We start from the raw sequence: 144,179 nt of genomic DNA, 5'->3' as shown, positions 1-144,179 counted from the left end.
GTGGAGTGGATTGTGGTGTTTCGTAGCCTCGATGATGGGGGTGAGGGATGGAGGTCTCCGAACATGGAGGAACGAGCCAGGTTGCAAGAAGTCTTGAATGGGTTGGATAATAAGGTGAGAGTTATTTACGTTGTATCAACGTTATCTAGCGTAATGTTAACGTTATCAAACTCTTAGAAATTCCAATCTCGAATTGTTCATCAGGAATCATAAAATATTTTTTTCTGGTAATTGCCACCTGCAGTCACCAAAGTTTAATATTTTAATGTTAATTCTACGTCAACATACATTAAATCAACGTGAGTCTTTGTATCAACATTATGTTTATTTGACAACTTTGTTTTAATTTTCCGTCCACAAACAGCCCAAGGTAAACAATTGAAAGATTACAAAGTATTCCCAGTGTGGAAAAAGTTTTAACTTAATTATTCGCTTTGTCTTTTACAGAAGTTGATGATCTTGGTAGACTTGGACAATCATGACCATCGTAACGTTTACCTCACGCACAAAGATCTAGTTGATACTACTGATGATGATTCTGCTGATGACAATCCTATTCATCTCGTGTACAAGGATCGATTTAGTTCTACCGATGATGATTCCACCGATGACAATCTTACTTATCTCACGCACGAGGATCGAGTTGACCGAAACATTTTGTAATTTATGTATTTTTATGTTATCCGTTGATTATTGTGAGTAGTTGGAGATGTGGTTCCATTGCCCCGTGTATTGACGGAAGTGGTACAGACGGGTACCGCCAGGTACAGACGGGTATTGCCATAGGTAGGGTACAGACGGAAGTGGTACAGACGGTCGTTACCGGGTACAGACGGTGTCGTTACATCTCAGTGCCACAAAGTGGCGTGACATCACTCTATGATAGTATTTTTTTTTTAAATACGATAAATAATAATTGTTTTTGAAATACGCTGTTAAGTAACATCCTTGTTAAAATATAAATTTCATTTTGTCAAAACTAATGAAGTCGTTTTGTTCTACACAGCTGGTGGTGGTTAGGCGTAAAACTCTCATAACCCAGTAGGTCTAAAGTCCACTAAACAGAGATTTGTCTATCATAAGCAGTTTTGTTGTGGATGCACGAACTCAGCCTGCTTCCTGAAGTAGACTTTTATAAACTAGCCTAGCAAGCAGCTGGTACAATGCACTCTTAGTCAGTTAACATTATCTAGATTTTCTTGTGTTGTTAGATTGTCAGAGTATGTTAGTAAAGTTTAGATGTGATAATTTGTACTGAAATATGTTAGCAAAGTTTAATATTGAGTTGGATATGGAATAATTAAAGCTGAAACATAGCCCCAAAGTTGATTTTAATTAGATGTTGAATTGGTATAAAAACGTCAAGAAGGTTAGAAAGAATAGCGATTTTGAAAGAATAGCGGTTTTAGTTGAGTGGTTTGTATTAAAAAGTTGATTTTGATTAGACGTTGAATCAGTGCAGAAAGAAGGTTAGAAAGAAAAACAGTTTTGGTTTAACGGATTACATTCAAATTACGTATGAGCGTTTGTAAATGACCTGATTTTAATTATTTTTCATCTTTGCAGGAAATAATTTATTGTTAAGTTGCGGGAAATGTAGGGCCTATTAATAATCCTTATATTTGATTTTAACACGAAAAATTAACATCAACACTCCAAAGCGAAATGCGAAATGTTATATATGGACTACGCTACTCTACAATGCAGAAACATGGACACTGTCATCACAAATGGTTAAACAAGGAGGCTGCTCCGCCAGACCGACACTGATTGCAATAGCGAACAGCTCATCTTAAATTGGATACAAAATATAGCCTAATTCGAGGAAATTCTGAAGTTCGTTCAAACGCCAATGAAACTAGATTTTTTTTTCATTTAGCTACTTCTTCTACTGAAAGAAATATACAAAGACTTTTTAAATCAAAATAAAATACATGGTCAGTACGGGGATCGAACCCGCGACATTCGCGTTATTAGCACGACGCTCTAACCAACTGAGCTAACCGACCAGTTTTTTACTGGAAATCTTGTTGTTTAATAAAACCTATGTGCTGACGGACAATAGGTCTATTGGTTCGATTCCAGGTCTTTCCGAATACTGTGTTGCATTCTTATGGGGAGTGGATCTTTCGAGTTTCATAACTTGTCATTGATTGGTGGGATCTTTTGGTGATTTTATTGGTATATGAGGTTTCACTGTTGTTTGGAATGTTTAGGTTGATTGAACATTTCGTTGTACTTTGATGAATCTTTTAATCAGTGGAATTGTTTTAGTTCATTGTAAGGCAAAACCCATGACTTGACCGAAAAAACTTAATAAATACTGCATTTAATTATCTTGAACACTAATAAATACTGCATTTAATCATCTTGAACACTAATAAATATTGCATTTTATCATCTTTTCAGTTAATGTTGGTTTCAGTAAACCTTTATTTCACCAGGTCTTCGTTTCGCTGTAACAGCGGCTTCAGCTAAAACTTTATGGTAAGGTTTGATAAATGTAACTAGCCTGGAGTAATAGCTTGGTCAAAACAACATAACTTTAGGCTTATCATGCAGGAATAAATTTTACACTTTTATTTTAGATGATGCTAATACCAGCTAAACAATCAACATTTCTTTTAAACAACGAGAACACCCAAATGAACAGCTATAGAACAAATTGTTGCAACGTATACTTCTACAATCTGAGGACTGGAAAAAAATCAACAAACCTAGCGCAATCTACATCACAAATTGTTACCTCAAGACAAGCATAAAAAAATACAAACTCCAGCAGAATGAGAGCACAAATTTTGCAACACGTAATGACACCTGCTGATAAAAACACACAAACAAATATCCAAACACAGATTTTAACGTTACAAATTTTGCAACACGTAATGACGCCTGCTGATAAAAACATACAAACAAATCTCCAAACACAGATTTTAACGTTACAAATTATACAACAGAAACTTGTGATATTTTGTTATAGTTTTTTAAGCTTGTAAAAATAAAATTGCAATTTGTTGAAAATATTTTTTAAGTTTGTAAAAGAAAACTTAAGTTTGTCACTTAACATAATTTTGCATGTGTATGTTTTCATGTGTTAAACTTTCAGATTATAATTTGTTAAAACTATTTTTTTAAGTTGTAAATTATGGAACTTAAACGTTTGTTAAAACTAATTTTCAGTTGTAAATTATGGAACATAAAGTTTGCATCTCGTTAGTTAATGTTTTTTTTTTAAATTTATCAATCATACAAACTGAAAGTTTGTAGCTTGTTAAAAATATTTTTGGTTGTTGGTTTGTGCAATTAAAAGTTTTTGATTTGTTAAAACTATTTTTCAGTTTAATAAAAGTTGAGTTTGTGATTAATTTTCGTGTTTATGTTATTAGAATAAAACTTTTAGTTTACGATTTGTAAAAACTACTTTCTAGTTTGTAAAATAAAACTTAACTATTTTTTTATTTAAATTAATTTTTCGTGTGTATCTTATTAGAATAAAACTTTATGATTTATTAAAATTATTTTTTTTTTAGTTTTGTAAGTTGCAGAACTAACATTTTTAATTTCTTATTTTTTTTTTCGTGCTAATGTTTTAAAAAAGTTTTAGTTTACAGTTTGTTGAAATAATTTTGTTTTCAGTTTTAAATTATGGAACTTAAAAGTTTGTAGTTTGTTAAAAGTATTTTTTAGTTGTTGGTTTTTGCAATGAAAAGTTTATGATTTATTAAAATTATTTTTTTTTCAGTTTTGTAAGTTACAGAACTAACATTTTTAATTTCTTAAAATTTTTATCGTGTTAATGTTTTAAAAAGTTTTAGTGTACAGTTTGTTGAAATAATTTTTTTTATTTCTCTCAAGAATAATACATCCGCTTATTTACTCTTTTCTTTTTAAGATAAAGTATTTCCAGCAACCATAAGCTTACTCCCAGCAACCTTAAGCGTATTTCCAGCAACTTAAAGTACACTTATGATTTGCAAACTCTTAAATTGTTTTTATAATCTTAATCTAAAAATCATAAAACACTTTGGATGTGTCTCATGAGACTTTTAAATGACAACACTGTTTACTTAGGGTTTCACCTCCATTCGGTTCTGAAGGTTTTGTTGTTGAGCTGTTGGATCCGTGATCGATCCCACGCTTACATTTTTAAAACGGATTAGTGTCTTGTTTATACTATGGTCACAAGTATTTTTTTTTTTCACATTTTCAACCCCTGTTATTTTTGTTAAACACACGCATGGTTTACTTTGTAGATGATAAAATTTTATACTAGTAGCCTAGTTTTATGAAGCATATTACTTTAAGTGATTTATATTTTCTACCTGCTACAACTACAATTTAATTTCACATTCATTCTTAGCGATTTAGAGATTACTTATGTATATTCTTCCTATTCCATAAGTACAATTTATCTGTAAAGATAATAATTACCTATAACTAACTGTTTTGAAATAACAACACATTATTTTTGAATGGTGGTAAGTTGTATTGCATAAATCAGTCTTAATGCTGTTTTATTAAAAACGTCTTTGGTAGGCTTCATATGCGTTGCATTTTACAAACTCCAGAACCACTCCACAAGATTGTTTAAGAAACAGAAGAAGTCACGGAGTTGCATTGTTTTGATGAAATGCTTTGACGGGTAAAAATTTGTAGTATTGACGTAAATTTACCATTCAAGGGTTGGTAGTTTATAAGTTTATAACACAAGATTCACTTTAGTTATAACTTAAGATTCACTTTAGTTTCCTTGTTGACTTGCATAAGTAACTAATCAATGTTGTTTTATGAACTTTCATGACAGGTTGCTGTTTCGTTAGGGTTCTTCAGTTTTATAACGCTCAGTGCTTAAACTGTTTTGTAATTATATCTTACCTAATATGTAACCTCTAACAAATATACCAAACTATTTTATCACATTGAAAGATGTTTTTCTAGTAACCCATTGTTTTATACGTTCTATATGCCTCTAACTTTATGTAATGATTTTTCCACATCTACTTATAACCTAATTTCAGTGAGGTAGGTACATTTAAGCCAACAACTTTCTATGAGTATCAATCCACAACTTAATTTTTTCACTTCAATTCATTGCTGGGTGAAAGCACACAAGCAGATCTCGGAAACAAAAGATTATTTTATACCAGTCCTAATACATTGTCTTGTATTACATTCAAACTTCAAAATTTATCTGTTACACTGATTGATTTGTATAAAAACGAACCCATAGTTCCTTAATTCCTATCAAATTCGTCTAACGAAGTGGATCTTACAACTTAATCGCTTCCCTTAATTGGATGACACCCTTTAATAAACTGCTAGCATCTCCTGTTTGAAAAGCTTAGGCACCTGCTATAGCACATAATTTCATGATCACGAGTTTCACAGTTGAATTATGACTTTAAACGTCTTTGTTTTATCACAGTCAAAACATTTTTTAAATGAAATTGCAATAAATTGTTTTATGTTGTTTAAAACAGACGTAATATAACAATTTTTAGTTTGGTCATGCGTACTGAACACTAAGTTAAGGTGTTGATCTTAAGAACCAATGAACTAAAGTCCGCGTGGGATCGAAATCCCACATCTAGTATTTCGATTTTTGGGTTAATGTTTAGCACTTAATTCTGTTTGTTTTGTTTCTTAACCTCACGTCAGTTGCTTGTACACACGGTTGTGGTTTTTCTTAATCACAACAAGATTCACTTTTTCACATAAAAAACATAGACATCTAAAAATTTGCCAATAAGTCCCTCTTGTTTGCTCAGATTCCGACATAAATAGATGAAAAATCGCTTTACCTTTGATCTATTTTACTATTTTCTGACAAACAATCAGGTTTTAGCAACACTTTTGCAACAACTTATTAGGTTTTTACGTGTTTTCTAGCTACAATCTACTTATCACGAGTTTACTTATAATAAAAACGGTGGATAAAAATAAAGAAACTCAAGTTAGAATGATGTAACCTTTGCGATTTGCGATAATTTTGTGCCTACAAAATGTCAATTTTGAAACTGAATCAAAGTTAAACACATATAACGAATAACATTTTACTTGTTTGTATACAGAAATACCAAAAGTATTAATTATTTCCAACCATATAACGCCATCCATTCGTTTAGAATCGACATAACCCATTTTTTTAAAACAAGTCTGAACACGATTTATATGAAATTAGCGGTTTATTTTAAATCGATTACAATATAGTTTCAAATTGATTTTGTGGCAAAAATGTTTATTTATTTACATCACGTAAAAGTACGATTTTTTTTTTCATTGTGATATTGTTTGGTAAATTTTTGTTAATATCTCCGCTTCTTGTGTAACTTTAAGTGTTTTACAAGATCTAAACAAAAATCAAGCAGTCTGATGCATTTCATGGTAACTTTTGAACAGGTCTAAACCGGTTTTGATGAAAATATGCTTGCAAACACATGATGATGCTTTATTAAATGATCCACGTTTATCACCACGAGCCAAACCAGTTGCAATAATTTTGTTTCACAACATCAAAAAACTTTGTGTTTGTAGATTTTAACAATTGTTTGGTCTGTAATCGACTTTACCGGTTTGTTTACCATCAACTTACGTTTAAACATAAAAAAATTACTTGAACGTTCTACTTGAATACATAGTACCATAGCATTTACGCGTGATGATTACTTTTAACAACTGCAAACCAATGACGCCAATTTATTCAACAGACCCATTAAGCAAAGATTTGTTTATCATTATCCGCAACTATTTCTATTGTCTTTTCACCATTGAATCAGCTCCTCAGACTTTCTTTTGTCGTATGTTGTGTAATGTTTATTTCTTAAAAATATGTTATTTGAACAATTTTCCGCTTTTATGCTTATCCTCATCTCAAACAGATTGCTTGTGAAGACCGTATATTTTAATAGTTTCCATATTTTAGTAAAGATTTCCATGTTTCATTTAACTCTTTTATCTTACCCCTACATCTAAACTTATTGTTTAGTTCCTCTTGAACTGTCTTTTGGTCACATGTTCCTGGTGCTTCATCTTTATTACCTTATCTCACTTAGAATACACTGGTTTGTGGTTAGTCTATGTAATTCCGACATATACACTTGGTACTAATTATTACTTCCAGACATTAGATTCATCCTCTTTATCTTCAATTAATCTTACAGTACAACGGCTTTAATCTCTTCCAAACTCCTCTTCTTTAGTCTTTCTCTGATCTTATTGGCTCAAAACGTAATAAGTTTACCAACTAGTCTTTCTGTTTTTACATATTCATGGTATTTTACCGCCACTCGTGTGTTTTTCAGATATAAATCCAAAGGTAAAGCTTTAATTTTGTGTAACATTTTCAAAATAACGTCAAACGATTTTTTAAGACATGTACAAAATATCATAAAATTGTGTTTGAACCTAGAAACAAATAGAAAAAAAAATGTATATCTACGTAATACTTTTCACTAAACACAGATGCAAAATTGTTAAATCACTCAGTTTTGATGATCACTGTCTGTTACACAACAACAATCTATCTTTTGCTTGAGTAAACGTTTTTTTCTTTTCTTTTAGATAAGTCACAATATCTGTACACACCTTTCCACAGTGATTGTCTACCAAAGTGGTGCTCCTTCCACAACACTTGTTCGAAATGTTTGTGGTGACGTACTTGTATTTAATATGATTGTGATATGCTAACTGTAAGCTATCAAACAAAATCTAAGACACTGTAAAATATATACCAAAGAGTATTTGTCAAGAAAAACTAGAATATACTATAATAGAAAACTACTTTAACATATTTTATATAATTTTTAATAGGTATAATATGATATATATATATATATATATAATAAAAAATATAATAGAGAGGTATAATTTTATAGGATAATCTAGTTATAATATGTTTTTCTGCAAATACTCTTTGGTATATATTTTACAGTGTCTTAGATTTTGTTTGATAGCTTACAGTTAGCATATCACAATCATATTAAATACAAGTACGTCACCACAAACAATTCGAACAAGTGTTGTGGAAGGAGCACCACTTTGGTAGACAATCACTGTGGAAAGGTGTGTACAGATATTGTGACTTATCTAAAAGAAAAGAAAAAAACGTTTACTCAAGCAAAAGATAGATTGTTGTTGTGTAACAGACAGTGATCATCAAAACTGAGTGATTTAACAATTTTGCATCTGTGTTTAGTGAAAAGTATTACGTAGATATACATTTTTTTTTCTATTTGTTTCTAGGTTCAAACACAATTTTATGATATTTTGTACATGTCTTAAAAAATCGTTTGACGTTATTTTGAAAATGTTACACAAAATTAAAGCTTTACCTTTGGATTTATATCTGAAAAACACACGAGTGGCGGTAAAATACCATGAATATGTAAAAACAGAAAGACTAGTTGGTAAACTTATTACGTTTTGAGCCAATAAGATCAGAGAAAGACTAAAGAAGAGGAGTTTGGAAGAGATTAAAGCCGTTGTACTGTAAGATTAATTGAAGATAAAGAGGATGAATCTAATGTCTGGAAGTAATAATTAGTACCAAGTGTATATGTCGGAATTACATAGACTAACCACAAACCAGTGTATTCTAAGTGAGATAAGGTAATAAAGATGAAGCACCAGGAACATGTGACCAAAAGACAGTTCAAGAGGAACTAAACAATAAGTTTAGATGTAGGGGTAAGATAAAAGAGTTAAATGAAACATGGAAATCTTTACTAAAATATGGAAACTATTAAAATATACGGTCTTCACAAGCAATCTGTTTGAGATGAGGATAAGCATAAAAGCGGAAAATTGTTCAAATAACATATTTTTAAGAAATAAACATTACACAACATACGACAAAAGAAAGTCTGAGGAGCTGATTCAATGGTGAAAAGACAATAGAAATAGTTGCGGATAATGATAAACAAATCTTTGCTTAATGGGTCTGTTGAATAAATTGGCGTCATTGGTTTGCAGTTGTTAAAAGTAATCATCACGCGTAAATGCTATGGTACTATGTATTCAAGTAGAACGTTCAAGTAATTTTTTTATGTTTAAACGTAAGTTGATGGTAAACAAACCGGTAAAGTCGATTACAGACCAAACAATTGTTAAAATCTACAAACACAAAGTTTTTTGATGTTGTGAAACAAAATTATTGCAACTGGTTTGGCTCGTGGTGATAAACGTGGATCATTTAATAAAGCATCATCATGTGTTTTCAAGCATATTTTCATCAAAACCGGTTTAGACCTGTTCAAAAGTTACCATGAAATGCATCAGACTGCTTGATTTTTGTTTAGATCTTGTAAAACACTTAAAGTTACACAAGAAGCGGAGATATTAACAAAAATTTACCAAACAATATCACAATGAAAAAAAAAATCGTACTTTTACGTGATGTAAATAAATAAACATTTTTGCCACAAAATCAATTTGAAACTATATTGTAATCGATTTAAAATAAACCGCTAATTTCATATAAATCGTGTTCAGACTTGTTTTAAAAAAATGGGTTATGTCGATTCTAAACGAATGGATGGCGTTATATGGTTGGAAATAATTAATACTTTTGGTATTTCTGTATACAAACAAGTAAAATGTTATTCGTTATATGTGTTTAACTTTGATTCAGTTTTAAAATTGACATTTTGTAGGCACAAAATTATCGCAAATCGCGAAGGTTACATCATTCTAACTTGAGTTTCTTTATTTTTATCCACCGTTTTTATTATAAGTAAACTCGTGATAAGTAGATTGTAGCTAGAAAACACGTAAAAACCTAATAAGTTGTTGCAAAAGTGTTGCTAAAACCTGATTGTTTGTCAGAAAATAGTAAAATAGATCAAAGGTAAAGCGATTTTTCATCTATTTATGTCGGAATCTGAGCAAACAAGAGGGACTTATTGGCAAATTTTTAGATGTCTATGTTTTTTATGTGAAAAAGTGAATCTTGTTGTGATTAAGAAAAACCACAACCGTGTGTACAAGCAACTGACGTGAGGTTAAGAAACAAAACAAACAGAATTAAGTGCTAAACATTAACCCAAAAATCGAAATACTAGATGTGGGATTTCGATCCCACGCGGACTTTAGTTCATTGGTTCTTAAGATCAACACCTTAACTTAGTGTTCAGTACGCATGACCAAACTAAAAATTGTTATATTACGTCTGTTTTAAACAACATAAAACAATTTATTGCAATTTCATTTAAAAAATGTTTTGACTGTGATAAAACAAAGACGTTTAAAGTCATAATTCAACTGTGAAAACTCGTGATCATGAATGTATGTGCTATAGCAGGTGCCTAAGCTTTTCAAACAGGAGATGCTAGCAGTTTATTAAAGGGTGTCATCCAATTAAGGGAAGCGATTAAGTTGTAAGATCCACTTCGTTAGACGAATTTGATAGGAATTAAGGAACTATGGGTTCGTTTTTATACAAATCAATCAGTGTAACAGATAAATTTTGAAGTTTGGATGTAATACAAGACAATGTATTAGGACTGGTATAAAATAATCTTTTGTTTCCGAGATCTGCTTGTGTGCTTTCACCCAGCAATGAATTGAAGTGAAAAAATTAAGTTGTGGATTGATACTCATAGAAAGTTGTTGGCTTAAATGTACCTACCTCACTGAAATTAGGTTATAAGTAGATGTGGAAAAATCATTACATAAAGTTAGAGGCATATAGAACGTATAAAACAATGGGTTACTAGAAAAACATCTTTCAATGTGATAAAATAGTTTGGTATATTTGTTAGAGGTTACATATTAGGTAAGATATAATTACAAAACAGTTTAAGCACTGAGCGTTATAAAACTGAAGAACCCTAACGAAACAGCAACCTGTCATGAAAGTTCATAAAACAACATTGATTAGTTACTTATGCAAGTCAACAAGGAAACTAAAGTGAATCTTAAGTTATAACTAAAGTGAATCTTGTGTTATAAACTTATAAACTACCAACCCTTGAATGGTAAATTTACGTCAATACTACAAATTTTTACCCGTCAAAGCATTTCATCAAAACAATGCAACTCCGTGACTTCTTCTGTTTCTTAAACAATCTTGTGGAGTGGTTCTGGAGTTTGTAAAATGCAACGCATATGAAGCCTACCAAAGACGTTTTTAATAAAACAGCATTAAGACTGATTTATGCAATACAACTTACCACCATTCAAAAATAATGTGTTGTTATTTCAAAACAGTTAGTTATAGGTAATTATTATCTTTACAGATGAATTGTACTTATGGAATAGGAAGAATATACATAAGTAATCTCTAAATCGCTAAGAATGAATGTGAAATTAAATTGTAGTTGTAGCAGGTAGAAAATATAAATCACTTAAAGTAATATGCTTCATAAAACTAGGCTACTAGTATAAAATTTTATCATCTACAAAGTAAACCATGCGTGTGTTTAACAAAAATAACAGGGGTTGAAAATGTGAAAAAAAAAAAATACTTGTGACCATAGTATAAACAAGACACTAATCCGTTTTAAAAATGTAAGCGTGGGATCGATCACGGATCCAACAGCTCAACAACAAAACCTTCAGAACCGAATGGAGGTGAAACCCTAAGTAAACAGTGTTGTCATTTAAAAGTCTCATGAGACACATCCAAAGTGTTTTATGATTTTTAGATTAAGATTATAAAAACAATTTAAGAGTTTGCAAATCATAAGTGTACTTTAAGTTGCTGGAAATACGCTTAAGGTTGCTGGGAGTAAGCTTATGGTTGCTGGAAATACTTTATCTTAAAAAGAAAAGAGTAAATAAGCGGATGTATTATTCTTGAGAGAAATAAAAAAAATTATTTCAACAAACTGTACACTAAAACTTTTTAAAACATTAACACGATAAAAATTTTAAGAAATTAAAAATGTTAGTTCTGTAACTTACAAAACTGAAAAAAAAATAATTTTAATAAATCATAAACTTTTCATTGCAAAAACCAACAACTAAAAAATACTTTTAACAAACTACAAACTTTTAAGTTCCATAATTTAAAACTGAAAACAAAATTATTTCAACAAACTGTAAACTAAAACTTTTTTAAAACATTAGCACGAAAAAAAAAATAAGAAATTAAAAATGTTAGTTCTGCAACTTACAAAACTAAAAAAAAAATAATTTTAATAAATCATAAAGTTTTATTCTAATAAGATACACACGAAAAATTAATTTAAATAAAAAAATAGTTAAGTTTTATTTTACAAACTAGAAAGTAGTTTTTACAAATCGTAAACTAAAAGTTTTATTCTAATAACATAAACACGAAAATTAATCACAAACTCAACTTTTATTAAACTGAAAAATAGTTTTAACAAATCAAAAACTTTTAATTGCACAAACCAACAACCAAAAATATTTTTAACAAGCTACAAACTTTCAGTTTGTATGATTGATAAATTTAAAAAAAAAACATTAACTAACGAGATGCAAACTTTATGTTCCATAATTTACAACTGAAAATTAGTTTTAACAAACGTTTAAGTTCCATAATTTACAACTTAAAAAAATAGTTTTAACAAATTATAATCTGAAAGTTTAACACATGAAAACATACACATGCAAAATTATGTTAAGTGACAAACTTAAGTTTTCTTTTACAAACTTAAAAAATATTTTCAACAAATTGCAATTTTATTTTTACAAGCTTAAAAAACTATAACAAAATATCACAAGTTTCTGTTGTATAATTTGTAACGTTAAAATCTGTGTTTGGAGATTTGTTTGTATGTTTTTATCAGCAGGCGTCATTACGTGTTGCAAAATTTGTAACGTTAAAATCTGTGTTTGGATATTTGTTTGTGTGTTTTTATCAGCAGGTGTCATTACGTGTTGCAAAATTTGTGCTCTCATTCTGCTGGAGTTTGTATTTTTTTATGCTTGTCTTGAGGTAACAATTTGTGATGTAGATTGCGCTAGGTTTGTTGATTTTTTTCCAGTCCTCAGATTGTAGAAGTATACGTTGCAACAATTTGTTCTATAGCTGTTCATTTGGGTGTTCTCGTTGTTTAAAAGAAATGTTGATTGTTTAGCTGGTATTAGCATCATCTAAAATAAAAGTGTAAAATTTATTCCTGCATGATAAGCCTAAAGTTATGTTGTTTTGACCAAGCTATTACTCCAGGCTAGTTACATTTATCAAACCTTACCATAAAGTTTTAGCTGAAGCCGCTGTTACAGCGAAACGAAGACCTGGTGAAATAAAGGTTTACTGAAACCAACATTAACTGAAAAGATGATAAAATGCAATATTTATTAGTGTTCAAGATGATTAAATGCAGTATTTATTAGTGTTCAAGATAATTAAATGCAGTATTTATTAAGTTTTTTCGGTCAAGTCATGGGTTTTGCCTTACAATGAACTAAAACAATTCCACTGATTAAAAGATTCATCAAAGTACAACGAAATGTTCAATCAACCTAAACATTCCAAACAACAGTGAAACCTCATATACCAATAAAATCACCAAAAGATCCCACCAATCAATGACAAGTTATGAAACTCGAAAGATCCACTCCCCATAAGAATGCAACACAGTATTCGGAAAGACCTGGAATCGAACCAATAGACCTATTGTCCGTCAGCACATAGGTTTTATTAAACAACAAGATTTCCAGTAAAAAACTGGTCGGTTAGCTCAGTTGGTTAGAGCGTCGTGCTAATAACGCGAATGTCGCGGGTTCGATCCCCGTACTGACCATGTATTTTATTTTGATTTAAAAAGTCTTTGTATATTTCTTTCAGTAGAAGAAGTAGCTAAATGAAAAAAAAATCTAGTTTCATTGGCGTTTGAACGAACTTCAGAATTTCCTCGAATTAGGCTATATTTTGTATCCAATTTAAGATGAGCTGTTCGCTATTGCAATCAGTGTCGGTCTGGCGGAGCAGCCTCCTTGTTTAACCATTTGTGATGACAGTGTCCATGTTTCTGCATTGTAGAGTAGCGTAGTCCATATATAACATTTCGCATTTCGCTTTGGAGTGTTGATGTTAATTTTTCGTGTTAAAATCAAATATAAGGATTATTAACAGGCCCTACATTTCCCGCAACTTAACAATAAATTATTTCCTGCAAAGATGAAAAATAATTAAAATCAGGTCATTTACAAACGCTCATACGTAATTTGAATGTAATCCGTTAAACCAAAACTGTTTTTCTTTCTAACCTTCTTTCTGCACTGATTCAACGTCTAATCAAAATCAACTTTTTAATACAAACCACTCAACTAAAACCGCTATTCTTTCAAAATCGCTATTCTTTCTAACCTTCTTGACGTTTTTATACCAATTCAACATCTAATTAAAATCAACTTTGGGGCTATGTTTCAGCTTTAATTATTCCATATCCAACTCAATATTAAACTTTGCTAACATATTTCAGTACAAATTATCACATCTAAACTTTACTAACATACTCTGACAATCTAACAACACAAGAAAAACTAGATAATGTTAACTGACTAAGAGTGCATTGTACCAGCTGCTTGCTAGGCTAGTTTATAAAAGTCTACTTCAGGAAGCAGGCTGAGTTCGTGCATCCACAACAAAACTGCTTATGATAGACAAATCTCTGTTTAGTGGACTTTAGACCTACTGGGTTATGAGAGTTTTACGCCTAACCACCACCAGCTGTGTAGAACAAAACGACTTCATTAGTTTTGACAAAATGAAATTTATATTTTAACAAGGATGTTACTTAACAGCGTATTTCAAAAACAATTATTATTTATCGTATTTAAAAAAAAAATACTATCATAGAGTGATGTCACGCCACTTTGTGGCACTGAGATGTAACGACACCGTCTGTACCCGGTAACGACCGTCTGTACCACTTCCGTCTGTACCCTACCTATGGCAATACCCGTCTGTACCTGGCGGTACCCGTCTGTACCACTTCCGTCAATACACGGGGCAATGGAACCACATCTCCAACTACTATTGTGAAGTATTCGAATTACGTACTCATCCTTTATTCATCCATGATCGGAAACCAGATTTTAGGCTCCAGCAAGCCAGCATAACATCGCGTCATAAACAAAATTTGAGTTGTCAGTGAGCTATGGATTTAAAAAAGAAAAATTAGACCAGCGTAATGTCTTTGGGTTGGTGAGTTTAATAGGTGTATTTTACATGATATGGTGTTCTATTCTAATTGAATAACATCTCATAGAGTAGAAGGGTTTTTATCGAACTCATCTGTAGTTGTTTAACGATCTGAAATTGGTTATAAATTGTCTAAGCCTGGATACTGTATTAAAGACTGAATCAGACTGGACTTTATAACTTACAGTACAATTGATAAAAACTTCCTTAGGAGTGAGAGTCTTAACAAAAAATAGAATAATTATTTGTTTATTACATGGATTGTGTCGAAATTAAAACAATGAGCAACACTCTGCTTGTTTACATTAGATGACATACTATTCAGAGAAGCGTTGATGGTAATACTCTGATAATATTATATGGCAATGGCCAGTGGCTACTTTTCTCGCAATAGTGTTGCTAGATAAATTCTGCTTTATCATGGGAAAAGTGTTAACCCGCTTATGCCAACAACTTAGGCTATAATTTGGAAAATTTTGAAGTCCTGGACGGAGGACAAAATCCTAACTCTTGGCAACACCTTTAACGAAACAATATTTTTTAATCTTAACCAGCTGAGAAAAATATTACCCGTAATGTACTTGATGATAAAGTGGTTTGAAAAAAAAAATGTTTGCAAAGTTAAAGTTACCCCTGCTTGGGACAAAATCAATCGACCTCTTCAAAGAACCCTGGAATTGCAATATAATGTTGCCCCAGCGGGATTTCGTGCTAAAATTCCATAACGAATGTAAGTCGGACGTGGTAAGCAGCGGTCCAGAAGATCAACAATGCAGCAAAGGTCAAAGCCTGGCAACCTTTATTTGCAAGTCATGCAATGTGCAAAAATTTGACCGGAGGTCGATCTGTTAGAAGCCAAAATCGATAGTATAATTTATAGTTTGAGTAAATAAAGTTTTTGTGAATATTTTGTGTCTTTTCAGCTACTTTTGTGCTACTGTTACCATCCGAACAATGGACTACATTTTGACACTTGTGCTGGAAATCAAAAGATTTTAAACATAAAATGTAGTGTTCATTTACTGTACAATGTGTTCCACATGTTAATGTACAAACACTACCAGACCTTTTGTTTGTATAGGCTCCGTTTACGTTTTTCTTGCAGTGTTACTGGGAAGTCGCTTACAATACATATGTACGAGCAAGAAAACAAAACTGAAAATTTGCGAAAAAATTATGAAACACAAAGCGGAAGTAAATTTATATAACAGTTTCCACAAGGTGGCGTTATTGAACCATGAAAGACGAAATTTGTTTTCAAATTTAATGTTTTTTTTTAGCAATTGATTGGGAAGCGATATTACGAAAAACACACCTTGTTTTAATTCTTCAACTGATCAGCAATGGACACAATTTGCAATTTTAATCGTAGGTTAAAATTTTTTTCCACAGATCAACGTGATGTTGGGTATTGTACAGTATAAAGGAAAGAGATTGTTGGAACAGAGAACAACCTTGCAAAGCAACCAAGGCATTGCACTACTGCTTGTCACCTAGTAGAACCATAGATGAGGTAGAACGTCCTACACTTTTGTGAGAGTTGTGTAAATAGGAGTCTGCCTAGTTTGTATGGCACCAGCTCAGTGACTCAGTAATTATCGTCATCGGCTCTAGAGCTGGTAAGTCTGAGGTCGATTCCAGGTCGGGTCATGCCAGACTTTAAAAAACGGTACCGATTGTGTTCTTTCTTGCATACCGCAGTGAGAATAAGTCGGGTAATAATGTGATGACATCGTAAATGCAATATAAAATTAAAAATGAGCTCTGTCGCAGACCTTAGCAAATACACAACGACAATAAATAATCTAATGTTATTATTAGGCCTACTTTGATGCGAGTTGAGTGCGTGGTTTTCTGTAGAACAAAATTAATTCAAATTTTCTCTTATCGGTTGATGTGCATAAATGCTTCAATGTCGGATACTAACCCAAATCTCATACTCCGGTACTAGCGTTATTAATTGAGATTTTAGTTTGTCAGCTGCATACAGTTTTGAAACTATTGATTTACCTTTTTTAATTTAGAAATAGGATTATTTTTAAACGACGCAACTGCAAACTTCTGCAAGTTTAGCTAAAGTAAACATAGAGAAACTTAACATCAAAATCGGTCATTTTTACATAGATTCAACGTTTGTAGACGTATGTAAAATGCTGGATTTTACTGTTTGGATCTGCTGCCGACAAACTCAATCAAGATTTACCACAAGGTATGCAGCGACACACAAGATTCATAATCATGAATACGAATTATATCAACACAGTCTCTTTATTACTTCCGGAATGGTGCAGTCTATTCTACTTTTATTGAGAAAACTTAAGCATTCATGTCATCATGATGTCGGGATAGAAAGTCAAAGCAGATTAATTAAATTATAAATATTTGTTTAAAGTTTAAACATATCCGACGCATATCACAAAGACAAACACTCAACCCAAAAACTGACAAACACTTGAATTGAATAGACAAATAGGAATCACTTTGTCAAGAATGTATATGACATGTAACTTAGAAGGTTACTCTCGTTACAATCTACACTCGGTTACACTAGCAAATCCTAGATAACGCGAGAAAACCGGACCTTTCAGAGCAACTAACAACCTGATAGCGTAGAAAGATTATGGACAATTTGAACTTTGGTTTTCAATGGATGCAATCCATTTGACGACAATACTGAAATGTAGTTTGACACTTACGATGCATGTCAATCTTTTTATCAGTGATCTCATAATGACATATCGAAATTCTTTTTTGACATTTGAAAAAAAAATAAAACAAGAGCAAACAACTGTTTCCACATAACTGGCCAACTCTGACTTCAGACTTCAGTGTTGCCAGATATATTTTTTTATTTAATTTCACTTAAGTTGTTATCGGCGAACGGCAACTCTCAAAAAAACTGCAAGAACAAGCATTTTATTTTCTAGAAAGATTTAGAGCGCAATACGGCGAACAAGAAACAAGATTTTGTAAAAAAAGATTGTCAACAAAACTCTTATTGTTTTAAGCCAGAATCCGAGTCAGCCTTTTTTTCAACGACTACGGACATACCAAAATCTCTCCGACTTCACAACTCTGGCTATAATAATCTATAGTCCCCCACTAAATTAAGAAAACACATTGTATTTTATATTGAACGAACTTTCACAAATGGTTCACTGCATTTGGTCGCTATATTACCAACTCTTTATTTTAAACATTAAAATATTTGTACTTCCAACCCTTGCTTTTCCACCTTTAAATTTTCTTTCTTGCCACGTCACTGGTCTGCAGCTAGCTTGGCGTTGGTAATATTATAAAGATGCATTGTGGGTTATTAAACTGTCACGTCAAAAGTGAACAATAGACCAGAACACGCTTTACAGTTCCCATTGTTCCACTTCCACCAGAACACGCTTTTCAGAGTTTCAGCTCCTTGTTGTGTCTTTGTAGGTGATTTATGTGACGCCTCAGAAAATCACCAAGGAATGCAAAAAAACATCAAACTAGAGTTGTTTCTCTTGGACGTTTCTTTACTGTTATCAACCTACTTTGCTTTGGGCAATCACAAACTCCAGCTTAATAAAGCTTTCAGCAGTTTCGTTGAATTGGTAAAATATATGATTTTTTTAAAATCACATCATGAATACATTACAAAATCAAACGTTGCTGGTTCGGATCTCGGCGTGTACACTTGAGCAAAGCAGTCCAAGGACAGGTTTTCATTTAGCGGCTGCTAATGGATGAAATAATTCACAGTCAACACTTTAAATTAAACAATCGGAAACGTCACTCTACCGAACTGGGTAACCGGTCCTGCGTAAGTGGTTCAAAGCCTCTACAAGTTTGCAAAACTGCCAGGACTGAGCTCTCAAAGAAGCTTTATCAGTCCGAGGATAAAGATTCTCACAATTTATCAAATTATTCCATGCAAACATGTGTTGGAATTATTTCAAAGCGATTATCACTAATCTCAGGTTTCTTACACAGGTGAGTAATTACATCGAATAAACTGCCATTACCCAACCGATGGAGATGAAGTTGTCAAGTGGGCTTTACGGATCGCTTCACTTCAGTAAGCAATAAGGTCACTATAATTTCGAATCGATCAATATGTTTCACAGCTTGCCCAGGGATCTGAAATAAGATTACAAGCAAATGAAGTGTGAATAACTCTGAATAGACAGTGAAAGTTTAAGTGTATAATCTCACCATGATGAGCCAGGGCGTGGGATTGTGTGAACTGCAGAAGTACACACAACATCTTCACTCGAGATTCGTGATAAGAATTGTGGCCATTTTTTTTTTTATAAATTATGGAATTGCAAATGCAACTAAAAAACTGCTCACAAACAACATTTACATAAAAATTAAAAAAATATGCTGCATGCACAAAAAATATAATCAGATCACATAATTCTAACTTCTTGTTTGAGTAGCATTGCACAAAGCAATTTCTTTCCTTTTTGAAACAATAACTTTATGCTAAGTCAGCATAGAATTCATGTCGCAAAGCAGCAAACATAAAAAATATTGACACTGTTGCTGCTGCGTATCTGTTGTATAAACTAACATGCAAGTGTAACAGACATTTATCTTGATTTTTACATTGATTGTACGTACTCCATTTACACCAGCGACTCGTAGCCTGGGTTCACAAACACTTTGGGACTATAGAGAAAGCACGGGTATCCGTGAATGCAGTAACTTTTGTGAAGCGTATTAAAGTTTGAGCAACAAAGTGCATTCTGAGAGTCTCTCGAAGATTAAGAAAACGCAGGACGCATGTAATTATATAAAACAGGTGCGTGACTGTGAATAAAAGTTAGGAACCACTTATTTACAATTATACGGAATAAAAAGTTTTTTTTCTGCAAGTTAAAATCACTTTTTCATTGCACTACTCAATCGTGGGTGGCCAAATAAACGCCGCAATGATGATGAACTGGTGTGTAATTGGGCTTCACTAAACACCAAAGTGCGAGAAAAGCTCAGGCAGTAAATCCGACTTTTTTGTTATAGATTCAACGTTTGCAAATGTTAAATTTATATGAAAAAATAGTGCCAGCTGAGAGACAGTTGATTTCGGAAATATTTTTCTAGCGCGAGCGAGAATATTTTAATATTTTGCACATAACAAATGGTGCGATTAACTAGACTTGCGAAAGAATGCTTTGGTCCAGAAAAGTGTGAAAAATGCCTCAATAAAGAACAACTAAAAAATAACAAAGAATATAAAATAATTGGAAGCGCCAAGCAAGCAGTGCTTTTCAAGGACAGCAATGCTATGACAGCAATACTATGATAGACAAATAGGCTAATAGCATTTTTGAGGGTGCACTAGCAGTAGAACAGTTTGCATTTTGCAACAAAAGTATATCGCAATATTTAGTTTATTTTTTTGTTTTGGTTTCGCTTCACTTAAAAAAAAGCAATAAACGTAAAGTCAGTTTACCAATTTTATTCAGCATTATCAATGTTTAACAAAAAAACAAGTTGAAATTTCGTTTCGGCTGTATCGATTCCATTTCGTTTCCAGAAAAATTATTGATTAACAAAAGGAAGCAGCATCGAACAGGCCTCTTCTGATGCATGATGTTGGCGGTTATCTACCTGTGTGTTGCAAAGATTACTAGCTGATACAAAAAATTCTACTTTTTCTTTGATCACAAATGCCTAACACAAAGGGTTCCACTTAAACATCATTTTGTTTTACCAATTTTGAAGCATTCTTTCACAGCAATATATCAATGTGATACCAATCAATTAAAAGCTCTCTTTTGAGCCTACTTCTCAACTTGAACTTTCAACTAGTTTGATGTTGGGTAGTTTGCATAGTCACTAAACCACAGCTTCTCCTTTAGCAGCGACGTGTGTGGCCTGGAGAGAATTAAATCCATATCGAAACGACGCCTCAAGGATTTGTATTGCTTTCTATGGAGTCACTACGCAGTAGAGAACATTGTTGTTTAACAAAAGTCTGTCTTTCGTTAGTTTCCGTTCGTATTGAGATTTAAACATTAACTTTCTTGAAGGATCGCTCAAAAATCTTCAACTGTTCAAAGCTATTTGATTGTGTAAAGTTTACATTGATTAGTGACATTCAATGAAAATATGTGCAATGTGTAAGAGAAACTCTCTACCGACGCTCTGTATGTGTAACGATTCACAAAATACAACTTACTGCATTCTTTCACGTTATTCAGCAATGGAATATCGGACAATATCAAGGCAAAGTTCTAATAATGTAAGCTGTGTGATTCACTACTTCTTGAAAGGACAATTTCGTCTCTACTCCCAATAAAATAAGTCAGCTCCAATTCATTATAACTCCAAAAAGTGCAATATAATCTCTTGACTCCTAAATAAGCCAGTACCAAAGTTAAAGAGGGGATTAAATTACCAAGCAGCCACCACTTTGCAAAATATAGATTCTTGCAATATCTCAAAAAACTAAGCCGTACCGTCATTACTGTTCGCTTGATATTTTCTTACGCTAAATGTTCTTTGACAAAATAGTTCATCACTTTATTCATTCAAGGCAACAACAAAAATTTTCGGTGAAAGCGCATAATCATTAAAACTTTTACGGAAGAATACGCTTGTTAAAACACAAAAACGATTAACAAAAGAAAAATAACAGGTGGTGCAGACATTAACGGTTCATGAAGAAAGTTTTTATTTCCTTCAAACAATGCATAACCTGCTCATGGACAAAGATTCTAATTTGTGTCTTGACGATGTAAACTTGAGATCATAAAATTACTCCCCCCGCGCACACACATATAGCTCGTGAGTTGTTAGAAGGATATTACATGGGGGTCACCAAAGCTATGGGGGTTACTCTCCGTGAAATGACCATAAGCTATACCATGTCTTGAGGTGGTTAGACGTTTATTGCATACACATGCAACAAAGATTCTTGGAAAATACATGGCTTTGGAAGAGTATAATAAATATTTGAAAAGAAAATGAAACAAAAAAGTACCTTCATTTATCCTTTTATAGCCCGATGTTGCAAATTTGCAACAAGTTGATCTGCTACATATTCTATGTTGGTTATATAGTGCACATACAAAATAATTCTGAAATTTTTTTTCTGGAGCATTACGAGGTTATAAAAAACTTGAGCAGTCGGAAAGTTAGAACTCACTATACAGTAACACCATTCATTTACAAAGGCTCAGTATGACGGCCGTCTTTATTTAATCTGATAATGTTTGACGATATAGAATGAAGCTGTCTTCGACTGGCCAAACTCAAAGCAGGCTACTGTTCAAATAATTTAAGAAAATTTGTTATATATCTTTTGTTGAAAATATTTATCATCTTTGTGCGTGTCTTGATTGCATATGTAAAACTGACCTTTGCGTAGATATATTATCATCTTACAAGCGTCAGTCCTTGTTTATTCGTTGACAATACTTCTCAAGAGCATTGTCGCTTAGATCCAGTACTTTTTAACACACTCTCTTATTTTGTGTAATAAATGATAAAAATAAAAACTAAAAAACGAAGCGAAAATCGCGATGATTCACTTTTTGCGATAAAGTTGTGTTTAATATACAGTACAATGGATAAAAGTGGTTGTTTAGTTGATTGTCATTGAGCTAAGCGAAAAATAAACAGAAAAAAATCGACGTATCAATTCAAAAACTAATCGAATACAATCATTCCGAAACTACAGCGCGATCATTCCGAAACTACAGCGCGATGTCGGTTAATGGCGTGTTTGAGCTCGAGATGGTGAAATTACAGCTGAATGCGGGTTTCGTTTTGACAAGAAAAAGCTAAAGTGATCGAACAAAAGAACGCAAAATAAAGTTACGGCCTGATTTGTCACATTTTGCAGAAATTTCTAGGTTTTTCTAACTTTGGGCGAAAGTTTAAATAATTTTTTCTAAAAATTAGATTTTTACGCTTTCTTTACTCTTTTCCCCTGATGACACAATAAGTTTTAACATCCTCACATGATGAAAAACAAAGAAAATTTGATTTCGAAGATTTTAGTCAGACTTAATTTTTCAATAACAGTCTGATTTAGCGTTTTTCAACTAGCTGTAATCAAAATCTGCAAAATGTGACAAATCAGGCCGCATCTCCAGGTGGCCATGCCTTTGCGTAGATATATTATCATCTTGCAAACGTCAGTCCTTGTTCATTCGTTGACAATACTTCTCAAGAGCATCGTCGCTTAGATCCAGTACTTTTTAACACTCTCTCTTATTTTGTGTAATAAATGATAGTAATGAAAACTAAAAAACGAAGCGAAAATCGCGATGATTCACTTTTTGCGATAAAGTTGTGTTTAATATACAGTACAAAGGATAAAAGTGGTTGTTTAGTTGACTGTCATTGAGCTAAGCGAAAAATAAACAGAAAAAAATCGACATATAAATTCAAAAACTAATCGGATACAATCATTCCGAAACTACAGCGCGATGTCGGTTAATGGCGTGTTTGAGCGCGGGATGGTAAAATTACAGCAAAATGCGGGTTTCGTTTTGACAAAAAAAAGCTAAAGTGACCGAACAAAAGAAAGCAAAATAAAGAAGGAAATTCATTAGCAAAAGGTTGCTCTAAAAATAAACGAGAACAATGCATTTCAAATTTAAAGTTACAGTTTTGTCATAAAGCAATTCTTCAAATTTTTTGCGACCTTCTATTTTTATCTTCGCCGGTTTCCGCTTACAAGCGATATCATAGCCGGCCGGCGAAAACAGGTTTTGCAAACGAAGAGCAATTTTTCAATTTCCATGTTGGCTAAATAACTTAGCGCGTACAACCTTTCTGACCCCAAGCACTTTCGCTTCAAAGTTACAATGTAAATGCAACGGTACTGCTATTTTGCATTCATCAAATGCTGGCATTTGCACAACAAATGCAACGGTTTTGGAAAATGGACATGGTGTGTTCAGAGTATTTCTATGTTACTTCACTGAAAACAGGAATCCTTGTTCGCAAATTGACCAGAACATTTCTCACTTGAACAGACAATCAGCTTTGTGGCATCACAAAGGCAACAATGAACACAACTGTAAATAGTGATTGCGTGGTCGAGAGCCCAAGCACAACGCTCGAAACGACGTCGTTTGAGAAGCATGCGCTGAGTCTTGGTAGACATTTAATTGACATACTCCACAGAAAGCATTGGAATCGTTTTTACGCCTACATAATCTAAACTTATTGCAAACCACCTGGGGTAATTTGTCTGAATATCACAAATATGATTATGGACAGTTCAAGAAGTTTAAAAACACACATGTTAAATCTAGAATGAATTGTCTGCTATCTGCAAGTGTTTGGGAGATTTAGTTTTGATAAAACGAAGTTTTTTACTGAAAAACTATGATGAAGCTGTGGCTTGACGAAATGTTAGAAAAAATACCAAAACTTAAAGTAAGAATTGTATTTTAATGGCTCGTCAATTTGAAATCCGAAGTATTCACGAAAGATCTGATAGACAAATTACTAGAAGCAATAGAAATATCTTGAAAATATACTATGTAAAGTACATCACAAAGGCATCATACTTTGAAAGCTAGCAGTTTGATCTCATTTCTTGTCAACGTTTAACCTAAAGTTTCACATTTTCCAAGACAACAAAATCCGACTAGTTACATTGCTTTCTGTAGATGTTTAATCTATACAAAAAAGAAGGATTTTGCAAACTGGGTATTGCCGAAGTTTGCTCAACTTGAATGAGGTGAAATATGAAGTGGGACAAAAGTACAAAATCAACCGCAATTATGCCAGCGCTTCTGACAGCCTTTCAAACGTTTCTGTCTGTGGTTACCGTCGTCTGAGACATTCGATAAAAAAAGCATTTGATAAACCGCGCGGTGCGTAAACAAGTCCGACTCAAGCAATCGCCTCGCGCGCAGATGAGAACCATTAGTTTGGAATCCGCACCCACTAAGTTATGATTAGGTCTGGCGTGGAGGCGATTCAGATTAGCCAAAAATGCCTGTCTTGACGTATAATTTTGATGACAACCATTCTCTCAGTCAGTAAGCAAAGATTTTCTGGTGAAAGCTTTTAGTATGCAGTGTGGTAAATAATTAATTTATAAAGCTTTTTAAGGAAAATAAGCTTCGCAAAAAAGCTGCAATTTTCAATCACTACAGAAATATCAAGAATGAAAATAGAAAGTTAGTTTGATTGACAACACGTTCATGGTAGGTATGATACAAGCGTACGTAGGTCAAGGTTAAAGTTACTTTAGTGGTGCAAGTAAATTAGCATGGCCAAAGACGTTAAAAAAAATGATTATTTCGATCGAACTTGTTTGCTGGTTAGTCAAAGTGAACAAAATTTGCTCACAAGCATCCGCTTCCAACAAGATTTGGCATCAAAGATATAGATAGTTTTCAGGTGTTAATGGCTTATTTTAAAGAGGTGTAGCCTATATTGCAAAGAGCCTACCATAATGTAAGTCAATCGTCGATTCAGTGCATTTTATCTTTTAATTTTGTGGGTTTCACAATACTTGTCTGCAAAAGTACAATAGAAAGAGTAGCCAAGATTAATATTATTATTATCGTTTGCTGTAACAAAACCGCATTGATGCAGTTAAAGCTGGAAAGGCCGAATTCTGCAACGAAAAAAGAAAGAAGCAACGAACGAAATACTTAAATAACATGATATTAGTTCTTCTAGTGCAAATTAAGCTAAACCATCACACGATGTATAAAGTGACAAACTGCTTTTATTCCGACGTTTCGACGACGAAATACTTTTTAACCTGTTAAGTGCGTATGACGACAATTGTCGTCCGAGACAGTCGCTCTTGCTGTGCGTAAGACGACAATTGTCGTTTTCGTGATCGCAGCTATTCATGGCACTTTTAATTTCGCTTTTCTTTATTCGCTTTGTCTGGAAGGCGCAATTATGACGTGTGAAGAAACATAGATGCATTGTTTGCACTACAATAACGATTGCAGCCTGATGGAAATCATTAATCCCTAAATCACTCTATTTCTATATTTTTGTTTGGTAGCTTCTGGACAATATTAGGTAGCTTCTGCACTCACCTACAATATAATCACAATCGCAAGAATAAAAAGATTTCATCTTAAATGTTTTTTTTTCTGAAATGGCTTCCTTTCGGTGTATAAAATTCGAACCACATCAAGCGCGTTCAGTCAGTGTGAAGTCATTTTGATGTAATGTTGCAAGCAGTTTCAGATATATTTTCTTGTGTTCGAAAACGTATTTTGTAACATATAGTCAACAAAACAATAGGGTTGTTGCTGCTAATGTTAGAACAAGCGTCAGAAAATGATACAGTTTGAATATTTCCAAACTACACTTACATGATTGTACTTTGTTTAGTGTCCTATAAATGCTTAGAAATTATTCTGTTCTGTGAACTGATGTATTTTTTTCTTCATAATAAACATTAAACAACTAGTTGAATAATTTCACAATGGTGAAAGGTATAATCAGTTGAGAGTAATGCGATCACACCACAAAACAATAGTCCAGCCGGAGACTTCTCTGCAATAGTCGATGAAAAGGTAAAGCAATAGACACAAAGGGGAAATTAAACAAAAGCGTATTGTGCTGCGTCATGGGGATTCCCCAATATCCTAGCAAGCAATAATGCGACGAAAAATACTGCGAGTGATCAAATTAAATACGCACAGTAAGAAGAGTTTCAAAAATTTAATTACGCACTTAACGGGTTAATATATAGCCTACTCGTCGAAATTGAAACAGTTGCAACCATGTCAGCTTATAACGATTCTTTAGTTAACTGTTAGCAGGATCTAAACATTTGTCCCATGTCGCAATTAAAAAATAAAAAGTTAAGCAAACAACAGTTAGGCGTCTTTAAATTAAACGACGTCTTTAAATTAAACGACTCGCGTCTTATTATTAATTTTATAAAATAACATATTGCAATCGGCACCCAAGCCATGAATGAAACAATTCGTTTTATTATCAAATAAAAATATATATTTAAAAAAAAAGCAGTGATCCAGCTAATCACATCTCGGATTTCACTTTCTTTGCTTTGCAACTGGTTTAATTTCAGCGGAAAATTAAAATACAACAGGTTACACAGAAAATCCATTAGCAGTTAAGAGCAAAAAAACTGGAAATTGCTGCAAATTGTTGAAGAGATACTGTAGACATACTTCAGATTTAGCTTCGTGAAGATGTTTGTTATTACTATAGCGTAATCTATTCTGAATAAATGACTCTAAAAGGATAAATTATTGTGCAATTGCCAGTATTTGATGAATGCAAAATAGCAGTAGCCTACTAGCCTACTTCAAATTATCAAGCGTTATCAATTATTCGGTCTGAGGATGCGCATTGTCATGGTGCGCGAAACGTCAGTGAAGCAGTAAACCATCCTGTTTGTTGTTTATTTACTTTCAATTTCACCAGATGAACGTAGCAACTAGTGCTAGAAACGATAATTGTCCTGATGAACATCCAAACTTTTCAGTATTCAGTTTATCAAGCGTTTCCATGTTTTCCTTGGAATGGCAATCTCACTCTGATATGATTTGACCAGTGAATGTAAATTCAATCATTTAACTTGTAATGAATGTGAGAAATAATTGGTTGAATTCGCTCAGCAAGTATGGACGATGTTTTTAGGAAAACTAATGTTGTATTTATGTAACAGTTGAAGATTAAAGTAATGCTGACTGATTAGCAGAGCGGCGTGTAACTTAGCAACAGTGTTTATCTTTTCTGACGCAGACGTCTGAAACAGATAATGAAGTTGTAAAAACGCCACATAAACCAAATGTATTAACTTAAGCCCACAAGAAACATGTGAAGTAATTGCCAGTAAATAAGGTTGATGCTGTGTTTCTTAAATTCACTCTTCATTTTAGTTTAGATTGTTTAGCTTATAATGCATTGTATCGACGCTATGTGTCTCTCCGCTTCAAAAACTCTCATCCTACACAGTAACAGATTCAGAAAGAGCATTGTAATTCACTCTTTATTTTAGTTTAGATTGTTTAGCTTATAATGCATTGTATCGACGCTATGTGTATCTCTCCGCTTCAAAAACTCTCATCCTACACAGTAACAGATTTAGGAGGAGCAAGAAGTAATATGCATTTTTCTCTTTTTTGCAAAATTGTCTCGTTTGCTCAAACATTTACCTAGTCGGCAGCACTTTTCAATTCTTTTTCAATGCTGATATTCATGCATTTTTCTTCTTTTCGCAAAATGTTCTCACTTGCTCAATCTTGTTCTATTAATCTAACCGGCGGCAGAGAGCATGCGTGTTTCCAGTAGTAGATAAAAGGGAAAAAAATATTTTACATAAACATGCAAAAGCTGGGACATAATGCAATACGCGACGTAAGCGCACATCGCTTCTTCAACTAAACAACATAAAACCTGTCTGGGAAATAATGGAGGTATAGATGAAAATTGCTGCATGCTATACAGTAAAAAAAACCTCGGTAATTGCTGCATGCTATACAGTAAAAAAATTTTCAAATTATTCTGAAAGTCCACTAACTAAGTTGCGACTTACTTGTCTGATTGGTTATTTGAATGTCAGCTTTGACATTGTCTACTTTTTTAAGATCATTTTGTTGTTGAAACATTGAAATCGTCTCAGAATGTAAGTTTTAGATCCGTCACTGATCCAATATGTTGCAATAGTGTTTCGACGTTTTCCTGAATTTGATGCTTGAATTTTAGAGCCACTAAGTCCCAAAAATAATTCTTCAGAAGAAGATTAAAGTTTCATAAAGCTCTAGAAAAGCACGTACTGGGACCTATAGCCTGTTGTACGAGTTATTAAGCCAAATTTAATCTTTTTGCCAAATAAACTTTCAAGCGAGAAGGTGATTTGACCATTAAACCACACAATTTCAGCATTATCTACAACTTTTAAATTGCGACTTGAGTAGGAATGTAACCGCGAGAAGCAATTGCTCCTCAAAATTGTGTCTTGCTACCATGGGCTCTATCCAAGGGGGGGTGAGGGGGGTGATCACCCCCCCACTAATTGGAGTGGGGGGGTGATCAATGCAAAATCACCCCCCCCACTCATTTGGCTTTGAAAAGGTTTTGTGATATTTTATTGATCAAATTTTGAAAAATATATTTTCGCTGTTAGCACATTTTGAATTTTTTATTAATATGAATATATATTTCATTTCAATATGATTTTTTGGTTTGGCAACCCTGAACTACGAGCCAGGCGTTTACACTGTGTTCTTAGTTTGCTTGGCAGCCACTTTAACAAGAAAATATTCTGCCACTGCAAATGACTAGAATGACACCGCCAACCAATCAGAACATGTTATAAGAGGCTACTGTCCAATTGTGACCTTTCTCGCACTTAGCCAGAGAGTTAATCTTTGTTTTGAACTTTATTTGGTAATTACAGAAGAAAAAAAAGCAATAGCAGTTGTGAGAATCGAACCCACGTCAATGAAATGACTACTTTCTAACCCTAACCCCTAAACAGCCAACCAGCTGCCAACTTAGTCGGCAGCAGTGGCCGAGTGGTTAGCGCGTTGGGCTCGCAGTCGAGAGCCTGAATGTTCGACTCCACCCCCCCGCACTTGCTGTTGTTTCTCTGGGGAAGAAACTTTACTATGAGTATAATTGCCTCTACTCAGTGATCGATTTCGAGTAATAGGTAGTACCAAATTTAAGTCATAAGTAGAGTAGACAACCGGAAACAGACATTGCCGTCGGCTGCAGCGTGGGTCAGGTGTACGTCAGAAGGCGTACACCGATGCATAGCGTTCAAGTCCGCTTTCTCGCAATGCAGGGTAAAAATATGAAAAACAAATAAACAAACAAAAAAACAGCTGATAGAAAATCCAGCACTTAATTTGCTTTGTATCATCTTCTTTTCGCCCCTTTTCACGTCACGGAACACGTAGTTTATGATTGGTTCGAGTTTTCATTTGCAGTGCCAGAAATATTTCTTGTTAAGTGACTACCAGTTTACTTACCCAAAAATGCCCTTTCCGAAACATACTTTGTGAAACGACTTGGAAACCCTATGCTTCGATCAGAAAGAAGCTGATGCTGCAATGGGGGGTCTGGGGGGCGCAGCCCCCCAGAAGTTGAAATGACTATGACGATTTTAGCCCACTGTCCAAAAATCACCCCCCCGAATTCTAAAAGAGGATAGAGCCCCTGCTTGCTACCCATAAAAAAGGATCACAGAGAGATTGTTGGCACTAACCCTGTTTTCCGTAGAAAGAGAACTTAGCAAAACCCTGGATGAAATATATAAGAAGAAAACAAACTGTGACGCTGTTTGTAAATACCAAATGGCAAACAATGCTTGGCTACATTCAGTAACTATATTTTTAAACCTACTTTATTTTAAGCATATTCCTTGCCCCGCAACAATTACTTTTGCCCCTTGAAAATTTTTTAAAGTTACGTCACTAAACTTGAGCAATTTTGAAACTCAGCTGTGACACAAACTAACGGATAACAAATTTTATTTCCAAAGGTTTTTCTAACGAAATAGGATAAGCATATACTTATATGACTGTTTGGGGATCTGTCATACTTAAGAAATACTTGACATTGCTGTATTGTCCTGGAAGCCATCAACCATTTCCATTCCAAACTGCAAGCTCATTTGAAGAATGGACTTGACTTTCATCAAGACGTTAACAGCACTTTCTTTATGTATTTTGGTCCTCAGCACCGACGCCGCAGGTAATGACTTATACTTTTATTTTATTTGCTCTTTGACAGGATGGACTTTACTTTATTCTCTATACAATCTTGTAATTTTCGATGGGTTTTTGCAAGTAATTGAGCATGAAATTGCATTGTATTCATATCATATAAAGTTCAAGACGATATGCCGACATGTTGCATAGGCAGAAGTCAACCGCTTAAAATCAACTTGAAATTCAGTGAAATATCTCGGTACACCAGTTCAAATTATTTTAAGCTTAGTTTAAAACGGACTCTACAAAACTATTATCCACAAGAAATACTTCGCATTCAGAACATGTTATAATGGAAAAGTAGTGGCTTACCGGTGATTTTCAACCGGTGTTTCGGTGAAAGATTGTCAGGTGTTTCGCAGATATTTATTAGTTTCTCTCTCCTGATGCTCGACTCGTGCTTCATAGAACACCGGTCGAAAATCAAAATTACAAGAGCTTTAAGTTTGTCTATCTGCAATCCCCTGCTCGAATATCAACTTTGTGGTCATCTAAACAGGCTCAGATATCGCACAGAGAAAAACTGAAAGTCAACAAGTTGTTTTTGTGTTGTTTATTTTACTGTATCATTCTAAAATATCGTTTGGTGTTTCACAAGATTGTTTTAATGCATAAAGTGTTCCGTGGCTCAAACAAGGTTGAAAAACTCTGACTTAGGCTAAAGCCCTGGCTTTTAAAATAAGTAAGGAGCTTACCACAAGTAACAGCCCACGGTGATGAAGTGATAACACCTTCTGCAAATACGCCAGTGCTTTCTGAGGGGACAAAACAAACAAAAGAACCTATTTACAAAATTGCAGACGGGTTTGCCGAAGTACGGGGATATCATCAGACCATGAATCCTATTACCTTAGAGTTCTATCGGCGGTAACTTTGATAATACGATTGTAATTAAGGTGCGATACTTGCAAGACAATGCTTGATTGTTTTCCTTGAAATCTTTGTGTGTTGTTTGTGTAATGACCTGGAAATTTTTTTCAATGTTGTGACGTATTTTAGTAATACCAATGATGCTCTGATTCACTGCTGTGGAACCGCATCAACAAAACTTTTTAGGAAGTGAACCTTTTCAATTCTGTGTCACAATCGTCACTTACCATTAGGCCTAACCTAAAATGTGACTTATGCGAAAAACGCTGGTAGACCTGTGCCTCTATCTGGAATCGAACCTAGGTCTACCAAAACTGATGTCGCAGACCATTCCATTTAATAACTGACGAAGTCTTGCAGCGTGGTAATGTGGGCTGTATCCTACGTCTAAAGCGCAATGTTGTAAAAACCGCTAAAGCCTCAATCTTATTGTTTGTGTAAGATTAATTGACATTACGACGAAACAATTTGCATTGTTTCATGAAAAGTCACGCCGGGGAGTGACAAACTTCCCTGCATGAGATGCCGGGAAAAGTTACTTTTGTGTTCAGTTAATTATGACTGTGATTTTGAGGATACATCATCCAATTTTTCGTGCTCATACATAAACAATGGATGGAGAAGAAAATACGTTTTAAAAGACTCCAAAGGTCAAAGAGGTAATGAAAAGTGTTGTTCTTTTACTTACATAACTATTTTAAAGGCTTTTTGAGCTTTTACTAGGCTTATTGGTTTTTGGTTTATATTTACTTCGTGTCATAAGCTTAGAACTATTAAAACAATGTAGTGGGTGATTAGTATAGCCTGCATTATATCTGGAAGTAGATGAATATGCCTATACATTATGCTATATCTTTATTACATTATTTCATTATATCTATTATATATTTATATCTATATTATATACATTATATCTAGAAGTAGATGTATATGCCAGTAAAGTAGGATACTTGAAGTGGGGCAAGTCTTGTGTAAAATGTTGTAGTTGTACCAAAAATCGCCATCATCAGCTTAGCACTTACTGGACCAGTAAACTGACAAACAAGATTTGACATGAATTCTTGGCCAACGTTTTGTTTTGTGCCAGGATATGTGGCTGCTGTCAAAACTGCATCAGGAGCTTCTCTGTTGTCACAATATTTCACCGTCGAACATGATGGGGCATGTTTAAGTTTCTACTACAGGATTTTTGAAGCCAATCGCGCAAATTTTACAGTTATCAATCAGCAGAGCGATGGCAGGTGCACGCAGCTGTGTTTGTTTATTATTGGTTACAATAGATTAAAGTACAGTAAAACGATGTCAATTCTACATACAATTTACTTCAACTCATAGCTTACCATCACACAATTAAGTTACCTGATTAAGCATGGGCAGCGCTAACTTGTAGGCTATATCGTAATTAACATCGCCTTATTGATTGATTGTGGAAATCTCTATTTTCGGACTACTTTTTGAGAGCTTAATCCTGGCAGTTTTGCATACTTGCAGCTTTCAACCACTCACGCCGCCAAGGTTACTGCGATTGATGGAGGGAAGTTCCCGATTGTTGGCGCAGCTATGAATTGGAAAAATACAGCATAACCGAAGATGGATACGAAGATTGCCCTCCCGTCCACTTACTGTAAATCTTCAACTACCAGGTGTAAGCCCGGATACAACGAAAAATTTAAAGCAAGCATGAGCACTTTCACATGAAATTTTTTTACATATTGAGAACGATACGCAATTGCAATGATATCTTTAACATCAGGTTACAAGTATGACATCAGCATACCAATAACACAGTTGTTCCAACTCGAAAACTGTGTTACATGTTATTATATTTTCAGAGATTCTCCAAAGATTTTATTTGCAACTAAAAATGCTACCTCTTGGACGAAAGTTCAATTAAATTTGGTTGGTTCAGTTCCAATACATTGGAACTTCAAGGTTTCGATGGACCCAGCAAACATACAACTGGATGTTGTGAAATTAACTCCAGTTGCCTGTAGGTACAGTTATGATAGTGTTTCGGTTTAATTTTCATTTGGTTTAGGCATGACATGTGAAGTGACTTCTTAATTAAAAACCTTTATTAAATATCCCAATCACCCTTAAACAAAACTATAAAATTTTCAGTAGAAGTAGACAATGAACAGTATACTCACATAGACAGCATATACTGTAGAATACTAAACGTTAAATAACATGATGCGTTCTACTGGTGTAAATTAAGTTAAACTATCACAAGATGTATAAAGTGACAATCTGCTATCTGCACATAGGCAGCATATGGAATTCTAAAGTATTAAAAAATCTTAACTTATAGTGGTCATTCAGCAATTCAACTGGCGTTAAAATGTAGGCTGCTCTCAACACTTTTGATATTGCATTCGTACTTATTGCTTCACATTATACATGTAAGCCTATCAATCTCATACTAAGCTTTTAAGATATATATGTGATGTGCAAATTTACCTTGTTGTTCGAACACGTTTTCATCACCTTGAGTCCAACAATAAAAATGAAATTTTAAGACCTTTATTTTGTAAACGTCAAACTAACATATACAGTAGACTAATATTGAGGGGTACAACTTGCTGCAAATTTGCAAGGGTTGATTAAAACTATTTTTGTTTCGTTTTTATCACAAATATTTACTTTAATCTCCCAAAGTCTACATAGCACGTAAACAACATAGGGCGCTACCGGAATTAGACTATTTCTAACTAGAGGCCTACTCTTTTCTTGTACTTATAGTAGGCTACTGGTCGGAAACTAAGTTTATTTAGTGCAACTTTTTTTAGGCCCAAAACAACGATCAACCCAAACAACTTCACAAAATGGTTCTGCACTATTTATGCATGTAAAATCAGGTATTTATTGGAGTTTTTTCCTTCACAAAGACTTTGCCAAAAATACTTTAAATGGATAACACACGTGCGAGATGTGAAGCGAATCGTATTTTATTATTGTATCAAGAATTTGTATGAAAATAAAGTAATTTGTCTTGTATGTTTATACTGGAAATAAGCTTTTGTTGTATCAACGCAATTCACCTTTGTAGTAACTTCGTTTCTAAGTGCGAGCTATTTCGCTTTATTGTGCACTGGAAATGAAAAGCATGAGCAGCAAAAGATGTAGGATGCAGCGGTTCCTTGTGGTTTAGTCTTGCTACTATAAACTTGTTTTATGTTTACGTTTTTTTATATTTAGTGTGCTTTGAAGCCTGTGCTACTTTATTTCCTATTCCAAAGTTACTGTTCTTAATATGTGCATGATGCACTTGTACTTGTTTCACTTTTATCGTTCACCGTTCGTCACGACTGCCAAATAAAGCATGTTGAAACACACTAGTTGCTGCAATAAAGAGTACTTCTGACATGGTAGTAGACAAACTCACTATAGTAAATAACCAAGTCAGTTCGATACTATTTCAACCTATGCCTATACAGAAAATACGCAAAGAAGTTATTTTGTCATAGGCTATCGCAAATTTGTGTCACTGCTATTCTTTTTCTTAGATGCCAACAACATTCGAAAATACCTTTTTTTCATTACCCATCAGTATTATTTTTATTCCTAACGAGCATATTCTATCTTTCATTCAACTTTCTTGACCAGAAACATACGGAAAGTGATTTGGATATAGTGTCTTCAAAAACGGTGTTTTTCTTACTTTGGTAACAATCAGTAAGTTTCTGACAATTCAGGTAATTGGTCATAGAACCAGGTAAGTGGCTTACGGGTTGTAGGGAATGATCCCCGACAAAAAAAAATGTTGGGAAGCGCTCGAGTGAAGAACATTTCACTGCTTCTAATTTGCATGCCAGCGCTATCTCTCTCAATCAATCAAGGTTAAGGCTTTGGAAGCAGCAGCTTTACGAAACACCTGCGAAAACGGCAGATTTTTAAGCTAGGTCGTTAACTTTCGTCTAGACACCAAAGTGCACCTTTTTGAAAAAGTTATTCAACAGTGTTGAAAGCAATTTGTATGGATTAAATCTTTATGCCAGGGCAAATTCTCAGTAATACTACACGCGTAATATAGTAGATCATACGTAGAGACCATGAAGCTTCCAAATGCAAAAATATTGAATCTTTTACAGGTGCCGATTGCTGTTTAACTTTTGTAGTCAAGCAGCCTCAGATTTCGAAAAAAGTTACTTTTTTGCTTCAGCGATTGAAAATATCTTTGCATTTCTCAATGTATTGGAAGTGCTCGAACATAAAATGGCTTCAAAACCTACGTGCTTAACACAGCTAAAATACAGGACATAAAAAGTTGTCAAACCCACTCCCGTAAAACGACTAACACGACATTGAAACTTTGAAAGTTTTTGGTTCCATTCCAACTCCACCATTAAACACTTCATCAAGCGAAAACTTAACGGTAAAACTCGGTGATCGAGCCTGCGTCAGTGGTTCAAAGTTTCCAAAAGTATCCTAAGACGTCCAGGATTAAGTTCTCAAAGTAACTTTCTCAGTTTGAAGATAAAGATTTCTACAGTACAATCAAAAGCATTAAATTAGATTGTAATAGCATGAAAAACACAAGCAAAGATCGACTGGCGTTTCGAGCGCATACCAATGCTCATCCGCAGAGTAAATAATGCAGCTACATAGTAAAACTCCTTTTTCATTAACAATTAGAAAAAAATTAACCATCAACCGATTCGTCAAATTAATCATCAACCGGACGCACACGGTCCCGTGTGCGTCCGGTTGGTAGTGAACCGAGAGCCTTCGCAACTACCAATTTGGCGACACAAGCGACCGCTCAAGAACAGAAACAATGCAATCGGCGTAAAATTAAAGTGTGTTCAGAAATGACACAGAAAAGTAGAAAAATGAAAAATGACACAGAAATGACACGTTTAATTCCTCAGAGATATGCCGCAGACCTGCGGTAGACTTTATCGCAAAAATCCTGAAACACAAAAAAGTAACTTTATTCACGGTGTATTTGCACGATCGAATTAATGTAGTCCGACACATGATTGTGTTTTGTTGAAATCGCCCCGTAAAAGCTCTTTGCTGAATCCGCCCCTGACTGATTGTACGTCACAGACGCACATTGATATGTACTGTACATAACAACGTCATGCACATTGTGATGCATTTGATTGGTACAAATGGGTGATGTGCTGTAACAAAGCAATAAAGAAGATGCAACAAAGCAAAACCAAAACGTAGCATTACAAAACTGCTCGGGCCTTCACATGAGGCTTGACGCAATTACTTAAAAATACTTTCAGTGCAACAACAAAAATCATCTGCAGATCTGGAACTGTAAATAAATTTTCTTCCATACAAAGTTGTTTATGTCAAAGTGTATGAAAGTATGTATCGAATGTAATTTCTAGCCAGCCACCTTAACTTTGAAAATATGTGTAATGTCGGATAAAGATTAAGCTAACATTCTTCCTTTAGCTATAGCATTAGCCAACCTAGTGAATACCATGCTAACTTACTCTATTGATTACGGAGTGAAAGATACAGAAAAAGAGTGACATGTAGTGAATAGTCAGTTATACGTAAGAATATTGGTCTCTCTGTTGCTGTGACATTGACAACACCAAATCAAGCATTGCATGGATAAAACACGCTTTTAACCGTGTTTTTCGTTTGCCAATGCAAGCTTTTTACACTGCATGAAAAAAATCGTGTTACAGATGTCCCTACAAACAATTAAACTTGTTCACTCCTTTTTCGCACGAGCTCGTCCAAATTCAGCGTAAAGTGCATGTCGGCATAAACACTTATGTATGTGTTTGACCACTAGTCCCATTATATCAAAATAAGTAGATACTTCTGCTTTTATTGGAGTCATCATTGTGGTAAAGTCAACCAGAAAATCTAGAATTTTTTGTACTGATATTCGGCACATACGTGAAACATTTCAACGTACCTGATCATAAAATAGATGTACTGTAAATGCAGCATTGCCATGAGAATCATATACTAAAAACTTGGCATAATTGAAAGGTATGCTTAAAACAGTTTCACATCGATTGAAGTATACGACGTACTGGCATATGACGTATTCGTTTAATTCCTCAGAGATATGCCGCAGACCTGCGGTAGACTTTATCTTCCTCATCGACGGGTCAAGAAGCGTTAGACCAAGCAACTTTGTTTTAGTCAAAAATTACATGAAGGAATTTACTACTATATTTGACAAACTTGGACCCCCTGGTTCTCAAATCGCCGTTGTAAGTGTTGTAAAGATTACGGTTCCAATTTTATTAACTAGCTTAATATATTTTCTTAAACTTTTCTACGTTGTACTATTTAACATTTTCTTTTTATACCATACTAAGTAGGCAAGATAAACTACTACTTGTTCAGTGAATTATTCAGATCAAAATTACGTTTTAAAATTGCTTGAAAATTACTGTATCTTTATGTTTTTAATTTTTGAGCGTAAGGTGTCCGCGTAGGCGAATTACCGCTTCACGCTGCAAATTGTCACTTTCAATTGTAAGTGTTCTACAGATTATGGTTCCAAGTGGCATAAGATAAAATGGCATCATAAGATATTTTCTAAAACTTTTCTACGTTGTACTATTCAACATTTTTTTTATACCATACTAAGTTGGCAAGATAAACTACTACTTGTTCAGTGAATTCTTCAGATCAAAATTACGTTTAAAAATTGCTCGAGGTGTCTGCGTAGGCGAATTACGACTTTACGCTGCAAATTGTCATTTTCACCTTTACGACCCACTGGTTAGAAACTGCTAGGTGAGTATCATCTGCTCAATTACACAGGCCAACAAAAATAAATAAAAAAAAATTGTGTCTGCAATGTAAGATGTGATTTGGGGTATATTGAGGCTGCTGATTTCAAAAATCACATCAGATTTTACCCATCACATCAGGTTTTTGAGATTTTTGCATGATATTTTTTCTCATAATATTGGCTTTTTGGCTGAATTTTCTCTTACTGTAACCGTTTTAGGCTATAAAGACCTTATGAGCCAATAGTGTTTGAAAATACGTCATATTCATGGAAATGATTTTATTTTGTAACATTTGGAGATGTGTGATGACACCATGACCATTGGAGTGACCGATCTACCTTCAGAAGGTACACTAGTCAGAAGCCCCCCTAGCTAGATGGTCCACTGGTCAAAAGAGTCACCTAGAGTAGACCATCTGGCTAGTGGACCATCTGTCTATGGTAGACCATCCAACTTATGTACCTTCTGAGAACTGTACATAAACCACCCCTTACAGGCAGGGTTACATTCACTTTCGCCTAAATGCTTAGTACCATTCTACTTTTTGATATATAACATCGGTTTAAAATATGTATTGAGGATTTGCAAAGCCACCGAGCCTAATTCTTAAACACGAAACAAATAACAATGTAGCCTACTCTTGTAAAAAAATGACGTTAAACGTTTAGTGTTAGCAGATAAACTTTGAAGAATTGGGTTCAAGTTACCACACTTCAATAAAATAAAAAAAAATAAAAAAAATAAAACAGGTCTTGAAATATCTCAATGTTTTCAATAATATTATGTTGTATCTCTTGTGTAGACTTTAGACTTTATCGTGATGAATTTAGACTTTATCACAGACCTTGTTGACAAAAAAGAGTTCAAATTCCATGAAACGCCATAGTCTACCAATGTAGATCAGGAGTCGATTTTACCAATTTTTACCAAAACAGCATTCAGATATCATAAAATCCTGATGTGATACAAAAAATCTGATGTGATTTTTGAATTCAGCACCCAAAATATACCCTAGGGCCTAGAATGACATTTACTATGCTGACACAAAAAGTGTGTTGGCTTGTGTTATGTCAAACCATTGGTCACTTCAAGAACTCCCTCTCTTCAAATCTCTCACATATTCATTGCGCCTTCTTTTAACACTTCTTTTTCCCAATTTTTCACAAATTTAACAATGTTCAAAAAGGTCTTTTTTCACACCGCAATCATGACAGCAGCCTCAAGCCGATGAAAAGAACCTTATAAAACAATGACACTCTGACCCCGACGCCGCTCTTTATATTGCACATGACCATGGAACTGCGTTCCGAAACCTAGTGACAAACTGTTGCTACCACAGTGAACCTGCAGCATCAGGCTAAAACAAGTCGTTTGTATTTTCACTAATGTTCAAAAAGGTCTTTTTGTTTGCGATTTACCTTCAAAATTTTGTAAGATTTCTTATTCCTTTTTTTCTACTAATAAATGTATTGAAACAGTTTTTCTGCTGCAGGTAAACAATGAGAAATTAACATTTTATTCTCAGAAAAAAATATGCAAATTTTGGTTATAAACAATTTAAAAACTAGCACACTTCTTGTCAAGAGAACATCTACAATTGAAAAAATGCCAATCTACTATATCATATGTTTCGGTGAAATTTTGATGAACACACACATCGATGTGTGTGTTCAATTTTACATCCATGTCAATGTGCCACTATTGTGCATTCAATAAACTCAATGAGCCACTTGTTGCTTTTGTATGGATATGCTAATGACAGTCTCGCTAGAAACGCAGGCTATATCATTTTGTCAATGGCCACGTCTTCAACGTGTGATTGTATGTCTGCAATAATATCATCTTAAACGTATTTTAAGATTCAATTTGCCAGCCGAGTTCGAGAAGAGATTGCTTTGAATCGATATAACAGCACAACTGAGCTACGAAAAGCTATTGACAAAATCGAGTATATGGAAATGGGTAAGTTTAATTCTTGGTGTTGCAATAACGTTTTATCGCAAATATAAACATCGTTTTAACATGCTTCTCTGCATATGCCCGTTCGGGCTACATGTGTTCAATACTTTAATGCAAAATGTTGATGAATACTTTTCGTGTGTAAACGTGTGCTTCTTGGCATGAACCTTGACATAGAACGAGGGCTTTGGAGTAGAGGGAAAAATATACGATCCCGACTTCTCGGTTAATACCTGGCTAACCCCGACTTCAGTGTTGCCAGATTTTTTTTTCAATTTTTAAAATTCGATTTCACTTGAGTTGTTATTGACATTGCAACGGCGATTTTTATAAGAACTGACAAGAACAAACACTTTTATTTTTTGGCAAAGTTTTAAAGCGTAATATGGAAAACAAAAACAATATTTTGAAAAAGATAGCAAACAAAACAAAAATTTTATTGTTAATCGTTTTGTATTACGCCGGAATCGGCCTTTTTATTAATGACTCTAGACGCGCAAAAATCTTTCTGATTCCACAGCCCTGAATAGAACACGCCGCAAAATTAAATGTTTCTATCTATATGAAAACGTCTTGATGTATCTGAGTGTTTGATAAACAAAGGTCCCCAATTGCGGGTAAAAAGTTTAACTTTTCGACTGGTTAAATTTACAAAAGAGTAGCAGAGATTACATGATAAGCAATAAAATATGCTTTGAACATAGCTGGGAAGGTTAAGTTCATCTTTGGTCAGTCGCCTGGGCAGGGGCGCCGGAACAATTTTTGACTGGGGGGGCAAGATTACGAAAAAAGGGCACTTTTGTTTGCTAAAAGGCCAATTTTATTTCAAGTTTTAAGATAAAATATAGCGATAATGCTCACTATGTATTGAGTAATGATAGCCTACAAGTGTCCGGTATACAAAGAAGGGCATCATGCTATGTTATAATGATGTAACCTACTGTCAAGCCTTAAAAAAGCCTGCGGCCATGGCCGCTTAGTAGTGCTTGAATGACCGCCGGTGCTACCTCCTCAATCGGCCAAGTTTGGCCGCCGGTCTCTTCTAGCCAATTATTTAATTTCGCAATAGAATGATCGTGGATTAAACTGTCGAAAATATGTAGTATCAAAGAGTGACGCAAAATTAGGTCAGCGCGTCATAATCGCCATTGTTGCATTGTACGGGAATATTTGTTATTGATGGATAGCCTATCCATCTGCGATCACCAGCGCTGTCAGTCTTGTTTGTAATTCCCGACGTTTATTTTAACAAAGTCTTAATCCAAAGTGCTAATTTACATCGATTGGCAATATTGTCGTTTTTATGTCGATTCGATCTTGTCGGACATTGAATCGTTGTTAAAAAGGAGAACTGGGTTAGTTGACATCCGAGGGGAAAACATTTTTTAATCATATTTTGCAAAAATTATGCTTCGTTTAGTAATGTCTTTCACATCATTGAAATACTTATTTTATTACCTTGCCGTCATCGTCAACACATATCGAACGTTGTTTTTCGTTGCTAAAACGAATTCTAGGGGAGTGGCAAACTTCTTTAAATCAGCCACATTGGAGACACTTGTGCGAGCGTCGTTAGGTGGTGCCGCAGTAGGCTACTGCAGTAGTTCTCAAACTGTGCGTCGCGACGCCCTGGTGCGTCGTTTCAATTTTCCAAGGGCGTCGCAGAAGAGTTTCGTTTCGTAGCTGAATTCAGTTTATCTTATAAAGATGAGGTTAATCTTTTGATTAGCAGTTTCAGTTGTCATCAAAGTTGTTAACTTCATTAAAACACGCCCACTGAAGTCAAGAGTTTTCAAAAAACTTTGTGGAGAAATGAATGCAGCGCTCGGAGTTTGCTCTTTTAATTTTCATCCAAGTGGCTTTCGCTTAGAAAATTCTTTGAACGCTTCTACGAATTGGTGGATGAACTTCAGGTTTTTTTGCAGCAAGAAAATAATCTACTTGCAGATTGTTTAGCTCAGAACAATTTCTGATTGAAATTGGCTTACTTTACTTGTGTGATATCTTCGCCAAACTGAACATTTCTATGCAAGGGCCGAATAAAAATGACATTTCAGATAAAATTGCAGCATTCGTTACAAAGCTGCTATTGTGGAAGGAAGATATAGCAAACCTGTCTGGAAGCTCTCGATACTTCACTTTCTTGTCCAATTTGCTTGCAAAGAAAAGTATGACGCTGCCTTCAAATTTGTGAAGAGCATATTTGGGCAACATTTGTCCAAGCTCGAGTCGAAATTTGCAAAATACTTCCCAAAAAATTTATCAAACTACGAATGGATTCGTGATCTTTTCGTCCAACCTACTCCACTGTCTTTTACTGCATATGAAAAAGAAGCCTACATTGACCTTTCTTGTGACAATTCCCTGAAAAGGATGTTTAATTCAGGAAATCCGGCAAATTTCTGGATTTCAATGAATGGCGATTATTATCCAGCTTTGGTGAAGAAAGCACTACGAATTATTATCCCATATGTCACGTCATATTTATGTGAAGCAGGATTTTCTGCCTTGGCGGTGATAAAAAGCAAATTTCGATCACCAATAAACACAGAAAGAAAAATGCGGGTGGCAATTTCAAAAATTCTCCCAAGATTTAATGAACTTTGTAAAAACAAACAAGCCCACACGTCACATTAAATAATATGCATTGCTTTTTGTTGTTGTATCAACAAACAAAAATTTAATAATAAGTTTCCTCATTAACTTTTATTTGCTGGTGCGTCGCAAGTCCAGAAAACTTTTCCAGAGGCGTCGCAACAAAAAAAAGTTTGAGAACCACTGGGCTACTGGATTACAATTCCGATAAAGCAGTTATTGCGTGGTGCAACGATTCTATTGTAGGACGTCGCCCAGGGCCAGACTTCAACAACGCTAAGTGATCATTTTAGCATTGTTGCAAGTTTAATTCTATTTACTTGTGATATCGTTATTTTTATTTTGGCCTCCAAGCACGCAGATTTGGCTGCCGAGAAGGAGCTCCCGGTAGGCCACGATGGCTTCCGAAAAAAAAACGAGTTTTAAGGCCTATACTGTGTTGCAAAATTTTTTGCCGTAGCCTAAATATTATTTTGAGGCAAAAATGAAAGATTATAATTAGGCTAAAAGCGAATAGCAGAAATTGTTATATTGCAAAATGAGCAGTAGCTTACATGACTATAAGGGCACTATTGCCCTCCCTGCCCCTCCATCTGCAGAAAAATTGAGGGCAGGGGGGCATCCGCCCCCCCCCCCTGCCCCCCGCTTCCGGCGCTCCTGCGCCTGGGTTAAACAAGAATAAATGTTGCAAACGTCTGTGATAAACTATAGCCCACTGTGTAATTTAATGCTTTTCAGCAATGTTTGTTGATACACGAAGTGCATGCAGAAAAACACAAAGTTTTATTACTTCAGAAGTACTTCACGAACCAGGGTGCTGCACACCCTGGAAGCAGGAATCTTCTTCTTTGTTTGATCTTCTGGGGTCGAGGGTCTGGGTAACGATATAGCAAAGAGTGTACGCTACAGTGTAAAATTTTAAAATATTGTCATCCGATTTTAACTCTATAAATTTTAGAAATATACAATAAATGTTTCTTCGTATCTGTTTCTTTGAAACAAAATCCGAGACATGCTCAAACATGCTGAACCATTAAACAAGTAAATATCTAGTTTGGTAAGCGCATTCACTGATCACGTGGGTTTTCAAACGTTTTCAAATATTTAGATTGGGCTGATCGAATTTTGAGTTTGAGATTGTTTTAGTGTTAAAAAGAGTTTCAAACTAATATTTTAGTAAATAATTAGATTCCTAATAAAGAATCTTGGAGATCAAAAACGTTGGAGATTTTTCAAAATGAACATTGGAAACATTTGCATGCTTCAATCCGGCTCCCTTTTTTTTTTCAAGAATTTCAGACTACCACTCCAGTGCGACTCCGGCCGAAACGCGAGATTCTGGCTGTTATATACACTTCAAAACTCCGACCCCTGTACACCTCTGCTAACCATGTCAAATATTTTTTTAAAGGTACAATGACTGGCGAAGCATTGAAATATCTTTTGAACGTAGCACTGCTGCCTTCCCACGGCTCCAGGCTGAATCAGGGAGTACGTACAGCAGCCATCATCATTACCGATGGAAAGTCTCAAGACTATTTCAGAGGAACAGTTACTCAATACCAACGTGAAGCAAAAGTAACCCACAACATTCATTTTTATCATGTGCAGTTATGCACGATGCAAAAAAACATTCGATCGAGATTCCAGGGTTTGGTTAATTATTTGTGTTGTTTTTTAAGCTGGAGACGAGACAATTTGGGTGTGTTTTCGGTTGGTGCTGGATTGGACCTTTGGTTGGTTGGTGTTGAATCTTTATCCTCGAACTGAAAAAGCCTTGATGGGTTATTTCTGGTAGTTTTTCATACTTGTAGAGGCTCTTGACGCAGGGCCGGTTACCGAGATTGGCAGAGTGAAGTTTTCCGATTGTTGAAGTGTTTTTGCCGGAGAATTATTCCATTCACTAGGTGCCGCTGAATGGAGCGCAGCAGTCCTGAAATGCGTTGCTCAAGCGCACACCTCGAGAGTCGAACCAGCGCCGCGTGATCTTGGGGCGCGTAACCACTGAACTAACGTGGCGGACGGTCTTTCAGAGAAGCACAAGTGACTGTTTAAGTGGAGACGATGAAACATGAAATTGCCAAGAAATGTTTTACAATTAATTTATAACTGTTTTTTTTTTACATTTGAACTGAATACTAAACTAGCTTAGTGTTTAGTGCTTAGTGTTTTGTTATTTGCTTCACGTTTGATTTGCATTACAAGCTAATTGAAGTGTGACGTATTATGTTAGAATAGAGGAGTAGAAATATCCGCTATTGGAGTCGGCCAGAAAGTGAACCACGCAGAACTTTTGGAGTTGGCGTCGATTCCAAAGTCAGAGCACGTGTATGAAGTAAAAAGCTTTGACGCCATAGAAAAGTTGGAACTACGATTAAGTGGATCTCAAACGTGCGGTAAGTTCACAATTTTAACATTCAATTTGAACAAAACGGTCAATTTGAAACTTCAAAAATCTATTTGAGTACGTTAATGTGAAAATGCTTTCATATCAAATCATACCATGTTTTATTAATAGATTAGTATTAGGGCGGTTGTTGTGCACAAAGTAATTAATAAAATAAGTATAGCCTGCCATACTGCAAGAGGTAGCCTAAATCGTGGTGGAGCTAAATACCTAAATTAATCTTAAACTTAAATCAACAATTATAAAGATTAATTGCATAACTAAGATGTCAAAGTAAAACAGTCAGGTCGGCAATCGAATATAGACTTCGAGGAAAGAATTCACTGTGACGAACATGCACTGAAAGTAATATAGCCGTGGTATCGGACGCAAAGCAATGGAAAAATTTTCCATCCTGAGATTCTTTTCCATTTCATCTCAAAAAATTCTTTCATTTGCAACCTATATGACTTTTGTGAAATTGTCGAACTCTCGTCATAAATAAGGTGCAATCTGTATAAGCTAATAGCAAAAGACTGGACAGACGAACGTGTCCCATAAAGAAAAGTTAAATCAAGGAGGTCTCCATCTCTGGATCACGTGACTTTGCTCACGTCTGGTCCAGCACAGACTAGGTCTTCAAAGTCATATGTCCTCGACATTAATCATAGAATATATTGCCCTATAATCATCAGTGCAATAATAGCTAAAGGACCTTATGGAGAATGAAACCAATGCCAAGATATGAGCAAGAGCCGATGACAAAAAATCTGTGAGTTGGTACAACTGTGGTGTTCAGCACCGCAAACTTTCATAAACTTTAAACTTCTTTCCAAACGAAGACCCATGCGCCTCCGAAACATAAAAGTGATCAGTACTCACACTCACGGCTCCAATGTATACAGTTGCCGCGACGGTTACATCTTGCAAGAACACCAACGAACATGCTTGAGTACTAAATATATTGACTACAAAAATATTGCATCGTTATGGTTTTATTTGTTGTCCTATAACTGCTAAGGTCTTTCAACTGCAAGCTCATTTTTAATTTTGCATCAGATTTAGGATGTCATCGCATTATTACTCACATTAGTTTCACTGCGTTGTGCAAAAAAAGAGAACACAATCGGTACCGTATTTAAATTTTCAGTGTGACTCGACCTGAAATCGATCTTAGTTCTACTACTACCAGAGCCGAAGGCGATAACCACTCAGCCTATACTTTTTTGATAGGATTCCTCAATACAATCGAAGCTGATTTTATTTCCATTGCAGATTTTATTTCTCTTATTACTAGAGTATTGTTAAAGTGATAGTTACAAGCTTATTCAATAACAAAGACAGGCAAGACACAACAATACCACAGGGTTGAGCATTACAACAGTATATATTTTACATATTTACAAAATAGTTTAACATTCAAACGTTTTCGGCTTAACCTAAGCCCTCATCAGGAATCTGAAAATATTAATAAAATGCAATAAATTTCAATTGCCTTTTTCTAATGTAATTTTGTTTTCCGTCCGTCTGTTTGTTTTCCACACTATTGCTTTTAACCGCTGCGTATTTCGTGATGCTTACAATTAGTTAGCTAGTTACCTTCAAGAAGTTGAAATTTATTGCATTTTATTAATATTTTCAGATTCCTGATGAGGGCTTAGGTTAAGCCGAAAACGTTTGAATGTTAAACTATTTTGTAAATATGTAAAATATATACTGTTATAATGCTCAACCCTGTGGTATTGTTGTGTCTTGCCTGTCTTTGGTATAAAAAAGCAAACTCTCTCCCGAAACTATATTCAATAACAGTAAGCTATTTGGTATTCTTTCCGGTCTTTTGAACGGTCGTTCTTTAACCTGGAGGTGGACACGAAGATTGACTTTCTTGCCTTCCCGTCAATTTAATCTAAATCTTTAACTCCCAGACGTTTTTTTAGATACGACGGCCGCTCAGTAGTAAGCAAACCGATTGCGGAAATTACCGCTCTGATATATTATCATTATTATTTATTTGCGTCAGACAAAGCTGTCCAATTCAAAACAAAACAACGAAATAACACACAAACTGCAAATGCACAAAGGTCACAGTGAGCCACTTTGGATATCGTCAGTTTAAGAGCTCACTAAATATCTAACTTACTGATTACAAATTAACATACAATGAACGTTCATAGGATTATCTTATCATTACCGGGCTGATCAGTTTACACCCAAAAACTAACTTCAACACTAACTCAAATACAAACTAAGGACAAAGAAATTATTATTTTTTTATCTAGAGCCTATTGTTCCGGACAACATTCAGATCACGCACATCACCCATACGACCAGCGAAGTCAGTTGGGACATTGGCGAAGCTAGCGACGATGATATTAGCTATTACTTGCTCGTGTATGTTAGAACGAGTGGAGTTGGCGATGAAGTGGAAAAAAGGATTTATGGTTAGTGAGCCTGCTTTTATTTTTATACAATCATTCACATCTTGCAAGTTTAACAGTCTCTCTCACTCCATTTTGCGTCAAAGAAGCCTGGCCTTCATCCCGAAACATCAGGATCAACCAGTTGTTAGAAATAGTTAATATGAAGTGTCTCGGTGTCATATATTTCATTATTCTCGTGTGTTATAACTGTCTACACTCAGACGATACACTAAATAATAGTGTTGTGATATATGCTTCTATTTGAATAATTTTACGGTTGACAGTTGTTTTTTTACAGGAAACCATAGTACGGTACCACAGAACTTTTTACTACGGTTTTACTACGGTTTTTGTTGTTAGGCTAATGTGTTGTGTCATTATACACCATATAGTGTTGTTTAATTTATGCAATTTGATTGTTTTCTAAACATTTATATCATCAGGAAACAGAACGACAACTCTAATTGACTTGGAGCCCCACACGAGGTACAAAGTCTCAATTCGGGCAGTCATCGGAAGCGATGTTTCTCCACCCGTGAAAGAAACCTTTACAACTCGTAAGATTATGCTTACCCAGGCCCAGATTTAGAGGGAGGGTAGAGGGTGCATATGCCCCGGCCTCCCCTTTTGAAGGCCCCTCGACGTGGAAAAAATGTGATCTTGTGTTAATATTTTTTTTCAGCCTTTGAAGTTTCTGCAAAATGCTGTGCAGTGCTGGATTAATGTTACTGTAGACGTAGCGGCGCGAAAAAATTTATTGCACGGGGCCCCCCGATCTAAAAGTGCTCCGGGCCCCCCATCAGCTAAATCCGGTCCTGTGCTTACCAGCCAGTTTGTATGATGGTTAGAGAACTTGGCTACAGTGCAGTATTCTTAGGTTCGATCCCTTGGCTGGTCATGATGAAGACGTTTTGAAACTGGTACTGGACTTTGGCAGTCAGCAAAGGAATGACGGTTACTGATGTCAGAATATTTACAAATTTAGTAACAATAAATTGTGTAGTAGATATTTTTAGGTATAGCCTACGTTCAATGTTCAAAGTCATTTACGCTGTTTGCTCAATAAGAAGATATGATACATCTGCTCTATACATTTGAAACCCATTATTGTCAAATTTGCAAAGGTAGCAATATACTGTAGTTGTCGGCTAACGACCATTCCCCTGTGTTCGTTTTTACTCAGAAAAATATAAACCTTTTTATGAAAATTTACAAATGATTGAGAGAACCAAACGCCTCGAAACATAGTTTCCTTACCCTAAAAGTGGAAAGGTATTCTGAGACATCTGCGTTTAACCGGGTTCACAGGAAATTCCGGTGGGACGGTGCAGCGGATAAGGCGTTGGCTTTCTAATCATACAATCCTGGTTCGACTCCCGACTTAAGCTGATTGTTGATAAATGTTGTAATAAATAAAAAAACTACCCAAGGTGTAATAAATTGGGTTCGCATAGTTGCGAAAGGAAAGGTGGCCGAGAAAAAGGAACTGGTCACCCTACTCTCGTTTGCACTCTTGTAGTGTAATAATAATCCTATCTCTTCATTCCCCAAAACTAAGTAACTGAGTACAGAACTATTATTACCTTGCAGAAAATTATCGCAGTTAACTTGCTTTTCACTTTCAGTCTCTCTGGGTAGTACAAGGCTTACGCTATCAAACGCGACTTTAACAACTTTAATTGCCACATGGTTGCCTGCTGAAGGAGACGGCCTTGCTGGTTATGAACTGTCTTACGCGCCAGCTCAACCGCCCTTTATTAACGGAGAAGAACCTATACCAGCAGTAAGTTTAAATTAACCATTGTTTGTACTTTGGTCAGTCGCCAAGGATTTTTCCACCACTAGTTTCGGAAAACTTTAGTCTTGATCACACAGTATAAGGTAACATGTGGGTTCACGTCCCATCTTACCGGTCATAACCACTGACTAGCTAAAATTTGTCAGAAATCTTACTGCCTTATAAAAAAATGTTTTTGCAGTAAGGGGTACGCGGAATAACTGGTTAAATATCGTTAAGTTTAAAACCACGATTAAACCAATACTTTTAGACAATAAAAGTAATTTGCGTTCTTCTGGTGACTATTTACTAGGTTACCTCCTGATGTTAAAGATGATAACTAGCTTTTGTATTTCCGACGTTTCGTCAGTCAGCACGACTGACTTTATCAAGGTGGCTAAAACAGGTTAACACATCCTGTTCAGCAACGATGGCACAACACAAAAACATACTGATAAAATGAATAAAGTAAAGCAGCAAGAAAGTGTTTAACCTCTAGGTATCTTGTTGCGTGTTTTAATTCTGATTCTTGCTGCTTTACTTTATTCATTTTATCAGTATGTTTTTGTGTTGTGCCATCGTTGCTGAACAGGTTGTGTTAACCTGTTTTAGCCACCTTGATAAAGTCAGTCGTGCTGACTGACGAAACGTCGGAAATACAAAAGCTAGTTATCATCTTTAACATCAGGAGGTAACCTAGTAAATAGTCACCAGAAGAACGCAAATTACTTTTACTATCAAATGCCTGGTGAACAGTCTCTCTCTGTTTTTACTTTTAGACCAGTGGTTCTCAACCTTTTTGTCTTGGCGGACCCTTTTGGTGCTCTCAAAGCGGTCGCGGACCCCTCAAAAGTTTTTTATTTAAAATTTTAGTTTATAGCTTAAACGGCAACCTAATGTTCCACACAGATTTAACCAAGTCAAAAATAACACAAAACTAGTGGACATTTTCATTTATTTTGTCAAATCGAATACACTTAATGGACTTTCTGCTGTTGCGTAACAGAAGCAAGTCTTGAAATACGTGGTCGTGTTTTTGATAACGCTAGACGCATATCGTCTTCGACGTTTAGTTGGTTACGAGCCTCGGATTTGATATGAACGAGAGCAGAAAATCCACTTTCACAAAGGTAAGTGGAGGCGAATGGAACAGTAACACGTAATGCTTCCATCGATATTTTTGGGTACGACGGCACAATGGCGCACCAAAACTGAGAAAGTGATTTTTCCAGGAACATTTCATGACTGGCTGAATCATTCCTTAAATCCAGTAGTTCATCTTGAATTTCCTCCGGAACAGTTGCCATGTTTATCACAGGAGAAAATGGATTCCCTTGAAATGCTCCAACCCCTTCTGTCAGATCAGGAAAATACTTCTGAAATTCTTTTTCAAGCGATTGTAAATGCTCACTAATTTCCGGTTTTATTTGTGCACTGAGACTTGCAGATTCAAATTTAGAGAGCTTTTCAAACATTGCGAAGTTGCCCTGATTAACTTTGCGATTCCAATTTTGTATCTTTTCTACAAATCCACACAAAATGTCTTTGAATTGCAAAATGTTTGTATCAGGCCCTTGTAGTCTCAAGTTAAACTTATTCAACTGTTCCGTAATGTCAGCCAAATAAGCCAGACCCTGCAACCATGTTTCGTCACTGAAGAGGTTGATGAAGGTATCTTTCTTTTCCATTTCCAAAAACAGCTTGATTTCGACTCTAAGCTCGAAGAAGCGAGCAACAACATTTCCTTTCGAAAGCCATCGTACTGCAGTATAAAATAAAAGAGTCTCATGCTCACTGTTCATTTCTTTGCAAAGCTGTTTAAATAGACGAGAGGTGGTGGCGCCCTTTTTGACAAAATTGACTATTTTCACTACAGAATCAAGTACATGCTTCAAAGAACTTGGAAGAGTTTTGCAGGCAAGCGTATATCGATGTATCATGCAATGTACTCCTATGACTCGAGGAGATTTTTCTTTAACTTTCATTTGGAACCCAGATTTGCATCCCAGCATTGCCGGTGCTCCATCCGTACATACGCCACAGAGCTTTTCCCCACTGCAAGCCTTCGGTTTCGAAAAACTTTGAGACGCTGTCCATCACATCTTGGGCCGTAGTTGTACTTTCCAAAGCATTACAATACAAAAATTCTTCTTTGAGGTCTTTCATACGTATCGAACAAAAACCAAAAGTTGCGAGCATGATGCGACATCTGTTGATTCGTCGAGTTGTATAGAAAACATGGGAGAAGATTTGATTTCCTCCATAACTTGCTGTTTGGCGTCTGTCGACATATGCGAAATGCGTCTTTTAATTGTGTCGTTAGATAAAGACACTTGTTCAATTTTCTTTGCGTTTGTTTCGCCCAAAATCAACTTTACCATCTTCAAAGCACAAGGCTTCACAATCGTTTCTCCCAGCGTATGAGGCTTTTTTTGCTTGGCAATTTGTAATGCCACTTCAAAAGAAGCCTCTATGCTTGCAGTGCTTTGCTGTTGAAAATAACCACTAGCATCCAGTTTTTGCCGTTTCAAAGACAATTTATGTCTTTGGAAGAATGACAAATCTTTTCGGTATGCTCTGGGTGTGTCTGCTGCAAGTGACGCTTTAGCTTTGATGGCTTCATTGCTTCGTTGCTGAGGACAGCATAACATAAACCGCATTGCGGTTTTTCCTTGCCACCCTCTGACACTAAGGTAAACCCCATTTCAAGATAACTTTCCGAGTACTTCCTTGATATAGCCATACTGGTTTAGTTTTAGTAAGCAACACAATCTCCTTTGTTACACGTTGGCTGTAGAACAACTAGCTACTTCGCTTCAAATGAGAACGTGACCACATGCCCTTGAAATCACTGCAGCTGCGTTCTCGTATTTATCATTGTGGTGTCATAACTCGTATTTATCACAATAGGTCTACAGAAGATGAATCAAAATAGTTTTTGTAGGCTATTGTCACATCTTAATAGGCAATTAAGCAAATGTTCGATCCTATTACCAAAAAAAACACGATAATAAACTGCAAATAATTTCCTAAAATCTTAATTTAATCGCGGACCCCCTGGAAATGCTTCGCGGACCCCCGGGGGTCCGCGGACCCCCGGTTGAGAACCACTGTTTTAGACAATTACACTTCATAAACATGTAATCATTTAAAAATAACGTGTCGCTCAATTCTTAAATGATGTTTTGAGAAACTCGTTTGTTAGCAACGAAGTTGAAGTTGGCCAAAAACATGTTGTGATACGGCTAGCGTTGACAAAGGGTCTCATGCGTACTGTTGTACCTGAAACCTCTCCAGTGAGCCAAAAAACTTGGTGAAAGCGCTGCATATTCTTTTGTTATAGTGCGTTTGCATCCAATTTAGGAACAGCCCCGATTTTTGGCAGCAAACTACCAAGCTACTTATTATTTCGCTTTTCTTAGAAGTGGTTTTTAAAAGCATGTTGTCTTGGTACCGAGCCCAACTTGGTCCTGGGTAAAGCCACCAGCTCTTTTTCAATTCAAAGCGACGTTTGTCGAAAACAAAAAAAAGCTAGTCATTTAATAATTAAAAAAACAAAAAGCAGCTGATCCGACCAAGAATTCAAGCTGGGTCTACAACACAAAAAGAAAGCGCGGATCATCACTTAACACGATTGTTACAAAGTATTAAACCGATGTCGCTCACTTGGATCTGTTGAATAACGTTGCTTGTGGAACAATAAACAGATAAAAACCATCAGAATGGAACCTTTTGTTCTGGAGAGGAAGTTGACTGGCCTGGATCCGGACACTATTTATGCCGCTCGAATCATCCCACTTTATGGGGATCTTCCTGGAACACCGGCATCTGATGAGGCAAAAACTGGTAAGATTTGTGTTTATTATGCTATGTTATTTATTTTGTTTACATTACATTATGTTTACATTTTGTTTGTCTTATCCAGGCTTACACTCAGTAATTAAAGATTTAGATTAAGTGGATGGGAAGGCAAGGATGCCAACCCATGACCACCTTCAGGCATGCCTTCAAGTGTCCTGCCAAAGACACAGCTGCTTGCTCTTTGTCGAACCGGCGACATTTGTACCAAGACTCTCATCACTCGGCTATGCAGCCGACTTTAGCAACGCGTTAGAATGCGGTTTATATTTCAATTTTTGTAAAGTGGGTATTTTCTTGAACCATAGACAAATAAAACCTAAAACCCACACGGGCTAACGTGAGTATGGCCGAAAACGTTTGTAATTTTTAGTTTATTTGTATGTTATTAGATTATGTTAAGCGCCAGTTTGTCAGGTTTTATTTGACTATGGATTATATTTGTTTAGCTAACTGTCCCCATACATTGGCTTACGCTACTATTCTAATGGTGTTGCTGATTTGCATTTTAAAATGTGGTCAGAGTTAAATTGTATCTGCTGTTCCATTCAGAAATTGAATATTAAGAAGGGAGATTCATATATCATAATGTAGATTGTAGAGTAACAAAGTTCAGAACATGGCGTCGTTTTCTTGCTGTTTTCTTCCCCTCCTTTTCTTTCAATGTTGGTCATGTTCATTTATATAAATATAGGCATACGTTTGCAGTAATGATATCAAGCTAATAAATTCAACTTTACTGGATTGATTCAATGCTTGAAGACGTTTAATCACTGCAAAACAAATCGATATAACAGCTAGATAAAGGGTATCACAAATCTGCAATAAAGTACTGCGAGAACAAAAAACTTTAAACCAAACAGAATGAAAACTTTTGAAATCTTCTGCCTTAATTGGCACAGTCGTTTACTATCATAAGGAAGGCGGGGATTGGAATCGTCAAGCCTTCCTACAACGTTGGTGACGTGCCCTATACAGCTGCTTGCAAGCATTGTGATGTCATAAGCCTTTAAAAATGACCCATGGACGATTGTACGTTAGTGACAACCATGTCAACTAAAAAGTTTTTTTCCTTCTCATATTTGTTTATATTACATAGTTTGTTTTTTTCACATAAGATTATAAACTTTGCTGTCCACATAATTTGTATGACGTTTGTGCAGAAGAGTTAAGGCCACCATTTGTGAAAGTGATGAATACAACACTATCAACACTTGCGGCGATATGGAGCATTAATGCTGACTACCCAATAGACACGTGGTCAATCGCAGTTTTTGAAACTAGAGACGGAACAAATCTTCAGGTAAAAACTTAACGAGATACAACTGGACCAAAGGTTAAACTTAAATATAAATAACAAAGGTGACGACCTATTGGAGAGCAGGCTATACGTGAAATACGTTCCATACTGTTAGATAGCCATCATCATACGTAAAAACTATATTCTAGCTATACAGAAAAATTCGATTAATGTTTTAGATCATAAAGTGACAATTTTTGATCTACCCTGATGTTTCGAGATGAAAACCAGGTTTCTTTGAAGAAAAATGAGAAAAGAAAAACTGACACTATGTCTGATGTCAACACATGATGTAGCCTACGCATCTATCGCATAACTTTAAACAAAATTGCATAATACCCGTTACGAAGTAAAGAATCAAGCGGAAATTTAGATCTATATTAGCTTATATAAAATAAGTTCACATTCACAGACGTTCAACCGCAATAGGCTAAGAACTGTAGTAGGCTATACAGTATACTCGCTTTCAATTAAATTTATTCAAGTAATTGTGTCCAATTTGTGAGAAGCCGGCCGGTTTCCTGCTAGGAAATGCATCACAGATGAATGGATGATTCAACATGTTATATGTTATTGAATAAGTACATCATAGAATCTTTGATTCACGGCATAAAAGTCTTCCACAGCAAGATGCTAAGCAAAATTCGGTTTTCTAATCAAAGTCCAATCTATATGCCTCCGTTAACAAATCCTTAACCAAACGTTCTTTACTAAACCTGTTTGAGATAGATGGCATAGTCACTGCTCTGACATTTTTTCCGCGGTTTCAGACTGAATGAATATAACTCCATGGCCTTGGTTTCTGACAATGTTATTAAAAAGATCGATAAAATTGTTTCATCAGCCACTAAGAACTAAAGTAGCTTTTTCATGCTTCGTGCTACTTATAACTGAATTGTTTCATGGGTTAATGGACCACTTGAATTGAAACCATATTCTCAGCATGATGCAATGCCAATAACTTTGTTTGTTTGCATAAAGCAATTGTGTACGTAACTTGACGCTTTCATTTTCCCACGATGATGTTTTTAAGACCATGGAAAAAGATGGAAGCATAACGGAAACGATTTTCCACGGCTTGGAACCTTACACGCAATACATGGTTGAAGTTAAAGCTAACGTTGAAGAAGCAGGGCGCCAGTTTACAAGTTCAAAAGGAACAGCAGTCAAAAGAACAAGTGAGTTACGAAATGTACATCCGTACATTTAGCTTACTTCAACTTATCTACAATCTACAAGAAGTATCGCTTTATATGTGCTTGAATATTTTACACTAAAAACTCTGCTCAAAACTTCATGAAATTAACATCCGAAATAAATTTGTGTCCACATATTTCAAACATACGTTTTAGTGGAACAGGCTTTGCAGATGACAATCTCTGCAACAGATCCAGGAAATTCTTATCTGTCACTTAATGATGACTAACCGCTTTAAGTGGCCGATAAAACAGCAGTGACCTTCATCGTTTGCAGGGCTGTCAACTTTATCTGCGAAAGTGTAAGATGCTCCAATGATATTACTTGTGATACCGATTTTATCAAAAAAACTTGGTAATTTTATAAAAGTAAAACTACTTGTAACAAAAACGTTAAATATGTATTATTTGCGTTGACGTTCATGTTGGTCTCTGTGGCAATTGTACAGAATTACTGAAGAAACCCAAAGTGTCAGCATCTAATGTTACCTACACAAGTTTGATTGCGCATTGGACAGAATTGAATTTCATGGCGGATTCCTGGACGGTCAGAGTTTACCCGCCATCCGACCCCACTCTATCCCAAGTAACTATCACTAAACCTAACATGTTTTAGTTTAACCAGTAGGCTATAAGAAAAAATTTCAAACAAAGACGTAAAATTATGCACTTTGTTTAAAAAGGGATTGTTGCCCTCAAAATTAGTGTTTTTTGAGAAACACTACGACTAAAATCAGGCAAGAAATCAAAACTTGGGGCACCAAGATACCAGACAGTTCAAACCTGTATTCACTTCTGCATAGATACACGTGGGTTCGATACCCTGTCGGGTCATAATTTTTTTTTTTTAAGTACCGCTAAAGGTATCCTTGTTTGACACTCAGCAAAAGCATGAAATCATGGTGAAAATGCACTCGGCTGTGCTGACACTGTGTGCGCCGAATAAAACTCCTGTGAGGAACACAACCAACACAAGAAAAGACACAACACTGTATAAAAACACATTATTGTGATTTTGATTAATTTGAGCCCGGAAATTTAAGTCTGTCCGGTTTGTGTTGTGAACTGTCATTAGTGATATTTAAATTTCTGAAAATCACCTTGGTCATGTAAAAAATTGAAAAGTGATCAACATTTCAGGAAAAAGAAACCGGTAGAGGGCAGCGTTCAGCAACTTTTCAAAACTTATTGCCATCTACCATGTACAGAATCGAGGTAACAGGCCATGTCGAAGAAGACGGGGCAACCTTTCAAAGCCAAAAAGGAAAGCATAAAGCAAAAACAGGTAAAAAATCATTATAGTTTCTCAAATTCTGACTTTATTTTTTTATAAGAATCTGTTTTTGAGTAGCTGCTTGGCTGTAAAACCAAATAAATCACACAAGATCAAGCGCACACCCCAAAAGCTAAACCAGTGCCGCTTGATGTAGGTCCGGCGCTAACGGGTTGGACTAATTTTAAAGTACAACCTTTGCCTGAAAAAAACTCATTGTTTTGTGCTTAAAATTTTTATGATACGCCATCTTGTTTGTTTCTAAAACCTCTTTAGCCTGCATTCAATGCACCAATGTTTGTGCTTTTTAGACTGCAAATACCACCTTTATCTAAAAAGCGTAAAAATGTTCGAAAAAGTTAGATGTTATGATTAATGAAAGTACATAAGTAATTGATCTAGAGCTGGATCACACTTAAAATGCGCTGTTATTTCAGGGGCATTGATAGGCCCTCCAGTGGAGGTGATAAACGCAACTCTTACAAAGCTGACTGGAGTGTGGCAAGATATAAATGTGCCTGTGGATAAATGGATTGTCACCCTTTTCATCGACGGAAGTGACGCCGCTCTCCAGGTAATCCAACTAAAGTTTTAATCACAGATTAGATCAATATTGTTGCAGCAACTGAAGAATTAATTACTAATCACCATTACGCTTTTAACCACAGCTTTTCATATACCGTGTTTGTTTAAATAAAATATCGAAGAAGCCGCCTTCATAATGGGCGAAAAATTTATCAATAAATTCTACAAGTCTATAAATAGGGGGGTGTGTTAATTGTCGATTCATACCGTACGCTGCTAAAAATTTGTGGAGCAGTATCAAAATCGAGAATATTTATGAAAATTCGACATACGATCCCCCTAACCCCCATGTACATGCCCCCCGAATATAAGGTACCCCTATTTTCAGAAAAATATGAGATTGTTGGCCTTTTCACCCACTATACTTGCGTTTTGGTGGTATTTATCTTACTCATATGTGGCTTTTCGGGGTCTGTGTGTTCAAATATGACATTAAAAAATTCCTAAGAATTTTCAACATGGTGGTATTTCAATATGGCGGCCAAAATGGGGCTTGGAATGGGTACTTTTGTAAATTTTGACCCAACATAGTTGTGTGATATGTCGAATTATAGGTTTTCGAGGGCGTAGAATACGAATTTGATCCCAAAAGTAAGCTTATTCTTTCCTGGCATGCGCAATGAATATACCTGAGTATTTAACTGCAGACAGTGCACACCGTTTCGACCCCCCGGTCTCATCAGTGCAGTAGTTACTACATACCTGAGTATTTACATATGTTCATACTGATGAATTATGCTTGTTATTTTGCATTGTGTTTTGCAATATCCTCAGGATATGCAGAGTATCGACAGATCGCGCCAGACGGCTGTCTTAGAAAAATCATACTTGGAAGAGAAAGCAGAAATAAGTGGCTCCTCCGAACAATCAGCTGAAGAAAACCGAAGCGAGTATGAAGTAAGTGATTCCGAGGAAGTTTCAAGAGGACACAGAAAGAAACGAAAGCTCAATTTTGGTCTCAGTATATCTGATGAACATGATGACATGCCAGCGCAGTATCGTCACATCCGTTTACGTGAACGAAAAGTGCATCCAGAGATTTACGAGGCAATGGACAAATTAAAAAGCGTCAACCACATGTCAGAAACACAGGCGGCAGCGGCCGTTGTGACCATCGGCAGTAAGGTTTTTGGTCAAAAATGGAAACTTCATAATGAGTCTCCCGATGAAACAGACAGAGATATGTTGCCTGATAAGCGCAACGTGAAACAGGTGGGGCGAAGTTTAGAAGCTTTGGCGTTAGATGAAATTGTAAAACAGATGATGGACAGCGATGAAAAATCTGCAGTTACGTACGCAGATGACGGATCAAAAAAGCAAGGAGCTGGGTCCTTCTCAGTTCTGGGTGTAACGGTAAATGGCATGTTTCGACCACTACCAACATTGCCAATGGCATCCGAGACTCGTGAAAACCTAGCAGAACTGAAGATTGCCGTGTTAAATGTGTTATCAGCTGCTAGTGGAGTCAGCACCAAACTTCTGTTTGAAAAACTTGACTTCATTCTTACTGATCAGACTTCGCACAATCTAGAGGTAGAGAAACTTGTAGCTGAAAGACTTGAGACTGGGCACATCCCTGATCACCTCTTCTGTAATGTGCATCTAACATTGATGTTCAATAGAATAATCACGAGGTTATGGGCAGAGATAGAGAACGCTCTTGGAAAGGACAAAATCTATTCAAAATTCCTTGTTGAAGCAAGTAATACACATTCAAGTGTGACCGAACAAGCACTCGATTGCATAACAAGGCTCGTAAACCACGACTTCAATCATAAGCCTTGGAACAGAGCAGTGGGTTTTGATATCTCCATAGCGCCGAAAAAGAATCTTTCCGTATGTTTAAAAGATGAAAGATTTAATCGGTTGACACTCACTTGCGCTGTAGTTGTTCACCATCTTCAAGACGTGAATAGATTTCTACAAAAATTTCAGCAAGTAACAAACCAGCTCGCTTGTATTGTAAGATGTTTTCTAGAACTAGATTTCATGAGAGTAATGTACGTTGTAGGAGCACTGATTGGATTGCATCTGGTAGAACCTTTTCTATCCCTCACTACGGCAAAAACTACTAAGTATTCAAAGCTAACAGAACCTTTCCAAACACTGAATAAAAACCTTCGTGAAACCGATGCTCAGGCTTTGTTCAATCTCGAACAGCCTGCATTCAACTTCATTTCCCTGGAACGCTTCAACCAGACAACATACAGCCAAGATATCCGTACGTCACTTAGTAAAGCAATTGAAGACACACGTCCTGAAGTGATTAAGGTTCTTACTATGTTATTACCAAAACTAGCGGATGGTTTCCAACGCCAGAAAGGGGACATATTTGGATTTGGACTTTCAGATGAGGTATCGGAGATTGCTCTGTCAAGAATGGATTCGAAAAACTAGAAAGTGCCCCTATACACAATCTGGATTCAGAACGGGCGGTAGGATTCATAAATTATGAACTCAAACAACGAGGCGCCAAAAACTTAAAGTGTGCGTCGACTGTTCAAGTAAAGGCCAAATCACAGGAGTTGATAGAATCCAAATCTTCTGGTTCATTCCGACAATATGGCAACATTGCAAAGTTTACGATTCCCGCCATAATGAAAGCCTGGGATGAGCAACAGAAGCATTTGCAACAACAGGGCCTCGACGACAAAGAAATAGCTAATGTAGCACTTGATAAAAGACGAAATAATGATTTAAACGAACTGAAAAAACAAGGCGGTCCTTTTACGAAGGACTCTGATGTGGATGAGATTCTAAATAGTAATATAACAGAGATCGAGAAACAGAAGCGGTTATACCTCGAGATCAGATACGCCCGTGACACTGCACTCTCAGTTCCAAAACAAAGTGACATTTTTCGTTTATTGAAAGACCATAAAAAGTTGCCAGCTTCTGTTTATGGAGCCAATCTGAAAGCTTACCTGAGTAATTTGAGTTGCAAAGCGGATGTTACAATGAATGATTTAAATTCTGTTCTTGACGGCATGAATCTAACAGAGCTGAATACTGTGTTTTATACTAAATTACATATACGTCATAAGTTTGAAAATATGTTGTTATCAGCTTATTTTTCGTTTGAAATAATCATGAATTCGTATTCTACGCCCCCGAAAACCTATAATTCGACATATTACATGACTATGTTTGGTTAAACTTTACGAAAGTACCCATTCTAAGCGATATTTTGGCCGCCATATTGGATTACCATTATATTGGATTTTTGGAGGTAATTTCTAATGCCATATTTGAACTCACAGACCCCGAAAACTTCTATAGGAGCACCATAAATACCGCCAAAATACACGTCGTTTGGTGAAAAGGCTTAAAAACTCATATTTTGTTGAATTTATGGATACCCCCTTTTCAGGGGGCATGTACATGGGGGTTAGGGTGGTCCAATATGATAATTGTTTTCATATTCCGGATTTGGCTACTACTCCACATATTTTAAGCACCGTACCACGTTGCCATCGTGAAATTCGTCAAATAACACACCCCCCTACTATAAACCTGACTGATTTTGTTCATCGGCAGTCGAGTGTAGCAAGAAGTGACAGCGGTAGAAACGTGTTTCGCCCATTAGGCTAGGCTCATCAGTATCGCACCAGTCATGTAATGCTGATGCCAGGAAAATTGCTCTTTCTCAACTGATTTTGTTTACTTATTATGTTTAATTGTTCGGTTGCATTGTAAATGAAAGATCTTTGTATAAATTTTCATCCTCAATAACATCGAGGAACCAGAACAGAGGTTAAAAGGCATCAGGGTAGTTTTCGAGTAGTCATATGTATTATGTAATGCTTGATAATATAATATTTGATGGAATCATTTTTTTTTTTTCTGAAATGAGGTACGCGGTAGCTTTATGAAACTCCCAAGTGATAGCCTACCCCATCAAAACAGATTGAAAGCAAAACAATTTGTTCTCACAAAATGAATTAAGGATTGAAACTGCATAGGTGAAAATTGTTTAAAAAAAAACTTCAAAAAATGAAAATTGTTTCCATAAAATTGCTAGTGAAAAAGTTAGTAGACTACTGCATAAGAAACTACGCCACTTCGGTTGACCCATAACGACCTAAATGTTGGGTTTATATCGGAATGGGTTCAACCATGGCCACCTAAAGATACGGCCTGATTTGTCACATTTTGCAGAAATTTCCAGGTTTTTCTAACTTTGGGCGAACGTTTAAATAAATTTTTCTAAAAATTAGATTTTTACGCTTTCTTTATTCTTTTCCCCAGATGACACAATAGGTTTCAACATCCTCACATGTTCAAAAACAATTAAAATTTGATTTCGAAGATTTTAGTCAGACTGTTAATTTTCCAATAACAGTCTGATTTTGCGTTTTTCAACTTACTTTTTCTCATTTGCTATTGTTTCCCCAAGGCAACAAAAAAGTGTTATGTCATTAGGAAACCGCAAAAAGTAAAAACATCTCAAAAAATGTCAGCCAAGCACTAGCTGTTATCAAAATCTGCAAAATGTGACAAATCAGGCCGCATCTCCAGGTGGCCATGGTTCAACTAACAAGTTGGGGCATGAACAGAGCATTGGGAAATTATTTTCGACACAAACAACATGTCGTGAATTGAAAAAGTGAAATATTTCAATAGTAGCCTAAAGTTAAATGAGGATGTCATAATTTATGAAACTACAAAATTCAATTAGGAATATCGAATGGATGGTCAACAACACAGCTTGGTTTTCAAAGATCTGGCATTGGACACAACATATCGAGTGGAAGTGAGAGGACAAGTGAATCAAGGCTCTATTAGCCTCGATAGCCCAATAGGAGAAGCACAAGGCTCGACAGGTGAGCTTATGAATAACTAGCTATAAATAATAATAATATAAAAAAACAATGAAAACTATTAATACTACAAAAAGTGCTCAATGCCAAGCAAAAAGGCAAAGCAGAGCGAATTAAATCAAATGTAGTTATTACTATCTGAAGCCTTTACAAATTGTTTCACCTAACGGATCATCAGAAGGTCTTATTCAAATAGAATCTAAAATAAATCTAAAATAATAAATCAAAAATAATTCTATTTGAATAAGACCTTCTGATGATCCGTTAGGTGAAAAAATTTGTAAAGGCTTCAGATAGTAATAACTACATTTGATTTAATAATAATATATATGCATTATGCAGTATATAATAATAATATAAAATAATATATATACCTATAATAGAGAAATAAAACAAAGTAACTTCAGCGGGTTTAACATGATGTATTACATACACAAATATAACGTAATTAAAATAAACTCAAACGTTTTCGACATGTACCTCGAAAACGTTTGAGTTTATTTTAATTACGTTATATTTGTGTATGTAATACATCATGTTAAACCCGCTGAAGTTACTTTGTTTTATTTCTCTATGGTTCAACAAAGCAAACTCTCTACCAAAGCTTTATCATACCTATAATAATAATACAATATAGAACTATAATACAAGTAATAAAAATAACAATAATAACTGACTGTTGAAAGTTAAAGAAACTTTCTGTCGAGTAAAATGTGTGAAAAATAATTCCATAGCCTATTCTCATTCATGATGTTGGGTTATGGTAATGTTTTCTGCTGCATCATTTTTACGTATTTTAACGTTAACGCAGCCATTTTTCAAATGCTTGCCTTGCGTTGCTCATTTTTTCTTTTACGTTTATCAACATTTACTGCGAGACAAGTATCGCTTTGAAATCAATTATTTTTTTCCTATGTTATCAGTTTTAATAAACTTTTTAATTTGAAACAAGCCATACTTTTTAAAAAGTAATGATAATTACATATTGCTTTCTAGGGTCTGGGTTAGATTATGACGCGCCGTTTGTTTCGTGTGACAGCATAGGCAGCCCATCGTCTTTGAATGTCGAATGGCCTGAAACTGACTACAAAGTAAACTCTTGGGTGGTTGTGATTGGTCCAGGAGATAACCCGGAAGCATTAACGGTAAAGTAACAAGATGTTTTGACAGCTTACGATAGGCCTATACAAACAACCACGCTTATTCAAAACATGTAAGGCCTACTGTACCACTCTACCAAGACTCAAATGTGTTCAGTCTAATGATCCCAATATCTGACATAATTTTACAGTGACAGCTGTAAGGGCTCTTTAGACTTTCCTCATCAAGACGTAACCGTTTGCTCACCGGTGTTGAATGATATGGTGCAGACATGTTACGTTAGGGCTTGCGAGAGAGTGCTGCCTGTGAGTGTGGTGAAATGCAGACGACAGCCCACATAGGGATTACCCACTGTACAGACCACCTCATGGCATGGAAGGCCTAGCCTCCATTGACGATGACAACAGGCAGTGGTTAACCGACGGGTGCCCTGATATATAGCGACAACAAGAAAGAAGAATGTCTGACATAGAAGTTCAAATTCAGCAACCTAGCCAGCAATTCTTTTAGATGATGATTGTTTCGTTTGAAGCCTTATTTTGTAGTCACAATTGTGACAGTTAAAAATAAAACTTTTCTCAATGTTGTTTTTTTAACAACTTTATACCCATTGTTTTTGATTTATTTAGCCTATATTAGCCTTATTTCTATTGTTTTAGACATATAAAGAATCAAGTCAACAATATTCCAAGGAAATATCAGATCTACAGCCAAATACTGAATATCTTGTGGAAGTTTATGGTGAAGTTACAGAGGGAATTTCTACAACTAACTTACAGAGCGGATACGCAACTTGTGCAACTGGTAACCGGCGGTTCTTTTCAAAACAGCCTCGTTTCTGGGCCTGCCGTGTAAAATATCACACGATAGTAGGCTACCATTGTGTCCTATAGTTCTAGTTTTACAATTGAAACTTTTAATTTTGAGTTTTAGCACACAACGGATGTATGTAAAGTTGCGTTCTACAAAACGTGATCAACTATCCTCGTTCAATCTTACATAAAAATAATAACATGGTGTATTTATTGTCAACAGACAACCACTAAGATTATTTAGCGACCGAGCTCATTTTAAATTTTGTATCAGATTTAGGATTAGGATTGATGTTCACTTTATTACCCCAGTTATCCTCACTGAATTATGCAAGAAAGAACACAATTGGTACCGTTTTTAAAGTCTTCGGTGTGACCGGACCTAGAATCGATCTCAGACTTACCAGCACTAAAGCCAAAAGAGAAACCCATCGCCCATTGAGCAGACCGCACTCAATCTGTGTGCCACCCTCTTCTCGATTTCAGTTGTCAAGCAATACCAAAGGCTGAAGGCAATCAGTAAAGTGTAAATGATAATCAAATTATGCGTGCAGTGACGCACGACACAACAGTGAACAGACATGATTGTAAAATGTACACACATAAATCAATGTAATCACCAACCCGGTGAAACTGCATGGAGAAGATATTTCCTGTTTTACAAGTTCAAAAGTATTGTATTATAATGCTTGCTCAACATTGGCGCCACCTCCACTTTGTCTACAGCATAAAGAAAATAACATTGTCATAACATCATCTTCATTGCGCATGACTGAGTTGGGTAACTGTGTTCCAAAAGGTTGCGCCAAACCGCTACTAACACAAAGAACCCGCAGCAATCAGCATCACGCTACAACAGGTCTATACTTGTGGAATAAACAACGACCATGCCGCTTAAACCGAAACTCAATCTATTATACAGTTGAGGTAACAAATTGGAAACCAACAGTGTACTAGACTGCACTAAAACTGTCTGCTTGGACAGACGTGATTGCAGCATACCGCACCGCCTGCATGTGATGAATAAATGGCATATTAAAATAAACATTTTTTTTTGATTTTTTTTATTATTTCCAGATCCCCTGATTGCGCCTCCCGTAGAAGTAACCGCAACCACTTATTTATCCATCGCAATACGTTGGGAAGACATCAATATGCCCATGGACACTTGGACTATCAATCTTCTTAACGCTGACAAAGAAGTTCTACAGGTCTGTAAAATGGATTAGGTTAACAGAAAAAAATGCCGACGTCAACAGTTGCATTGGCAGAGTCTTCACTACAGACTGAAACAGCATGAGCACGATTTTCAAACGAACTGCCTCTTTGAAACGCCTAACATGAACGCTTATAGCCTACTTGAGACGTAAAAACACAGGAATTTTATCAAAGTATGTTTTACTTCCTTTGAAGCTTCTCAAAATCTCCAAATAATTAGTGCAAACAAAGTTTTGATTACTGGGTTATACTGGAAAAGAAGGCAAAAAAATGAATGCGCGACGTAGAACTTCAATCTTTTTTAAATTGAATTGACACAAGACGAAAACAATTACAAAGACCAAAATCGCCACTCTGAATCATGTTTATGGGATGATATATAAGCTAACCTTAATGTATAGACCAAATCTTCGTTGCGACCATACGTGTCCTAATCTCTGGTTTACATCACAATTACGTCACAATTACGTTTATGAGGTCGATGCTTTTGAGGAAATCTAATTCAAAATTTAATTGACTTGATTCCAGACCACAGATGTACAAGGTGACGTACACGAAATCAATTTCAATGGACTGCAACAAGGAACAGATTACGACTTTCAAGTGATTGGCCACGTCACAAGAGAAAATACGACACATGACAGTCCAATAGGAGCAACCTCAGGAACAACAAGTAATTTTTTTCGATCAGCACGCATAGGAGCGGGTTTGTCCACCGACACTGAGTGCTCAGCGGTTGCGAACGACGTCAGAGAAGTACGTTACTCCTCTGAACCCACTCTTCTGCTGAGTGCCAAAGCATAAATAAAGTTTAGGATCAGTTTTAAAAGTCTTTAGTATAACCCAATGAGGAATTAAACCCATGTCTACCGACGCAGAGACAGACACTCAAACTACCAGGCTATGGTCCATTTAGCAGCTGCTGGAAGAGTCCAGGTGCAAAACGATCAAACTAGCAAAACCAACTTTTCAAGTAAATTTGAAAATTAAGTTTGAGATTGATCGCTTTGTGACGGAACCCTGTTAGTTTAAAGCAGTAGTTCTCAAACTGTGCGTCGCGACGCCCTGGTGCGTCGTTTCAATTTTCCAAGGGCGTCGCAAAAGAGTTTTGTTTCGTAGCTGAATTCAGTTTATCTTATAAAGATGAGGTTAGTCCTTTGATTATCAGTTTCAGTTGTCATCAAAGTTGTTAACTTCATTAAAACACGCCCACTGAAGTCAACAGTTTTCAAAAAACTTTGTGGAGAAATTAATGCAGCGCATCGGAGTTTGCTCTTTTAATTTTCATCAAGTGGCTTTCGCTTAGAAAATTCTTTGAACGCTTCTACGAATTGGTGGATGAACTTCAGGCTTTTTTGCAGCAAGAAAATAATCCACTTGCAAATTGTTTAGCTCAGAACAATTTCTGATTGAAATTGGCTTACTTTACTTGTGTGATATCTTCGCCAAACTGAACATTTCTATGCAAGGGCCGAATAAAAATGACATTTCAGATAAAATTGCAGCATTCGTTACAAAGCTGCTATTGTGGAAGGAAGATATAGCAAACCTGTCTGGAAGCTCTCAATACTTCACTTTCTTGTCCAATTTGCTTGAAAAGAAAAGTATGACGCTGCCTTTAAATTTGTGAAGCATATTTGGGCAACATTTGTCCAAGCTCGAGTCGAAATTTGCAAAATACTTCCCAAAAATTTATCAAACTACGAATGGATTCGTGATCTTTTCGTCCAACCTACTCCACTGTCTTTTACTGCACAAGAAAAAGAAGCCTACATTGACCTTTCTTGTGACAATTCCCTGAAAAGAATGTTTAATTCAGGAAATCCGGCAAATTTATGGATTTCAATGAATGGCGATTATTATCCAGCTTTGGTGAAAAAAACACTACGAATTATTATCCCATATGTCACGTCATATTTATGTGAAGCAGGATTTTCTGCCTTGGCGGTGATAAAAAGCAAATTTCGATCACCAATAAACACAGAAAGAAAAATGCGGGTGGCAATTTCAAAAATTCTCCCAAGATTTAATGAACTTTGTAAAAACAAACAAGCCCACAAGTCACATTAAATAATATGCATTGCTTTTTGTTGTTGTATCAACAAACAAAAATTTAATAATAAGTTTCCTCATTAACTTTTATTTGCTGGTGCGTCGCAAGTCCAGAAAACTTTTCCAGAGGCGTCGCAACAAAAAAAATTTGAGAACCACTGGTTTAAAGCCTTATTTTGAGAGATATTGATCGTTTTGCCGCAAAAAAAGGCTGCTACATAAAACTTTTGATGTTAACACAGCGGGAGATAGTAAACTTTAAAAATCACAAATAATGGAGTTTGATCGTTATGCACCTGGAGTCTTCATTAATGGTGCTATCGCCACAAAAATCAAGTGGGTTGAATTAAAAATTAACGAGAAAAGACAAAATATTTGAATATATAGCTTAACTCGCATTTGTGCTGTAATCAGTTTGCGAGAGAGTGCAGACTCGACGACCTCTTACGCCTTTTTGGGGCTACGGTCTTTCGCACGCTCTCTTTGGATGCATTGCACACTGTACTTTTTTGTTTTATGTACGTTTCGCATCCAAACACAAATAAAATGACCATCTATACTTTTCTATAGAATCGTTTATCAACGTTGCTGGGCCTGTGGTAGAATGTCTGGAGTCTAGTTTGACATCGATTGGAGTGCTATGGTCTGATGTTAGCATTCCAGTAAACTCATGGACAATTCACTATTTCCCTGAAGGAGAAGAACAAATTCGAAAAGTAAAACGAATTTTTAGTAACGATTTTAGTAGAAATTTAGTAAATATAACATTAAAGATAGATAAAAACAATGGGAAACATTGTTAGGATTTACCATGTTGGCCTATGTGGCCCCAAAAATGACACTAATTAACAACAAAGTAAACCTGAAAGGTCTTCGACATCATTAGATTGCAGTTTGATGTCTTTAATAAACTACAGGTAATTTTGTCGATTCTAATATGAACGCAACGTAAGTCAAAGTGAATTATTTTCTTGTTGAGTAGATCCAGTAACCGTTTCAAGATGTAGTCTACGGCGGCATGTATTAATCTATACAGGATATCAACGATATTAGCCCTGAGGATCAAAAAGAAAGAATTATCACTGAGTTGAAGCCAGCCACTCGGTACACTGTTGAAATTATTGGAAATGTACATGAAGGTCGAACGGTCTTCCGCACGCAACCTGGAGTGATAGTCTGTCCCACGAGTAAGGTCTAATTTTAATTAAGTTGAAAGTAAATCGTCTTCTCTCGTGTTATCGCAAAACATCAGGGCACCCGACGGTTAGGCACTGCTTGGTGTCATCATCAATGGAGACTAGGTCCATACTATGGGGTGGTCTGTAGGCTACAGCGGGTAATCCTTGATTATGTGGGCTGCTATCTGCATTTTACCATACCGACAAAACCCCAACGCAACATATCTGCACTATAGCATCCCACACCAGTGAGCACTTCAAGCAAATGAGATATGATAAGCTTGTGATTTGAGTAAGCAAATTTTCGAGGTTTTGCTTTGAACATTGCGACTGGCAAAGTATGCTATCGTTTCCTAGCTGCAAATTGGCAACTTTTGTTATCGGAATCCCTACTTGGGGGTTTTACAGAGTAAAGTACTGTTAAATATTTTTTTAAGGTTTTAGAAAGAATTTTTTAAATATTTCCTTGACATTTTTAAAGCACTTGTTTTGTACAACTTCGAAATTCGGGTTAGTTTTAAACAAGTAAGCTTTGGGTGACGACTGCAGTAAAAATATCAAAAAAATATTTATAAATTTTTTTAAAAAAATTTATATAGCGTACCTTAGTTGGTCATCCCGTAGTTCTATGAATCTCTGTATAAACTCGTAAAAAAAAACGATTTTAGAACCCATCACAGCACCTGTGGTTGAAGTCACTAACACTACTTACCACAGTCTCACTGCAAGATGGAATGAAATAAACGTTAAAGTCAATACGTGGTTTGTTACAATAGTAAATGAAGAAAACGGCTTGCAACGGGTGAGTGCAGTATGGTAAAAATAACGACTGTTCAACAAAGAAACATGACAGTATGCGAAGTGCTACCAATGATATCGCGACAATGATATGATACATACAATGATATGCAAAATTGTTGCAATTACAATGTAGGCTATACAATATACATTCTCATTGTTTCGTTATCCATGATCGCATTTTATGAAATTTCTTCCTTGTGCTACGATTTGCCAAACATTTTCAATTTTCTACTACTTCATGCTTCATACATTAATCACATTATTTAGTCACAAGTGCTGGAACACGGGACAAACAAACTTATATTTACCGGCCTCGATCAAGACACTCTGTATGATATCAGAGTTGTAGGCCAGTTAAGAGCAGAGAACCTGAATAGCCCACCAGGAACGACAAACGGGACTACAGGTACTGTAACATCTTAACTTTAACCATATCTTTCTGAGAGAATCCAACTGGAAAAAATCCGTCCCGTTTACACAAATTTAACACATGCAAACGTGGAATCAATGTAAAAAGATGGGTTTTTGCTGGCTGGAAACTCAATGTAACTGCAACGTAAACCCGCATCTTACCGGAAACAATTTCTGTTTCAAAATGTTTTGAAATGAGGTTTCATCGAAAAGCAACCTGCAGTCATGGGAAGGGAAATAGTTTTATTATATTTAGTAGAATTTACACGAAGTCATTTCAAATAACATCTTTGTTTTTTGGCAAGCTGTCGTTCGATGAACTGTACTAATGCTTACATGTTGTAGTTTGATGGTAAGAAATATCAAATGTCGCAATGATTGGCAACAAAAGAAAACATAAACAACGACGGACCCACGCCGGCAACAACCCGCAACGACTTGATGACATCGAAGTTCTTTTTATATTACACTAACATTCTCAACAAAAGACAGCAGAAAATAGTTTATAAGGGAGATCACAGCTGATCAATCTGTTGAAGAAGAAGAACATTCTCAAATACACATTAGTATTTCATTCTCTTTGTGTAAGAACGCACAATATTCCAATGTTTACATCAATTATATTGATAGCTGACCGGCTTGGTGGCTTCGTGGTTTGTGTTCACCTCTGAATCGGTAGGCATGGGTTCGATACCCTGTCGGGTCATACCAAAGACTTTTTAAAAGTGGTGCAGAATCTTATTCCTGCTTGGCACTTTGCAATGGAATAGATTCAGAATAATAATGTACTCAGTAGCACCTCTATACTGCTATGGATACAGTGTTAGGCCGATATATAAATAATACATTATTATTATAGCAGTTTGTTCGATTTTCCGCAAAGCAGAAAAATCTTTCGACGAATCATATCAGCTGTATTATCAGACAATTGAATATAATTTTAACGAAATTTTTATGCATGTATTTTTTAGGAGAACTGAGCTCTCCATTTTTTGAATGCTATAAACAAACCGTGTTGAGCCTAAGCGTATCCTGGGCTGGCGTCGCAACGAGTTTGGATTCTTGGACTGTATTAATTTTTACCGACAACCAAGACGAAGGAAGGGTAATTTACTCTATAGAAGGAAACGGAAAATTTGTGCGCAACGAGCAACGTCACAAATTAATTTCACGACACATTTACTAGTTCTTATTCTACGAGCATGTCTGTCGTGTGTGTGTATGTGTGTGAGGTGATCTATCTCCAACAAATCCTGCATGAATAGAACAGATGTTCATCTATTTTTCCTTCGTTATACTTTTCACTTCATTACTTTTCTCTTACTTTACTTCGTTCTATACCATAAGTCTTTTTTTTGCTTCGGTATCCTTTCGATTGCTCCTTCTACGACACGTCAAAGCAATGATACTTGATTCGTAATGTACCAGACCATTTAATCTTCTGCCTTCATCTTTCAAGTACGCCTAGTGCCGTTTTTAAATCACTCTCCTCAATACTTTAATTTGTCACTCACCCTCTTCTACAGTACACCTTTCTTGGCACTTACCCTCTCCAACTCTTGACTACGCCAAAATGATATTATGCGTTAGCTCAGCTAGTGGATCAGTCTTTTTATATTAGGCTAATACAACATTTGCAGACGTCAAATTGATGTAAAAAGTACCAACTTACTGGATGGTGGTGGTGATTGATGCACATGAACGTGCCAAGTTGTTTTTGAGCCTTTTGTAAAAAAAATTTGTTTAAACATTTAAAAGAAAATCAGACAATTTATGCCAGGGGTGTCCAAACATTTTACCAGGCGGGCCAGATTTGACAATGAGGAAGTGCCCGAGGGTCAATAACCTCTGACAATTTTGTTTTGCGTAAAGGAAGATGCATAATATGCAGCAGTATTGTATTATTTAATGTCAATTTTATACAACAAAGCAAGCTTACTGTGCAGGTTTAAGTATTTTGTTGTAGCCTAGTTTCCGTATGATAAGGGGTATGATAAGGTTGGCTGTATAAGTAATCAGCTTTTCTATCAGAAATTAATACATCCAGAAACTTTTTAAAACACAGCTGTGTTGATGTGAAAGATGAAACTGACGTCTTGATTTCTCTTGTCTTGTCTCGTCTTGATCTTGATTCCTAGATCTACCCAGGTTCGAGGTTAGTTATAGACAAACGGAACACATCACGAAAGTAGGAGTCGCTCAGCTTTGATCTCATGCGGTTGCAGTTCAACTTCATATGCCTACCCGAGAACGTATGCTCACACAGTTCAGTTTAGCTGGTCACAGCCCTAAGAAGGGACGTAGGCATTTCTCTATGGAACAGTGTAGACTACTGTTCATAATCATGAGAGAAATCAAGCGCTATAGCCGAAGTGGCGCTACACCACAATCGACAGCATGTCATTAAGCGCCTTACCCAAGACACGGCCACATGCTCTTGAGCGGTGTCAAAGCGGCGCCCTATCGAACGTCGATCTAAAGCTCTCACCACTCGGCTATGCAGCAGACCTATGTGGCACAAATATGTTGAACCAAACAAGCTCATCATTTCCTTTGCAAAGTTTCGCATTTCTAGAAATTTGTTTTTATCCAGCTGCTTGTAAAAAGACACGAGAGTAAGATGTTGCTGTCAGTTTCGCAGAGAAGCTCAATTTAATGCAGGAGAGTTGGAGCCTCATCGGGGTTCAAGCAAAAAGAAGTGAATAGCAATAAGTCCTTTACATTTGCGGCAAAATGTCGAAAGGGTTGTTGAATTTGCTTGCAAGAAAATGAACGATTAGTCGACTGTATCACTCTCCAGACAATAATAGTTGATTTTGCAATTATGACGCAACAATGATTCTAACTTTTCTTGCCTGGCTTTTGTCTGTGAGAAAATGCTATCTTCATTTCTATGGTTTCTGTGTGTCTACGGGCCAAAAATAACAAATTGTGCAACAATAGGCGCGGGCCATACAAAAACGTCTCGCGGGCCGGACTTCGGACACCCCTGGTTTATTCTAATTGTGCTTTGTCGAATGGTGACAATTGTTACTTAACTTTAGATATGTGGTAAAACAGACCAATCGCTTGTGATGTGTTTACACAGAGCCTATTTAAAAATAAAAATCTATACACACTATGCATGCAGTGGTGTCACATACAGTGAATTACACAGTGAACTTTTAGTTTCAGCTTAAAAACGTAGAAAACATGTTCTTATTTATAAAAAGTTGCTTTTATACACAGACAGTTCTTTTCGATGGTGCAACAAGTGAAGCGACGATTGACAGCTTAATACCAGAAACAAAATATACTTTAAAGCTCGAAGGAAGAGTAGCACAAGATGGAAAAGATTACACAACGCCAGTAGAATACATAGACTGCGTTACAGGTACACCAAGGCGCGCTTTGACTGCTTTAAACCCATCGTGTGTAGGCTCAAAACACCCCTAAAATAATCTTTTCAGGCGATTCAAACTAAATGGAGTTTAAAAGTGGGACTCTGGGGCACTTGTGAACACCTGAACTGAGAAGCAAGGCTTTTTTTAAATAGTCCTTTATATCCCTCTTTAGTCCTTGGTCAAATGGTCATGATACCAATGTACATGTTAATTTATTATTATTGGTGTTCGTCCTCGCTACCACTAATCCATGTTGCTTCTTTGGAGTACTGATAAAACGGGCATCTCTCAGTACTTGGAAAATATTCAACATGGAAAGGTTATGTGCATTTCTTCTTCTGTGACATACTAGCAGAAGAGTGGTGCAATCACTTTGCATAAGCTACACTCTTGCGCTATCAGTGACGCTAAGCTGGTAACTGGGATTGCAGATGAAACATAGTTTTGAAATAGAGTCCTATATTTAACAACACACCTGAATTTTACAAAAGTGCTGTTCATATCGGAAGCCACTTTACATGAAAAAATTCAGCCAGATTCCAACGACTGCAATGACACCGTCAACCGATCAGAACATGTTACACGAGGCTACCGTCCAATTGTGTCCCTTCTAGAACTCAGCCAGAAAGTTGCTGCTTACTTTGAACTTTGTTTAGTAATTGCAGAAGAAAAAAGAGTAATGGTAGGTGCTGGAATCGAACCCAGGTCATCGAAATGACTATTTCTTAGCCTTAACCCTAACCACTAAGCCATCGCTTAATTTGCTTTGTCTCATCTGCTTTTCGCGCTTTTTCACGTCACGGAAGACGTAACTTATGAATGGTTGATTAGTGCGAGGTTTCAGTGGCTGTGGCAGAATTTTGTCAAGTTAAAGTGGCAACCATTCACATGAGCGATGAATTCACAAGTTCATGTTTGCAATGGTTTGCTGTAGCCTTAAAAGTTGCAGTTTCTCAATAACTGTCCATGTTTTGCGCACATGTTTCAAATAATTATAATCAAATATTAGCAATGTCATTTATTTTGTGGCAAATGCAGTGCTCTCCTCTGAGTTTGAATTCAAATGGCAATATTTCTGCAGAACTATCAATGGAAATAAAAACTCTATCTGCGACCTTATCTCTTTTAGAATCGTTGACAAGACCTGGCGTCGACGTAATTAACATAACACCATCAAGTCTTGAAGCAAAGTGGCGCAACAACAATGACCTACCAATGGATACGTGGACAGTGATAGTTAAACGCCGATACCAGAAACAGGTAGATGCATGTGCTCCGCGGAATGAGTTTTGTGTGATGTAGATATGGCGATTGCATACTTGTAAGCTACTTGACAATAATTACCATTAATAAAAAGGGTATATTTTATTTGTTGTCGCTCTACAACTGAACAATTTCGGTCGTTTTCAGTTTTGTATCATGTTTATGATGTCACCACATTATTACCCAACCTATCCCCACCGCGGGTCTGCTACTATTCGGTGAGTCCAATTCGGTGAGTTCCTAACCTCTAACCCTAAAACGGCAATGATAATTTGGCTGCGGTACCGGATAATTTAAAAAAAAATTGAAAAAATCATCGAACAGGGATCGGACTCACCGAATCGGACTCACCGAAACGGGCCATTCCGCCCCACCGCGATATGCAAAAACAGAATCGGTGCAGGTTTAAAAGTCTTTGGTATGATCCGATCTGGAACCGAATCCTGATCTACCTACACCAAAGCCAAAGGCGGTAACTTTTCAGCCACTGGTCATACGAAGATTACCAAATTACTAGCTTTTAATCCAAAAGTGAAGCGTTTCTGGGTAGGCTACAAGGAAAAATGTTATTCATCTAAGTTGTTTCTCATCGTCCGATTATGACGCTACAAACGTTTTTCGCTACTGCAAAGATACAGACAAGAATAAATTGAATGGAACGGAATCTAAATTACGTGAATCAAAGATTAATACTCTTATTAAAAGGCGTTCTTTTCCAATATTGCAGCAACCGGTAATATCCCAAGCATACAAAAACCTTCTTTATAACTTTATTTTTACTTTTGCCCAGACTTGCAAATAGTTTCTGCGAAACCTTTATACTCATTCTTAATAACGATTTTTCATCGGATTTCTTGACTTTACTTTCTGAATTCAGCAACCGTTTGAAAAGGTTTCTGCGAATTGATGTTGACTCTTGCAAAATAGGCTACAATACAAATTCTACACCGTCAATTTAGTCTTCTATTGTCATTTTTACTATGAGTACAGTAAATGTTCAAACAAATTACCCAACAAATTTTTTATAAATTTTTTGTGTAGTTTCCAGTCTTTTGACATATGTCATAATTATGTTGACAGTGTTGATGTCATGGAGTGCGAAACGTTAGTGAAGCAATAAAATCACTTGTATATTTCTGCTTTTACTTTGGTACGGTATTCATCAGATGAACGTTGCAACTAATGTCAGAAGATAATAATCCTGATGAACACCCAACTTTTTAGTGTACACATGTAGGCATAGTGATGAATTTGATTTACAAAAACGGGCTCACAAAAATGAATCAAATTGTGTTGATAACTTAAACTTGCATTATTTGCTAGATTTACAACATCACTGTCAGTGGAGATGTGAATCAGTATAACTTTGAAGATCTACTTCCACGAACTTGGTATACGATTGATGTAGCAGGACATCTCCGTGGAAAGAAAACTCCCTTCGGACGAACATCTTCAGTAACCCGTAAAAAGCTAACCAAATAAGCAACTTTTTTCAAGCCTTCAATGTACTCGGTTGCGCCTCTACACGGCTGAACTGAATCTGTTTGTTTTGTAAAACGCTGGGGAACAACGCATACCTACGATGGATACAGCGCTTTATAAAAAACAAACAATATAATTATTAATACTGGAGCTTTTTTGACTCATGTCAATTGAAGAAGGCGCATATTGTTTAGACATTTTATACGTGTCTAATTGTTTATAATATGAATGTCCAAATCTTATAGTGCTTTAACCTGAGAAAGTAGCCTAGGCCACCGTTTTACATTTGGTTATATTGAAAACTTTGCCGTTACAGTTGTAGTAATAAATAGATGGTTAAATAATAGAAAATCTACACTTTTTCTTACATTTCCTGCGTCTACATACTCACTTGTATCTGTACGCAAAATTGCGAAATAGGAATGATTTTTGTCGGCTAGTTCTTACTATAAACGTGGTTTGTTTTCGTGATTATCGTGGTACCAAAAATCAGGCTAAGTGCATATACTGTACACTAATGTGGAATACACCGTGGCTTTTAAAGTGAAACTTCAATTTCCTGTGAAAAAAGTTGCAAGTTAACAAATGGGGCGGGCATGAAAAAAATCTTGTGCACTCTTATCACAAACCCCGAATTAAGACCGTTCAGATATAGAACAGTTGTAAAAAAAGATTGCAGAATGATTAACTAGACTGCAATACAGGATAAAATACAAGATAGATTTCCATCCAAATTAATGCAATGAGTTAGAGTAGCAAATATACTGCTTTTGTTCAGTTTTCTATGCACTGAGCCCTATTTTTGGGATGTTTAGTATATTCTGTCTATGATTTATAACAAGTATGGTAGAATAATCTACAATCCTTATAAAATCAGCTCTTTTCTTGCTTTTCTGCAGTGCCACTGACACCACCTCTTGTTGAAATCAACAACCCAACCTTGTCCACTTTAACAGTGGAATGGAGCGATATCAACATGGATATGACAAGTTGGATAGTGACAATAAAGGAGGAAGGAAGCATAGAAGATATAGCAGTGAGTGTTGTGTGTAATTTTGTCGAAAACATGTGTGCACTTAGAGATAAATAGATTTCTAGAGTTTGGAAAAATCTTTCATTTGACATTCGACGTTTTTGCGACCTATGCACATAACACGTCTGATAAAAATTGAACGCCGGGACTCATGTCTTTTCTATTATACAGTGCTTGAGGATTGGTAGATATTCAGACTTCGGAATGGCCATTCATTTACCCTTTTTGTGAACCTTAAACACATCATAAAACTGTTAGCTTCAAGACTCAAAATTTTTCTATTAACATAATCGCAAGCTGACTTTTGGACTCGGGTTTCACCTGAGTTTGAGGTTAAGTTTGAAAACATTTAGAGCTGTATTCAGCCTTGAGTGCTGTAGAATTCGTATAACTTTATATAGGCCACCTTGTTATTGCAAACTTGATTAATTTAAATAATTTAACTTCCACCCTAATTTCCAAGTTCAACTTTGTCATTCTTTCTTACAAAAGTAGAAGTGAGGTTCATCCTCCATACTAATTTCAACCACAGCAATTACACTCAACAATTCAAGGGCATGTCTTGTTGGTTGTTCTCTCAAAAGGCGTGGAGTTTAACTCTTAGGGTTGGATGCACCAATGATGGAAGAAACAAACGATTAAAAAAACGGTGGATTAAGCAGCATGCTTTGTTTACTTTTTTTTCTTTATGTATCAACCGCAATTCGCTGCTAGGAATCGCAGATAACTGATCCTTCAATAAATTTCGCACAAACTGATTCTTGATTAACTAACAGACGGTTGCCATAATAGTTCGCTTAAAAAATCCGCGGTTAGTGCATCTAACCCTAGACTTTAAGTTTCGACTCTACTTGACTAGGCCTACGTAGTCTGCAGCTCAACGTAGCACACCCACCTCACAACACAAACAAGTAAAAACGTAAACAATACCAGATTGTGATCTTAATTAAAGAATAAACGAAACAGACATCCATTGAAAAACAGGGAATATACGAATAATGATTGATTGAATCTTTATTCTCGGACTGGAAAAGGTTCTTGCAGAGCCTAATCCTGGCAGTTTCGCATACTTGCAGAGGCTTTGAATCACTGACGCAGGCCCGGTCACCGATATTGACAGAGTGAAGTTTCCGATTGTAGAAGTCTTGTTGCCGGGGAGTTATTCCATCTATTAGATGCCGCTGAATGGAGAACAGTCCTTAACGTGCGTTGCTCAAGCGCACAACTCGAGAGTCGAACCAGCGCCATTTGAACTTCGCTTGAAGTCACGCGCTAACCTTTTGACTTATCGGAGCGGAATTAACATATCATGTCGAACATGAATAACATGATAAAACAAGGGATTTTTTTATTGACTCTCCCATGAACGAGAGTGTGTCTCCGTAACTATAAGAAGCTTCATAACACTTTTTCAGTTTATGACAAGCGTTCAGTGGAATAATCACATTTGTGGTAAAATAAAATGTAAAAATTATTTAGTAAGTAAGTTTTGTTGTATATACTTGTAGCGGACGCTGCTGGTCAACAAGCGCGCTCATATACAGCCGTCAGCAAGACGGCGACATTTCTGGGCATAATTGCCAGTGAAGCGAAGCGCGTTACGTCAGAGAGAGAGAGAGCTCTCGAGCGCTACATACTAATACATGTATTTTGTTATGGTCTCTATATTTAGAAGAAAATTTGATCGTCTTTATTCCGTGCTTAGAGCAAGACAGTAAATGGAAGCGCGAGAGATGTGCTTTTCGATGGTCTACAACCAGACACAAGCTACCAAGTCTCGGTCACTGGCAAATTGGTTGCACAAAACACCACCAGATATAGCCCTGTTGGAGAAGCGCTTGGAACAACAGGTAATGAAGAGGAAAGTAAAAAAGCTATGGACTGAAAGAATAACGCGATCCGGATAAAAAATAAAGTACCAGCACGCTAAAGAACAGAAAAAAATAAGGAAGCATTGGCACTGGTTGTTCGGGGATTTCTAGTAACAAACATATTTGTTGCAGTTGGCTGCCAGAACGATCAAAAGTTTATTAAACTACATCAGTTGGCGGCATTCGAAAGATTGCTGCTCAGTTAACGGTAACATTAGCTTGGTAACATTAGATTGGTGGCATGAACTTGCAAGATTTAACTGACTATAATTTTGCTATAAGTTTTACTGAGTTTTACCCTGTGGGCCGTGTTCTATGCTTTTCTTCCCTTTTTAGTGCAGCAAAACAGACATTTGAGCGCAAGATAGCTAAAAAACACATCCTATAGCAATTAAAATCAAACAACTGCAACTGTCTAACTCTATTTTATCATAATTGCAGAGTCAATAGACGCACCTCATGTCACTTGTTACAACACAACTGCGAACTCCGTGGCGGTTTCGTGGACGAACGTTGAAGTGACCCCAATCTCTTACTGGATCGTGCGAATCGCAGAAACTGGCAGCGGAAGCTATGAGGTATTGTTCAAATGTTTAGCGAGACAGGAGATTATTGTATTTCAGCAGCAGCAGAGACTATACAAATCTGTCTTTATTAGCTATATACATTGTACACGTTTGTAATGACGCGATAGCTTTACGAATTTAGGCTGATGAGCTTTAGTCAAACCTATCCAGATCGGATCCAGAATAAACCACTCAAAAAATATTTCCATATTCACGGTCACTTCAACTAAAAACACTCTGCTCACTCAACAATCACATTAGTGCAAGCAACGATTATACCATCCTTTGTCCGCCAAAGGAGCGGGAAGTCTGCGATTTTGAAAACCTAGGCAAATAAATTGCAGATATCTCGTGTATGTGCAACGTGCGGGAAAGATTTTCTATCATTTGTGGTGTATATCAGTGTGCGAGAAAGATTTCTTATCAAGAATGGTAACAACATAAGCCCTCGACCAAAAAGGCTCAAACAAAAATGAATAAATCAACAACACTAGACCTATAGTAAGGCTAAACGAGCAGAAATACTCAGCAGTAATTGCTATCTACTTTTCACGACAAATTCCTCAAGCTTATTTTCTGCGTGAAACCACCACTAAAACAGGTGCCCACATTATTTACAGTTGTTTTATTTGTCGTATCCAAGCTTACACCCGGTGGTTGAAGATTTAGATTAAGTGGACGGGAATGCAAGGAAGCCAATCTTCGTGTCTACCTTCAGGCATGCCTTTAAGTGTCCTGCCAAAGACACAGCCGTATGCTCTTGAGCGGTGTCGAACCAGCGCCCTTTCGAGTACCGTTCCAGGGCTCTCACCACTCGGCTATGCCGCAGCCGACTTATTCATCGTTTACAATATCTTTTCCCTAACGGAGATGAAGGCCTGAGTGTTCAGCATGATAGATTAAAGAATTGACTTTTGAAGTTTGGCTGAATCCCGGTGTAGAAGAAAGCATTTAACAAAAGAAACCGAATTAATGGTACCCGGACACTTTGCCGAAAGACATTTTGCCGAAAGACATTTTGCCGAATGGACATTTTGCCGAAACTCATTTTGCCGAAAGGACTAATTGCCGAAAGGACTTAATTAATGCCGATTGGACAAATTGCCGAAATTATACAAATGTAGGCTACTGTATTATCATAACCTAATAACTCATAAATATCATTCACAAACAGATTTCACTCCCAAATTATGTGTGACAGCCCGTAAATATCCAACAGAAGTGTCATATGTATCGATATTCTCCACAATGTGTTTTAGTCTATCATTCACAACCTTCTATTTTTTATTTGATGGCGCCAATTTAACGCCAGCTGATAACTGTTCCAGGATTAGTTCGTTGTGCGATTGTTCCTTTATCCAGTTTACTGTCAGTCGACGTATCGTGGGGTGTGTGATGGAGACTCGTTGGTTGAAAGCATGATGCCATCCTTCGATGGAATTGTTAGTACGAGGAAAATCATCAACAACTCGATCGTGCATATTCCAAAGCGATGGAACGAAGGCAAACAATAGTAGCAAAGTAATTCTATTTCAAAGGCACTGCTTGCATAGTGATGAGATTTTGTGTCTCTTCAAAGTAATTTTTTTCCAAATTGTTTCGGCAATTTGTCCATCCGGCAATTAGTCCTTTCGGAAAAATGTCCCTCGGCATAATGTCCTTTAGGCAATATGCCTTTCGGCAAAATGTCTTTCGGCAAAATGTCCGTGCACGGAATTAATAACGGGGCTTAAAAGTGAGATCTCAAAACAATTAATAAAACTCTAACTCAAGCAGAAAACTTGTACATTTTCAGGAAGTAAAAAAAGCTGCTGATCAGTTCCAGCACGTCTTTAAACTACTGCGTCCCTCCACAACGTATGTGGTTGAAGTGGTGGGAAATATTGTGGAAGATGAAACTACTTTTTCAAGCTCGAGCATGCGAGATTCTTGCACCACAAGTTAGCCACTTTGATTTAGAGATAGACACTGCGAAAGCCTTGATATAACAATTTATATATTGATTGAATGTGGGAGTTTTTATTCTAGAACTGGGTAAGAATCTTTGACGTCTTAATCGTAGCAGTGTCCAATGCAAGCCACAAAGCTTGGCTTTAATTCAAACAAAGTACTCATCAGAACAGTCTAATGTAGACCTACTCTGTTGATTCTCCAGAGCCGCTTCCGCCACGAAATATAGTCACAACAGAAAGAGGAATAACTCACTTGATTGCAAGCTTTGACCCGCCGAACAGCTTGGCAGATGATTATGAAGCGAAATGTACACCAACAGATGACTTCACAAATCCAACTAGAGGCGAAGTGAGTGGAAAGTGAATACCGTAAGCGCACAGCCTGCAATCAAAAACAACACTTTATGTGGCACCGCAGACCTATGAGTTGCACATACAAGCTCAAAGTATGACAACAAAAAATGCGGGTTGTTTTGTTACTTGTGTCATGATAGAGGGTAATGACATTACGATGATGTGATAATCAGATTTTGATATGAAATACAGACGACGTGTCGGTTCGCAAATCGTCACCAATAATACCCACTAAATTGAAAGCATTGTTTCATCTATTAAAGATTATATTGTCCCGTCTTTGATCTTGGGGTCAAACAGCATCCACTTTTACAATTTTAAATGTGTGTTGTTGAGGATATGCAAGTGCCATGTTAGGGGGAGTAGTGTAAGAATTGTCACATTACGTTATCGAAACGTCATAATTGGAAGAATGAAAACAAGGAGAATGGTGTTAGATGACATTTTGAACACCCTCGTTTTGCCAACGGAGACCTTTGCAGTTAGTTAATCTCACACTACTTTCAAACTGACTGGCCAAATTTAAGCTTGCAAATGCTGATAATGATCTAGAACTATGTCTTCAGTAGACATATTCATATGAACCAATTATTACGTCACGTTAGCAACCAAAGCGATCTCTACTTATTTTATGTATTCATAGGTAAATGCTGAGGAATACACCGTTGACTGCCAAGACTTGGACCCGGCTACGGAATACGTCATCAGTCTCAAGACAATATACAAGTAAGTAACTCCTTGTGTGGTAAACGTTTCCCATGGTACGTCAATATCTCACACAGTATATTGTAGATCCCAACAATTCTTGAAAGGTGTTTATATTCCACAACAGTGGAACAAGGCGATCCCGGTGCTGCGTGACTCAGAATTTCAAAATGAATCAATATTGCAGACCGAATTTAAAATGAAATTCCAAATCCGACTAAAAATTTGAAGTTTAAGTAGGCTAACTGCCAAAACTAACTATTTTAAATGAACACATTCACCGAAGACAAGCAGGCTTATAAGATCTTTGAAAGCCAATTTAAACCCATAATTATTGTACTGAAACAAAGTTGGAATGTCTTACCTAACTTACAACTCTGAATTTTCTTGATAAACCATTAGCTCAAAAAGACCTGGCTCGAATGCCAAAAAGTACCTATGAGTATCGTTTCAACGTTGCTAGCCTATACGTAGAAATAATGTCAAAGTCATAAATTTTATATGTGGAACCAGGCCCGGATTTAGGGGGGGGCAGAGGGGGCAGTTGCCCCGGGCCCCCCGACTTTTGAAGGGCCCCCCTATGTGGAAAAAATGTGATTTTGTGTTATTTTTTCCTTTTGACCTTTAAAGTTTCTGCAAAATGCTGTGCAGTACTGGCTGATGCTACTGTAGACGTAGAGACGGTTTTTCGCGCCGTAGGCGCAAAAAATTTTTTTGCACGGGGCCCCCCGATCTAAAAGTGCCCCGGGCCCCCCATTAGCTAAATCCGGCCCTGTGTGGAACGTCATATTTTTCAATATCTGAGTAAGCAGTATAAAAATATTTGTGATAACTGTAGTGTAATAATTTGTAGCAGTGCTCTCCAGCATCTCCATTAAAATTGTGAACCTGGAAGACTCCTTTAAAAACTTCTTCTTCTTTGTGTACCATGCCTGTTCCAGGCCTAGGCGCTCATGGACACTGGACAGCTCCTTTCAGTTATCTCGGTATTTAACTGTATTAAAAATTGTTGTGGTTAGAACGTGAAAATGATCCTGGAGGTTATTGAGAAAAGTGAGGCGCTGTTTTCCACGAGCTCATTTTCCTTTGACCCTTCCACAAAAAGTTGTGTGTTCTGATTGTTCCTTCCTCGGGACATGACCAGAAAAGCTTGTTTGTCGCTTAATGATGTTTTTCAATAGAGTTCTTTAAAAACTGGCTTACCATAATTCAAGTAGGCCTAAACTTTGAACTGAGTTTGCAACGTTGTGTTTACAGAGGTCTTTTGAGCACATCAATCCACACAATCAACACCACTCTTACCCCGTCGCCAAGTGGACTCACACTGTCAGAAGTGAGTAAACGGCACGTAATTTAATTTAGGCTACATGCGTATGCTTGTTCTGCACAAAAAACTCAGAGTTAAATTCCGTTAAAAGTTGAAATGGTGAATGCTTTTTACAATTTCCTATTGTTTCGCAAAGATGTGGCGCCGTTAGCATTTATGCGAAGATCATCACATTCAAACACAAGAGATAGGCTAACAAACAGTCATTCATTAGTAGAGTACATCACATTTCAAATTAGTTGAATGAGTTTTAAATTTGTTAAACAAGGATATGGCAGAAAACAAGCACGCCATATTCATTACAAAATAGCCAGTGTTGCATTTTGTCTGTTATTGAAAGCAAGAAGCTTAAAAATGAGACTAGTAAATTTCCTACCATAACGTTTGTCACAAAACTTATAATTTTTGCTCGATTAACTAAAATTGAATAACTAACAAAGCAAAATTATCAAGTTTTCTCAGAAAAATGTGTTACTAAGAAAATATACCGAAAACGCTCTGACATGAAGGAACATATTTTTATTTTGATCCCAGCCTACTACGCACACCATCCTGGCAACATGGCAGGCACCAGATGGAGATGTTGATCGTTATTACGTTTCCTACAACTCATCGTATGACGACGTGGAGTTGAGACTAGTACCAGGCGATACAACAAGGTTTGGTGCAGAAGCACATTTGTAGACGCATAAGTCTATAAATGACGCAAAACCCAACACATTTAAATACAAGTAGACAACAGTAAGACAAAAAAACATCGGCCAAATATTATTTAACTCAAATTTTTAATTATTACACTTCTAAAAGAGTTGTTAGCGATAAATAATTGTTTAAATATTACGTAGCGTATTTTATTAAAAAGTATTCTAAACGTTAATTCTTTTAACTGCTAAAATAAGGTACGGTACCTTATGTCAATTAAGAAAAAAAAAATTTTTTTATAGCATAGAGTTTGTAAAAAATATTTCTGTAACAGTTTGCGTCTCACCGATCTTGAGCCAAACACACTTTATCATGTTCGAGTGGAAGCAGAAATGAACGAGAAGAGAAGCTGCCCTGATGAAGCAGCAGAAAGCACTTTATCTGAAATAATTCAACTGCAGGTACAATATTGCTTAACTACCGCGCCGTTTTGATCGTCAAACTATTGTAGCCTACAGTAAACACCCCTAGATATTGTCAATCTACTCGCGTTCGAAGTTTCAGTTGGCATGCTACTTTAACCGCAAACCAATGAAGCCCACCTACAGTCCTACATGTGCAACGTAGTTCATCAGCGTATAATAAGTGCTAAGATTAGGCCTACATGACAGACAGGCTAAGTTTTTTCTTTATATTTTTTACTTTTTAGACCGCTGTTATCCAAAAATAGATTGAATCTTTAATTTTAGGTTTACCATTTATGACGGAACCAGACTAAACAATCTTTTGCTTTGTCTACATGAGTCTATCTAAGTGGTTAAATTAACCGGTGAAATAGCCTACAACTTGTAAAATACACGTAGATCGACGACGTTGGGTACACTACTATAAACGTATCTTGGAATGCTTCAAGTGTTCCGCATGTCGAATCCTACTGTTTGGAATACGCCTTGGCTTCAGGTGAATCAGAAGAAACGGAACTAAATCTGCCTTCGGATGTGCTAAAGTACACAATCAGGTAAAGTACACAATCAGTAAGTACATAAAGTACACAATACGGTAAGGTTGGTAAGGTAGGCTACACAATAAGGAAAACTTAAAAGCTTTCTGAACTACTGTACCTACTTGTAAAGAATAGACTTCTGACACATAACATCATTGCTTAACGATTCGATAGCCTCACGAGCCAAGGAGCAGCCGCCTCTCTTATGTCAAAACCGTCGCGAATTTAGATAAAATGTAAGTTATAATTTTTGGAGAAAAGTAGCCGATGTTAAAGCAAATGTTAAAATTTGTACAAAGTATGTAAATAATAAAGTAAGGAAAACTTAATGGGCTGTCTAAATTAAACGCGTATCAAATTGAGTCACATGTTATGTGTATTTTTCCTGTATTTTAATCATTTTTCCATTAACCCATGTAATAGCAAGAAGGGAAACTGATCAACTGGTTAAGCAAAATTGTTTCCTGCTATTGGTGAAAAAAACTTCACGTTGAAAGATTGATAGGCTACCAAACAATCTCTGTAAATATTCCTATAGGATACTTTAGGTTTTCCAAACATAGAAAAGAAGCTTAATCACGTGTGAAGAAACATGGTGTAGGCTACTATATAAATGTTCAACAGGCGATAGCCTCAAGAAGGGCCGTAGGCATTTCTTTCTAGAGCAGCTTACTGTTACTCATAATCATGAGAAAAAATTCAAGGAGTATTAACGAAAGTGGCGCCACTCCGCAATCAACGACACGCCTTTAAGAGTCTTGCCAAAGACACATGCTCTTGAGCGGTGTCAAACCGGCGGCCTTTTGAACGTCAATGGCTCTCACCACTCGACTATGCAGTCTGCTTCTTTTACTACTTTTAATGTGTAAAATTCCCGCACGCAGGAGACTAAAATTCTATGGTTTCCATAGTGTTCGTGCCAGTTTCTTTCGGTTACATTAACTTATAAGCTAATGTATGGTATTTTGCAGCGACTTGCGCACAGCAACAGAATACGAACTGTCAATCAAAGCAAAATATCTAAAAACCAAATCGGAAGAGACGGAAAAATTTGCAACCACTCTTGCCCTTCCCCCGATTGGACCAATGACTTTTAGTGACGTCACCGAGTCCAGTTTCATAGCACACTGGCTTCCGCCAGACGGCACCCCACAGCCGAAAAGTTACACAGTTACTTATTTCACTGAAGAAGTCGATCCAATAACAGTTGAAAACGTCCCCAACCCTTCTTTATTGTAAGTTTTAATTCTACATAAATAACAGAGAAGCAAATTACAGCATGCATTACAAATATATTCAATTTCCTTCAAAAATCGAAATATAGAGTTAAACCACAGATCAACAACTGAGTAGCCTAACCCCATTAAACAGAGAAAACTGAATTTGGACTTGGGAACCAACAGAATGGACTTGAAATCAGTGATGAAATGCGAACCAATTAACGGAAATTATTTCAAAAATAATAAATATGATAAATATGAAATACCTATGCTAATTTAGTCGGTTTTGGTTTATTGGGACTTAGATAACGCATTTTTTTTATGGGCATCGATTCTTTCTATGCACATTCTACTGTTGCATATACAGCTTACCTATTCTTGCTTAAACCTAGTAACAAATAGCTAACACCTTAATAAATCACGATGCAATGTATTCTAGAATCGAGGGGTTGACGCCTGAAACCTTGTATGACGTGACAGTTTCGGCTTCTTATGACGACGATTTGGTTAGCCACCCAATACGAGGACAGGTGAGGAAATAACCCAGCGATAAAACCAGTCCTTCCTTACACTAATTTAACGTCGGAAGAGTGGTTTGCTACTTTCGAAATATTGTCTTGAAAGTGACCCTTGTTTTGATCGTTGGAAGCGCACATTGGCTAAGAACGATGGACTGTGCGTGAGCCTTCTAACATAAAATACTGTCTTATAGGCTGCTTTTAATTCTGACCACCGTTGATTGCTTTAACATCAGTGCAAGCGCAGTAAAAATCACATTTTTCAGTCAATGTACGTTTTTCAATTTGTATCACATTTAGCCTACGATGCAACATCACCTTCTCCTTATCCCAATAGCAGAACAAGTTTCCGCTTGCTATTGAAGCGTTTTTGACTGAATTATTCCATCTACCGAGTGTCACTGATGAGTGAAGAACTATCCTTGAAATGCAACACCATGTGCTAAAAATCGTCGACAATAAGGTACAGGCTGTGTCAACAACATTTTCATCTATTTAGGAGACTACCCTCGACTTGTCCGCCTGCTCGTGTTCAACATATCTGAAATCTCAGCGACAGATGCAGTCCATGCTCGTGCAGATGATGGAACACATCAACGATTTGAATGAAAAGTAAGATAGAATTTTGTAAGCAACGCATTAGAAGACAGTGTGAGTTTTTCAGCTTATGACATGTCCTAAAAACATCCTGCAGAGAAAAAAAATCATCACCATATCAATACAGTAAAAATTGTCAGTTCGCCATAATCGTCACATTTTTATCGGTCCCGGCAGAAGCCGTTATAGTTTTAACCTGTTTGCATAATTTGCCAGTTTGCCTAATTCGTCATTTTTTTCTAATCCTTTTGAGGTGTGGACAAGGGATACGTTTGGACCTGGAAATTTGAAGAAATCACTGAAAAAAATCTACAATTTTTATCTTTAGATATAGCGCGTTTTTCTTAAAAGTGTCTTTAATTTGGGGCCCGAGGATCTCATTGGTGTCGACCCAAAATATCCTCTCAACGGCCCTGGGCCTAGTATTTATTAAAGTCCAAAATATCCTCTCAACGGTTCTAACTGTATCCGCTTTAAAAAATCATGAGGTGATAATAATTTATTCATTCAAAAATGCTGCTTTTGAGCTTATTTTTAGTGTTGGATTTACCATTTCACGTCCAGTCCAGCCAAATGCACAACCAATTAATGACTCCTATATGAAACAAAAAATATGTTTCGTAGAATCGACCGACTTACATCATCGAGACGCACCCGTTCGAGCAGAAGATACAGAAAAAGTGACCGTGGAGCTGAGAACAAGTGAAGGCAATCGTGTTCTTTATGAATCACAATCAGCATATAGTTGTTGCGAAAAGCTGCAGCTTTCTGTACAAAGCGATGCTACTGCAAACGCATAAGAAACCATTTTTGCTTGCTTTTTTACTATACTCGTATAATACAATTACGTATTAGTAAATCTTTGTTAGACTCTGCACTTTAAGACAGTCAGGAAATAACTTGATAAAAGTTTATTGAAACCGACATTTCAAAAAAACACTGGCACTTTTACATTTTTAAACACTGCAATAAACTTGGTCTATGAAAGCGATGGAAGAGGAAAAGCAGAATTACGAAATCAAAGTAAAAAAATAAGTGCGCAAGCTATTAAAATTGACCGTAACTAGTAGTTGAGCTTCACAGGTAACAAAAGTCGTTCCTCTTGTAAAAATGAAAATCAATATTTTAACTTTAACTTTACAGTAAAAGGAATGCATTTCAGAATATACTAACAATTTTGTTTGTTCAAAGAAATTGCACTTTTAATTTTTTTGCGGGGACGCGTGACCGGAATGGCCCGTTTCGGTGAGTCCGATTCGGTGAGTCCAATTCGGTGAGTCCGATTCCCTATTCGTTGATTTTTGGAATTTTTTTTTTAATTATCGGGTACCGTAGCCTAATTATCATTGCCGTTTTAGGGTTAGGGGTTAGGAGTTAAGGTTAAGGGTTAGGGGTTAGGAACTCACCGAATCGGACTAATCGAATCGGACTCACCGAATAGTAGCAGACCCACGCGTGACCAAGGCACTGTTTATGATAGCCTGGCCTGCATTTAACAAAAGAAAAACAACAAGTTGTATATTACTTAAACGGCAGTAGGTACTTCAACAGTATCATGTTATTGCAATGAAAATGAATCAGGTAAAAGCAATCAGGTAAAAAATAAAAACTTAAACAATGACGTTATTAAAATAATTGACGAACACAATCAATAGTTCATACTTGGCAATCATAACCGAAACGAGCAGCTAGTATCCATCAATGGCCAAGATAGCTTTGGTTGTATAAACATTAACACACGGCCTACTAGAACACGGCCAAATATGTTGCTATTTGAGGAAATTTCTAAGAGTCTGAATTGGTACAATCATAGCTATGACAAACCTATCATCTTCCCATTTCCAAAAGTTAGTAAAATGAGCAATATTTGCATCTAGACATATTTTTGGCTTGTTTTTCCAGAGATTAGATATGTATGTTAAGCACAACTTGTGCAATAATAATGTAAAATATGTAAAAAATTTCCTACTACATCCTGGAGGTAGTCTCATCATACAGTCGTTAGGTTTTTGTATAGCAGGATTTTTTGCCAATAGCCACATTTTGCTTGCAAAATTAAACTTGGTGGAAAACAAAACGAACTAAAATTTAAATTAACACATCAAATGAACCGCTTACAACATAGAATTCACAAAAAATCCTTCATATTTTGAATGGAACATGCAATTTCACCAAAAGCGACACACCAAACGATATTACCTCCAGGTTGCAGTTGGAAAATCTTACATATTTTGCATTGTTATTGCATAAGTTGTGCTTAACATACATACCTAATCTCCGGTTAAACAAGCCAAACATATGTCTAGGTACAAATATTGCTTATTTTACTTACTTCTGGAAATGGGAAGATCACAGGTTTGTCATAGCTATAATTGTAACAATTCAGACTCTTAGAAATTTCCTCAAATAGCAACATATTTGGCCGTGTTCTAGTAGGCCGTGCATTAACACAAACAAATTTTAGTACCGGAAATGTGTTTGTGTATTATGAAGTTAATGCAATCGTAGTTCTGAACCTACTGCAGGGTATGAATTATCTCTTGCAGTGATAATGTGGATAACGAGCGATAAAAATGAACAGTCATATCCACACAGCAAATCAGTAGTTTTTTTTTACATTAATTTAACGTCTGCAAACATTGAATCAATGTAAAAATCGACTAATTCGCTGTCCGGGCAATGAGTGGTGATGTACGGCATGTTTAAGTTACAGTACTGAAGTGACATAAATTTAAAGGTAAATTACTTGAACAAAGAAACTAAACTTGCACTGTGTGACTTGTGTCTATAATTTATCAGCGCATAGAAGCTAATGAAATATAAATAACAAGTTATTGTTTGTCTTTCTGCTGGTTTACCGGGCATGGGATTTCTTCTGATGCGCATTGCTCATCGTTCATTACCACTTTACTATTCTCCATAACTGAGCTCTAAAAAATACAATTTCCGTAAATTGTAATTCTTCAAATCATTTTATTGTGTTACTGCTATTACATTACAATCACCAGAAAAAACAATATAGAAACAGCGAAAATAGGTCATTAAGCACTTTGTCACAACCTAGCAGCCACGCCAAAAGTGTAAAAAATAACAAAAAGTCCACTTTTTTATTGAGTTATTTCGTTTTTAACCATCCACATTCAACACTGTTAGTTTAAGACGCCTAGTTAATTCCCCCCCCCCCAAAAAAAAATGGTTGTGGTAAATTACTAACTTATTTAACTCGTGCTATAGAGCACCGCACTGCTTGTAGGTTTACATCCAATCACTGTTTCGCGTTTGTGCCTTCAGCTCTTTGCCTTCCTGTCTGAGTTCTACAACGCCAGCGTTCTATTTGTATTTGTAAGTTCTTGTGTGGCCGTCAGATTAGTTTTGTATTATTATCCCTCCCTTACTTTCAGAACTGTGTTATGGATGTGTCAATTATAAGTTTATTAAAGCCTAATTAATGTTTGTTTCTGTTGGGCTTGGGGCAGTTCAATGGTTTTCACTTTTACACTGCTGTTTTACTTCATGGTTCATGCTTTACTAATTACCCTTGTGAAGTTTGTAAAGAGAAATAACCTTTAGAAAAAATTTAGGAATCAATTTTTCAGCGACATACGTACCATTTGCCCAAAAACTTGGCGATTCTCCAAATGTATTTTGTCAATATACTTCTTCCATTTCCGTCGTATTACTACAAGCAAAATTATTATTCCAACACAAATTATAACAAGCCCCAAACTTAGCACAGCCACTTTAGTTGTTGTCCATGGGCCAGGTCTGCAAAAAAAAACAATTATATGTTATATTATACATTAAACTTTATACACAAGGCAATCTTAGAAAGGCACTTTGCATTGTCTCCACAAAATGATAAAAGTATCCCAAACACCTGCTGACTGCTGAGTATATGCAATGCAGTGACTAAATTACATTAAATACACGCCAATGCAGCAAATAAAGCTTATGATTATGAAATACAATACTAAATGTAAATACTTATGAAGTAGAATATAATGCCAACCTTAAATTCAATGAGAAAAAACATAATCAATTACTTGCAATAAATTCCATTTGCGTTTTCTGGCTGACTAAAATGTCCATGAAATCTAGCTTGAAAGTATATGAGCCTGAAACCCTGCAACTATCTCTGTAAAACAACTCAGTGCTAAACAGATTCCTGAGAAGACTGGCTTTGCTAGCGCAATGATTGCAAATACTTTTTCACTTCAGTCGCAGTGATCACTTGATTTTCTGCACTGTTATCATATTAGACATCTTGTCAGCTGTGAGGATTTTACCAGACTGGTGTTTTACAACGCAGTTGTGGTTTCCATGCACAAGTCAATACACATTACACAATACACATGTTAGTGTTCAAGAGTGGTATTGGATAGCAGGACCGTATTATCCACCACTTATAACCACCTGGGTTAAGCAAAACCAGTAAATTTGTGCTATTTTGTTGGAGTTTACAGAAAAAATAATACTACGCTCTGGCTTATTTGAAAATTGTCTTGCAACAGTTGATAGCATAAGAACTGTCCAAAAATAAATGCTCGTGACATCACAAAGATGTTCCATAATGGCATCCAGAAACGTAAACAGGGATTATTATCTGGTTTATACCTTTGCATTTTTATTTCAAAAACTTTTTAGAGAGCTTGCATAGGGAACGAAACTACATGTCGCCAAATTTTTTGTAACTACCTTGTTGAAGTAGGCTGTTTTGCATTCAACCCAATGTCTTTTTTTTTTAAGACAAATATGCTGCATCATTCATTTCTGTAGTTGTTAGTTTTTGTGAAATGTGAAACAACAAACTGGTATAAAGAGACACACAGTCGACTAAATTGGCAAGAAAACGGTTAGTCCCTTGCTCAGCAGTGGGCTACCACAGGCTAAAAATGATGATGATGAAAATCTTTTAGTTGAAATTCACAGCCCTTGGCACTGTTAGGTAATCCCAAAAGGTTGAGGAGTCAGTCTGATACTTTTTATTCGAATCCACAACCTATGGTTTGGAAAACATTTTAGGCACCTTTACTACAAAGTAGAGACCCACTAGTGAATTTCAGAGGGTGCTCACACAGCCCTGTAGGGTAGGCACTCTTTCTTGTTATATCACATTCGTTTGTTTTTAAAACAAAATTTATTTAAATGAGTAAACTAGTTTCTGAAAAATAAAAGTTAATGTCAATGCAAGCTCAGTATCAGTATGGTAGGCTAATCTTACACAATATGACTTACTGGTTATTATTAGCAAATGGGCGTTTTTTAATTTGTTTTAGTGTCAATTCAAAAAAATTCAAATGCACTCCTCTCTTGTGAGAACCCTGTGTACGCCACTGCTTTCATGTTACTGCCGATGGAACCGTGCACTTAAATACAACCAAACAACTAAAATATAAGCTACTCAACTGGTACATGTCTTCCTTTACACCTTTGTTGAGTTACCATTAACACGCTGCTTGGGTTGAAGTAGGGTGGTGCTAGTATAGTTTTCTGTTGCTGTTACGTGAAGGTATATTTATGTTCTGCTATGTTTTTCAGACGCAGTGCCTATTTAGTTTATTAAAGCCATTAAATGGTGTCATCTACTTTTGTTACTTAATTCTATTCGTTACAACAAACACAATTATCCATACAATGCTTAACCATAACTATACTGTACTGGTAGTCTTAAAATAACTTTGCAGTATGAAATTTTTTCTCACTGCATTAATATTTGTAAAGTACCTACTACCTAATGTACTAAATGTTTAAGTAATAAATGTTCCTGAGTTCTTTTTATAATAAAACTACATGAACATCCCTCAACTCACTGCCTGGCAAATTTGCAAAGAACTGTTTCTTAACTTAAACCTATTTGTTTGCCAAAAAATAGTAGCAAACCTTATCTTTGTAATGCTCACTATCGATCAACTTGAACTGATAACAGCTGGATATATACTTATCTAACGACTCAAACTTACCTAACTATTCCATGATTGTGTGGCAGCGGCGTAGCGTGACCAGTTGTTTCAGCAAACTTGAAGTTAGAAAAGCCCTGGTTCAACCAAGTCACTTGCACTGTTTTTGTTTGTTTTTTTAAAAACAAAAAGACTGCATGATGCATAAAGCTTGCTGAAAAAGTGAACACTCAAATGATCATGCTGTGCCGTTGTTGTGTGTAGTTATGGCTAATTTCTGGCTGAACGCAGATGACTAAAACACAGACCAGTGTTTTTGAACAAAAAGGAAAAAATACACTTGTAAACGGAAGGTCATCAATTAAAAAAAATCCAACTATTGTGTAAACGTTTTTGGCATAAATGAAGAATAATAATTATCCATTCATTTCATAATAAACATTCATTGTAGACAAAAAAACAGTTACGAATCCTAATACAATAAATTAGTATAGCGCTTACACATATTGGAAAAGCACTTTCCATTCTCCCTTCTTTGAAAACAAAATTGTTTCCTCTGAAAGGTATCGCTCAGCAACGAGAATACTTTCTTTGTAAGACCAAACATTCAGATATGCCATCTCACATTTCCCTCCTTCTGCAAAGAACATATAAAAACAGTTAAATTATTACCCAAATTTCTACACAAAGTAAAGACATTAAATAAATTAGTCATTGCTGTCCTAAATTCATCACGTAATAATGGTTTATTTAATTGCCTAAAATTCTGAGTAATAACGTGAATGAAGAAGTAGAAAACTTTATAACACCGTAACAAAAAAGAGTAAAGGAAATACATGTCATGAAGTGAAAAATAAAGAACATTAGGCCTAATCATAATTATCACCATTTTTCATTGGATAATGGATAGCTTTATCTCACACACCATGCAGATGAAAAGAAAAAATATTAAAAACATATATTTATACCAGTAATTAAAACATATCTAAGACTATGGATTTTAAAAGATGTTACTAGGTCACCTTTTATTAAGCTTGAGTAGTATCCTCTGGGAAAAGATAATTCAGTTAAATAGAAAAGACCAAATCTGCAATTTCTATTGAAATCCGTTGCTCCAACAGTATTGCTCAAATTTTCTTTCACAAAGCAAGATACTGTCCCATCAATTGTAATGCTACAGTCAAAGTCATTTCGATTATCAAAAAATAATGCAGGAACTTCAAACATGCAAGCTTGTACCCATAATGGAAAAATGGATCCTGAGTTTTTTCTGAACTCAATAGCTTTTGAGGTGTAACAACTAACTTCTGCTTTTGGAATTAGGCAATAGTCCTCTTTTGGGGTTATATTAAAAGCAGTACAGTCAAACGAGTTTTGTTCCCTAGGGTTGATTGTCATCAATTCCCCATCAACCATAAGTATAACATAAGTCAGTGCAAAAGCAATAATCATCTGATCAAACAGCAAATTGTCTTAATATTCAAGGCAATGCTTTAAAATTTTGAACTCACCTTATGCTGCACCTTTATAAAAAGTATCAAAATAGGTCAATATACATATAATATGTGTTCTGGTGGCTCATTTGCTTTATGCGCAGGATCAGAACTGCATGTCAGCTCAACGCAACTCTACCATAACTGATTGTGTTCACGCCCTGCATATTTTTGTTAGCGCCTTTACCTGATTGAAATACTGTTTTCAAAAAAAAAGACAACATCCTCTTGTTTTGTCAGTTCAGATCCATATGATTTGCCATCCAGACAGCGATAACATTATATTTACTTATTTGATGTTATATGGAAGATACGTACGGTAATGTAAAACGTAAAACTTTAATTTCAAATCTCAGTTTGGTGGACCTCAATGACAAATAAATGAAAGTTTATGATGGTGATATTTTGGTTTCGTCAGAAGAGGTAGGAAAGCTTAGTAGAAAAGCTCTCTGAACACATAGATGCCCTTCGACAGCCTTGAGCTTGAGGGACCATCAAATGTTTACTTATGAATGAATGAATGCCACTCAGTCTCAGCTGACCAGGGTTGTCAGACAGCTTTTGAGAAAAAGAGCCAAACAATGTCGAAAAGAGGGCTAAACTGGGTAAAAAAGAGCCAAATTGCTCAATAATGTTAATAACGTTGCTAATAAAACATAATAACGTTAACAACGTCAATAACGTGCCAAATTGGATTTCTTTATCACTTTTGTTATGGTTTAACGTGTAAAACATATACACGGTAACCCAAATTTATCATATTACTGTGACATGCCACTACTACATCCCAGCTGGCGATGCCTGTCGTTCTTGCATTAATTCAACGTTTGCTAACGTTGGATCAGTGTGGAAGTGACGAGTTTAGCTGACTGGGGTTTAAAATTATCGCTTTATCAACGCAACTTTTATCAAAGCACGCTTGATATCTTCAAGACATAACTTTCCCTGGGTAAAATTGAATTTCCGAAAGATGATGATGTTGTTTTCGCTAGTTTGTTTTATTTGTTTTCGTCATTGTTTTCAGTGTCGTCAAGTTATAGCCTATCTATTTTGTGAGTCGTGCAAGGCCTATGGTGCGTTGCGCTTGAAATGGCTTTGCCCGTGGTAGGATTTCTTTGTGGGGTTTTCTTTGCCTGCCTTGCTCTTCTTGCTATGAGCTAAACGCATCAAGACGTGTTCCCCTTAAGACCATCAGCACTCTTGATAACGCACCATGGCCGATCTTCATAGCAACTGTCCATACAAATCTTCAATATATCAGCTAAAGTTATGTAGGCTAATAAAGTTGTAGCCTATATATGTTTATATGTTTTGTTACATTTTTTATTTTTTTTTCCATTTATATCTTAAATTTTTCTGAAGGTGTTGCGACCGTGCCAAATTTTTTTCAACTCAATAACTTACTTCGGTCACAAGCACGTTTTAACGTTCGCGTTTTGTCGCTTCTACCTTTTTCTCGACCTTTGCTATGTTGACGTGTATTGTTTTGATATGATGGTCAGAAATAAAAAAACAACTGAACTGAACTGAACGTTACAACAACACAGTCAACATTCTACAACAGGGGTCGGCAACCTTTTTGAGCCGCGGGCCAATTTGATAAAATAAAATATACTGGCGGGCCGTAACTGCCGGGACAGCTTTTCTGAAACGCGAATATCTTACCCTTAAATTGCACGGCGTTTTACACTCCTATTCATGCTTATATGATATGTTCATTGATATGATAAAAGGAATTTATTACTTTGAAACCGATTCTTAAAAGAACAAATGTGTGTAACAATTTAATGTGAATGTTGATGTTGTTTGCATTTTTTTGCCAAATTGCCAAAGTCAGTTTTGATATTGGAACAAGAAATTTGTAAAACATTATTAACATGTTCATCAGATAAACGTGATCGAAGTTTATTTTTTGGGAAGTTTATCTTGGAAAATAATTGTTCACAAAGATAAGTGTTCCCAAACATGGATGCAATCTTTTTCGCATTCTCTCGTAATTTCGGAAATAGGGTTGCAGATACATGTTCTTTGTAAAACACTTCCGGAGAAGTAACGTGAAACTTCGACTTTAACGTTGTTTTATTCTGAAGTTCAATCAGTTCCATCTGCACGCTATTGTCCGCATGGGCTGGATCCACATCAAAAGGTGTTGCCAGTAACGCGAATTCGTGTTTGTGTCTTCGCATGTCCTGGAACCGGGAAGCAAACTGCTGTTTGATGTCAACAATAACCTTTGCACTTTGCAGTTAAACTTTTGCACAAAAATGAAACGTGTGCAATGAAGCATATAATTTGTAGCACGAGGTAGTATCCGTGGTTTTGTTGCACTATGATTTTAGCATGCGAAAAACAACTTATTTATCGTCGCGGCCGAATTGCGTGCTTTTGCTTGGAACTGCTCGCGGGCCAGAACGAAGCGCCTGGCGGGCCGGACCTGGCCCGCGGGCCGTAGGTTGCCGACCCCTGTTCTACAAGAACAATTCCAAATCTTCATCTTTTACAGTTCAGTTCAGTTCAGTTCAGTTCAGTTGTTTTTTTATTTCTGACCATCATATCAACACAATACCCATCAACATAGCAAAGGTCAAGAAAAAGGTAGAAGTTTTTCAGTGTTTCCACTCGAATCTTTGACATTGGCATAAACATTGTTAGCTAAACACTGTCTAAAAAATCGTAATAACACTTTTCAGTCTCAATTTCCGAAAGACATTTATTTAAATAGCTGGTTTGATAGCATGTGCCAACTGCTTCCAAAAAGAGCCAAATATTGCAAACAAAGGACCAAGGGGCCAAACAATTTTTTTGGGGGCCAACTACCTTTAAAAAGGGCCAATTTTCACAAATTTGGCCCCAAAAGGGCCAATCTGGCAAGCTTGCAGCTGACTAAGGCTCAGGTTCAGCTCAAGCTCTGCTCATTAGCTCAACCTAGTGCTAGACTGCTAGTGCAGTGCGCCCAGTGGCAAGCAACACACATTTCTTTAGCATTTGCAGGGGTTCTATGTTTTTTATTGAATGTTTATAATCCCGTAATGACAGCAGAACTGCTGCTGGCGTAACTACGCCCCGATGACACAAAGGTAACGACTAAGGAAAGGAGTCTCAAGGAATTTATTTGTGAGTACGAATTGCAAAATTTAGAACACCAGTTTTTGAATTGGCGTTATTTTTAGAATAAATAGGTTTTGAATTTGGAAATAAAATAATGTGTGTAAAACTTGTTTGTGTGAAGGTATATAAAGCACTTTTAGATTAAAAAAAGGAAAGTAATTAAGTAATTTAAAATTGGCAAATTTTAGCAATATGTTTAGGATTGTAAAACAACAAGGGTGAACTCATGGTAAGATTTCGTCACAGAGGTGAATTGCGGAAATATTGAATAGTTGTTACTTCACAGCAACTTGAAACTGACGCCATTTCTCAAAACTTATTGTTGATGAAATCACCGATTTGACGTCATAATGTAACGTTTTGCTAAAAGGGAGAAAATTGAAAGCCATCAATCGCTATTGAACAGAATCACTGCGGTTCGGTAGGTTAATATTGGGTGGAAAACGATTTATCAATTATTTTTGTTCCCAACACGTGAGTTCTTTAACGCAAATATTATAGGAGAAAAACATTTTTCAGAATGTTGAGAACAATGGATGTTCATCACGGGTCCCTACACCTTGAGAGCTTTAAATCTCAAACGCAAGCCGAGTCACCATTGGCAGAATATAGGTTCCGCTTGTTGAAGTGTTGTTGTCTGTGAATTATTCCATCCTTTAGGTGTCGCTGAGTAGAGAGCCATTTTTTAAATGCCTTGCACCCCGAGAACCGAACATACACTTTTTGATCTTCTGGCTTCTTTGTGCAAAAAGTCATGCGCATAGCCCCTGAGGTTGTCGGGCCACATCTTTGCAAAATCAATAAAAAATTATCAAAAGCATGTCTTCGCTTTTTTTAATTATTGTGAGCCAGCATTTTTTGAAAGAAGAGTCCTCACTCCTCATACTTGACAACATTTAAGGCTTGAGTCAGGGAATATTCTGGAGAGAACTGCAACACATAAGTTATCACAATTATTTTCATACTGCCTATTACTCAGTACTCACTACTCGGCTATTCAAACATAGCCTAACTTTCTCCACAAAGAAGTTATTTTTTTGACATTGTTTTTACATAGGGCTATAGCTATATAGCCTAGGCTAGAATCTAGATAGTTCCACTAAGAAGGAACCATAACTGTGCCACAATTGTTGGCCAAAACAGTCCACGCCTAAGCGAGGGTAGGAGACCTTCTTTGTCCAGAAGTCACACTTCTAATCGATATAATGTCGATCCTGAGGTGGAGACAGATTAGCTTCCAATGCTCTGCTTGGCATTTGGCAAGCATCATTCTCAAGCCTGCGCTACAAAGCTTACTAGTTTGGTTTTCAATGTTTATTCTAGGACTGACAAAGCCTCTGAGAAGTTAATTCTAGCAGTTTTGCATACGAGTAAAGGTTTTTAACCAGAGACGCAGGTCACGCAGCCATGGGAGCTTTGAAGAGGCAAATGTCCCTCCAAAATTTTAACTTGTCCTCCTTCTTCCCAAAAATGTTTTATGCTATTGCATTTCATGTTGAGTGATGTTTTCCCCCAACAGTTGCTTTTACCTCTCTAAAATTTTAGCTACGTTCAATTTTAGCTCTTTCATTTTAGCTACGGTCATTGCAGTGTTAACGCAGGGCCAGTTACCAAGATTGACAGAGTAAAGTTTCCGCTTGGCGTTGTTTGTGAATTAGTCCATTACAAGGTGGCGCTGAATGGAAAACAATCCTTAAGTGACCAAATACCCAAGCACACACTCCGAGGGCCGAACCAGCACCACTTGATCTTGAAGTTCCTTCGTGTACGAAGTTGGCGGCTTAACAACTGTGTAAACGTTTGTGCGTAAAACATTTGTTCATGTGCGTCCATTGAAACAAGTTTTCAACGTGATGGTAAACCTAAACGTTTGTGCGTAAAACATTTGTTCATATGCGTTCATTGAAACAAGTTTTCAACGTGATGGTAAACCTAAACGGTCGCACATGCTCCGAACTTAGTGAAGTTGATTTTTATTTGCCCAGAAGAAGATCTGGTGAAACGACAAGTTAATGATGAAAAATAATTTATGCTTTTGTCACTTATTATATTTCATCGTCACGTTTGGTGTATAGCCTATCTTCATATATACAAATATAATGTACACACATAAACAATAAATATTTGCATAAACTAAACTTACAATTGCAATAAACACATACACAATTGCAGCTTACTTCTATTTAGTGTATAGAACAAGGCGAGATGAGGCACATTCGGCCCTTAAGCTTCAGCTATACTTGACGTACGTAACCCATTTGCTTCTGCAGCAGACAAGCAAGAAAACGTGACGTTTGATGTTTAATGATGACTTGCACGGGCGTTCGCGGTGCCAACCCTCTCTAAAACGCTGTTGTCGCCCGAGGGAAGGACAAAGCAGAAAAAACAACAACTTAGAGAGAAGGTCGTCAAACGAATGTTTTAACCTGAATGTTAGTGGTGAAAGGTCATAGTTAACCTCATACGACAATGCATTGTGTTTAAACGAAGCGAAATAGTCTACATTTGGAAACGATTCGACTCCGATTGTATAGGCTACCATCATTTTATTTTTTATACAAAGCATGAAATATTCGACAAATAAGCACTCATTTCAGAAAGTTTGTAGTTTCAGTGGTAAAGACGTCTTCCATTTGACTAGATTTGTTGTGACAAAACTTGCTTTGGATAGTAGCCTATTGATTTTTTTTTCTAATTTGCATACAAACATATCATACAAACAATTGCATACCATATTCTGATGAATCAAAATGTAATATTAACGTACAATTGTTGAATCTTTGATATAATATTTTGTTTTACTTGGGGTCAAGATTTTTTATTTCAAGTTGCATGTTTATTTTATTAAATCTCATTGTTGTTAATTCAGACTTTCAATTTGCAGTGGTTGCACCATGCGAAGTAGTAGGCTACATCATTATTTCCTTCACTAATTTTGGTTGTTTGTGGTTGGTATTTTCGAGAAAGCAGCACCTTGGTAAGATCTCTCTCTGAAGAGCGCATGACAAAACTGCGCCTCTTCTCTTTTGCTATAACATGGAGCGATTAAGCCTAAGTCACATTTTGTGGAAATGGAGCTCTCACCAAAAATATATTGTAGCCTATGATGGTCAATGCATGTTCCAGATCAAAATTTCATTTAAAAAAGAACTTTATTTTGCTACAACACGCTGGTGTTTGCATAAAAATAAAAGATTGAACAACGATGAAAGAACTTTAACTTGCTTCATCTCACAAGTCGTATTTTGGACTTCTTCAACTAGTACTGTAGTTCTTCGACTTAGGTCTTCAACTGATTTAGCTTAAAATGTCTTCCCATTTTGTATTTTTTATGATAAGGGTCTGTTTATGTCATCCCATAATTGACGATGATTCTTCGATTCATGTTAGGCCTAGCAAAAGCCAAGGATGTTTAGAGGATATTTCGGACCCTTACCAATGATATCTTCGGCCCTAAATCAAGACACCTTTAAGAATAACGCACTACAGTGTATAGGCTACTGCATATCCAAAGAATAACGCACTACAGTATATATCCACTACAGTAAATATCCAAAGAATTTTCGGTGGTTTGTTTAAATTCCCGGGCCCCTTGAAAAGGCTCCCGGTCTTAAAATTATCCCACGCCAGGACTCAAAAGTACCCCCCTGGACCTCCTGTCAACGCTACTGTCAAGGGCACTAGAGAGCATCCAGTCTTTGACCAGTGATTATGCTTAGATATAAATGGTGAACCTTTCCCGTTCACAAATTTCTAGTTACGCACTGAAATGTACGTAAGAAAGCCTGTTGGCTGCACCTGGCTAGAAACGTTTATTAAATAATGGGCAGGTGCAAAATAAAAATAACTTATCGGACAAACTAAATTATTGTACCACACCAGTATATAGAAGGAAAGTTCATTGTGTGATGAAGGAAGATAATTTCAACCTCGTTGCTGATTCACCTAATTTATTTTTGCACGTTTTTTGCACAATTTCGTTCTCTTTCTGTCGTATCTACGTAGAAACAAAAATAAACATACAACTTTAGAAACAACAAGAAAACATCATCTGTGCAAATTTAGAACTAACAAGAAAACATCATCAGTGCAAATCTTTCATTCTCATAATGCTTTACTTTAAGCGCTTCCATTTTATTGTCTCTCTGCGTCCATATCTTCATTGATACAATGGTAGCCTATAGATTTTCAAGGTCTTTCAGGTATTTTTCTTCTGAAAGTTACAGAAAAGACGTTCTTGATGAAGAGAACCCCTTCAAGCTAGAAAAATTACATTAGCAGGAAAGTTTAAACAAATCTGTCTACCATTCTTTTTATAAATGTTTTTTTTTTGAAAAGTGTCCTCTAACCTCTCTTTGCTTACTCAGTATGACTCTCAAGGCAACAGGCAAACTAAAAGACGGTGTGATTGATCAGCTGTTCTATAATATCTTCTTCTTCGTCGTATGAGCCTCTAAGGCCGAGGGTCGATGCATTTACCACCGTGTTCCCGGACTAAACTGAAAATCTACTAGAGAGCAGCCAGTCTTTGGTTGCATCATCCAAGATGCGTAGACATTCCACTCAGTTAGGTGGCTTGAAGATGGTACAGTCACTGATAATGTGGTCTGGGGTCTGTTCCTTGGCACCATATTCACAGGAGGAGAAAGAGGCTATTCCCCATTGGTGCATGGTTGAGTGGACAAGTCCGACGCCCGTGCGAAGACGGTTGAGGCGCACCCACGCCTGTCTTTTTGGTATCAGGCCGATGGGACGAATGTCGGCGTCGGGGATGAACGAATGGAGTTTGGTGGTACTTGACTTGTCCATCAGCTAAGTTGAGCGGCTGGCACAAATGGGTGCCTTGATTTCAGACGACGGAGGTGCTCGTTTAAAGGAGCAAAGACCTTGGAGTGAAGAAGATGATTGGGTTCCAGTGCCCGTCGACCAAGAGACAGAGTGGCTTCTTTATGACAAAGCTTAGCAGATTGGATGCCAGCAAGAATGGAGAGATTATCCAATGGTGTGGTACTCAGGCATATCTAATACAATGTTACGAAAGATAAAATGGCCTAAATGTTAGTGAACATCTGCAAAATACTTTATCACAAAAAAAATCTTCTTTATTGAAGCAACAGTAACTAACTAGACAAGGTTTTTAAAAACTAATTTTATATTTACAGCAGGCGTGGCTAAACTCGTTTTCGGTTGACGTAAAAGTAGAAATATAATCTCTTTTGATTACATATCTAGGTCTCTTCCATACCAGCTATACGCTTTATATACCATGTCAAAGTATGCTTATCCACTCATCATCAGAGCTTCTAATGATATTAAGCACCGCCGGAAGCAAAACACTCGAAATTGAAGCAACGTCGCCCAGAAAAGGCACTGAGAAAGGCAGAACCAAGACAAAAATAATTCTACCTTCGGGTGTGCTTTTGAGCAACACATGTCAAGGACAGCTTTCATTTAGTCACACAGAATAAATGAAATAGTTTGCAAGAAAACCTCAATAAGAAACTGAAACTTCACTCTGTTTATGTTGGTGACCGGGCCTGCGCGAGTGGTTCAAAGCCTTTACAAGTAGATACGCGAAACTACCAAGATTAAGTTCTCCATGGAGTTTTTTTAGTCCGAAGATAAAGATTCCTGCGATCAATCAAACAAACAAGAAAGTTCAGTTTTTATGAGTTAAATTTGGTTTTGTTTGTTTTTCATGTAGTTATCATGGCAACAATCACAATAATAACTTTGTAAAGTAGATATTCAATAATTTCCGAAAGGATTTTAATAATTACATACAGTATAATAGCCTATCCAATAACTAACAACTTAGTGTTAAAAATTTAAAACTCTTACTGTGAACGTTACAATTTCCTGCAACTGAATACAAAGAATTTTGCTTTTACAAATAAAAGTTATTTCCGGTGTCACAATATTACTGTTTTGTATGACATCAGCTTTATGAGCTCTTTTCAGTGTGACTTTGACATACTTAGTGTAATGTAACATGTCCAGTGGCGTACGCAGGGGGGGGGGCATTGGGCCATGCCCCCCCCCCCCTTAAAAATGTTTTAGTAGTTAACGACGTAGATCGTAGATTAAGGCATTTAATATGTTTTGCATTGCTCTGTCAAAGCAATTACTGTAACAATGTTGTTTTATAGACTAAGCCAATACGAAATACATAGCCCAATCCCCTACCCCACCCCAGGTATGCCAATGTAGCATAGTGTTCTGTAAGCCTATTATAGTGATTAGTGAGAGAGAAATGGATAAAGTCTAAACTAGGGATATCAATGGCCAGTGGCATAGCCAAGGGGGGTGGGGAGGGGTTGGGCCTTGGGGGTTACAACCCCACTTTGGCACGCGTGTGACGTCACATCATCATCATCATAATCCATCGTCGGTTTGTTCCCCACTAGTGGGGGTGGCCGATTGTTTCCGCGCAGCAATTGTCTTAATCCCTTTTCTCCATTTCACCCTGTCCCTTGCATCTTCCTCCTTCAGTCCGACTTTTTTAAACTCATCCTTCACTTGTTGTTTCCACAATATCGAGAATGATGCTTTCAGTCTCTTTATGCTTGATTGGGAATGATCGTTTCAGTCTAAAAAAAACTTGCCTAATTTTAAACAAAACTGCATTAAAAGAGCGAGTTTTGCCAATACCAAACATCTCAGCCAGGAATTAACAACAAGAAAACATAGAGACTTAGCTTTATTTCCGAAAAATGCCGAAGAAAACATGATCTTATCCTTTTGCTATGCCACCTGACAGCACCATTTTACAGGAATATTCATACCCACATTTTTGTTGAAAATGCTCTCAGAATGCACCAAATTCAAAGTAATTTTTCAAATTTTTTTGGGGGAGGCCCCCCAGACCCCCGCCGCTGGGTATCGTCTTAAGCGAAAATGCCGTCGGGCTTCGCCCGCCGGTCGTCGAAACTCTCCCTTTCAAAATTCTTGGCTACGCTACTCTCAATGGCCCCCCCTTGAGAAAATCCTGCGTACGCCACTGAACATGTCCAATTCAACTTGCTCTTTGCTAACGAGCCGGAACAAATGAAAAGAAAATTTTGCAAATGAAACTTTAAACTTATAACCAAAAATTCCCAGACTTTCCAATATACACTTACAAAGTAATATTGTCATTAGACGCTGTCTACTTTGCATGTAAAATTATTCCACCTACGGCAGTATAGATCAAATTTTCAAGTTGTAAAAAAGTAATTTGCGCACGCGCAGTATCTTACTTTGGAGATTATTTTACAAGGTTTCGGAACCTCATACTGCTGTATTTTCATGGATTGTCATTAACCTGTCTGCGACAAAAAAAAGTACCAGATACAAAAGCGATATACTAGCACGTAAATTAACAGGGGTAACAAAACCGTGAGAAGCAGGGGTGCACAACTTTGCATCTGAGGTCCAATGTTCAGCAGTTAATAGAACAGATTGTTTTTACCAAACATGTTGATATATGTGCATTTGTGCATTGTGTATATATTCAACATACACCACGTAGGCGGTAGCATCATGGAATTTAATGACAATAATAAAATCTGGTGTAGAGTTTAAAACGTGGTAAAATAATATCTTCTGTGGCTATCGATGGAGCAAGATTAGTGTTTATAAGTTTTGCAAAACGCGAAAACAAATGTCTACTGTCAAAACAAATGTCGTCAAAATGTTTTGACTGAAAATATTGTAAAATTAATGAGGTTATGAAAAGAATCGGATTTTTTGGGATTTTTTGGGTTAATCGTTTATTGAAAACATTGATTAAAAATTGTTGTCGTGTTGTTTTAAATTCCAACTTATGAAAAGAATCGGATTTTTTGGGATTAGTAAAGTTGGGTATTTTTTTAAATAGACAAACTTATTGCAAAGTAAATTAATGTCAAGATGCCTTTCGAATTACTTGTAAACTTATATTTATAAAAAGTCGTGATAATTTAAGATCTCTTTTCAAGATTGTAACTATTTGCTATGAACTGGTCCCCATAATCAAATCATTATTATTGTTGATAACGATTTTTTAATGGACTTCAAAAAATGCCAAATATCATTTTGGCCTCTAGGCAACTTTGCAAGAGCTCGAGAAACGGTGAAACAAAAATTGAAAAAGCTTCTTCCTTTTTCTCGTTTCCCAACTCACATAGCAGGTATTTAAACGAGACAGAGTTTCACGTTTTACTTATAGGAACGTAGTAGGGTAGTAGGACCACTGCAGAGTAGAGTAACAATGAATAAGCTATTTATACTAAGCATTTCTCTGGCTGTCGTTTGCCCAATTCCGGGATCGAACGCTCAGCTCCCATGGGCCAATCTGAATGAATTTCTTGCGGCAATCAGGAATTTTAACCTCTTTCAAATACCCCCCTTGAACGTAGCGGATCCATCGTTTCAACAATACGCCATAATCACCAGTTTGTTCAATAACAGAAGAGGTAAGAAATCAAGTTTTAAATTCTATTTTCTTTCATGTATTGGGCTTTGCTGTTCCCGCGCAATCACTGCAGCTCATAGCTGTACACAAACAAAAAACAGTTATTAATATCAAAGTGGTCAGCACTTTTAGCACTTCTGATATGCAGCATTAGTTGAAAACTCCAATTGCGGAGCAAAATAATTGAAAGATGTTTAAATGTTGTTGAAGGATGTTTGGCAAGAAGCTGAGTGTGGTCTAGTGAGTAGGCTACTGCGTAACACTAATATTCCTTTGGCACAAAACGCCTTTACCGTTTTAAATCGGTTTTAGGTGTCTAACCTCAGATATTCTCAACAATCAATATAATCATATTTTATGTTGTGCCCATTACGACAACATACAGTGCATTGCAATCACACATGCAACACAATTTTCAAGTGAGCTGCTATACCCTTATTTTGGCATGCTATTAAATATTTTGCTGGGACACAGCCGCGTGCTCTATAGAGTGGTATCAAACCGGCTTCCTTTCCATAGTCACACAGACGTTCTCACCACTCAACCATGCAGCTTGTTTCTATTTGGATATAATATTATTCTATTGGAATAAGAACCTTTAAAAAATTCCAATAAGGTTGAAACAGTCTGTAAAGGGTTTAGGTGATTACTGATTAGTAACCATTTAGCCTATACATTAACAATCATCTGTAATTTATTGTTGACTTTGTAAATGGCCAAAGCCCTTGCACGTTAGTCGAAAGGGTGCTGGTTCGACACCCAGGCAAAAGCACGCGAAATAAGACAAAACAGTTAGACAAGCAGAACAGTTAAAAACATCAGGTAGACAGTTGCAGTGCGGCTATATAGAAAAGCCAAGTATGTTGTTAGCTTGAGTTTATTCCTTCAATGCTGAGTGCCAAGCTGGATCGAGATTCATTGTAGTTTTCATAAGGCCTGTGAGGTGATTTGACGGAGTATCGAACCGCGTATAGGTCTTGGCTGATAGCGGGTACTCTATTTACTAATCCACATAAAATTTTGTGTAGAATTGATATATAGTAAGACAAGCTTTTTATGACTTTTTATGAGTTACTAAATTTAACAGTTTTGCTCTTAATTACAAAGCTCCTGTCTTGCAATTCATGTGAAGTAGTTTTAAAAACAGAATTTCTCGCTAACAAATATTTTGCAGCAGCGTTTTTTGGAAAAAATAAGCTGAAACGAATATGTTATGTTATGTAAGTATTTGAAAGTGGCAAAGCTTGGTAGACATGAGGTGTCGTATTATTAACCCATATACCCGGTTTCCTCATACACAAGCGAGTTTCAATCATTGGTTTTGTCACTAAGTTTTGATATTTTGATCGTTTCTTAAAAGGTCGTCGGTTCGTTGTTGTGTCTTAGAAAAACGTTTAATCACATTCTTGAAGGGACAAGTGGCTTTACACCAAGCGTCTCAAGCACGCAGCTCGCGAGGACTTTTGGTGCGGCCCGCGATGCTCTTTTAATCTTTGGAATAATTAGCAATTAGCAAACTTACGGTACCTATTTATTCTACAGAAATAGAAAGGTAAAATGCACTTTAAAATTGCTCAAAAAAATCAGAAAATGTTCGTCAACCTTTGCACGACTATTTGGCTCTACTGTCGCGCCTTTTTATTGCGTTTAAGAAACTCGTATTTACATCACAATCACATTGCCTGTTCATTCATTGTGTGGTTATTGCAATAGTCTCCTTGGCATTTGTTCGTAAGAGTAAGTTCTTCAAGGGTTTAGTTTTTTCGCCCTGTTTGAAAGTGGATTGCAAGATTTTGACTTTCCAGGTCCGTCGTTTTGTTTGCGCTCTTTTTTAAGTTTTTCTTTTTCGTTTGCGTTCTTACAGTGTTTTTCCATCTCTTTCTTGCAATCTAACGTTCTTACCATCTTTTTTATTGCGTTTTAACTGTGTTATTTTGTTTATAAACTTCTTATTGCATATTATGGCCCTCTGGTTAATTTACAAGTGTCCATTGGGCCCTCAGAGCAATTTCAGTTTGAGATCCTTGCTTTACACCCTTGCTACTTTCCCTACAAAGAATGCAAGCGCAAACTATGTTCTGTGAAACTTTTTGATATTAAATTTAGTTCAGCTCGTTTTTATTTCTGACCAAATTTGGCCATTTTCAATTGTAGCAAGAGAAGAACATTACGAAATTATTCGCATTTGTTGCGTCAAACTGGCGATAACAATCTTATCTGACCATCGTAATTTTAAGCTTAGCGACCTTACCCAGTCATAAATTCTTAACTGAAACTTAAAAAAGACTTTCAACCAGTTACATGCAAACCACTAAAATGCAGCTTGAACTCCTAAAATGTAGTATGCTTTATAATACAGTACTGTAGGTGACAATGTGCAATGCAAAAGGGATTAAACAAGGGTTAAGATCATTTCCATTTCAACATCATTTCGAAAATCTAGAGCAGGCTGCTATAAAAAATCCTAAACACTCCTTTCAACAATTTAACAAAAAATCAATAAAAGTTTAAATGCATATATTTCAAAATAAATCATTTTAGAATATGGCTGGTTTATAAGAAAAATGAAGCTAAAATTAACAGTTCATTTTGCGTAAGATTATAAAATAGTTGATAAATATAATAAAATTATTGTTGCTTTATTAATTCTTCCACATAAAACGAGTTTAGCAACTGGCAAAGTTAATGGCTACTTTTCTCTGTGCTGGTTCGGTTGTAGTATTTAGACCCAAAGTTACTTTTGTAACTATAGTTACTGCCCACCTTTGTTTAGACGTGGTAATAAACCTTTGACGAGTCACAGTCAATACGTGTTTTTGAAAAGTACAGTTGAGTACACGTAGGTATTCTGAAGAGCATTACCACAACTGTTTCTATTGCAATCCTGGTGTTAACCTGTATTGTTATACTTTGTTTCAACAAAAAATGACGTTAAAATGACATGATAAGTTTTGGCGTTCAAGATTGTTTTACGTAATAAAATATCTTAGAGTAAACAAGCTTAGAACATGTTTTAAAACATAAACATAAAGTTGAAATGGTGTCCCTTTGCTTTGAAATTGTTTATGCAAACTTTAAAATGGCTTTCAGGAAAAAGATTGTCGGAATGTATTTTGACAATAATTAAACTCAGGGATTCTAGAATTCCTATTAAACTTTACGTTTATTTTGTAGTTTTGTCGTAAATTATACCTTTCTATAGAATTAAATGATCCGGACCATTACCCAAACTTTTGAGTAGCCAGCCTGCTTTCTATCCAGCAGCAGTTTATTTGTTCTACTGCTGACATGTGTGTGAAAATTTTGCTAACTTCATACAAACTTGGTGATTAATGTCCACCCCGATAGCTCAAATGAGTGGTGATAGCCAAAATGATAGCTCAAATGAGTTGGTTCGACACCGCTCATGAGCAATGATGGGATGTGTCTTTGGCAGGACACTTAAAGGCATGCCTGCAAGTTGACACAAAGATTGGTTTCCTTGCCTTTCTGTGAACTTAATCTAAAGCTTCGACTACCGGGCGTAAGCCTGGATACAAAAAGAAAAAAGATTAAGCGCCCAACTGCATGAAGAAGGGAGCAACAAGATCAAGCATCGCTTGTTCGACTTTCGGGGTGTGCGCCTCAGCAATGCACAGTGGCACTTCGTGGTTGCAGTAATTCACAAATTTGAAGTTACACTTCAACAAGCAGAAACTTAATTCTGCCCATCTCGGTAACCGAGCCTACGTCGGTTAGGCTCGGCTACGTCGGTTAGGCTTTTTTCGAAACCTCCGCAAGTATGTGAAATTGTCAAGATTAAGGTTTTAGAAAGATTTTTTTAGTCCGAGAATAAAAGTTTCTAAACAAATTACAGTTTAGCGCCGACACCCTTAAAACCTTTTTAGGGACCCCTTGAAGACGCGTAAACTTTAGGTAGAAAATCATTACTTCATTTAGAACAACAATAATGATTTCTTTAATTTCGAAAAGTAGCATTTTTGTCTGAAGCTTTCGAAAGTTTTTGCTTCGATCTTTCTGAAATCTCACTAATCGAGTATTGACAAGTTGCTGATTGACTTTCTACCGTTCTTTCCGCACCGTCTCAACTCAAAGAAAAAGCATCAAACGTGGACAATCACTACTAATCAGATCAAAATGAAACAATGTAATTTTTCGTATATTTCTCTCGTACTGTTTGCTGTAATGTCCAAACTCTAACAAATCAAATTAGATGTTTAGTTATATCATATTAATGATATAACAATATACTACACAAATGGCTTTTTTGGTCTCAGCCATCCTGATGGCATTTTCAAGATGGTTGCATGTCAGAACTTAGGAAAGTTGAATTCTACTGCATAATATATTGATTGGTTAATGATATAACTAGCCTACCAGGATTTTGAGTTTTTGTTTGATTATTTCTGTGCAGAACGTTATGAGTTTCATACACAATTTGCTTTTGCTGCAATTTTTGTTTGCAAAATAAAAAGCATTAAAATCTTTAAGTAATACAGCAGATAGTAACGCAAGCAGCAACATTTATTAATAAATTGTTTTCCAGTTTTACAAATCAAAACGAAGTGGCGCATTATCTGTGCTGCTTCACTGTGCAGTTAACAGATATTTTTTTAAAAGACAAGTTTTATCAGATGTTTGAAGGGAGTGAGGTAGTGAGGTTGTAAAATCAAGTGACGTAAGGCTATGACGTGGTACAGGAAGGTTATAAAACCAACGGAAAGGCAAAATGAATACTAAAAAGTTACTAAAAACGTAAAAACTGAACTACTTTAGAACCCGTTCAAATATCTTGTGTTTTGTTTATTTTTGACTATTTTAATTCAGTAGCAATCGTTAATTATTAATTTTGTAATGGCTCATGTTTACGTTGTGTCTGCTGGATGAAGAATAAACTTGATTGACTGATTGATTGATTCCCTTTTTCTGCTTCTATTTTCTTTGCCCATATGGGCAAAACATCACGATTTTTATCAACCTACATAATGACTCTAACACCTTCTCTGGCACCTCAGCAACACTGCATAAAATTTTAGCAACTCCTTATGGATTTTCTTTAGTGATGCATTTTACATTAACGTTTAGTGATGTTTTAAAGACGCATTAGCTAAAAAAAGAGTGTAAAGCAATCAGCATCTTATTTGTTTCACATTTGTTTTGATGTTTTCTGCTAAAGGTGAACCCCTCATCTCAAGATTAGCAATCAACGTTGCCACCATTGTCCCTTTAGTTTGTTTCGTAGTTCTAACCAGTTGTTTGCATATGTGTTCATACTGCCCTTCGGTCATATATACAGTAGTTAATCTTAATATTTATTTACAAAGTTCTTGTAAACAGCGAAGTTTTTCTGTTCAATTGAACAAAAAGAAGCTGTACCTATTGTGTTGTCACATTCAGTTACTAGACAGAGTAAAGATAAAATGTTTCGAATGGAGCTGTATTTGTTTGTCTTTATACCAACCGTGTTTTTCCAAGAATGCCTTTCTGGAGAAAGTGTTCCTCCTTTATTACCTTCTCCCCTTACATCTCTTGATCAATCTTCAAATTCCATTCTTGATGACATTCGTAACTTCAACTTGTTTTCAATTCCTCCACTGGATGCAAATGACCCACAGTTTCAACGATATGCCCTTTTCACCAATTTATTTCGACCGGGACGAGGTAAAGAAAGTTTTTGTTTAGATTCAAGGAACAAAGTTGTCATTTTGCGCTATTTCGTTTCAATCTTTCGTAACTTCGTTAGCAATGAGGCTACAGTTACAGCTATTGTGAAAAATAATGCGTTTTGTAGACCAGTAGAAGAGAGTGAGTGAAAAAGATAGTGAGAGAAGGGAGGGGGGGGAGAGAGATAAAAAAAGACAAAGGGGAAAGAGGGAGAGAGGGAGAGTGAAAAAAATTAAATGACTTATTCTTTTTAGATTTTGCTTTGCAAGCAGCAGCAAAGTAACATTAAAACTCATCAACTTAATACTTACAGTGATTGAGACGGGTGTTTTGTTCATATTTTTGTCAGTCTAATCCTCATCCGAGTCAGATGTTTCTTGAAACACACTGTAGAATATAGTGGAACATATAGGAAATCACACCTCTGGAATTGTAGAAATGGGACATAAAATAAAAAATTCTAAAAATTATTATTACTAATAAATATCATGATTGTTCAATTTTAAAAACTTTTGCGGACAACACGCTCTTTTTGGGGGCTATATGGAAAGGTAAAAGTTTGCAAAACTTTTATTTCACCCCCTTAAAAAACTTGTTTTTAAAAAATAACATTTCCTTGTACTTTTTTTGCTCATTAAAAAAATTTTGGCCTTCTAAAGTTTATCTTCTATGGTTACAAAAACAAAAACTGTGCATCCCCAATACACTTTAATTGTATTTTGTTCTGTAACCTAAAATACATTATTATTAACTGAAATATAGTTATTACTATCTGAAGCCTTTACAAATTGTTTCACCTAACGGATCATCAGAAGGTCTGAAAAAACATGCAAACAGTAAAGAATCGATAATTCTAAAAATAATTTCAGAATTATTGATTCTTTACTGTTTGCATGTTTTTTCAGACCTTCTGATGATCCGTTAGGTGAAACAATTTGTAAAAGCTTCAGATAGCAATAACTATATTTGATTTAATTCGCTCTGCTTTGCTTTTTTGCTTGGCATTGAGCACTTTTTGTAGTATTAATAGTTTTCATTGTTTTATTATTAACTGATATACATTATCATTAACGAACCTAATATGCACTACATTGTACAATGGAGCTGAGCCTAGAAAGTAGCATACAAGTTAACTTGGAGACGAGTTTTTCAAAACATGTCAAAAGTGAAATGACAATAAATAAAATAATCATAGATAATAATCTGTGTCAAAGTTAAAACAACCCCAAACGATTTTTATTTCCTTGTGTCGAGTACAGTAGTTCGATTTTTGTACAACCAATCATGATCTGCATCAGCTGTGTTTGGCATAAAATGTACATGCCATTTGTAATGCTGAAGGCGTAGTAAATACCTCTAAGTTTGCTTTTCAACACGCAGGTGTCGTATGTACTGTGTACAGTATTATATATATAACAAATAACTGCAGACAGTGGCACACCGTTTCGGCCTTTTGGCTTTTTTAGTGCAGTAGGTACACTGTGTATGGCCACGGAGATATATACCTCCGTGTGACGTTTTCCCATTTGTGGAACCCAAGTTCCAAAAATGGTAGGCCTACTCCCGCAAAAGTGCTCAAACTGCAAGCAGTGAGCTTTGTGCAATGCACCTCCAGCAAAGTGATCAATCGGCATAAGCCAAGAGTTGTGGTTGCCATGCTGTCGTTAAAGTAGGTAATTCAGAACAGTGACGTAGCCACAAAGACAATTTGAAGGAGACAAATAATGTTTGAAAAAAAAGTTTATTTGAAAGCTTAGAGACTGAATTCAGCCAAATATTTATGAAATGGTATTTAAAATATAATGTAATGTCATTATAACGTTGTAATAGTATTAAAACACATTTTTTAAAGAGGTAAGATTTAATTTAGGGAGGCGATTGCTTCCCTAAGACACATTTCTGATACGGACCAACCGATTGAAAGTGTGTCTTGTAAGTTTGACGGTTGTCAGCTATTTGAGTGATCTCAATTTTTTTCGTACAAACCTTTTTTCAGTCGAAGGGGTATGGTGCCCTTTTACTACTCTTGAAGGAGCAGCGATGACTTTGCTGTAGCGATATTGAGCAGCCATTTCGTTTTTGGCCCTCCAGTTCAACCAGATCACAATCAAATATTTAAAAGGTTTTATTAAGCTTAAAAGTCAGGTTTACATTTTTACTTTTTATTGAAACTATTATAATTATCGCAACTCCAATTAACTTTGTTTTATTATTGTTATTAATTTGATTAATATCGGATAGTTAGTATTAATTTTATTGTTATTAATTTGGTTAATTTTGGCAATCGTGCATCAGTAGGATGATGTTTCTAGTTTAGCGCAGGACTAAACGCATACGCAAAGACAATAGCGATGGAGAATCTTTCCGTCTCGGGTCGCACTTGCGACTGAATGGCAGCACTAGTGCTTTTCGTGCCTTTTCGCGACGTAACATCAAGATAGAGCAGTTCGTTTGCCCTGAAGTCACTCCTAGACAGGAGTGATAAACCTTTGCTTCTACAAAGCTTTTTTTGCATTGATAGAACGTTATTTTGTATGGAATACACGCAAAACTGAAAAGTCGTCTTGCTGGGTTATTAACAGGCTATTAATTTAGCCGCAGGACAAGGCATGCCATTTCCGCCCAGTATACCGCACCACCACTCACACGCAACAACCGCATTGTGATGTCGCCAATAGAACACAGTTCATAGACTTTATCTCGCTTCGAAGCTTGAGATGTTTTTCCACGTAGAGTCGTGCAGTTTATCAACTTTGCAGGTGCAACACTGTAATCAAAGCACTAAAAACTGAAAAACATCCACCCTTGGTGATCTGTTTTCTTCAATTGTTTAGAAATGCAGCTGGCTACTAAAAGGCAAATGCTTGTTTGTGAAGACGCCCAAAGCTGAGCTACAAGTCAGAATTGTTTTTTTGGGTTAGATTCTCTCAAAGTTTTAAAAATCGACACAGATTCGGGTATAAGGACTTTACAGTTTGTTAATCCTTCTATTGTCGAGATCGGTAGCTACCTTGCTGGGGAAAGAAACCGATCCGTCAAACATTCATCACCGGTCAGCAAAAAGGAAAAAATCTTTTATCAACATTTCTGACATAATTACACATCTTTTCTTTATTAGTTCAACTGTATGATACATTTTTCTCTGTTTGTTTTTCAATACTCGTCAACCTGTATGAATAAAATTGATTGGTCTTCAAAAAATATTGGCTCAAGACCGTTCAGTTGACACTGCAATTTTGAATAATTCTAAAACGTTTGTTTTTGTTTTGTTGACAACGAAGCGGAGCTGCTTTTATTTTTGAACAAATTATTTCACTAAAAACTAAACTTCAAAGAAAACAACTTAAACAAGACAAGGAATTTCGTATCGAAACAAAGGATTTTCAACCTTTTAACCCGTGTTTAATTTGAATCACAGGGGCCTCAAACCAGCGACGAAGCTAAAAATAAAATTTTAGGAGAGCAAAAACAACCGTTGGTGTTTGAAAACATTTTAATATTTTAAATAAAAAATTTGTTTAAAAATATAGCTACTTAATGCAACCAAAAATTTATAAAACGTCAATCAACACGTAATTCAATGTCATTAAAACGCTGTAATAGCTCCAAAAATCATTTGTTTTTAAGAAGGTTGTTTCCCCACGGCCTTCTATGATTACGTCCCTGCCTCAAACAACAATAAAAGTTCAAACGAGTATTCCTTAAATTCTGATGGAATAATTTTCTAACAGGTTGTCCAGGAGGAAGAGTCTTTACCGAGTGTTTCACGTGCGACATTCCTTGCTCCCAAAGGGACGGTATTGGATGTGATGACCTACCTTGCCGAAGAGGATGTGGATGTGCCCAGGGATACTTTGTCAATAATGCAGGATTTTGCGTTCCAGAGGAGAGATGCGGACTTGTAGAACCAAATCCAACAACTGACGGAGGAGACGGAAGTAAGTAATTGCCCACTTTTAAATTCCGTTTTACTTTTATCTTTTACTTTAAACATTTTTTCACAACTCTTCATACGAAATCGAAAAAAGGATTTAAACTAGACAGCTCGAATGCATGTAAACAATACCGGATTTTCCTCAGAAGAAAAACCTCATCCTAAATCTTTGAAAAAATTCACTACATTGTATGGTTTAAGATGTAAACACCACTCTAGAGCGTCTTCATCTCGGGACTGAAATATTTCCGTGCCTTTGTTTAAAATTTTCACTTTTCTTCAATTTCTTGAAAGTGAACTTACTGTATCTTTTTAATCTTTTTTAGTTTGTCCCGGAGGGAGGGTTTACTCCATGTGTGCCCGCTGCGATCTTCTATGCAGTGAAAGAATCAACCCACCTGCTTGCAGTGATCGATGCCGTCCTGGGTGCTCATGTCCAAACAATTACTATCTCAACGCTGATGGGAACTGCGTCACTGGAGACCGCTGTGAAGGTCCAAGAACTACTAGACCTGCCCCGACTATTTCAAGACCAGGTAAAGAGGTGGAAATTATGCATATACGTTGTAAATTTGTGAATAAAGAAGCATTGTGGTCAGGCAGCGCTGCTTCAACTCGCGATGTGTATTACACATATTAAGTATTCAAATGTTCACCTGCGCCTAACAGATAGAATAATTTACAGACAACAAGACTTCAACAGGTAAAAACTTCACTGTCAAATTTATTGACCAGGACTGTGTCAGCCTCTATTACGTATGCAAGTCTATCAAAATTATTATTATTATTTTTCTATTTTTTACAGCTTGCCGTGGTAATCGGGTGTATGTCGACTGTGCAAGTTGTGACGTCCCTTGTTCACAAAGAAATAACCCCCCACCGTGTACCCTCCAGTGCAGACGAGGTTGTGCGTGTCCTCGAGATTATTTCATCAACCGAGACGGGGTGTGTGTGAGACGATCCCGTTGCCAACGTCCTCCAACAACCCGTTATGTACCCCCAACGACGCGTTATGTTCCCCCTACCACACGTTATATCCCCCCTACCACACGTTATGTCCCCCCTACAACACGTTATGTCCCCCCTACAACACGTTATGTACCCCCTAGTCCTACTGGAATACCAGGATCAGGAAGATGCCCACAGAATCAAGTGTACGCCGACTGCATTACCTGCATATACACTTGTGGTGAAAGATTCACATTTACACCTGATCAATGTCGAGCTCCATGCAGACAGGGTTGCCATTGCAACCGTGGTGAATATCTGAATGAAGATACCAATAGATGTGTCCGGCCAGACCAATGCCCTGGAGGTGAGACTCTTGTTATTAATCTTTTCCGAGACAATCCCTTATCTGGTGCAAATCCTCACCAGACTGGGTATCAATTTGACCTACTCTGTGAATACCTGGGCCACACGATTTGGCTATCTGGGTGTATGCTGAAGGTGATTTTATGCAAATGTTGGTTTACAAAAGCGTATTTTTTGCAAAATGAAGTATTTAGATTGGAACATGAGCAGGTTCTTGCTTTCTGATAATTTTTTTTTGGTAGTTCTATTGTGAATGCATATAAAGATTAATTATTTTATCTTTAAAAAATGAGAAAAGCAATACAAAAGATAAAGAGCAGTTTCAAAGATGTTGAAAACGTTTAAATGGAAACTCTTTTTCTTACTTGGTCAACGTTTTGGTCTACAAAATAGTAATCACCTCCTTTCTTCGTTTCAGCTGTGCCAACCCGTCCAAGGCCAACTCGTCCACGACCCACTCGTCCAAGGCCAACTCGTCCAAGGCCAACTCAAACCTTCCCTACAAGGCCAGAAGAACCAAGATGCTATGGAAATCAAATCTACGACCGGCAGTGTGTCCGTTGTGAAAGGACCTGTGAAACCCTTGCGTTCGACCCACGGGCGTGCACTGAGCCTTGCAGACAAGGATGTAGATGTCCGGATGGGCTTGTTCTTTACGGAGATGATTGCATACGCGCAGAACGGTGTCCCGGCTTCGGTTAGTTGATGATTTGATGTATTGCTCGAGTGAATTAGTTATTGATAAATACGTTATTGATCGTTATCGTTAGTTATTGATAAATAAACACGTTATAGTAATTAAAATATGGATCAATGGTTGGATAGGATAAGAAGTTTTCTTAATGGCAGTTAGCAGCGACTTTACATAATTAATGTAGTCATGGAACTTTAAGTAACCGATATAAAAAAATATAACTTGCAACAGGTTTTGATAGAGCGCCATGTTTATAAAAGATCATATCAAAATTAGTTGCAGTCACGCCATGACGAAGAAAAATATTTTGCACCTAGTGAATTCTATGAGCTACCCTATACTAAAGATTTAATTAATAATTTGAATAAGTACCTTCTGATGATCCCAGTTAGGGCAAACAGGTTGTAGACAAAGAGGTTATTTGAAAGTAATAACTATATTTGATATAGGCTAATTTGCTCTGCTTGGCTTTTTTCTTGGCATTGAGCACCTTTTGTAGTTTTAAGTACATTTATTGTTTACTAAGGATTTATGTATATTGAATACTTTAAAATAGGCTTAACCAGAGCAACGCTGTCTTTCTCCCAAACAAATAGACGGACTAGTTGTAATTATCATCACATGCAACAGCATTCATGTGAATGTTATTTCATGCGTTGTATGGAAAATTTAAGCTTTATACTGTACATTGTACAAAGATATAAATGCAAATTTTTGTCTGGATCTTAAAGAAATAAAAAGTGAGCAATAGATTATACTGCATAATTGTATTTCCTATCGTTTTTTTGAATATTGACAAATAGCTTGCTGCATAAAAACATCAATTTGTTTTCTTTTCGCCGTCATTTCATCTCGAGTTAGCATTAAACCCCATCAGAATATCGTAAAACTTTAAAACATTACAAAAAATGTTTAATTGCGAGCTCATGAAATGTGATTTAGGGAAATAAATCATAAAACATAATAATAAACTATGCTCAGTAGGCTGTACATCCTTTATGGTCTGTATATTAGTTATTAAATTTTCACAGTTACAACATTTTATGAAAGTTAGTTGTAACAACACATAAACTTAGACAATTGTTTGCTTACAAAAGGACGTCCTTCCCCAACCCAAAGGCCTTTCCCCACTCGAAGGCCCGGTCCTGGTCAATGTTCAGGAGGACAGATCTACGACACGTTCTGTGTACGATGCGTGGTTACTTGTGAGAATCGTTTGACCGATCGTCGAGGATGCAGGGAGCCATGCAGAGTGGGATGCAGATGTCCAGATGGCCTCCTCCTGCTCCAAAGAGGAAACACTGAGGAATGTGTATATGTCAACGACTGCCCACAAGGTGGTGAGATACCACTAGAGTAATACCATTGCAATGTTAGGCTACACATACTGTGACACGGTACCACAAATTAGAACAATGGGAGCTAAGTAGGTGAAACGACTGGTTAATCTTATCAAAAAGTAAAGAGCTTAAAATGCAAAGTACTAAATCCATGTTTAGCAAACGTTTCAAAAACGAAATTATCTTCATCTTCAGTCTTATAAATGTGTGTGATTCCAAGTGCCCCTATAAGTCTTAAATTAAATTGCGCTGACGTTATAAGGCCTAATCAACAATCTGAACCATTTCCAACAATCTGAAGTATTACGTAACGTAAAGGAAGGAGAAAATTGAACATAAAATTAAAATTTTTGTTGGAAGCTTTCTGTTTTACAAAACCTTGTAACTGGACAAATTATATTTTATCCCTATCATCATGTACAGCTCTCAGGGGCATAGTTTGTATTGTATCGATATGGTGACATGTTCATTAAAAAGCATGTATGAATAAAGCATTGTCTGGGACATACAGATCGAGGAACTTTGCAATGCAGTGTTTCTAATCCGTCGCGACACTTTTAAGAGAGCTTAGTTTTTTGTAAGGTTATTCAACCTTTTTATACTAAATACATGTTTATATTTCAGTTGGTTTAGGTGGAGGCCCACCTAATGAATGCGGAGAATGCGTCAATGGCAGGTGCACCCCTGACATAACTGGACAATTGTACTGCCTGTGTGATCAGGGATATACAGGAGTTAATTGTGACGGTGAGTAACGCTCATAGTGCTCCTGTTAGCTTGTTTGGAGCTATTGAAACAGTCTCTTTGTGAAAACGTCCAAGAGATATAAAAACTTGGATTTCTTTTAGCTATCACTCGTATTCCAATAAGCTTTTTTGTTAAATTTTACGTTATACTTTCAAGTCAGTTTGTCTTGATTTCTGATCATCACAGCAAAAACAACACATGCCAACATAGAAGTCTAGAAGTCACAATCCGCAAACGTTAAAATGTGCTTGAAACCGAAATAGTTCAAGTTAAGTTGCTGGTACGGCCACAATACTTTTAGAAAAACTCAGAATTGGAAAAAAAAGAAATTAAATTATAGAAATCTAGAATAAATTATAATTTTGTGGTTTTAATACTAATGTCATTTGATTTCAATTACCACAATTTATGTTTCTGAGTTTTTTCAATGTTAATTTGTTCTGGGAATACTAATCGTCATAGCATCCGATAAGTTGAAGAAGAATCAACAATAACTTACATTTTTTCATTTAACTTGTACTGTGCATACTTTGAATAAACACCTTGGTTAGTGCTAAAAAAATAGCCTTCTGGTTGCTTTATGTTTTTGTACTTTGCTGTTGGAGTAAACAAAATTAGAATGATTTTATTCATCTTTCGCATTTTCTTTAGTTATTTTTTCTTTCCTTTTTTTGCAGCTTTATTTAATAACATAAGTTTTTTTTTTTAAAGCAAATTCAGTCAGCAACAAAATTTCAAAAAAAAGCTTGACAGTTTATGGGAAATTCTTGAAATATGTTGAAAAAGAATGGACAGGGGATCAGTTGTCAGTAGATGTTAAACAGAAAATATATTTCGCACTTGCTAGTGCATCTTCACTTCAGATAAAGCTGAATGTAATTTTATAAAAATAGTACCTGAATCATCATCATCATCATAATCCATCGTCGGTTTGTTCCCCACTAGTGGGGGTGGCCGATCGAATGATCTGAATGTGCTTATATAAACGTTACATGTACCAATATCATTTTGTGGTGTAAATTGTAAAAAAAGCAATAAATAATTATTTTGTGAATTGCAGAAGATCCAATCTTCCTAGACAGACGCTGTGGTGGGAGGTGCCCTCCAAACCAATGCATATTCAGGGGTGCCCAGTTTGGATATGTCTGCAATGTTTAATGTTTCAAAATGTGACATTTCATTGAAATTAGTTTTTCATGTTTTTCTTTGAACTAATACAAACAAAAGTACTTACGTCTCCAATACTCTCTTGAGGCAAAAGCACTGCGAACATAAATTGTACTAGCATAAAAAATGATGTTTAATTGATACATTGTTTAATTGATACATTGTTTAATTGGTTGATGTTTAATTGATACATGTCTCACTATGACATCAACAGGTTAGGCTTCTCGCATGGCTGTGTCTTCCCGTTATGTAAAGAATAAGTTTGTCGCAACATATAAGAATAAAGCAGTCGATGTAGAACTTTTCTACGAACTCAGATTAAACTTCCCAGCAGCAATCAGTAGTTTTTTACATTGATTCAACGTCTACAGATGTTGAATCAATGTAAAAAAATTACTGATTTGCTGCCTGGGTTCTTTCTCATGCAAAATAGTTTCAGCTATTGAAATCCGTCTATTTTACATCAACTAAACGTCTAAAGACGTAAAACCAACGTAAAAAGACGATTTTTCTTTGCTGGAAAAATCACGCAATGGAAGCTTGTATTTTCCAGCATTTTGTGTCTGACGTAATCTATGGAATGACATTCACTTCCAAATAAAATCTGTTTTGTTGTTTTTTGCGTCGTTTTGATGTTTATTTTTAACAAAAAGCGCTGACAGTGAGATGGAGAGTTTAAGTTTGTTTGCCAACACAGCTACTACTGTTATGAAAAAATTTTAACAAAGCGTCGGCTTTTACCACAAGTCATCCCTGAGTTGTAGGCCTATGATGGAATTGTACATGTACAATATATACAATAAAACTGCACTGTTTATAGAAATTGAAGCTGGAAATGCGTTGTATATATATTTGAAAACATTGTTTTGCTATCTCTGTCCTACTAACTAAAAGAATATTCTTTCAGTTCACCAGGCCATTAAAATTCGATCACAAATTTGTATTGTTCTTGAACTGACAAAAAAAATGTCAATACAGTTTAAGCATTTTATTCCTTTCCTTTCAAACACGACTATTGGACACTGGTCAGCGACACTTAGCTAATCTAGCGCTCAGCAACATATTTTACACAATTGGCCGATTTCAAAGATGATCATCTTTTCACGAGCTGGTCACAAAATAATTGCAGATGAATAAAACAAGCAAGGTTATTGCACAAAAATGTAATACAGTTTTGACTAAGGTGTCTAAAAAGGAATAGTTTATTCCTCATACAGTGACCAGTAAAAAACCCTTGCGAACGATTTGCAACACAGTGGTTGCCGACAACTATCTTGTTGAGACTAATGGCAATCAGAATAAATTAACAAGGTCTGATTTTGCAGTACAGCAATTCCATTAGTCATCCTAGACACAAAATAGAAATTTCAAAACCGTCGCGTTGTGTCACTTACCAATTATCTGAATTTTATGGTATTATTTTTTCAAACTTTTTTTAAAACTATCATTAAATTGTTTTGTTTTTAGAACAAGAATAAAAGTTTAAACCAGTGACGTAGTCACAACAAAAATTATTTGGGGGTGCAAATCTGTCAAAGATATGGTATCCCAGTTTAATAATAATTATTATTCTCAATATTATTTTGAGGGAGAAGATTGCGTTTTGGGGGAGCAGTTTCCTTTTGACCTCTTGTACGCCCCTAGCATAAACATCTTCTTTATTTTGGCATTCATATAATAATCAATTGACTTCTACGACACACTTTGACTTCTACGACAACTTGCTAACGTAAGACTGGACCACTGCCGTTTGCATATTGTAGGCTACTTTTGTTTTAATGCAAATCGTTGACCACAATTGTTTGAGAAACAAAATGAGCTACTTAATCATTTGCGTTTGTCTTTGCATTTGTATGTTTACGCATTTCGTTTTGTTGGCACCAGATATTTTTAAAATAAGGAAAAGGAATGAATTTGTTGTTGGTACTTGTTTTGTGATTGCTGTTCGGTGAAATGCTTTCTTGGGCGCATTGCTTGTAGCCTATTATAATTTTCAGAGAGATTTAGTTTCAAAATGCAAGAACGCCAATAGGCTACAGCTTTATCATCCTGCTTAGCTATTTAACTTCTGCATTGGCTTTGAAAATAAATTCTACAATCTTGATGTGCCGCCTAACCTGCATTGTCATACTTGTAACGTTTTTTTAATAATAGGCAGTGAGTTGAAAGTTGCTTATGCAGGTGTCAGCAAAGAATTGTCTTGCTCTCATCATTTATCAAACTCGTATTGTCTAAGTTGGAGACAGCAGTTGGCTTGCCTTAATTCACCTTTCAAAATAATTTACAAAATGCTTAAATTTCTAAAGAAAACTTTTGATTTCTAAATTTCCAACCTTATACCTTGAGCTATAGGCCTAGTCATCTCCCCTTTGTTTACTTAGTCATTTCCCCTTTGTTTACTTAGTCATTTCCCCTTTGTTTACTTAGTCATTTCCCCTTTGTTAGATTATCAACCCAATGTAAACTTCTAAGTATGATTTCGGTATGATTTTCATTAAAGTAATAAGTAAAGTAGGCCTATAAAATCTTGCTCTCGACCTACATGCTACAGGAGGTCTTGCCCTTAGTGAATGTTTATTCTAAAAATAGGCTATAATTTTTGTAACACGCAAATCGATTGTCAGCCGCGTTTCTGCAGTCACGTTGACTTTTCGGGATTTCAAGCGATACTTTCGGATCCAGGCCTAGGATGATATTTTGGGCCCGCCATCTATCAAAGGGGCCTAAAAACTTCCAGAAACCAGCTTATATTTTTGAATATGTTGGATAGTTTAATGCCCGAGGATCTCATTGTTACCCAATCATCCTCTTAACAACCTTTTGTCTCTGGGGCTTAGGTCTATCATGGCCACCTGGAGATGTGGCCTGATTTGTCACATTTTGCAGATTTTGATTACAGCTTCTGCTAGAGCAGTGGTTCCCTACCTGGGGTTCGCGCACCCCTTGGGGGTCCGTGCGAAAGCATTTGGGGGTCCGTGATTACGTTGATAAATTTTGGGAAAATAATTTGTTCTATATGCACGGATAGAGCACCAGCTATGCTCGGGAACAAATCCAGACTTGCTGCTTTAGTAAAAAACAAACTCCTCGCATGGTTGTTACCCATTGCTTCTTGCACAGATATGCCTTAGCAGCAAAAAATTTACCAGCAAGTCTCAAAGAAATTCTGACGAATTGCGTGAAAGTCGTTAATTTCATCAAAAGCAGAGCTGTAAACCACCGTACCTTTAAAGCGCTCTGTCAAGAAGTAGGGTCAGATTACGAAGTACTTTTGTATCATTCTGAGGTACGTTGGTTATCAAGAGGAGAAGTTTTAAAACGACTGCAGCAGCTAAAAAATGAGGTATCAACTCTTTTGAAAGCAAAAGGAAGTCCCCTCTCAAAATTGTTTGAGAGTAAAAGTTATCTATACAGCATGGCCTACTTAGTCGATATTTTTGGTCATATTAACAATGTTAATCGTGGCATTCAAGGACCAGGTGTGACAATAATTGATGCAGCTGAAAAACTGAAAGCGTTTTTAGCCAAGTTGCCGGTTTGGAAATGCAGATTGGAAGCAGGTAATTACGCTAACTTTCCAATGTTAGAAGATCTTATCTTGATGGATGAAACTCAAAGAGAATGTACTCTTTTGATCTCTATGAGAGAAAAATTTTGCACACTCTTGGAAACCCTGCAAATCTCATTTCAACGTTATTTCAATTTAGAACACCTGCCGCACGAAGTTGAAACATGGATTCGAAATCCTTTTCTTTTTGACTTGAGCAACATTATCGATGACGATCTCAGTAAAGATGACCTAATTGATTTGAGATCAAAAGAGTTATTACGCATTGAATTTCATTCAAAAACTGTGGAAGAATTTTGGTGCTCACAACTGCAAACCTACCCATTCTCGGCAAAGCAAGCGATTATTGTTTTGTTACCATTCATAACCACTTACCTTTGCGAGCCAGGATTCTCAGCTCTTGTTACAATAAAAACTAAACATCGAAATCGCCTGGACGTTGAAGATGACATGCGTGTTGCATTGTCAAAAACTCAAGCACAGTTCAGTCGTTTAGTTCAGGAAAGGCAACAATATCCCTCTCCTTAAATTTGCTTACCTTGAAAAAGTTTCGGCATGGCACTTTGGGTCACCTTAATATTCAAATACTGCTGACATTTCTTGAACAATTTCATTCATTTTCTTATTTGAGCAACTGTTTAACCTGATATTTGCCGCAGGAGTTATAGCGGCAATGCAATATGACACATTACAGTAGTTGAGCAGCATAATTATTACAATAGTCAACAGTATGTTATTTGAGTTTCAGGCAAAATTTAGGTAGGGGTCCGCAGAATTAATAATTTGTCTGAAGGGGTCCGTGACAACAAAAAGGTTGGGAACCACTGTGCTAGAGTTTGACTGACATTATCTGAGATTTTTTTTACTTTTTGCTGTCTCCTAATGATATTGTTACGGACAATTTTCATATCAAACGTCGCATAGAACCGTTGTCTACTAAACCTGACGTCTTACGTCATGGACTGTTGCTAGAAAATAGCAAAGATTACATCATCGTTAAATCTTGAATTGTACAACCGTTTGCAGCTGCAGCATAACATTACATCATCGTTAAATCTTAAGTTACTTGAACAGGTGTAAGCCAAACTTGAGCAGGTGTGAGCCAGGCTTGAACAGGTGTGAGCCAAACTTGATCAGGTGCTTGAATAACTTATCATTGCTTATCATTATTACGTCACAGTACTGCCTACGTGCGTTTGAAATATAGTAATTTATTCTCGTCATTTTAAAATTGTTGCTTAATTCTTCTTCGTCGTATGAGCTGTTCTTCCGGACTATATGTTTGGGCATGATGTCATCAGCCACTCGACAGTCTCGTCATCCAGGGCCTTCAGTCCAAGCGTTCCATGTGGTGGTTGATGGATTGGGCAGTCATGGACGACATGATCTACTGTCTGGTCTGTGGCGCCACACTCGCATCCCGGTGAGGGAGCCAGGCCCCATCTGCACATGTCTGAACGAAAGCGACCAACGCCGGTTTGTAGTCGGTTAAGCCGGACCCACCCAAGTCTTACGAGGGACATTCCCGGAGGGTGGGGATCGACGTCGGGTAGGAAATCACGGAGTCGGGAGGTGTTGTTTTGCCACTCCATGTTCCATGTGTAGTTCGTCCAGTGTGCCGCACTTATTCCAAGATCTTCAACGTTGTTCAGAAGCTGTCGTGCGGCGGGCACAAATGGGCGTCTTGATTTCAGTCGCTGCTGTCCTCCGGGTAGGCGCTGGAATGTACTGTGGAGGAGGTGGCCGGGGTCCAGCGTGCGACGAGCAAGAGAAATCATGGCTCCTTTACGGCGAAGCTCAGCAGGTTGGATACCTGCAAGGATGGGAAGGCAGTCCGTTGGAGTGGGACGCAGGCATCCAGTCACAGTGCGTAGTGCGTTATTGATGGCGGTGTCAATGTGGCGGGTGTGAGAGCTGCGGCACCACACTGGTGCGCAGTACTCGGCGGTAGAATGGACGAGGGCCAAGGTAGCTGTGCGAAAAGTTTTCGCATCAGCTCCCCAGCCGGAACCCGCCAGCCGCCTCAAAAGTGCAACGCGCGCAGATAGTTTTTTGCGCAGTGACTCCAGGTGTCGTCCGTACATGAGTGACCTGTCCAGGGTTACGCCGAGGTATGTGGGTTCGGCGCATTAGGGGAGGTGTTCGTCATCGGTGGTAATGTTGATCTCACGTTTTGCTTCCTTGTTGTTTAGATGGAAGACCGCCGACACTGTCTTTGCCTTGCTGAGCTGTAGCTTCCATTTCTGGAGATATGTTGATATAGTTGACATGTCCTGGCTTAGGTTCCTCTCCATTGACTGCCAATCTCCGGCTGGATGCAGGAGAGCCAGATCGTCTGCGTAAGCATACTTCCTGGAGATGATGTCAGGCAGGTCATAGATGTAAGTGTTAAAGAGGAGGGGAGCCAGGACAGAGCCCTGTGGGACGCCGTTCCTGAGTCGACGTAGTCTACTTCGTCGGCCACTACCGGTTGTGAGGGTAAAACTGCGGTTTTGCACAAGCTCCATAATCATATGGACTATATGTGCCTGTCAGGAAGGAGATTGTTGCTTGAAGAAGTTGGTCGCATATTTAACTGTTTTGCTTAGTGCTTGCCAGCTGGACAAAATTTCCGTCTTTATCCAAGTAATTTGCATTGTAGTGAAAATGTTTTAGTGGCGTACGGTGTTGCGTCCCAATTTCGACAGCCGCAGTGGCTATTTTTACAGAAATACAATTCTCGAATAGACGTTTCAGAAGAGTGTTTCTTTTCGGTCATTGCATACAGACGAACGGATCCGGAAACTTTATGTTACAATTTTCCCACGAAGAGATTATGGTTTACCGCTGTGACCAGATATAAAAGCTTTTTGTTGCTTTAAGGAGGCAATAGCAAATGAGAAAAAGTAAGTTGAAAAACGCTGAATCAGACTGTTATTGAAAAATTAACAGTCTGACTAAAATCTTCGAAATAAATTTTCTTTGTTTTTTTAACATCTGAGAATGTTAAAACCTATTGTGTCATCTAGGGAAAACAGTAAAGAAAGCGTAAAAATATAATTTTTAGAAAAATTTATTTAAACATTCGTCAAAAGTTAGCAAAATCTGGAAATTTCTGCAAAATGTGACAAATCAGGCCGTATTTTTTTAGGTAACCATGGGGATATTTAGGCTATAGCCTACTTAGGCCTACTTGAGTAAAGTTTCTTCTGTCATAACAACATTTTAGCCAAACTAGCCTACTAGCCTATATGTTTTGGTCACCAAGGTAAACCTATCGGATCGTATATTCTGGTTATTGGTTAGTGAAGCTGTGGTAAAGCCACAAGTAAGAAACATAGCCTACCATTATAGCTAGGTTACCAGCTTTGACATTTAGGGTTTTACTCTATATTGATAAAAGAAATTTGACCCGGCGCGCAACACCTTCAGAAAAATTTAAGATAGAAAGGGAAATAAAAGAGCCGTCACTGTTCATTTTGAAGATAGAAATTTTCACAATTAATGACTCAATTTCAAAATAAAGTAATTTCTTATAAGTTAACCTACGATTGAATTTGAATAGCAAGAGTTATAATTGCTTTGACAAGACGGTTCGACAATCGCCATGAAAAAATATAAGCTACTATTTAATCGCAAGCACAAAAACTATGCCATTCAATTCCAAATATTTTACAAAACTGATGGGAATGATAAGCTCAAAACAGAAATGCCATTATTTACAGTTGCTTCTGGTTGTTGTTGAGCAAATTACTTGTTTACATCGATCACAGATTGTTTGTTTGTTTGTTTATCTTTATCCTGCATTGCGGGAAAGCGGACTTGAGCGCTATGCATCGGTGTACGCCTTCCGACATACACCTGACCCACGCTGCAGCCGACGGCAATGTCTGTTTCCGGTTGTCTACTCTACTTATGACTTAAATTTGGTACTACCCATTACTCGAAATCGATCACTAGGTAGAGGCAATTATCGTAAAGTTTCTTGCCCAGAGAAACAACAGCAAGTGCGGGTGACTGGAGTCGAACATGCAGACTCTCGACTGCGAGCCCAACGCGCTAACCACTCAGCCACGGCTGCCGACCTACTTAGCTGATCGATATCGATCGATCTTGGTGGATGTGATGCTCTCGGGTCTCGCCTCGGCGTTCAGCTGGATAGTGATGAGACTGCCGCTTTCTTAAAGGAGCAGTTCCTGTAGGCTGTAACCCTTTCTTGATACCCTTATGGGCTAATGCAACAGATGTTTTTAGACAAAACCCCTTCTCGTGAATTTTTTTTTCGAAAATTGCACCCCATGATGCAAATGGTTTAGTTAAAAAATTAAACGTCATAGTATAAAAACGTCATCAAATTGCAAGACCAATTTGATTTGACCAAAACAGAAGTCCAAAACAAAAATTTGACAAGCATACCTAACAAGTACAAGTATGATACATGTACAAGATTTAGACTTTAGTTTAGATTTTAAACGTTTATACTTTAGAAAAATAGTTATTGATTTTTTTTTACAATTTAACCAATTGTAGACATTCAGTTTCCAGCCATCAATTCAATTTATTTTTCTTTGTCAGAATACAAAAGAAATGATATTGTGAAAAAGAAATACAGTAACAAAACCAACAAAAGGAAAAGGTGGCAAAACCATAATGGTTTAAGACGTGCATAAAAGGATCTAATATTGCGGTATATGCATCGATAATTATAGTTAAGCACGGCCACCAAACCTGATTAGCTTATCATTATTAGACAACATTTAAAGTGAATTTACTGTATATAATATAAGCTTTCAACTGTGTCTAGGGAGTTTGAGTATCAAAATTCTCTTGGTTGTTACCATGATTTGACTGAAACAAATAAATCAGAATCTTGAAAGCAATGTTCTAGGAAGAGTGGAAGGCGTTAGTGAAGTCATTTAATCATTGCTTTTTGCTTAAGTGTACTTTAGTTTCAGAATATGTGCTAGCATATATATTTAGATAAGGTTGTATTTTAATAAGTGTGTTTTTTGTATTTAGATAAGTGTGTTTAATCACTTTAAACTTTCATTATTGGCTGTGTCCACTTTTTTTTGAACACCGAGAAACATGCTTTGTATTGTACCAGTACGGTATGTTTTTTACTGGGATGGTTGTGTACGGTAGCTCTGTATAAATGTTGTGTCCGCACATGATACACTGCAATTAATGTTACTTTTGTTCCTGCTGGTAGCGTAGTGGATAAACCTAGGTATTTTTGCTATTCTGAATGAACTTAACTGGCACGATTACTAGAAGTGTATTTTAGATTAAATCAATTGTTTTGTTTAGATATCACCAATTGAGACCACATCTTAAACATTTTTGTCAATATGTCTGAATCTTCCAGCAATTATGAGATAGATAAATATGATGAATACAATTACGATCAGGATAAGCTGACAGGCCATGGAGGGAAAGGTAAGCTGTTTATTACTTTTTCTTATCATTTGTTGGTGTGGGTGTTGTCGGTTTTGCACTTCACACATCGTTGCAGCAAAATATGCCATGTTTCAGAATATGGTGGCCTAATGCTATGAAAAATATGCTATGTTTCACAATATGATGGCTAGCTCATTAGCTCTACTAGCCTTAGGCCAGTAGACCTGTTAATGTTAATTTATTTTTGTCATATTTGTAAGTGATATAAATTGATGAATAGCTCATATGGATGATACAATGTGACATACAAATGTAATGCGCAATGCAATATGTATTTAACATTATATATATAAATGTAATGTGTAATTAATAGTAATTATGTTATGCATTTTATCCATTTAATCATTTGTAAGTGTAAAAGAATTACATAGTCCTTACATTTATCAAAACATTAAGATGTAACAACATCCAATGTATAGTCAAGTGGGGCAAAAAGATTTTTTTAGAAAGAATGTGCTAGATTTTTTAGCTTATCAAGTATGACCACTAAAAATGGTCACAATATAGAGAGCATGTATGTCTATTATCCCACAATGAATTTTTTTTAAATCCATTAACTGGTTTAAAAATTATGCACAAAATATATATATATAATACTTGAATTTTTTTTTTACCCCAGCTTTGGGGTAAAAAAAACACCCGTTAGTATAGCAGCTTCTTCTTTTTTATTATCATAATATTGATTTCATATGTAGTGTAAATGATTCTCCACCAGAGGAAAGAAGCTTTGTGTAACTCATTAGTCATCAAGGACTGTGAGAGATGCTGAACCCATAGTCCAAATCGATGGGATAGGCCATAATGATAATGTAAATGATTTTGCACCCAATTTTTGTATGCACTTTTAATTAAAATACCCATTCATTGTGAAATCGCAAAGTCTCGTTTCTATAATAAATAAAAACAGCAGCAAGACAAAAAATTGTGTCTAGTATGATACTATACTTGTGCACGCCATCCTGAATTTTAATTGCAGTTCTAGTTTAAATGTGCGGGCGGGCGATTAAATTTCACAGATCGTGAATACCAAAAAATCAATCAGCAGTTTGTGAATGAACATACAACTAAAGAACAACAGACAGGAAATCAAACAAGCTCAGTTTGTATATGTATGATTGTATGTGTTATGCATAATCATTCGATGGATTACTCTGTGCTCTTAATCTGCGCTATTGATCGACTAACCGCAACACTGATCTTAACCTCGGACCCCCAATTCAAACTACATCAGTTGATTGTGCATAACACATACATACGGTACATTGGCATTGATGCATCCAGAAGTTTGTCTTTGTATCTTTTGGTGATATACTGCTTGGCAGTTGATGTAACACCAATATTATACGAAGCCAAAACATTCCATAAAATACACTGTTTTTTTTTTACCCCGAATCAACGAAATTTATTGGGTTAAAAAAACACCTCAATAATGATCTGTGACACAAACATTTGGAGGCCCCAGTCTTTGTTGCATCAAGTAGCCTCACAACATAGTACTCACAATATAAAATTTAAACATTCATAGTACTACTTATCACTAAAACTGAGCAAAAACCTTTAATAAATTCCTCCGGACCTTTTTTTGCACCCTTTGCTGGCCATATTTACTTTATTTAACATATGTCTTCTTTGTCAAATCCAATCCTTTTCTCTACTCCTCAAAGTATTCACCAGAGACCACTTAAACAGAAATTAAAAACATTGAGTGAATATCTACTTATTTTAGATGTAAAATGGTAGGCCTACATGATGGAAATTGCTTCCAAATTGCATATAAACCTCATCATTTAGTAAATATACGCAGAGCTTCAAAATTTCTGTCCAAGTAATACTATACCTTTGCAGATGCGGTCACAATATATTTTAGTTCTCAGTTTTTTTGATTCGATTTTTCCACTGAATTCTAACTCTGTGTTTGAATTTAAATTTTTTTGTAGGTCGTAGCAAAAAAGAATCGGCACAACACCATGTGAAGGACACGAGTCATAAAGCTCCGAGTGTTATTGCACATGCTGAAGAAAAGCGTAAGAAAGAAGCAAAAGAAAAAATGAAAAAGTCTTAAAGCCAGTAACAATATTTTGTCTGTATTGGGTAATGTTAAATGCTATACTAAGAGATGCTGAAAAACTGTACAATTATTCTGTGTACTATTGTGCTGAGAACATTTAACTTGTTCTTTTATGTGTTTTTGCTGCAACGGTTAGTTTTGGCTATTTGCTATGCCAAAATCCGTATATCTTACTGTGCATTTAGATTATCCGAACGCCCATATCCCTTCTTTGCGTGCCACACGCGTTTTGCGGAAAAGCACTATTTAGTGTTTATGCTTGTGGTTCTCAAAAAGGACAAATTTTGAGAGACTTTAATACCTGATCAGTTGTTAATTATTCATACTTTTGCGGTAAGTGAAGTACAGTCTTCCCAAACAAAAGTACGTAGCCCACTAGCCGGTTACATTTTTTCTGGTTTTTGGGCATCACAATTTTTTGGGGTGTGGTTTTAAGTGAAATTGGATGATAATTATTTTTGTTATCACTTTGCTCGTTACTGGCTATGACATGTCTACTTTACGTTATTTTAGACAAATGACAAACACAATGCGCCATTGTTCCTTCCGTTAATGATTCATACATAACCATTATAAACAACAAAATATAACCTTTATAACAGCGACAAGTTGACAAGAGGTACAAATTACCTTCTCTAATCTCTACAGCTTGCAATGCAAATTGTATGTTGAGTTCTGATCTGTATTTTAATTGCAGGTTAATTCAAGAATGTAGGTTAGGTGATGTGCTTGTTTGTAACATCGACTATTGTTGCGTGCACACAAATATTATATTTTATGCAGTGGTGATGTTAAAATAGCTGACAGATGATTCTATTAATAAATTTTCAATGCAGTTTGTGTATAATTGATTTAACATATTGTAACCAATCATATGCAACAAGTGTAGCTCAATAGTTGGTTGTAAAATTGTTTTATCAACCATTAACAAAATGTGTATTGCTTGCTTGCTTATCCTCAGATACTTTTTGCCGACTGCAAAATAGGAACAGCTTGGTACGTGACTCATCGAAATATTAAATTTTCTTGTGCAGTAGCTGTTTTTTAAAACATATCTGTTGTCTCTACACGAACACCTTTATAAAATAACCTTTGGCAACAGTACCTGATCTATTACAGGATAAATTTCTGTCAACTGAATCACCTTCAAATTGATATGTTGGTGACGATTTTATTAGAGTCTTTCGGTTCTTCGAATTTGGACATACTTGCGTTGAAGCTGCATTAAACATTGGCAACTCTGATTTCCCCAACAACAGAAGTTGAGTTTGATTGCTTTGGCAATGTGAAGACCATGATGAGCGAACATACGTGCAGCAGATTATTTTCATCGGTTTTTTGCAGTCAGGAGGGTTTTCAAATACTTCGACTCTCTTGAAAATTATTTTTTTATGGCAGTTGGCAATGAAATTTAGGAGTATTGAGTTTAATTGGTACCACGGCGGAATCATCATGCGGAAACTACCTGCCATAACTAACCACTAGGGGCAGCATTAATAACATTTGTTACAAGCAGGGTTGTAGTGGGCGGGTACGCCGTTGTTTTTTTTTATAAAAATATATAAAAAAGGTACGCGGGTGTTTATAAAAAAACGGATCTTTTAAAGAGGACATGGCTAGATCTACAAAACTAGTGTTGCCAAATGAGGAATTCTGCTCCAATTTGAGAAAACTTCCAAGTTGTTTAAGAAAAAAACTTGTGGCAACACCTGTAACGGAACTAAGCTTTTTTTCACAAGTTTTATTTTCAACAACTAATCAAATATAAGCTGCAAAGTTTGGATGTTAATTAGGATTGTTATCTTTTCTAACATTGGTTTTGTTGAAGATAAGAGTCAATTTAATCCTCTTTGTGAGGTGAAAAATGGGCTGTTGAACAGTCGTTCTCCAGCTTTTTTTTCGTGGCCCAATGTTTTTGCACAAAAATTCTGTCACCCATTAACTTTTTATGCAAAAAAAAAATACAAAGTAGGCTTAAAAACTGCAGAATATATTTCAAAACAAATTATTCAACCAAACATTAGTGAGATACTTGCTTCTGAACATTATTCACCAAATGATAGTTACAGTGGTTCTCAACAGGTATGCTTTATTCTTACTTTAAAAACTTCAAGCATGTCAATTCCTCCCCATAATAATTCACATAAAACAATAACTTACTAAAAACGGATCTGCAAAAGTACAAGTAGGCTACAGTTTTTAAGTTAGCCTATGGCTTGACTGTATTTAGATAATAATAATTTATTTCACACAAGTTGGGTGCAAAATGGCGTCAATGAAAAGTCTTTATAAGCTTAATTGGCAATTTTCAGCCAGCTCTGAAAGCTCTTCCGGGCTGTGCTCAGTGAGAGATCGAACTCTTCGCATAAATATTTCTGCTGGTCTTCCTTGATTTCGTTTGCCTTTGATCAGTTTTGATAATAGAAGAGTTTCATTGTAAACTGAGTTTATTGAATGTCGTATTATATGTCCCAACCAGAGAAATTGACGTTTGCTGACCCTTGAAGCAGGGGAATTTTTCCTACTGCACCATATAACAAGTTATTGTAAATATGTTCAGTCCATGAAATTTTGAAAATTCTTCTTCGTGATTGTGTGTGGAATGTGTTAGTGGTATTTTAAAGTTTTAATGTTGGTTATGGTTTCCATGTTTCACAAGCATAAGTAAAGACGGGAAGAACAAGTGATTGATATGGCCCAGCTTAAGTTTTAAAGTTGATAACAAAGCAGGCTATAGCCTACTATTCCATAATTTGTGTAGTAGTCACTTAGGCTACTTCTAATTCTTGAGAATTTTGGTAGAGGGAGTTGTGTAACAAATGCGAAAGCAAATCAAGAAACAAAAAAGATGAAGAGCTTTGATAAAAGTGCGAACCTTTCTACTCAGAACAAGCATTTCAAAATCAAGTTAACTTGAACGTCGCTTTTTCTTTAGCTTGTTCTTGCTTCTCCAGCAATAGTCGTTCTGTAATAGGCTATTGAAGCCACTGGTAGACAGCTAGTTTGGTTTTGATTCTTTCGGTCGGACAAAGCCTTTGATAGGCTATTCCTGGTAGTTTCGCATAGGCCTACTTGTAGAGGCTCTTGACGCGGGGCCGGTTATCTTGATTGGTAGAGTGGAGTTTCCGTTTGTTATAGCCGCTGAGTGGAGAGCAGTCCTGAAGTCCTCACCTTTAATAACTGTAATATAAAATCAAGGTAGCAATATAGTGCTAATCATGCAACCTCTTTTAGTTGAACAAAAGAGTTGTGTGTGACCTGTGTTGTTATTGTTGTGTCATAAATAAAAAAACAGAACAAAAAAGTCATAGAAACAACAAAAGTTAGGCCTGGTGGAACAATAATGCAAGCGCAATATTTTAAAACAAAAGCTATTGCTTCAAATAAAAAGATTTTATTTGAAGCCATAATTGCTTCTGCCATAATTCAAAAATATTTTCGCTGCAAACGTATAACAATACCAATCAAGTAGTCACAATAGTTTATCACCATTTTCTTAGTTTCGCTGCATTTTGTAAACACGGCCTTTTGTTCAGGTTTTATCAAACTTTCAGAGAGTGATGAAGACGTGATGTGATGAAGACGTGATGTGATGAAGACGTGATGTGATGAAGATGTGATGTGATGAATGATGAAGATGCCACTTTAAATCGAATGAATGAGTCTTTCTGCATAAGCTGAAATATCTCCAACTGAGCTCGGTCAAAAAGGTCAGGTTTGAATGAGTCCAAATTTGTTTTCGTCCATTGTTTAGCAGTGAAGCTCAAATTTATCTAAAAAAGCAAACTTACAATAAATAATCAATAAGAAATCAACCAGGTTTGGTAACTAACAAAAATTTATTGGTAGAGCTTTCGCCGCCGTAAAGGCGGCTTCATCAAAAACGGATGTGTGTTTCGGCGTTTCGCATCCAAACAAAAATAAAATGACCATCCATCCATTCACCAATAAATTTTTGTAGTTACCAAACCTGGTTGATTTTTTATTGATTATTATACGTTTGGTTGAATCCTCTCACATGGATCCTACAATTATTGATGATTAGCAATTCCCATAACACCGAGAAGACAGAACTGAGGTTAAGAGTCTGCAGAAACCTTTTATTACTATTACAATAAATAGTAGCCTAGGCTATAATTAGAAAATATGTTTTAGGGCGGAATTCAGAAACCGGACTTAAGGCGGCTTAAGTCTGCCTGAACGAAACCGGGCAACCGCAGACAGAACTGTCGATTTCGCGATTCAGAAAGCAGACTTGCGCTTTAGCAAGGCTTATACTCGGCATATAAGCCAAAAGATATAAGCCACCTGCGGAGGTGGTTTAAGCCTTTGTTGAAAGAAAAATTGTTTGGCTAATACAGGAGGTATTGAAAGTAGGAGGTTTGTTACAGCATTTTTTTAGATAGACCATCTGGTGCAAAAGTACGAGACTTTTTTGATACAAAATGCATTGTTTTGTTTGCAATGTGTAAGAATTAAATCGAAAACCGACAAAAGAAAGGTGGCAGATATTATTTACATTAACGACGTCTCTTACCGCTATTATCACCAAGCCAACCTGACATCATTGTTTTATGCGGCCACTAAGGTTTGACATCGACTTCAACGATCATCGCATGTTACGTAATAAGAACAATTATATCCTACACGCAAAATAAAAAAAATAGATCTCTTTAAAACAGCTCTTTCTGCTGTTTTATCTCGTGAGCTTTGTATATTGCTCAACAAGGGCATAAAGTTTAGAATTGACAAGAAATCTTTAAATAAACGTATTCAAAATTTTACTTCTGCCGACGCTATTTCACAATTCGTAATCTACGTCGGCAATGCTTTTGGCACAGCAAAAATGCGTTCATTTTGAAAACTGCCAAGCTGGAGACAACAGCTTGTCCCGTGTATGAGTTGAACCTGTCTTTTTGAGGTGAAAATCACTTGCAAAATGCGAACATCTTGACCTATACGATAAAAGATTATAAAGACTTTCAATAAAAAACAGAAAACACTTCGGCGTTGTTAACGCTTTGAAAATAAGTAATTAGCAAAACGAGGTTACGGTAATAAAACTGATAGCGGTTTTCACTCTGCTTGAGATCATGATTTTTTGCGGTTTATTTCGATAACTGATCGTTGTTATTCACTCTCACGAAAAGGAAATTAATAGGCTTGTTTTCCAAATGTTCCCATTATGAGCTAACAATATCAAATTTTTTACGACTGGGCGTAGTCGTACTGCATGCGTAAAACTAATCGTTTCAAGCAGCGGTTCTAATAAATTCGGTTTGCGACCTAGGTGATAAACAAAACAGTAAGCTTAATCAAAGACTATTTTAATTGAGTAAAATAGCGTTATAGTTATGACATCACCTTTCTCGCCCCCCAAAGTTTTTTGAAAAGTCGGCTCCTATGGGATGGATACCCCTGGCTTCAATTTTCATGTGGAATGGGGGGCAGGGGGCAATGGTGCCTTTTTAAGGTCGTGTAAGCTATACTGCACATTTTGCAATATAACAATTTCTGCTATTCGCTTTTAGCCTAATTATAATCTTTCATTTTGCCTCAACATAATATTGTTTGGACTTCAGGAAGTTTAAGGTTAACATTGTTTGTAACATCACTTTTGTAAATATAAAATTGTGCAAGCGAAGTCAAAACTTTCCTATTTAGGCATCAAAAATAACTTGAGTTACCTGATTCTTTCGAATTGATGAATTATTGTAAACGAAAGCCATGTGCATATTGGCAAAACGTTGTTTTACGTTGTTTCATTGTTAAATGAGTATTACTTGCTTGTGAATGTACTTTTTGTGCCAGATCTCGTCATGGATTACTCGGCATCTACGATAGTTACGAACGACCTACTGATGCAACTATAACGTATTTCAACATCACAAAGAAAGGACCTTTTTCTAGTTGTGAGTTTAAAGCACAACATTGCCTTATTTGTCGATTCAGCATAAATGTAGCTCAGTTATACAGCCTTCAGTTTTAAGCTTCATTACCTCAACTGACCAGTTGCTATACAGCAATTCTTTTTCGCGCGAAAAAACAGAGACTTAATACGGTCTTATTTAAGTCGCGCACAAGTCGAGATTCTGCATCGCAAATAAGCTTCTCGTATCAGCCTGGCCTATACAAGTCTGACTTCAGCGAAAGCCTGACTTATTTTGAGACGCAAATCTAAATTCCGCCCTTAATGTTCGGTTCAGTAGGCAATAGTTTTAAGATGGGCCGTAGGCATTTCTCTCTGGAACAGCGTAGGCTACTGTTTATAAAAGAAAGCAAAGGCTGTAGTCGAAGGGAGCCCACTCCGCAATCGACCGCATGCTTTTCAGTGTCTTGCCAAAGGAACAACCACATGCTCTTGAGCGGTATCTAACCGTCACCACCGGGATGGTGACGGTCTGACGTGACAATAAATCAAAACCATCTAGGTTGGTCTAATGAGATTTTAATTTTTAATTAAGGCATTGGCTTAATCCCATGTAGGGAAAGTCCAAATATCCACTTCTTCTGCCTTTCTGGTCTAAATTTATCACACCAAGAACCACTTTGACCTGGTGAAAGTGTACATAAGATGATGTGGCGAAGTTGTTAAATGAGAAAGATCATGCTTGTCCGCTCCAAAAGCTCAACTGGTTATTAACGTGCGTTGCTCAAGCGCACACTCCAAAAGTCAAACCAGCGCCGCTGACCTTGAAGCTTCTTTGTTCACGAAGTCACGTGCTATATAACGACTGCTGTCCATTCAGCGGCATCCAATGGTTAGAATAATTTCGCGGTAAAAACACTTCAGCAGGGCCGGATTTAGCTGATGGGGGGCCTGGGGCACTTTTAGATCGGGGGACCCCCGTGCAAAAAATGTTCGCGCCTACGGCGCGAAAATCCACCTCTACGTCTACGGGTGCATTAATCCGGCATTTTGTAGAAACTTCAAAAGCTGAAAGAAAACAAAATAACACAAAAACACACATTTTTTTTACGTAGGGAGCCCTTTAAAAGTCGGGGGGGGTGGGGCGGGACACCTGCACCCTCTGCCTCCCCCTAAATCCGGGCCTGCACTTCAGCAATCAGAAACTTCACTCTGTCAATCTCGGTAACCGGGCCTGCATCAAGAGCCTCTACAAGGATGCGAAACTACCAGGAATAATCTATCAAGGCTTTGTCAGTCCGAGGATAAAGATTTAAAACCAAACAAACCGACTTTTTCTATGTTATAAAAAAATACTCCATCGATCTACCTCTCTCGATGCATCCTCGCCAATGAACATTTCGCAAATTCTTCTTGCTATGCTTGGCTGGGGGTTGCGCTTGTATTCTTCCGCCTCAACCCAAAACTCAATATTTTCTTCACTGTGCTCTGCAGCCAGAAAGTCTCGAAATGTAGTTCTTATATGAGAAAGTTCTGTAAAGTAATTTGTATCGAGTTGTACTGTACAGTAAACGCTTTATAGATTTAACAAACCTTTTAGGCTGAATGATTTGATTGGAATCAATTTGTTTGCGATTGTACAGTATAGCTCAAAATCTATTAAACTACCCAGCGTTTTTTTCCTTATCACCACTTTTCGATTTTTTCAATGGATGAAAAGTTGCCAAAATTTGGAAGTTTTTTTTTCTTTTTTTTCTTGTTCAGATCTCTGCATTGCATCTTTATCAATACTTTCAATTGATAAAAATGCAATCCTCTCATCTTCTTAGATCGTATCCGTCTTCCTCTTGATCATACTTTCTTCTTTTTGGTTGTTTTAGATCTAACAACTTTTGCATATTCACAACAGTTTCCATTCTCTCTCTTCCAACATCTATGCCATTTTATTCCCGACCTCAACATTCTTGCATTTTTCTGCGATCTTCTTATTTTAAACTTCCCGCGGATATTTGCAGTTTTTAATCCAATATTGACTTTTAAACTAATAAAAAAAATTCCTTCAAAGCAGAGTAGGCTATGTCAGCTTACCTTTGTTGCGTAAAATGCAAATTAAAGGTGGAATTGCATTCCGTCTGCAAAATAAATTACTTATTAATTTTACAATAAAAATAACAGTTTTATTTTTATTTAAAATCTAAATCTGAGTTGTTTTTTTTTATCAATTAGTCTAATAGTTGCATGCATTAAATTTCCTCACTTCGCACACGATTGTTGTGTTGCTGATCTGTTGGAGGTAGGTTTTTGGGACTTTGTAATGTGCTTCAGTTTCCATTGACGTAAAGAGAATCTATTATATTTTGAGCTTTCCGAACTGCTATCAATTATAGTCGTATCAGTTTGCGGTTTTGATTTGAGGAGTCTTGGTTTCATCTTCATCACGTTTTCCTTCAAAATCATAATTTGATTCTTATGCCAAAATGTGATCGGTAGGTTGCATTTGTCGACCATGCAGTGATGCCGTTGTCAATTGTATCACAAGAATAAAGTGAAACAATAGAAGTTCTCCCACAAACATCACAAAGTGTATTATCAATTGGAACATCGCGTAGTTCTTGAAAGGGAAGTCTCCGTGGATCTTCTACAATCTGAATAGAATAAACAAAATCAACTTCATTAATTTTTCAATTGCAATTGTTTTCGACTAACATAGACTGTTTCAATTCAACGAATTTTAAAGTGCAGTGGTAACTTAAAGAGTTAAATCCCGCACAATTTAATTCGTAGTTTTCAATTTAAAACCACTTAGGCTACGCAATGCATTCGTCGTTATTTGAACCTGCTTAGAGTTTGTAAAAAGTAAGCATATTTAAATTCCCATACTTTTTACGAAATCACTTACTTTGCTTTTTCTTCCTTTGCGCATTGTCGAACAGCATATTGAACAGGTGCTTAGTAAAGTTTTGCTGTTGGAAGGCTTTTCTTCCTTGCTTTGCTCAAAGTCAGAGTTAGTTTCATCTGAAAACTTTTTTAGCTTCGTCTGGCCGTCATTATTAGCGCATAAACGTATAGGCCTACAATCCTTCTTTTGTTTGGTTTCAAGATCAAAAGGACCGGGTGGTTTTTGTTCTTTCACTGCCATAATTCGATGCAACATGGATTGTAGAGAAACGGGGAGGCCATTGATGCAACTTCTTAAAGCCATTTAACTTATTTGATGTTCGCAGCTTCAATATATTTCATGACAGAAACCTAAAAAACACGAAATTAACACTTTTTGCATTTTTTATTTCGAATTTCTGAGTACCAATCGAAACTAACAAAATCGCGTATTGCATTCTGGAACATTCTAATGCTGATGTATGCCGCAGGTCTAACTTACTTTTACAAGCATCATTTTAGTTTTGGTTAATGATTTGAAAGAAATAGCCACAGACTCAACAGATCGTTTGAAATTACGCGTAACTTCATCATTTAAAAAAAAAAAACTGTAATTTAGCCTAGCCTATTGCTTTTCAGTAAAAAACTGATTTTAAATGATTAAACTAATTTTTTTTAACTGAAACAAATTGGTTTTTAGTGAAGAGAACCTTAACTAAGTGAGCAAACCAAATACCAGTACTGGAATCATCATGTCCTGTTCTAACAAGATTCTGGGAACAAGTTTCAGTGATTTCTGAACTACTGGAAATCGTTGCCCTGTTTTAAGTGCTCTGCTTTTAATCGGTCCAGATCGATACTGTCTTTTGCTCTGATTGTTCTTTCTTTTTTTTGAATGTCTAAAATGACAATTAAATTGCAGTTTAATAAGGTTCATGTTGCAACTGCATAATGTTAGCCACGTCATAAACTGGCCTAGACTACCTAAAGATAAGCAAACCTTTTATGCAAGGCACTTGTCAATAAATTGTAGCCTATGTCATGCAATTAGGCTACTAAACCTGCAATATTCTTCGTCAGCAAGAAGTAATTCTTGTTTTATTTGTATAGTGTACATCACGGTCACCTGGACATGCGGCCTAATTTGTTACATTTTGCAGATTTTAGTTACCGTTACAGGTTACTGCTAGTGTCTGATTGACATTTTTTTGTATTTTTTGCTTTTTGCTGCCTCGTAATGATATACAAGCAAAAGCTTCTTGTTGTCTTGAAGAAGCAGTAGAAAATCAGAAAAGTTAGTTGAAAAACGCTCAATCAGGCTATCATTGAGAAAATTATAGTCCGATTGAAATTTTCAAAATAAGGCTAAATTGTCTTTGTTTTTCAACATCTGACAATGTTAAAACCCACTATGTCATCTGCGAAAGACAGTAAAAAATAATTTTTAGAAAAATTCAGTCAAACAGTTGCCCAAAAGTTGGCAAAATCTGGAAAATTTTACAAAAACTGGCAAATGAGGCCGTATCTTTAGGAAGCCATGTGTACAATGTACATACAGGGTCTAGCTAGATTTAAGAAGCTGCCGTATTTAAGTATTATGGAGGTTAACAAGGTTAGATTTATCCAGACCAGTCAATCAAAGACAAGCAATGGCTGAAATGTAGATTGGAACTAACGGTAGTGAGCCCTTATCCCTTTTCCTTCATCTAATTCGTGCGACTTACTAGGTGCTTAGTTGGGAATTTTAAGAGTTGACGTTCCCACTGCAAAGGAAATGTGGCATTACTGTAGACGTCGTTTTGTGATTCATTCGCAATGATCTCTTTATTTTTAGCTTGTATATTCGACGTGTTAATTCACACTGCGTCAGGTTCTTCCTCAAAAATAATTACGCAACTTAGTGTTATAGCTGCCAGTCAAGTATTAACCTTTTATATGTGTGTGGTAAGAATAAACATCATTTGATTCGTATTTTAAAAGCAACTGATTTTGAAATTGTAGCAATAACTTTGGTCTGTAAATTTATCTAGGGCCCAGACAGCAAACCAACCGATTTTTACATTTATTCAACATCTGCAGGCATAGAGTCATAGCCGTAGGAGATGGGGGGGCAGGGGGGGCGGTCGCTCCCCCGCTGAAAAAAAAACGCCGCGAATTTGGGCAAAAATCTGCACTTATTTGGGCAAATCAATCTTATCATGATATTTCGACATTTTACCAGTTTAGAAACTTTACGTAATTGTTATAATTTATGAGATATATATATACATTAATATTTTCCAATCAATGTAAAATGCATTTTCATCGATTTTGAAAATTGTTGCATGTGGTATTGCAATTTGGGCACAATGATAAGTTTCGATTCAACACCACCTGCAAAAAGTAAAGTGTAAAAGAACATAATTGGCAAGCAAAGTTAAGCTTATTAGTACCGATATTCACCAGCATGTACATAGGCTGCATTTCTTCACAGGTGAGATTTCTAAGCTTGCTGGGTAGCCTGCTAATAACCTTATGAGGT

The 144,179-nt window shown here is 36.4% G+C and overlaps 4 protein-coding genes, 1 long non-coding RNA gene, 2 other non-coding genes and 1 pseudogene across 8 annotated transcripts in view; 5 read left to right on the top strand and 3 right to left on the bottom strand.

Annotated features, from left to right (window-relative positions):
- LOC145765501 (uncharacterized) overlaps positions 1-969 on the top strand; it is a 6,328-nt gene extending 5,359 nt beyond the window's left edge. The window contains exons 6-7 of the mRNA XM_082577330.1: positions 1-114; positions 448-969. The exon at positions 1-114 is cut by the window's left edge and continues 72 nt beyond it. Coding sequence (XP_082433456.1) covers positions 1-114; positions 448-663 — 330 coding nt within the window. The 3' untranslated portion in view covers positions 664-969. The remainder of the gene's footprint in view (positions 115-447) is intronic.
- A 966-nt stretch (positions 970-1,935) lies between these two features.
- On the bottom strand, positions 1,936-2,009 carry Trnai-aau (transfer RNA isoleucine (anticodon AAU)). Its single transcript has one exon. It is a non-coding gene; the product is annotated as a tRNA-Ile (tRNA).
- An 11,629-nt stretch (positions 2,010-13,638) lies between these two features.
- Positions 13,639-13,712, top strand: Trnai-aau (transfer RNA isoleucine (anticodon AAU)). Its single transcript has one exon. It is a non-coding gene; the product is annotated as a tRNA-Ile (tRNA).
- Positions 13,713-30,577: 16,865 nt separating this feature from the next.
- Positions 30,578-88,908, top strand: LOC145765253 (collagen alpha-1(XII) chain-like). Its single transcript, XM_082577045.1, has 41 exons — positions 30,578-30,772; positions 37,705-37,856; positions 40,247-40,349; positions 44,353-44,519; positions 45,175-45,337; positions 47,607-47,768; positions 48,191-48,304; positions 49,373-49,530; positions 53,232-53,370; positions 54,546-54,685; positions 55,716-55,860; positions 56,328-56,464; positions 57,019-57,163; positions 57,589-57,725; positions 62,415-62,559; positions 63,553-63,701; positions 64,317-64,461; positions 65,547-65,680; positions 66,216-66,360; positions 68,310-68,455; positions 68,776-68,926; positions 69,586-69,719; positions 69,986-70,124; positions 71,101-71,234; positions 73,358-73,502; positions 74,642-74,772; positions 76,099-76,237; positions 77,157-77,293; positions 78,996-79,140; positions 79,603-79,739; positions 81,523-81,667; positions 81,883-82,028; positions 82,677-82,759; positions 83,996-84,071; positions 84,600-84,724; positions 85,042-85,168; positions 85,571-85,725; positions 86,682-86,945; positions 87,370-87,460; positions 87,948-88,060; positions 88,670-88,908. The coding sequence occupies exons 1-41, from the start codon at positions 30,700-30,702 to the stop codon at positions 88,749-88,751; spliced, it is 5,598 nt and encodes a 1,865-aa protein (XP_082433171.1). The 5' UTR covers positions 30,578-30,699; the 3' UTR covers positions 88,752-88,908.
- On the bottom strand, positions 51,499-52,267 carry LOC145765624 (zinc finger BED domain-containing protein 5-like; annotated as a pseudogene).
- Positions 88,909-89,007: 99 nt separating the features above from the next.
- Positions 89,008-95,582, bottom strand: LOC145765254 (uncharacterized). Its single transcript, XM_082577046.1, has 4 exons — positions 94,965-95,582; positions 94,444-94,579; positions 91,654-91,810; positions 89,008-90,975 (listed from the first exon to the last, which is right to left on the bottom strand). Exons 1-4 carry the CDS (start codon positions 95,392-95,394, stop codon positions 90,877-90,879), a joined length of 822 nt encoding a protein of 273 aa, XP_082433172.1. The 5' UTR covers positions 95,395-95,582; the 3' UTR covers positions 89,008-90,876.
- An 11,161-nt stretch (positions 95,583-106,743) lies between these two features.
- LOC145764950 (zonadhesin-like) lies at positions 106,744-122,456 on the top strand. Of its 2 annotated transcripts, none has more exons than XM_082576660.1 (8): positions 106,744-106,978; positions 116,373-116,579; positions 116,902-117,111; positions 117,381-117,890; positions 118,308-118,586; positions 119,681-119,920; positions 120,548-120,670; positions 121,731-122,456. In XM_082576660.1, exons 1-8 carry the CDS (start codon positions 106,774-106,776, stop codon positions 121,826-121,828), a joined length of 1,872 nt encoding a protein of 623 aa, XP_082432786.1. In that variant the 5' UTR covers positions 106,744-106,773; the 3' UTR covers positions 121,829-122,456. The 2 variants fall into 2 exon arrangements, with proteins under 2 accessions (XP_082432786.1, XP_082432785.1); XM_082576659.1 differs by having other exon boundaries at positions 119,681-119,923.
- Positions 122,457-130,692: 8,236 nt separating this feature from the next.
- On the top strand, positions 130,693-134,156 carry LOC145764859 (uncharacterized). Its single transcript, XR_014288530.1, has 2 exons — positions 130,693-130,823; positions 132,782-134,156. It is a non-coding gene; the product is annotated as an uncharacterized LOC145764859 (long non-coding RNA).
- Positions 134,157-144,179: the final 10,023 nt, after the last annotated feature.

This window comes from Aplidium turbinatum, chromosome 2, assembly GCF_918807975.1.
Source record: "Aplidium turbinatum chromosome 2, kaAplTurb1.1, whole genome shotgun sequence".
NCBI lineage: Eukaryota > Metazoa > Chordata > Ascidiacea > Aplousobranchia > Polyclinidae > Aplidium > Aplidium turbinatum.
This window is presented reverse-complemented; position numbering and strand designations above follow the sequence as displayed.

Coding starts and splice junctions, on each gene's coding strand:
- LOC145765253 (XM_082577045.1), top strand. CDS start 30,700: ATGGACTTGACTTTCATCAAGACGTTAACAGCACTTTCTTTATGTATT. Junction 85,169..85,570: donor CTGAAATAATTCAACTGCAG/GTACAATATTGC, acceptor AAATACACGTAG/ATCGACGACGTTGGGTACAC. Junction 85,726..86,681: donor GTGCTAAAGTACACAATCAG/GTAAAGTACACA, acceptor GGTATTTTGCAG/CGACTTGCGCACAGCAACAG.
- LOC145765254 (XM_082577046.1), bottom strand. CDS start 95,394: ATGATTATTGCTTTTGCACTGACTTATGTTATACTTATGGTTGATGGG. Junction 94,580..94,964: donor CTACTCAAGCTTAATAAAAG/GTGACCTAGTAA, acceptor TGTTCTTTGCAG/AAGGAGGGAAATGTGAGATG. Junction 90,976..91,653: donor GCCAAGTTTTTGGGCAAATG/GTACGTATGTCG, acceptor TGTATTTTTTAG/AGCTCAGTTATGGAGAATAG.
- LOC145764950 (XM_082576659.1), top strand. CDS start 106,774: ATGAATAAGCTATTTATACTAAGCATTTCTCTGGCTGTCGTTTGCCCA. Junction 117,112..117,380: donor CCCGACTATTTCAAGACCAG/GTAAAGAGGTGG, acceptor TATTTTTTACAG/CTTGCCGTGGTAATCGGGTG. Junction 117,891..118,307: donor GCCAGACCAATGCCCTGGAG/GTGAGACTCTTG, acceptor TCTTCGTTTCAG/CTGTGCCAACCCGTCCAAGG.